At 40.3% G+C, this 144,179-nt stretch overlaps 1 pseudogene; it reads left to right on the top strand.

Moving 5' to 3' along the window:
* Positions 1-97,403: 97,403 nt before the first annotated feature.
* LOC118758158 (U2 spliceosomal RNA) lies at positions 97,404-97,554 on the top strand (annotated as a pseudogene).
* The last annotated feature ends 46,625 nt before the right edge of the window (positions 97,555-144,179 follow it).

Raw genomic sequence — 144,179 nt, 5'->3', positions numbered from 1 at the left:
CTCCATGGTAGGCGGACCCTCGACATGTTTCTGCCTCTCTGGGGTGGGTAAACCAGCCTCCTGTTTGCAGAGGCTGGGCAGCTGTATGTGCAAATTGATTGCTAAGTACTCATTTGCCCACCGCAGGCCTCTGAAATTGTAGATATGGAGGTGGGATGCAGGATGTGGGTGGCTGAGGGGTGGGTGGTGTGTGCTGCTTCTGACAAGTGCTCCCATTGTGTCTGCTTTTGAATGTGCTGTCCTGGAGCTAATGACACCTCTCAATTAAATTGCAGTTTTTCTCCCAGTAGCTTTGCCCTATTGTCCAGGCCACTTGACCTGTCAAGCAGAGAGGAGAGGGTGTGTGGGAAAAGAAAATTCGCTCCCTGTTTCCAGGGAGGGAAGCCTGTGTGCATTCCAAGGGGCCCTGAGCTTTTCAGAGCCAGCTGGGCCTATCTCTAGGAAAGAATCGGATGCAAATGAAACAAAGCTGTTCAGCTCTGGCTGTGCAGTGTTCTCTATCTGCACCGTGAGTCACGGTGCCCATGGTAATGGCCTGCCTTGTGAGCCGCGATCAAGTGGCGTGCATGTTTTTCTTTCTGAGAGATGACAGTTCCCAAGTGAAAGGACACACCAGCTCTGATAAAACTTTCCTTCTATTGTTTGAGTTTTGTGTTTGTTTTCTGGCAAAACCCACTGCTGCTTGAGCATCGTGTACAGCAGAACAGTTTCCATTTTTGTATGACGAGGCCAAGTGGGGTCTTTGGGGGGTTCTTACTAGTGTTGCCTGAAGCAAATACCACAGCTCAATAGCAATTTAATATTGTAATCAGGGAGCAAACTGTGCAGTTTTGGCACATTGTGATAATTATTAACTACATCTATTAGTGCTACGGTTCTAGTAACTAATATTTACAAAAGGTTCCCTGTGTAGGGAAGACCTTGCCCAGACACAAATGTCTGCATTATTCCTAAGTGATTGTCAGAGGCCCTTTGAGCCAACGTTCCTGTTCACTGTTTAAAGATAAAACATTAATCCTGAGAAACCAGACTTCAAAAGGCACAGCTCATGAATAACAGATTCTCAGGGTGTAAACTTATGCTGAGGTTTGGAACATTTTGTGAGTTTTGGGGAAAGTTTTACTGGGGAAAAGTATCAGAGAGTGAGAGTGAAAGTGTGCACACATGAATGAGAAAGAGGGAAAACCAAAAGATTAGAAAAGGGAAATGACTTTGAACTGATTTCATCTAGGAAAAATTTACAGCATATGGATATAGTTAGCTTCAGCATTACACGTTGGATCCCATGGTGTGGTAACTGGGGTGCGGGAAGTGTTGATGGGTGGCTTTTGAAGGCAGGAGGCTGTATGTAGCAGCTCCCATTCTTGCTCTTCAGCACGGAGCTTCAACAGAATCAGATGCCCAGAATCCATGAAGAAGCTGTCAGAGGTAGGAGCATTCTCTAAGCTTGAATTGCTCAAATGATTTTCCTATACAATCACAATACTTTTCATCTGTCAAACCACCTTTCCCCTGAATGTTTCCCCATAACTGTATTTCATGGATAGAATTTATTGCTAGATAGTAACCTGGGCTAGTAGGACAATTTGATTTTACTTTTCTAAATATTTGTAAACCTTTGCTATAAAATACTATGTAAAAATGGCCATCTCTATTTGTTATTAATAGATCTCCTCTGAAATCCTTAGAATATGGCATTGCCTCAAGTAGACTCACTGATCAATGGACCAGAATGGAGAACCTAAAAGAAAGCTTACAGGTCTGTAACCAACTTCTCTTTGAAAAGATGTTAAAGCTACAATGGAGAAAGGACAGTCTTTTCAAGAAATGGTGCTGGGAAACTTGGCTATCCATAAGAAGAATGAACTTAGTTCCATTTCTCTTTGTTATATATGATAATTAATTCAAAATATCAGCAGGGAAATACAAATGACAACCACTAGGAGATGTCACCTCACTGAGAAAGACAGAAGATAGCAAGTGCTGATGAAATTTCGGAGAAATGCACACCACTTCTAAGAATGTAAATTAGCACTACCATTAAGACAAACAGTATGGAAGTATCTCAAAAAGCTCAAAATAGAACTACCATAGAGCCAGCAGTCCCTCTGTAGAGTATCTTGCCAAGGGAAAGAAATTACGGCATTAAAGAGATATCTCACTTAAACGTTTATCGTGTACTAGTCACACCAGCCAAGAAATGGAAGCGATTTGACTATCCAGTGATGAATGGAGTAAGAACTGTTGGTACATATACACATGGAAAACTACTCAGCCATCAAAAGAATGAAGTTCTGTCATTTGCAACAACATGGATGGAAATGGAGTTCATTATGTTAAATGCAGTAAGTCAAGCACAGAAAGAAAATAGGTATGTTTTCATATATGGCACCTACAAAATTTGGTGTCAAAGAAGTTGAGTAAAATGGTGGTTATCAGAGGCTGGGATGGGAAAATGTTGATTACTGGATATTTAAGCTATAGTTAGGAAAGCAGAGTTCTGGTGTTCTACTGCACAATAGTGTAACTGTAGTTAACAATTATTTATTGTCTGTTTTTTAAAATAAAATCACCAGAAGAAAAGGTTTTGAGTGTTTTTCATAAAGATATGTGCCATGTATTTGGCACTGTTGTGTTTTGTGTGTATCAACTTTGTTTGATTATCATAGGAATATGATACACAACTTCTTGGTGTGTTAGGGGGAAGCGGGATCAGAAGCAGAGCAGCTGGCACTCTGTCATGGGTCGGCAGCACCTGAAATGGCAGCTTAACAAGCTGCACCTCAAGGCTGCCCATGCTTTATTTCTTCAAAAGGCTATTTAGGTATTTACTTATTTATTTGAGGAGGAGGATAGGAGGGGGAGGAAGATGAAGACGAAGAAGAGGAAGAAGAAGAAGAAGAAGCAGAAGATAAAGAAGAGAAGGAAGAGAAAGAGGAGGAGGAGGAAGAAGAAGAAAAAGAAAAAGAAAAAGAAGTGGGTGTAATATTAGTCTTACCTAGTGGTTGGTTCTCCAAATGCTTCCAGTAATGTTGGGGAATGACATGGAGTCAGAGACTCAACCCAGAGACTCTGCCTTTGGGTGACAAGAACTCCATTAATTGAACCATCACAATGGCTTCTCAGAATGATCTGTGTTAGTGTTAGCCAGAAGCTGAAATCAGGAGCCAGTGTCAGGGCTTGCTGTGGTATGAGACATGAGCTTTCAAATCAGTATTTTAACTGCTAGATCAAATGCTAGGTCAAAAGCTTATGTGCTTTCTTTTTTAAATTAATCATCATTAGATTATAGTGGAGCCATGAGTACAAGCATTGCCTCTCACATATGCAGCAGTTTTGTTGGGCCAAGAATCTGGTAGATGTTAAACAGTACTTGGGCTCAGAATTATGGCTGAGCAATATACAATACTCAGAATTAGGGCTGAGCAATATATTAGCAAATGAAAATACTATAAAAATACTTTGAGAATCTCAAAATTTTCTTTATTAGATGTTGCTTTCCTTAATTGTTTGATATCAACATGCTTTCTTCTGAAGTTATTAACTGCCAAAAAAATAAATGTCGTATTTGAATTTTAGTAATCAAGTAAATAACATACTAGTATTAAGTATTAATATGCATGATAGTATAACAATAAATAATTATTCTTAGCATTTCAATAAATGTAAATAATATAATTTATAAAAATCAATATAATTATATAAAATCATTATGATTATAACATGTCTAAGAATTCAAATGAAAAAGGAATACAATACCTTTTGAAAGAGTCTTACAACTGTTGAAAGACGCATAAAGACTGAACAGAATGAAATGCAAATTTAAAAAGACTTAGAAGATTGGAAAAATGAAGTATCTCAACTGTATCAAATGTAGTAAAGGAATGCTGAAATAGGAGCTTGCACACAGCTTGTGGAAACAGAGCAGTATAACCATTTTGGAGAGTAATTGGTGTTATTGTAATAGTGATGGGTTAGTAGGAACATGGGTGTTCATTATTGAAGAAGAGAATGGAAACACAACCACTGACTACATTCTTCCCATGGATTAAATCCATGTGGCAGTTAAAGATGAGTGAAAGTTAGATTATTATGAGAAGACCATGGGAAGAGAGATTTTTAGATCAAAATAAAATTCTGTAAATGCTAGTGGTTCAATAGCACTAGAATTCATCTCTTATTCATGTCGCAGTTGGGCAACTGTCCTGTGTATGCTCCTGAGTCAAGTGCTCAGTCTGCTTTCCTTCATGCACATGCCATGCCCATGGAAATCTTCAAAGGAGAATAGAACACCTGGAGGATCCAACCGAAAAGTGGTGTGTATCATGGCTTGCATCAATAGATTGGTTAGTGCCATTCACATGACCTAATATAAATGGCAAGGCAGGCTGAGAGATGCCATATTTCAGTATGGTATTTGGATGAATGGCTTTGTCATTGCCAGGGATGTAAAATTTTGTGTAAGATCAACGGCTTCTTAGGTATACCCTTTCTGGTCTGAAGACAGAAAATAGTTGGCTGTTTTGCAAGACAGTATATGTGAATCCCATGGTAGCCCCAAAGAAAATATCTATAAAATATATACAAAAGGAAGTGAGAATGAAATAAAAAATTCAACTAAGCATAAAAAAAATTTTTGTGTAAGAGAGAGTGAAAAAAACCAGAGCTTTTTATTTATTTTATTATTATTTTTTTTACTACATCCTTTTCCTTCCTTCAGGGAAAGATAATCTCACCTGTAAATTGCTTCCTGGAATAAGTCCCAGTTATAATAGGAGAGAAGACCAAAGGGGTGACATAGCTAGAAAACTCAGAAAAACCTAATACGTTCGAGTCAGCAGGACCTGATGGCTTGCCCTGTAGGATGCTGAATGAATTTTCAACTTTCATCTTAGGACTATTAGCCAATGCTTTCCCCAAATTGTAGAGGATTGGAAAAGCCCACGATGACAGCAAAAAGGTGACTGAGGTGCCCTTGTTTGACAAAAAGACAGAATGACCCTGGAAATTTCAGATCTATAGGCTTAACACTGATATCTGGTGAGATTTCGGAATAAGCCATCAGATAATCAATAGGATGGCACCTGAAAGGCTGTAGAGTACTAAGTAACAATCACTAAACTTTGTTAAGAACAATTTAATTTCTTCCCATGAACGTGAGAGGGCTACATAGACCAAGGGAGTTGACTCAAGGAATTTATCCTAATTTTAGCAAAGATTTTGATTGTTTTTAAAGCAAGTGTTGTCATTGATATGTTGGAATTAGTATGATCCTATCTATATTTTTGCTAGATGCTGGAGAGTGTTCTCCCAAGGGGAAGTATCAGTGGCCCAGCATCAATCTGGGGGGCATACTGAGTGTCATACCAGAGGTGTTAGGGTCAGGATCTGTCCTACTCAATAATTGTATTGATGACCTGGATGAAGGAATTAAGACAATGCTCATTGAATTCACAGTTGACACTGAATCAGCTGTGGCTGTTGCTGCTTGTCAAGACAGAAACAAAATCCAAAATTTGCCTTGACTTGTTGAGAAAATGGTCCCATAAAACTGGACTGAAATTTCAATGGGTATAAATATAAAATGGTACAGGTGCTCCCATGTCTTTGGAATAGTGCCAGGCACAGATGGCAAATACTTGCTGTTTCTTCCTTGGGATGTGAGGATAACAGTGTAACAATACAGTGGAAGGGCGAAGTAAGCCACAGAGTACCTGATACACATAATTACACGCCTATGATGCATCTTTCCTACCCACCTCCCCAAGATTTATTTATTCTTATTGGAAAGGCACATTTACAGAAAGAAGGAGATACAGAGAGAAAAAAAAATCTTTTGTCCACTGGCTACAATGGCCAGAGCTGAGCTGATACAAAACCAGGAGCCAGGGGCTTCTTCTGGGTCTCCTGCATGGGTGCAGGGTTCCAAGGCATTGGGTCATGCTCTACTGCTTTCCCAGGCCACAAAAAAGGAGCTGGATGGGAAATGGAACAGCTGGGACATGAACTTGTAGCCATGGGGGATCCTGGGATGTGCAAGGTATGGATTTAACTACTGAGTCGTTATGCTGAGCCCAAGATGCATCTTTTTAAAATGATGTGCTTATTTAGTTCTTAAGAAAAGCCATAAGTTTTACATGAATATTCTAGAATTATGGCCAGAAGGATCTATGCTTGGGACTGTCGACTCATGTGGATGCCTTGCAGCAGCGGTACCTGCTGACGATGACTTTGGGTGCTAAATGTGTACATACTCAATCTCAGTTTCTAGGTAGGCAAGATGAGCTATTTCTGTGTTCAGCCCTATGTATTAAACACAAGGATTTTAAACCTGGAGTGTATGCCTTGACCTTTGATGGTCAGTGAATCCTCCATGGCCAGAATACAGTATCCTGTATGTTTTCAATATTTGGATTTGAGCTTCTCCATGGTGACAGAGGTCCATTGTCTAAGAAAGAGTATCTTTTTTTTTGTTTAAGTGGGTAAATGGTACTTTGGTACAGATTGTGGTATAGGGAACAGTTTTTGAAGGCGACTATACAAACAAGGGAATCAGGGCAGGATGTCCATTGTCAGGAGGAAATCTGTCTGCTGGAATCAGAGTGCCAGGCAGCAGATGGAGGAGTGGACCATCCCATGAGGATAGGTCCTGGCAAAAGTCTCAAACCCAGCAGGCAAATTATTTTTTCTAAAAAATAACTATCATAGCCTCCATCTCACTAGGCTAGTAGGAAACTTCATCTCATTTTAGGGTTTTCTCTTCTATGGAGTGCATATCAGGCATATGTCTTAGTAAGTCATTGTTGAAATGTGCATTTTCCGGTCTGTGTCTGGGTCACAAGGCAAAGGAAAGGATTAGGGCTAGCTAGAGGTTTATGGATTGCTCCCATTGGAGATGGCGGTGGGGCTGGATGATACCACTGAATTCAGATGGAAGTTCACTAAAAAGTGTTTGGGAATTTAGGGATGAATCTGATGATTGAATAGCAAGGCAGTTTGGGAGAATGTATGAAGGCAGCAGTCATGGCTGCCCCTATTGCTCATCAAGTGATGCCGAGATGGGCTCAGGGAGGGCTGAGACAGTTGACAGATTTTGGTTCCTAGGCAGAGGTGACTCAGGAATCAACATGGGCCTGTCTGGAAATGAAGGACATCATAGACCTCCCTGTGAAGGGTTAGGGAATGCTGACATCAGAGACATATCCACATAGAGCTATTCATCAGCAGAGATGAACAGCTTTGACTATTGAATAATGGATTTACATTTACCTGGGACTGTGGTGTGTCTTTGTAGAAAAAAAATCATGTGTCAACCTTCCTTGAATTTTAGTTCAGTTCTGCCTTTCCATAAACTCTCAGATAGAAATGTGTCACTCTGAAGTCTTTTAAATAACAGCTGTAAGGTTTATGTTAAAAGAGGAACGCTCTACCAGTAGGATCAAGAATGTAAAGTGAAGAGAGAAAAACCTTGAGCGTGATGGATGCTACCTGGCATTAATCCTGATTAATGTTACCTTCTTCATTATTATATAAAGAAATGAAAATGAGAGGAATGAAATACCTTTTCTCAAAGTAGCTGCCTAATTAGGAAACTTCAGGGATCAGAAATTAGGGGAGTTACACAGTCTCCCAGGGTAAACCAAGGCATGGGAAGATGAAGTAATTTGATCCACATCCAGCTGTGACTCAGCTGTGAAGAGACTAGGGCCACCATCCTCATTTCCAGCCTCTTCCTTGTCTTCAGTGTTGAGGTACCACAATTCCTCTCTCCTTCCAATCTTATAATGTGTAAGAGTTTCTAAGCATGTGTTCTCTTTTTTTTCTTTATTTATTTCTTTTCCCTTGTTTATTTTCTTTCAAACAAGTACAATTCCTATTGGAGTAATATGTATATTTTTATCCTTTCTTTGGAGGCAGGGGAATGGTGACTGAGAGCTTTGGCAATGCCCCCGTCTCAGGAAGGGCGGGAGGCAAATGTGCCTGGGATTTATTTGCATCCTTAGATACCTAGATTATATAATATTCAAAGCCAATGTCCTTTGGAAAGTGTCTCTCTTGGAGGCTGCTGGCTCTCTGAATGCCTTTAAAGGAATGTTTCTCCACTTAAAAAATGATTTTAAAATTCCCTTTTAACCAGCAAGTATCCCAGAAGAAATTTCATTTCTATTCAAATAAATTAGGGTTAGAGATTTTAGGGTGGATGTGTTAGGAGAGCTAGACACAGGAGAGTAGCTGGGGAAATACACATTAGGGGAGCAGGGGAGATGAATGGGGGGCTTTGTATCCAAATGGTAAATGCAAAATGACTTACTGTAATATATTCCTCTGCTAATGTCTCCACTCTCATTAGAGCAGTTTCTGAAGGGATTTAGATGTTATTCCTACTGCTACAAGTCTTGATGTTTGCATAACAGCCATACACAGCACCAGCAGCACCAAAGCTAGCTGCTGTTTCTGGGTGCAAGGCATAGTTGTAGGTGCTCTACATTTTTAAAAAAAGATTTATTTATTTTATTTGAAAGAGTTACAGAGAGAAGAGTGAGATATTCCCTCCACTGGTTTACTCCTCAGGTGGCTTGCAATGATCAAAGCTGGGCCAGTCCAAAACCAGGAGGTTCTTTGGGTTCTCACATATGGGTGCAGGGGCGCAAGATCCTCCACTGCTTTCCCAGGCCATTAGTTGGGAGCTGGGTCACAGAGCAGGCGGGGTTTGAATCAGTATCCACATTGGATGCTCTGGTGCTGCAGGCAGAGGATGAGTCTGATATACTACTGAACTGGCTCTGTTTCAAATATTTTAATCCCCTTAAATTTCACAATATTATAAAATAGATATTATTATTATCTTCATGTTATAAATGATGAAATTGAGGCATAGGAAAATTAAGAATTTTCCTCACTGTCACGCAGCTATTAAGTGTGAGAGATAGACTCCAAGCCAATCATTTGGCTTCAGAATTGTTAATGTTCTCTTTAGTAGATTGCCCAACTATCTGATTGGTAACTGTATTAGTCCATTTTTCTTACTATAGCAAACACCAGAGACTGCATGACTTATACAGAAAACTTATTTAGCTCACAGGTTGTAGGGGTGCAAGTCCTAACAGCCAGCCTTGAAGAGGCCCCCCAATGGCTGCATCATAGTCTGATTGATTACATCATGGTCCTAGTGCTTGTGAGCCAGAAAGATCACGTGGTGAGACAGGGAGCCAGAGCTTCCTACTAGATCCTACTCCTCAAAGGTCCCACCATCTCTTACCACCACCACACTGGAGACCAATCTTCTAATACAAGAACCCTTTGTACCAAACTATATGCAAATCAAAGCAATTGCATTGAGAGTTACCTTATATCCTCTTTCTTACTCATACTCAATCTTCGTTTACTATTTAGATCTTTCCTGCACAACATCTCTTCCTTTCAATTCAAACTACTATTGAAGTGAATCTCTACTATATTCCCCTGGCTTCAAGGGTCTCTTCCTCTAACCCTATGACATATATCTAAACGCAGTCACAAATGGTCCACATTGCCACACTTCAAAAGTAAAGTCCCTCTTCTGGCATTGCAGGCCATCACCATATGCCATTAATCTGACTTTCTAACTACGTCTTTCATCCCCCCCACCCCATGTGTATCTTTTACTTAGAGCCCGTCCAGGAATATGTGGAATCTACAGTATTCATTTCTACCTGTGCCTTTGACCCAGCTGCCTGGAATAACTCTCCTCCCTTTCACCTTTTTAAGTATTTTTGATCTTCAAAGCTAAGCTGAGATCTCAACTTCTTTTTAAACATTCTGGTGTTTCAATTCTTTTAGCACTCACATGTCAATGTTGAAGAGTTTTTGAAAATCCTCTTTGTGACTATTGGAACTTGGGGACCAAGATAAAAAGGAATCAAATGCATTTTTTTTCTATTTGGAAGGGGCACATGTCAATGTCATAATAATATTGAAGATTCAGAATGTGATCATGAAATCTCATCAGTTAATGGTCAATCAGATGGACCCAACTGGAAAAATGTTTTGATTTATTAAGCTTTTCATATTAAGTTAGAGAAGATAATTGGGTAAAAATTAAGTGTTCTTCTTCTGGTTACATTCTTGGACAAGATTAGCCAGTTAAAGGAAATTCTGTTGTTTCCAAGGCAATAGGAAAGACCTAGAAATGTTCTTTCAGCTCTTCTTTGATTGATAGACCAAGACTGGAGGACACATGATTATTTCTGAGCTTTGGTTAGAGACAAGGACTGTTGGAATTTATGTTGATTGCACTGTGTCAAGACAAAAGCTGAAATTTAGTTATCCAGCTGATCCTGGACAAGGAGAGATAGAGATCTTTGGATTGAGCTCCAATCATATTTTTTTTAAATAGTGTCTGTCATAGTTAAATGGGATGTTGATGATCTCTTTCTTAGATTGCTCTTTTCATGGGAGAAACAACATGCGACATATTTGCACATACATAAGTTTAGCACAGTCCTTTACTTATGCACAGCAGGTGTACTCCATCAATAAATTAGTTGATAATAGTCAAACCCAACAATAATCCAAACCATGCTTCATGGTGTTCATGCTTGAAGAACCCTGGATAACCTTAGATCACTGCCCTTGTGTCCTTTGGACACCTTGAGAAAAACAACTTCTGTTATTTTTGTTAAGGTGTGTGTGTGTAAGCCACTTACATCAACATCAGAATGAGAGTGGAAATTGCTACCATTCAGAAAGATGTATGGTTGTGTGTTCACTGAAATGATCACTCTGTGAAAAAGAACACAACATTCATGAAAACACCTGGCTACATGACAGGGAACTCAAAATTCATGTGAAATTTTCTCAATATTCTGCAGAGAAGCAATTCAATTTATCTGGAGAGCTTTGATAAATGTGTTACCTAAAGGTGTAGATTTGACTGAAATAAAGGCAGCATAAATAAGAGGACTCAGTGTGTGACTCAACGTGTGGCTGTTTTAAATGAATTGGGAGAGAAACTGGGAACAGGACATTTGCCAGGGTCCTTGTGAAGCTGGATGGGTTGCGGCAAAGCTTGACTCTTGGTTGGCATGTCTACTGGCCTCAGGGAGTGTTTTTAGCATGGATATACATGTTCCTACAAAGCATTTTGACATCTTTGGAGCACAGTTTTCTACAATGAATTCACACACTGACCATTTTCCAGTAGATGCCTACTGCTATTTTTTGTTCACTACTTGTTCATTCAATAATTCTCTCATTTGTTCATCCATGCATTCCCTCAGTATGTTTGAAACAAGTACTAAATTCTGAGACTATAATGGATGATTATGATTGGACTTCCCTCAAGAATCTTGCTACCTAAAAGAGGAAGACATGGTCACTTAGATGTATTAAAATGTGGTAAATCTTCGTAGGAATTCCTGGTGTCAGTAACAGAGAAATGGGGTACGAGGAAGACGAGGCTCATCACTGGAATGTGGAGAGAATCAGGAGGACAAACTCATCCCAGGATGAAATTCTGGAACTGAGCTTTAGGAAGGTAATCACCAAATAACTGAATAGCCATGTGGCGTAGTAGAGAGGAGACTTTTTAGGGAAAAGGATAAGAGAAAACACAACGAGATGTGACTGGCTTTGCTTCTTCTGGGACCCTCACAGGGTTTGGAGTGGATGGGAGTTGTGATGGAGAGAGAGGGGCTAAGAGGCTTTGAAGTCATACTCAGAAGGGTCATGTGTGCTCTGCTTGGGAGTTTGTGCCTTATTGTTTACACATGGGAAGGATTTTTTTGTTTGTTTTTAAATAAAGATACAGACTTTATTATGTTTTCCCAGTTTCACCACTAATGTCCTTTTTCTATTCTGGGATGGAATTCAGGATTCTGCACTATATTTAATCGCCACACCTTCTTTAATCTATGACTCCTTGTCCATGTCCTTAGTCTTTTGACAAGTGTGAGTCAGATACTATTAGGAGAGTGACCCTCGATTTTGGGGCCGTATGATGTTGTCTTATGACTAGACTGGGATTGTGGAGTTTTGGGAGCAATGCTGCAGAGGTGAAGTGCCCTCTCAGGATATTGCATCAGGGAGTATGTGAAATCAATGTGACAACATTCTGGTGATATTGACCTTGACCTTGGTGAGTGTTGTGTGTAATCTCCACTTTTCCTTTTCATACTCCAATTCAGAAATGAGTCACTAAGCCTAACCTCTACTCTCGGGAGACAAGAGTACTGAAGAAATGATGGGTGTATGAAATTAATGAATTTAGGAATATTGAAGAAATGATGAGTGTATGGTAAAACCACTACAGTAATTAATAAATACTCTAGAGGCTATAATTTAAGACTATGAAAATATCTTTCTTCTCAATGTCTCACCTAATTTTAATATTCATCAACAAATCTAATTGTCAATCAAATAATGGTAGTTTTCAATTTCTCTTATTTCTTTTCTTTTATTATTTGGAATTATTTTCTAAGAAAAATTTGTTGGGGTGTTGTGATGGCCACCTGTGATGCTGGCATTCCATATGATTGCCAGTTACTGTACCACTTCAATCCAGCTCCTTGCTAATGATCTAGGAAGGCAGTGGAGGATAGCCGAAATCTTTGGGCTCCTGCACCAATGTGGGAGACCCACAAAGAGTCTCCTGGCTTCTAGCTTCTGATTGTCTCAGCTCCAGCTGTTGTGGACATTTGGAGAGTTAACCAGCAGATAGAAGACCTCTCTCTGTGTCTCTCCTTCTCCCTGTAAAGTCTGCGTTTCAAATAAAAATAAATGAATTTTGAAAAAAAAGAGAGAGAAAAAGTTTGTCCCATTTTTCCCACATCCACTTACTTACTTACTTATTTATTTATATCAGTATGTACTTGCGGATATTTATTTAACTGTTTTGCAATTCTTTGGGCTAGAACTAATACTAGTAACATTTGTTTATTTATTCGAGAGAGGGAGAGAGGTGGGGAAGGAGAGAGAAGAAGAAAGAGATAGAGCTTCATCTGCTGATTCATTCTATAAATGCCCCAAAAGGCCAGGAGTAGGCCTGGCCAAAGCTGGAAGCTTGAAACTCAGTCTTGGTCTCCTGCCTGGATAATGTGCATTCAATTACTTGATCCATCGCTGGTACTACCCAGGGTTCACATAAGCAGAGGGCTGGAATTGTGAGTGGAGCTGGATCTTGAATGTAGACATGCTGATGTGAATTGTTGGTGTCCCAACTTGTGGATTAGCTACTACACCAAATGTATATCCTGTGTTACTTATGTATTTACATATTTAATTTATTTTGAATTTTATGGTACAATTCCATAAGGTTTAGGATGCCCCTGCAAAATTCCCACCCCTGACTGATTTTCCCCATATTATTATAAAAGGTATAGCCCTTAATAAGCAGTCATAGGTCCTTCAGTCTATTATTTAAGTATGCCCCAACATTGCTGGTACAGACAATGTCAGACAGTCCAGCATCCCATTGTCTAGATATGTCCAAAAGTTTCATTGAGAGTCCATCTTTGCTTTGGAAGTAGGGGTGCATATTGCATTGTATCTTCATATCTGAATATGATACTCTTTATTACACTATCATTATATATTCCCTTAAACGAGAAGTCACGAAATGACAACAACAGGTATGAAGTTAAAATAAAACATTTAACACCATGGAATTGAAAAATGCTCTACTGAATAACCAATGCATGAGTAAAGAAAAAACGCAAAAGCCTTTTGGCCAAAATGATGAACCAGTGATGAATTCAACAAGAGAAAAAAAAAACTATTTGAAAGAAATGAAAATGAAAACAAAAATATCAAAGCACTTGGGATGTAGCAAAAACAGTATGGAACGGGTTATTTACCTTACGATTTGCATGAAGGCTGCCTTATACCAGATAGAACATACGGCATTTTTCCTTTTGGAATTGACTTATTTCACTGAGTATAATGGTCTTTAGTTGGGGCCATCTAGATGCAAATGGTATAATTTCGTTCTTTTTAATGGCTTAGTAATATTCCATGGAGTAGATGTACCACAGTTCCTTTAACCACTCCTCTTTGGTCGGCATCTGGATGGTTTCCATGTTTCTGCTATTGTAGATTGTTCTGCTGTAAATATAGGAATATAGATCCCGTTCTCATATGCAGTTTTCATTTTCTTTTGGTATATTTCTAGCAGTGGGATAGCTGGGTCATATGGCAGGTTTATTTGCATTTCTCTAAGCACTCTCCCTATTGAATCCATAGTGGTTGCACTAACCTACACTCCTACCAGCAGTGAAGGAGGGTACCTTTCTCCGCACATCCATGCCAGCAGGTGTTGTTAATTGAGTTCTGAATGTAGGCCATCCTCACTGGAGTTAGATGGAACCTCAATGTGGTTTTCATTTGCATCTCCCTGATGGCTAGGGAGCCTGAGCATCTTTACATATGTCTGTTAGCCACTTGAATCTGTTCTTGTGAAAAATGTCTGTTCATTTTCTTTCGCCATTTCTTCACATTGGCCATTTCTTTTTTCTTTTTCTTTTCTTTCTCTCTTTCTTTCTTTCTTTCTTTCTTTCTTTCTTTCTTTCTTTCTTTCTTTCTTTCTTTCTTTCTTTCTTTACTGTCCCTGGGTTTCTGAAGCTCTTTGTAGATCCTGGATATTAGTCCCCTATCAGCTATGTAGTGTGCAAAGATTTTCTACCATTCCATTGGTTACTTTTTCACTTCGCTGTACAGAAGCTTTTTTTTTTTTTTAAGATTTATTTATTTTTATTGCAAAGTCAGATATACAGAGAGGAGGAGAGACAGAGAGGAAGATCTTTCGTCCACTGATTCACTCCCCAAGTGACCGCAACGGCCGGTGCTGTGCTGATCCGAAGCCAGGAGTCAGGAACTACTTCCAGGTCTCCCACACGGGTGCAGGGTCCCAAAGCATTGGGCCATCCTCCACTGCTTTCCCAGGCCACAAGGAGGGAGCTGGATGGGAAGTGGAGCTGCCGGGATTAGAACTGGTGCCAATATAGGATCCCGGGGCGTTCAAAGTGGGAACTTTAGCTGCTAGGCCACACTGCTGGGCCCCAGAAGCTTTTTAGTTTGATATAGTCCCATTTGTTTATTTGGTCCTTTGCTGCCTGTGCTTTTGGTGTCTTCCAAAAAGTCTTAACCCATTCCTATATCTTCCTATGTTTTCATTTAATAGTTTGATGGTTTCTGGGTGTAGATTTAGGTTCTTGATCCATTTTGAGTTGATTTTTGCATAATGTGATAGGTGCGGGTCTTGCTTCTTACTTTTGCAAGCTGCTATCCTGTTGTCCCAGTTCCATTTATTGGAAAGATGAGGCTTTTTCTCTGGATTGTTTTCAGTTTTTTTTTGGTCAAAGATTAGTTGGCTCTGTTTCTGTACCAGTACCAGACTGTTTTGATGACCACTGCTCTGTAGTATGTCTTGAGGTCTGGAACTGTGATTCCTCCAGCTTGATTTTTATTCTTCAGGATAGCTTTGGTTATTTATGGTCTCTTGTGCTTCCAGACGAACTTTTGTATCTTCTTTTCTATTTCTGAGAAGAATGCTGTTGGAATTTTGATTGTGATTGCATTGAATTGTATATTACTTTAGTAATAAGGACATTTTTTTATTAATTATTTTGCATTATGTGACAGTTTCATAGGCTCTGGGAATCCCCCCACCCCTCCCCACGCCCCCTCCCCGGTGGATTCCTCCACCTTGATGCAGTATTACAGTTCAAATTCAATCAAGATTCTTTCCTTGCAAACGTATACCAAGCATAGAGTCCAGCTACTTATTGTCCAGATGGATTGAACAGTTTCTTGGGAAGACCATCTCTGGTCCGAAGTTAGAGCTGGTAGAATATCATCCCAGTCAATTAAGAGTCCCAATATAACATCAACAGCAATTTGCAACATTATGGAATTGACATGGTTTTGAGTAACCAGTATGTTAAAAAAAAAAAAAAAAGCAAGTTCTTAACCACAACCTCTGATTAGCTCACTGACATGTCAATTTTAGTTTATATACAGAACCGGCTGCTATATACCTTAAAATGGCTATAAGGTACCATTCAGCTGTCTCGTGTCTATTTCATTTTCGTATTTAGCCATTTGTTGTGTTGAAGTATAATTCTGCTGATCTTGGCAGATTTTAGGATAATCTAGACTGGCTTGTAACTCTGACAAGACATTTGTTGACAATTAAGGTGCAGAACATTTTTTTGGGGGGGGGAGGTGTGCAGGAAAATCCTCAACACCATGGTGAGGAGTGACTAATCTTTGTGCCCCACCCAGCGAGGCATGAGCCAATCCACACCAGCTCTTTAGTAATAAGGACATTTTGATGATGTTGATCCTGCCAATCTAGGAACATGGTAAGTTTCTCCATTTTTCAATGTCGTCTTCTACTTCTTTTTTTTTAAATGTTTTTTTACTTAATTTTCTTTCTTTTTCCAAAAAAACTCCACTCATTGGGACTCTTCTGCATTGGTTTGACATTCCTCTCACCATTATCAGTGTGTACGGTAAGCACTTCCTTACTTTCTGACATTATAAGATATTTTGGGCTAATATTTTATTTCCCTGTCAAAACTTCAGAATGAACCATTTCCCCAGAGAAAAGTTAATTTTGTTTATTGGAGAGTGACATTTAAGTGCTTATTATAAAATAATAAACCAATCCAAAACTTTGGATGTAAAAATAATTTAATATCATCTCCCTAAATTCTTTGGATTGTCTGGTCTTGGTTGAAGAATTCTTGCTTGAGTTTCTTAGATGGGAAAGAAGCCTAATGGCTTCTTCAGTCCCATGTGTGGGATGTTATCTGAAAGCTGTTTCAGTACTCCCCCTCCCTTTTTCCCCCCTTGGGCCTTTGCTTGCTTCACAGGGAAGTTTAGCTTGTCTCACACTGGATGGCTTCTTCAGCAAAATTTGCAAAACGTCTAAGATTGCTTCTGATGTAACTTTGGAAGTCACATTTCTGTCACATTCTGTTGGTCACATGTTTTCTGTGAAAGGGGACTATGTAAGGTCATGACTAATCACAGTTGGGATTCATTAGGGAGGCATCTTGGACAAATAGTTGCCTTGGTTTTTGTATTGTATTTCCAATAACCATGACTCCTTCTGCACAAGGAATGCCACTCACCTCTTCCCTCACAGCCTTTTCCTTCTCCCTATATTTTATCTCATTTCAGCATCAGGATCAAAGTTCTGCTTGTCCATTGCTATGTGGCTGACAAACAACTGCCATTTTATTATGACTCTGTGAGCTTCCTGGGCTCTTGTAGGAAGTGCCTCTGCTCGCTGTCACGGTGGCACTGGCTGTAGTCATCCAAGACTTGGCTGGCTAGAAGGCCAAAGGCGTAGATGCCTGGAAGTTGATATTTCCATCCAGACTTTTAATAAGGAACGGTTGCAATGGCATAAGCTGAGCTAGTCTGAAGCCAGGAGCCTAGAATTCCATCCAGATCTCCCAAGTGGGTACAAAGGGACAAAGATCTGGGACATCCGCCATTGCTTTCTCAGGGTCATTTGCAGGGAGCTGTGTCAGATATGGTGCAGCCCAGACCCAAACCGATGCCAATATGGATGCTGCCATTGCGGGTGGCATATTAATCTACTGTGCCACAATGCCAGCTCCCATGAGAAAATGTTTGAATCCATGCATGCAAATTGTCCCCCACCCTGACGAGCTTACATATGGGAAAAAAGACAAATTTACAAATAACTTGACTGTATTGTGGAAACCAATGGGGAACATTAGAAATGTGCACAGCACATATTATAGGAGGCCAGAGAACAGATAAATCCCCCCTCTGCCTTTTGTCTTTGATTTTCCTTCTAGCTTTGGACAAATGGTGACATTTGACCTTCCGATTTCCCCACACGGAGGAGGAGGCTAACATACCTTCTGTAACAAGTCTGACTGGGAGAGCAATGTGAGTGGTGACAGGGTCCTGTAAAGGCTTTGGGATTTTATCCTCTTGCAAATCTTTAACCTTAGCAGTGGTTGCGATGTGGAGGGGGGACGTGTTTTCCATCCGCGCGTGTGCATATGCTTGGTGTAGTGTGCACCTGCATGCATGTGCGTGACTGCCGTGATCCAAGTGAGGCCTCGGGGGGTAATAAACAGGAGGCCTGCTGGGACCACCAATTTCTTTTTCCCATCTGTGATGGCTGGGCCTGTGCTTCACACTTCCTCTTGTGGGGTGCCTGCCTTTAATTCATATTTGCATGTGCTGTGAGACTCGCCAGGCACCTGAACGGCTGCCCAGGAGTGAGCTTCTGATGGTGTGGAGAAATGAAATCACTGTTTAATGAGAATCGGCGAGATAAGGTCCACAGATGGACCATTCGGAGGGCTGTGTTTGAACCACAGTATTCCATTCATTTTATAATACACCTTACTGTGGGCTTAAATTGCATTCTTGGAAAATTTAGCCCAGCATGACGAGTTCTTTTCAGAATAGCATCGCGAACGTAATGTTCACTTCAATAAGCCTGTTGCATAAAAGGTTATCGTATAATTTTTATCATTATAAGTCTCCAGTGCTTTTACCTTCAAAATAGTCCAAATTGATATTTCATATATACACAATTGGGTTTCAAAGGAAGTTCATTGTTACAAAGTCATTCGATGCCTCAGTTTAGCTTTTGGAATTTGCCTTTTTTTTTCACAGAAGTTATGTTAATGAATTGTTTATCTGGAAGGATACACTGGTGGTATTTTTTTTTCTGGCTTGTAATCTTTAATGTTTTTATTACCTTCCCTCTTTTATCTATGTAGTTAAATTCAAGTAGGCAGGGCCCGGCGGCGTGGCCTAGCAGCTAAAGTCCTCGCCTTGAACGCCCCGGGATCCCATATGGGTGCCGGTTCTAATCCCGGCAGCTCCACTTCCTATCCAGCTCCCTGCTTGTGGCCTGGGAAAGCAGCCAAGGACGGCCCAATGCATTGGGACCCTGCACCCGCGTGGGAGACCCGGAGGAGGTTCCAGGTTCCCGGCTTCGGGTCGGCACAGCACTGGCCCGTTGCGGCTCACTTGGGGAGTGAATCATCAGACGGAAGATCTTCCTCTCTGTCTCTCCTCCTCTCTGTATATCTGACTTTGTAATAAAATAAATAATTCTTTAAAAAAAAAATTCAAGTAGGCATAAGGTTTAGAGTTTGAACAACTAGAATTTGATTCCAAACTCTTTGTAGTACTGGCTTTGATCATCAGTAAACTACATAGTCTTTCTAAGCAATATTTCCTTGATGAAATTGAAAGATTTGAGATAAGGTTGGTGCAAAGCTCCATTACATAGTAAATATGCAATTTTTGATTGTAATTCAATATTTTTCATTAATAGGAATGTCAAAATCTGTAGTTTAGGTCCTCTAACTCAGCTACGAATGGCTCTTTGAAAATTTCACTTAACCTTATTTCAGTTATATGAAAGATATTCAGAAAGTTCATGGAAAATGTGATTAAAAATACCATTTAAAATAAATTTTCAAGTCTTTTGCATGAGTCTCAAATTTCATCTTGTTCCCAAATAAACTTGCTTATGATTCTGTTTTTTTCCCCCAGGATCTTTCTAAAGCACCCCTGTGTCTGCAGTTACTGCTCTTAACAGAAAAACAGGATGTGCCCTGAATTGCAGGTTCACCAGTTCTTATGCACGCTGGGAAACTAGCAAAGGCATCAAACATGTGTTTCATTAGACATTGCTGTTTCTGCACGTATAAACATCAATATAGTTTTCAACAATGGAAAGTAGCTTGTCATTAATAGTTTATGAGATAAAAAGATAGAAAAAGAATCAACAGGAGCTAAAATACAATTCGGCATAACGCAGCTCCTCATACACTTACATAGCATCTCACTGCCTGTGTTACACTGATGAATAAACAAACAAACAAACAAACAAACAGTTAAGTAGCTAACCACAATGTGGAGTATACTTTTCGGAGAAAATTGCTGAGTATTTTGACCAGAAAAGAAAGACTTTCTAGGAATTTCTAATTATAGAGAATTTAGACCAAAGGAATCTACCATATCGTTTGTTCTGGAACAGGCTTACCATTTTGTATTCGATTCAACTATTAGTTTAGAGTGGGAGTGGCTCCTCAGAATGAAGCTTCTCCTGGCTCCCTCCTGCTATGTTTTTGCCTGGGGCATCGTTTTTTGTTTGCCAAGAACAGCTGCTTCCTCACTGGCCAGGTTTCTGTTTAGTGGCCCTGGGCTGTGTCTCTGAAGTCCAGGAGTTTGCCCCTCTGAGGTTGGTGGGGCAGCTGTGTATCCCCAGGCTGGGCAGGGGCTCGCTGCCTTCAGGCCACGATGGATGCCTTCCCCAGGCTGCACTTTCACTAGACTCGCTTCCGGAATCTTGAACAAACGTGACCTCTGCCGACCTTGCCTGAGCGCAACAGCTCAGCACCTGTGGGACCAAGCCTGCGAGACAAAGGGGGCTGGCGCCACATTAGATGCTGGCTGCATTTATTCCACATGGTCTCTTGGAGCAGTTACTAATCATATCAGACCCTAAAACCATGTAAGTTTTCCTATCTGCTAAGCATGAGATCCGTTGCTGGCACACAAACAAATCCCAAACTACCTCAATATGGATAACACACGCATTTTAAAATCTGAGTGTAAAATGTAGCATTAATCAACCATCAACAACTACCCAATCATTTATTCCATGCTGAGCTCAGTCATGGGGAAGGAGGCAGAATAGAAAGCTAAGCCCTGCCCTGAAGTGTTGGTCAGGTCACCATGGGTCTGCCCCAGATCACTGGATTCCTCTATTATGGAGCTGAAATGATGACTTGAACTGTGTCCCCTAAAATCCATGCACTGCCACCCTAGCCCTCAGTATCCCAACATGTGGCCATATCAGATGAGGCTATTATGGGTGTGATTAATTCACAGATGGTCACTCTGGAATAGGATGGCCCTATTCTAACCCCAGTACTATCCTTACAAAGGAGGACAGTTTAGAGACAGACACCTGCCCAGGGAGAATGCCACATGAAGCCTGGAGTTTTGCCACAAGCCGAGGAGCTGGAAAAGCTGGCAGAGAAGTGTGGGACACAGTGTTCCCTGGCACCTCGGAGGTTGTTTTCAGACTTCTTGCCTCCAAATTGGGAGATAGCACTTTACATTGTTCTCTCTCTCTCTCTCTCTCTCTCTCTCTCTCTCATTAATTATTTGAAAGGCACAACTACAGAGAGGGAAAGACAGAGTGATGTCTTCCAGTTACTGGTTCTGTCCCCAGATGCCCATAGCAACCAAGTTTTTTTTTTTTTTTTAATTTGTTTATTTTTACTGGAAAGTCAGACATACAGAAAGGAAAACAGACAGAGAGAAAGATCTTCCATTGCTGGTTCACTCCCCAAGTGGCCACAAGGGTCAGAGTGTGCCAATTCGAAGCCAGGAACTCAGAGTCCCTTCTAGGTCTCTCACATGGGTGCAGGGTCCCAAGGCCTTGGGCCGTCCTCTACTGCTTTCCCAGGCACATGCAGGGAGCTTGATGGGAAGTTGGAGCTGCCAGGACAGGAAAAGTGTCCATATGGGATCCTGGCCCATACAAAGCGAGGACTTAGCACTGAGCTATTGTGCTGGGCCTGCAGCTAAGGTTTTGGCTGGGCAGAAGCCAGGAGCCATGAATTCCATCCAGATCTCCTATGAGGGTGGCAGAATCTTAAGAACTTGGACCATCATCTGTTGCCTCCCAGGTGCACCAGCAGGAAGCTGGGTTGGAAGTGCAGTAGTTAGGACCTGAACCAATATAGAATGCAGATGTCCCAAGCAGTGAATTAACTCACTGTGCCAAATACCCATCTCAACAATAGATTTCGGTATTTTAGAACTGTCCATTTAGTGGTGCTTTATTAGGCAGCCCTGGCAAACAAATAGAAATGGAAAGAATGTGTCTACCAATTTTTAATGGGTGAAAAGAGTGAGTTTATTATGGACTCAGATATGCACTGTCAGCAGAATAACCTGTCACTGCTGAGAGGCCTGTGGGTTGCTCTCAGTTAAGGAGGTCCCTGCACTCTCCAGCGTGGTTCTCTGCTTGGTTCTCTCATCATCTTGCCCCTGCCTGACACAGTCCTACATATGTCTGCTGATCTTTTCATTGTCTATGTCCCACACTAAAACTTCCATTCCAGAAGGTTCCTGTTTGTTCCTTGCAGTGGGTACTCAAAAGCAAATCTGATGCTAGAAGGACTAAATGAGATGAAGTTTAATTTGGAAATAGAGATTTGTATATGGACATATCTGTGTTTCTAGACACTCCTCATTCCCAATCTTCTCTAATTCTCTCTTTCTCTCTGTCTCTCTCTCTCTCTCTCCCTCTCCCTGCCTCTTTCTGTTTCACTCTCCTCTCCTTTTCTCTGATATGGAAATTATCTGAACTAGGGGTGGCTATTCTATTGCAGAAGGTTAAGTCACTGCCTACAATACCAACATTCCATATGTCTGCCAGTGGAAATCGTGATGGTTCATTTCCAGTGCTGCTCTCTGCTAAATCTGCTAAGCAGCACTAGATGGCCCATGTTCTTGTGGGAGACCTGGGCTGCATTTCAGACTTACGGCTTTGACCTTGTTCAAACTGGGCACTTGCAACTATTTGGAGAATGAACCAGCTGATGGAAGATCTTTCTCTTTGCATGTGTCTCTTCATTTCTCTGTCATTCTGCTTCTCAAATGAATACTGTATATATGGGTTTCTGTGGTGTTGTGGGTTTCATTCTTAGGTTTGTGCTTGAGCTACAAAGGCTGAATGACCAGTGGCCATTCTTGCTTGGCTACTTCTTGGGCTGAAGGTGGTAGGAGGTCCAGACCTCAGGTGTGAGACTGCAGGAGCCTCACACCAGGGCTCATGGAGGAGGGAAATTGTCACAAAGCTGCACAGTAGGAAGAAGAGGCTGCTGGGCCCTGTGGCTGTGTTTGGCCAAGAGCGAAGTCCAAGGTTGATATATGGACATACTCAAGCATTGTGAGGCCTCAGGAAGACTGGGCTCTACTGACCTGCCTTTGAATCCTTAGGCAAACCGGAAAGAGACTCAGACACCTGACTGGGTCGAGGATGATAATGTGGCTGTTAGTGCTGGCCAGCCGACGTGATCCAGAGAAACTGCACTGACCTGCATCGGGAGGAGGAGGTCCCTGGGGAAGCGCTTGTGATAACCACTTCTGGGACAAACCCTCCACCCAGGGGCTGATGGTGAGAACCTGGTGGAAAGGGTGATTAAATGCTACTTTTATCTGTGGATGATTTATATTTCATCTACTCTCCCAGAGGACGCGTGAGAGGTGAGGGCTGAATGAAGAATGACCCTAAGTTCTCAGGCTTGAGTGATGAGGAAAGGGAGGGCATTCCTATCTTGGGCAGGAAGGGCTGGGAGGGGCAAGTGCTTCTGAGCAGAGCAAGATACGTTAGGGTTTGGATTTGTCACCCTTGAGCTGATGAGGAGACGTTCAAACAGAATTGTCCTACTAGACTACTGTAAACATATTACTCAGAGAATTCCTATCTTTGATAGCCAGGGTGCCTGAGAAAACAAATCTCTGTGATTAGTGCATAAATATGAGCTCTTTCATTTGTAGCTGGAATCATTATTTATTTCTCATCACTTTTCATTGTTCATATCTGTTCCAGTGGAGTTGTAATGTTGGTTATAACATGTATGACTGTGTACACATGCACACACACACACACACACACACACACACCCCATACAATCCTGCAGTTGTATTGCAGGAGTTTTGAAACTTTCCCAAATTGCTTAAAGTTGTGCTTTGCTGTGTGCTCTGAGGGTCCCTTGCTCTTCTGTCTTGGGTTTTGTTCAGTGCCCTGCAGGCACACTCAAGGACCCTCCTGTGATGTCTTCCTTGTTTGTGCCTTGAGCAGCAGAAATGCATCACAGAAAGATTGCCCTTTTTGCTGTGACAGATTGTTGCACTGGAGAGCCCGTTCAGGTAACGTCTCTTCTGTCTGCCCTCATTTGGGGAGAGGCTTTTAGTGTCTTTCATGGGAAGCCACAAAAGCTGATGTGAGCGAAGTTGAGGGCTGAGAAAACGAGCACCAAGTCAGAACTTAGATACCGTGGAAGTTACAGCCTCAAGAAGTTTCCAAGGTTGCTGATGACTTATTGGCAAGCACATTTTCCTTCAAGACTCAGAAGAGAGAGGGCATTGATTTATTACTCCCCCCCTACAATAGATGTTTCCTCAGAATCCAAGACAAAGCTTTATCTTTATTTTTTGTAGATATGTATGTCAGAATTTAGAATTAGATTCACTTTTATGACTCCCCAAGTCTTTGACTCTCTTGGTTCCCTTGGGGCCCAAAGAAAAGATATTCCCTTTTCCCGTTTCTACATATTTATAAACACTAATAATTTAAAAAGGTATATAGCCAAAACATTCAAGCAAATGGCAGGATATAGATTAACGAGTAGAGGCTGTCATTTCTCACCCTTGGGTGCCGCTCTTCTGTCTAGAGGGAGCCTGTGAGCAGTTTGATGTTAAAGGGTCATAGAAAAACTTTGCAGAAGGGCAGAAATTTGGCCAGGCAGTTAAGGTTTCTGCAACTGAATTCGTTAAGTCCTGGCTTTGGCTGCTGTTTGCAGCCTCCTGCCAATGCAGACCCCTCCAAGGCAGCAGGGTTCTTGGCTTCCAGCTTTAGCGCTGGCCCAGCCTTGATACCTGTGGGCATCTGGAAAGTGAACCAGTGGATGGGAACTCTGTTGACCCGTTTGTCTCTGCCTGTCAAATGAACACAGAAGATATCTTGCAAACAAATCAGATTAAAAGATAAGTTTATCTGTTGCAAATAATTTTAAAATCCATACTTAGTTGTTTTTGTAATATTTATTTCCTATCAACTTTTAAAATTCGTTTTAGTTTATTTTTATTTTTGATGATTTTTACATAGTTGATTAGGGTGATAAAGGTCAAGGGTAAAGGAAGGTGGGTGAGATCACTACCCAGCCTCAAAACCATCCCAGGGTCCCCGATGTGGGCATATTTTGAGGGTCCTGCTCAAGAGGTTTTGATAGTTCAGCAGTTCTGAATTACTGCCAATCTTGCCATTCCAAAAACGGTGAAATCGCCTCAGAATCCACTGGCTGACATAGTCCACCTTAGAGTCTCCATTTGCCCAGATATTCACTGCCAACACTTGGCTGGGGTTGTTAATCAATTTGTGCTGTCCTCTCTCCTCTGTTGTGGTACCAGGTGTCCTCTGCAGACTCCAATGTACTGCCATATCCTCCATGTGCATCTGGACATGCCGTCCACTGCTCTGTCTAAGCCTTCGAGGATGCTTAGCTCTGACACATGCACTCCATGGTCAGACCATGGAACCCACAATTCTTTCCATGGTTGGGGTTCTGAGCCCAGCAATTCAGCTGGAGGGATCTCCAAAGAAACTTCATCTGAGGTGATCTCAGATCTGACTCTTGTGTGTGCTTGCCAATACAGGGTGCGGCACAGACCGTTGCCCAAATCAGCCTATGCACACTCTGGTGGTTACAATTACTAGAGCCTTGTCTTCTACACAAACCAATGGTTGTTGGAGCCCAGCCTGATCCTACTCACCACACACTTGGTGTTCATGCAAACCAGTGGGAGCTGCAGCCTAGTCAGAGTGACCCACAATAAACCTAAGCTGTCTCCTCCACACCCCCTCCGCCCTGGTTGTTGTACTTGCCAGTATTCACAGCCGACTGGTCCAGTCCATGTCACATCCCATTCTGCTCTCATATGTATGAATGAGCCTTGAAGCCTAGTTCAACCCAGCCAGTCCCACTATCCAGCCCTCATACATGCCAGTGGGTGCGACTCTCTGTCTAGCCATGCCTGCCCCAATCCTGGTTTTCATGCTTGCCAGTGGGAGTGGCAACCCAAGAGGGAGGTGCCCACTGTATCCCTATGGACCCACTCCCACTCCTGGATCCTGCACTCTCCAGGTGGTTCTGCAGTTTAACTTGACAGAATTAGCTCCCCAGTACCAACTCTGTCAGTTGATGCTAAGGCAAAACTCAACCAACTCATTCCCACCCTGGCTTGTGCATACATCAGTAGGAACAGTCAACCTAGCCTGGCTTTCCCCTGATTAACTCACATGAGGCTGAATGGTGTTATAGCCTTACCTGACCTGATCTGTACCCATCCTAACTCTCATGCTCACCAGTGCGAGTGGTGGTCCAGCAGGGGAGCCCCATGCAGCCCCCCTACGGGGTTTGCTCCCTTCCCTCCCTGGGTCTCATGTATGCTGGTTGGGTACTGCAGTCCAGTCTGGTATGGCCCGCCTCACCTTGGCGTTGCCAATGGGTGCTATAGCCAGGTCAGGCCTGGCCCTCCTCCAATTCCATCTCATGCTGGAGGGGGGTTATATCCTAGCCCATCCCAGCTGGTCCCCAGTCCTGGCCTACAGGTGAACTGGCATGTGTTATGATCCAACCGGGCATGACTCACACTCCATTCTGGCACTCTGATTCACCAGTGGGTGATGTGTACTGGCCCAGTCTGGTTTGCCCCTGACCTGCACCAAATGTATGCCTGTGAGTACCATTCCCTGACCTGGACTGGGCTGCTCCCTATTGTGGTCATTGTGCTCACCTGCAGGGACTGTGTCCAGACAGAGTAGTTTCCCAAGTTTCTTCATCAGAACATCTCCCAGTGCAAGACTTTGTGCCCTTCAGTGGATCCACGGACCAGCCCTACTTAGTCCACCTCCTGTCCTAGCAGGAACAGTGGCCTTCAACCCATTCTGGTTTTTACTGTTGGGTGTTACAGCCCAGTCAAGCCTGTTCCACACAAAGACACAGCTCACACCTGGCTCATTAGGGGCAGAGACCTAGCCTAGCCTGTCCTATACGTACCCTGGTTCTCACGAGCACCAGTGGATGCTGGAGTCTAGCCCAGTCTTGCATTCTAGGCCCAGTCCACACCTTGTGCCAAGGGACACTGCAGCCATGTCATGCTAGACAGTAGCCCCCACTCTGGCCTTCACACTAGTGGGAACCACAACTCAGTCAGGGCGTTCCCTTAGCTCCCCAACCAGGCCTGTTTCTAGCCATAGATCTTGTGTGTACCAGTGGTTGCTCTGACCCAGCTTGGCATACTCCCTCACCTGTCTTGCCTTTGCCTTCGGTTGCTATAACCTGGCCTGACCTGGTCTGCCCCCAGTTCCAACTCTGGCTGGCAGGTGCTGGAACATGGCCCTGCTGTCTGTTCTCATCCCTGGCACATGTGAACTGATAGGTGTGGTATCCAAGCCTGGCATGACCTGTGCTCCAACCTGGTTTCTGCACTTGCTAGTGAGCTAAGGTTTGCTTGGCCCTGCCCGTTCCAACCCCTTCCATAACCAACCTATCCATTTTCCAATAGTTGGAGCTATCCTACCCAGCTTGCCGACCCCTATGGCTGGACCATGTGCTCACCAGCAGGAGCTATGACCCACTAGGGGAGTTTCCCATTTTGTCCCACTCGGCCCACTCCCAGACCCAGATATCAAGCATGCAAGCGGGTATAAGGCCCTTGCCCAGCACAGCCAGCCCCTCCATCTTGTTTTGTATTAGCTGATGAATGTTGCAGCCTGGCCCACCACCAGGAGCCAGGAGCCAGGAGCCAGGAATCTCCTTCAGATCTCCCATACAGCTGCGGGGTCCCAAGACTTTGGACCATCCTCGACTGCTTTCCTAGGCCACAAGCAGGGAGCTGGATGGGAAGCAGGGCCGCTGGGATTCAAACTGGTACCCATTTGGGATCCTGGCACGTTCAAGGAGATGACTTTAGCTGCTAGGCCACTGTGCCGGGTCCTATCCCTAAATTTCTGTACACACTTTTTTTCTCCTTGAATATCTTTAACCCTTTCTCTCCTAGTTGAATTTAATAACTAGTTGGTCAACTTTATTCTGATTTTTTAATATGGAGATTTGTTTGGGGGAAATTATATGTATAATATTGAATCTTTTGCACATTTATCATTTGATTTAATTTCAGCACTTTGCTATTGTGTCAAGCTCCTTTGTTCATCATGCTTTCTAATGAGATGCTGATAAATGAAGAGACTAGTGGTTTTTAATATTGATCTTGTATTCTGGCAATCTTATTTATCTCTTACATTAGTCACCACAATTTTTCAGCTGATTATCTTATATTTCTGAATAGATTATCACAACATGTGCAAATAATGACAGTTTTGTATGTTTCCATCCTCCTATCTCATTCCTGTGGATGTTTCTACTGCCTGGGAACACCAATATGATGATCATACTAGGTGGGATATTTTTGTCCTTTACTTAAATGGACAAGGTTTTATTGTCCCCTTTATTTAACTCATTTTGGTCAAGCTATAAATACAACTTTTCATTTGCTATGACTTATGAGCAAGGGAGGAGTTGTCCTCCCTTGTTAAGGGGATGTGTGCATTGAAGCAACTGATATATTGATATAAAGGGTGGAGAGCTGGTCTGCAAAGAGTATGTTCTCTTGTATAGCAATGTGGGGAGAAAAAGGGAGGAGGCATGGAGTGTAAAGAATAAATATAACAAGGTGAAAAAAGAGAGGTGATAAAGGAAATGAAGGCTATTAAAGCAAAACAGAAGAGAGTGCGTGTTCTCAGATTGTCATAGTAGAAATGGTGGCTGGAAGCCTTCCGGGTAGAAAAAGGATTTATAATTTCTTTGGCAAAGAGATGACAGGGACTTGGGAAGAAAGGCCGTGGTGGGCATCTATATGGTATCAAGACTGAGATGCAACGATGGCCGAAGCCTTAACCTGAAAGCATTTCAAAAGTAAGCGCAAGATACCCCATGCCAGGACCTAGTTTCTCCAAGGTACCACTTGGCATTGTTGATGTGGCAAAAATGCCTGACATAACAGTACACAACAGAAGTGCTTAAGACTTCCTCTTCCTCCTGTATCTGGGAGAAGGGGGAAGATTATGGGAGAAGCCACACTCAGCCTCCTTGCCTCCCCAGTGCCTGGGGATGGGGAACAGCCACCGATGCCATCTTGCAGTCCCTAATGTGTGGTCTGCTCTGAGGGTTCTGCTCCAGTGGCTTTGATAGTGCTGAAATGCTGTTGAGTTGATCTTGCTGATCCAAGGATGAAGAAATCCTTCCAAGGTCCAACTGCTGGCACATTCCACTCTAGAGTCTCCTGCTCGCTTTCCTCTGCCATGGTACCTTTGCTGACCCAAAAGTTCTGCCATATTCTCCAACTGTGTCTGGGAATGTTGTCCACTGCTTCGGCTTAGTCACTAAGAAGGTCCAGTTCTGACACATGCACTCTGTGGTCAGACCACAGATCCTGTGATTCTCCCCATGGCTGGAGTTCTGAGTCCAGCAGTTCAGTTGGGGGGATGCCCACAGAAACCTCATTTGAGGCAATTCCAGACCTGACTCTATATGTGTTTGCCAGTACTGGGTCTGGCTGAATCCATCACCCATGTCAGCCTACACACACAGGATTGGTTGCAGTTGCCCGGTCAGTTTTGTCTACAACCCTGTCTCTTATATAAACCAATAGATGCTGTGGCCCAGCCCAACCCTGCCCACCACACGCTTAGCCCTCATGTTCACCAGTGGGACCTGCAGCATAGTTGTGACCTCAAATAATTCCTTCTCAGTCCTGGTTTCTATATTTGCCAGTATGTGCAGCAAACTGGTCCAGTCTATCCTGCATTCTATTCAGCTATCATATATATCAATGGGCTTTGAAACCTAGCTCAACTCAACCAACACCACTATACAGCCCACACTCATGCTGCCTATTATGATTAGTTGTATTGCAAAATCTATTCAGAGCTTTCTAAGAAATCAGAAGATAACCCACATTTACTTTTAACATATTGGTTACTCATTACTATGTCAATTAATTCCATAATGATGTAAATTTTTGCTGATGGTATGTTGGAGCTTTCAATTGACTGGGATGATACTCTGCTGGCTCTGTCATCAGACCAGAGAGGGTATACCTAAGAAGCCGTTGAACTTGATGGGACAATAAGATGCTGGACTCTATGTTTGGTATACGCTTGCAATGGGGAAATCTCAACTGAACTTGAGCTGTGGTTATGCAGCAAGGTGGAGGAATCCACCATGGTGGGAGGGTTTGGGGAGGGGTGGGGAGAACCCAAGTATCTATGTAACTGTGTCACATAATACAATGTAATTACTGAAGTTAAATAATAGATAATTAAAAAAAAAAAGAAATCAGAAGATAGACTTATTTGTGTTTTTAAAATTATTATTATTATTATTTTAGTTTAAAAGGCAGATTTTACAGAGAAGAAAAGCTAGAGAGCGAAGGTTTTCCATCTGGAGGCATACTCCCTAGGTGTCCACAATGACCAAGATCTGAGCTGATCCAAACTGAGAGCCAGGAGCTTCTTCTAGGTCTCTGGTGTGGGCGCAGGGACCCAAGGACTTAAGCCATCCTCCACTGTTTTCCCAGGCCATAATCAGAGAGCTGGCTTGGAAGTGCAGCAGCCAAGACAGGAACCAGTACCCTGAGGAGTTCTGGTGCCACACGCCGAAGGATTAGCCTACTGATTGACCAAGTCAGCACAGGGTAGTATTCTTTCTAATCTAAGAATAAGCTCTACCTTTTCAAAAATCTGCCACATAACGTAGTTAATTATGTTGTCATACTTTTTGGAAGTTGGGACACTGGGTTATAATTTGATGAACTATTACTCATTTGACGAGGTAAGTTTGAAGAAATGTAGCGGGGGAGAGCAGAGAACAGATCAGGCTGTGTTGGGATGGATTCTAGACCAAATCTCCCCTGGCTTCCTGAAGGTAGAAGTACCCACTGTCTCCGAGCCCTGGTAGCTCACCTGAACACAGCTTCCTGGGCCTGAGGGATCATGAAGAGGCACACAAGGAAGGAGACCTCTAACGGCTTTGAAATAACCATAATGCACTTGCTTTCCTTGGTTTATGCTTGGATGCAGAGCTTAAGATGAAGACTTGATTCTGAAGACCCAAATACTGCTTTGTTGATATCATAGGCATGATAAGGCTTTCCACTGTTGCTAACTAGAGAGAGCATCAGGCAAGCAGGGGTAGTGATACTGGGTGTGGTTCCTATTCCTTGCTTGTCTCCTCATGTCACATTCCTGCCCCCTGGCTGGAGTGGACAGAGACCACAAAAGCCACTTTTTTTGACCTTTGAAACTTAAAAGTACTCAACTTCTTCACTTCAAAGCATCCACTTTGTCTAGTATAGGAAAGTTCTCCGTCTGTAAAGGTTCTTCTAAAGCTCTTGGATTATGTGTATTATGAAGAAAAAAACTACATGAATTTCAAATTATTTTGTGCTGAAGTAAAGATATCTTAAAATTCTGCTTTTTTCCCCCTACGAACTTCTTGATATATCTTCATGTAATGTCAACATTAAATTTGCTTTGAAAAATTTCAAGTACTTTGGTCTTTCTTTCCCTTTGAAATTAGTCTGAGAAGATTGGTCTATTTTCAGCATCTTAGGTAGGCAACATGTTCTTTAACTTTGGGCTAATCCCTTTGTCTGAAGCATGTTACTAAGGGTGACAGGGGTGGGTTGAATAAAAGGCCAAAGAAGAAAAGAAAATAGCTGGGAGAAAGGAAAAGCAGTGTTAGTTGAAGAATGGCAGGACAGCTGGGGAGCCGCTTCTGCCTGGTGAATGAGGCTGACGGCTCAAGTCTCGCTACTGCATCTGCAAGAGGGAAGTTTGGAGGCAACAGGTTGTCGAGCCATGCGGTACGTCTCACATTTTGTCATGATGAGCAGCGGCCTCTTTTGGCATCTTCCCTGTCAACATCCAGGCCACTGTGTTTTGTTTTGTGTTTGTGTGTGTGTGTGTGTGACATATTTCCTAACTTCTAGTCCCTGAGTCAGATGGTAGAGACAACAAGTAAATGGTCTTAGCTGCTCACATAAATTGTCTGTTTTTTTTTCTTTTCTCGTCAGAGATATTGTTATTTCTGACAGTTCAGACAGTTCTTCACATAAATCAGAAGTAAGAATCTCCTGTGTTAGCAGGCAGCAAAAGGTTTAAATCATTTTCTGGGAAGTCAGTTTGGCTGCTCCATCTCTGATTCTTCATCACTTCTTTTTAGCTCTTTCCTTGGCAAGGCAAGGATATCTATATTAGGCAAATAAAAAATGAACTGTACTCTTATCCTCTTGTTAATACTGCTGATCCTCTTCCAAAACTCACACGCTACTGCTGACAAATCACCGCAATAATCACAAGCCTAAGCTTTAATTTCTGGGACTATTTTTTACAAAGCATTCATTTTTCAGCTACGAAGATGGACAAGATTAACTTTCTTTTTAAGTGTCTAGGGCTTGTTATGCCCTCTTACGTAGGTCTGCAAGGTAGGGTGGGAGCCTTCGCTGTTTTGCCTCCATTTGTGCATGTCCTTAGAAAATTCTATTGTTTTGTGCCTCAGTTTACTAACGTTGTGTATCTCTTATCTTCCGTTTCTGGTGCTGGTAAAGTAATGGGGGGATAGTGAGTCTTAAAGGGGAGACTTCAATGCCAGGTACGACAGACATTCTGCTATTTCCTTTTAAAATGAGAACATGGACTCATTCTTCCAAGAGACATCTTTGAGAATTTAGAAATCTAAAATTGTATCTTAGAAATAAAACCCACAGAGTGAGCCCCTAAGGACTTCCCTGAGAGAACCACTTTAGCTCCAATATAAACTGCTTATTTCAGGAAGTGGGTACCTAAGAAATGGAATAGATGCCATTAGGTAGCTACACTATAAGAGGAAACAGGCCTCTGATGGCCATAGAAGCCCCCACCCCAGCCCTCGTTCTGGGCCCCAGGGAAGCTGCTTAGATATTCTCAGCAAGCCAAGTGTGTGAGGGAGGCAAACTCTGGTACTGAAGACTCACTCTGCTCCTGCTCTTCTCTGTGTAGTGTGTCATCTCTTCCTGGGGACCTCTTCATCGTCCTTCTGATGCCTTCCAGTCCCCCTGCACGCCTGTCACTGCAGGGTCCACCTTGAGTTCTGAGTTCAATCCAACCTTGTTTCCTTGTAAACTTACCCATCTTTCTCTCTTGTGTTCACAATATTGTTCATTAACAGTGGTTACTATCGTGATAGAGGGAAGTAGGGTCGGTGGTGTAATACAGTGGATTAAACTGCTGATTGGAATTCGGTTTGAGTTCAAGTTGTTCACTTCTGACCTAGGAAGGTGGCAGATGATGGCCCAAGTACCTGGGGCCCTGCTGTCCATGTGGGAGACTCTAAGCTTGGAGTTCCTGGCTTTGCCTTGGCTCAGTCCTAGCTATGTGTCTGGGGACTGAACCAGAAAATGGAAGATCCTCTCTTTTCCTTCCCCTGCCCCCGTCATTCTACCTTTCAAATAAATTAAAAAGAAATCTAAAACATACGAACTAAAAGCATATGGTTTTGAAGAGGGAATGTGCATATTTTGTTCCAGAGAAGAAAGATTGTGGGGCACACAGGACATGTGAGAGTCCTTGGCTGTCACTCGTGACCCAGCTCTGTTGCTGTCCCTGTGGAAATGAGCTCATGAAAGGCCTGTTGCCAGTCCTGGGGGAACTCTGGGCTCCCTGTACCTCATCAACGAAGTAAAAGTAACCAGAGACTTGCACAAGGAATCCCTTGGCCAAGATAAGTGCGTTCCTGCCCAGCTCCTCATGAGCTTCCACGAAATGACTGATGGATCCAACAGCCTCAAACCTGTCCAGAAGCCCTGAGATTAGAAATGGCAATGAACTCATCATAAGGTGAGGTCAAGGATTACTAAACGAGCTGCAGAGATAGAAGTCCTTCCATTTGCTTATACATGGTTTTTACAGGAAAGCTCCAAGTGTGTTAGGACACGTGTGTCTCATTAGCTGTGTTTCAGTAGGTTTCTAATGTGACTTAAACAGAACTCTCCAAGCAGCAGCTGGGGAGGCTTAACCTGAGGGTTTCACGTTGCTGGTCTTGCCTTACAAGGGACTCAGGAAATGGTGTCATGAGTGAAGTTAAGTGTCCAGAGGTCATGGATCCCCTTGAAGATGGAATCTCAGGCTTAGACCTGGTTGGATGGTTGGACCTATCTTCCTCGCCTCCCTCCTCCAGCTTCCCTGCAAGTTAGATCCCAGAGGGTCTTTATGGAGAGAATGGGCTGTACGGCCTGATGGCCATGATGACTGATTACAGCAGCTTGGGTACTGTCTCTGACTCCTGCAGCCTTCCCCACCTTCTGCTCCGCTGTGGAAGTCAGCACAATTAACACGTGTTTTCCAGGTAGAAGGAGGAAATGTAAAACATGATGGCAGTTTGGTGGACTGCAACAGGAAGCAGGAAGCAGCCACTTTGAGTGTTCCCTCCAGCAATGATTAAAGCAGAAGCAGGTAGCCAGTCATGTGACAGGGCTGAAATGTATAAACTGGGTATCACACTGCTCTGAGAATCGTTGCTATGGTAACCCAGACAGAGATGGAACAGCAGTAAAGGAGAGCTGCCCTGAAAGCAAATGTTATTGATTAAATGAGATTTTTTGGGGGGGGCGTGGGGGTGGTCATAGTGAGAATGGGAGTAGGAGGCAGGTGAACCCACTCTAATGACTGTGCTGAGAGTGTGGTTTGGTTGGATATTGACACATCTTGTCAGGAGTGTTCGCAGAGACTGGAAGTTAAATGATCATCAGCACAAGTGACTGTGGCTCAACTTTTTGATTTCAATGTTACATAGTAAATTTATTGCATCTTAAGACGAGCTGAGCTGTTGGCGCTGGGTGGTATGGTTAGCTCTGGGTGGAAAAACCGAACAGATGATTTTCTGGCAGGGTTTATGATTATGTCCACCAAGCAACCTGGTTATTTCTAATTGGGTCCCTCATTCTTCTTTCACTTATTGCCACTACCATGCCAGTGGCAGCTCTTGGGCTTAAGAGGTAGAACAACCTCCTGATGTGTTTTTACTCCCGCATGGGAATGCGTATTTCTGTAAACTACTCATATGATAACCCCTCTGCACTTCCTCTCCCATAATTGTAATGTTGAGAAAAGGATCATGCCCTACTTTTCAGAATAATTGTGAGAAATACTTATTGATGATTATAAAGCAGCTTGAAAATACAAATTCTTCACAAAAGGAAGAGGAGAAAAAAATGCTTGTGGGCAGCAATGACAATAAACGCATCAAGGCTACTGTGAAGGTAGCTGGAAGGTGCCCCTAGGTCTGGTGGGAGAAAAAGAACCTATGAATAGGTAGTAGGTAAGGCTTTGGGTCAGCCAGAAACCCTGGACGTCCAGAACTCACGTGTGTGAGTGCAACTCACTTTCCTCTGTGGGATAGTGGGGACAAGGTGCAGATTTGGCAAAAGTCCCCCCACCCCTTTTTAAAGTAATTGTTGGTCTAATATTCACTCTGTCAGCACATCCTTACCTTCACCACAAACCAGTGGGAATGATTTTCTGAAACAGCCAATAGCCTCACTCCTGTGGCCGATGACCTTCCCTTTATCCACTTACTTTGCCTTTTTTTTTTTTTTTTTTTTTTTTTCAGTAAAGCTGTACAATACAATACAGCCCTCAGCCAGCAGATCTGTTACTAAAGGAATTCATGCATCTTGCATCTTGGAGATGCATTATTAATGCCTGGACAAATCACATCAGGTGAAACCCAGCAAGTCCCTGGCACTGAAAAAAAATGAACAAAGGCTGGTTCTACAAGAGTGCAATGGATGAGACAAATTATAACAGCTGGGAGTTTCTTGTAAGTAAGGTGGCATAAAAACCAGAAATGCTAAAATTGTGTGCATAGATAGTAACTTTGTATTTCCCTGGTAAAACAGATTACACATGGTGCTGGAAGAAAGCCACTCTAATTGTGGCTTCGTTAAAGTCACGGTGCTGCAACTCTTTGAATTTCCCAACAAAGGGGGTCGGCTTGCTGGTGACCAAATCGCTTCTCAGCAAAACCCCAGGCTCCTGTACATGATTTCTGTGATGGACTAGGGAGGATGGATTTCTCTAATAGGGCCAGTAATCAACTCTGGCTGCACAGGGGAGGAAATAAAATGTGGCTAGGGAGAATGTACTAAGAAACTGGGGGTTGAGGAAACCACCAGGGACCAGAGCATCGGAGTCCCCTTTGTCATCTCACCTGGCCACAGCGGTGATGCCAGGGGAGCCTGGTATGAGGCAGAGTTTTGCCCACATGTGATTCACTCTGCTGTGTGTGAACTTACACATCCGTTCGACTCCTAAACTGGGTGATTGTAGATAGATAAATATTGGGTTTATTTCCAATGGATTGGAAAAGGCCACAAGTGCATAATCATTTAGCTGTGCAGATCCATGACTGGGCTGACTCCCAGCGGTCACTAATGATACATGAGCTGCTGGGGCAATGATGAGCTTTCCCTGTGCTTTTTCTGTTGGCGCCCTGGCAGGAAGAATCTGTTGGAAATTGCAGGCAACAGCTAAAGTTTATGATGACATTAAAGGAAGGCATTTCTCAAACCTATTTCTATATAATCAGTTGATTAGATAAGACTTCTTTTGACATTTTGAAAAAACTGATATTCTTCTTGAATATGAAAGCTGTTGATGTGTTGAAGAAGGGTCTGGTGGTTTCCGTGTGTGTGTGTGTGTGTGTGTGCGCACACTTGCACCTGATGCACACAGCTCTCTTATGGTTTCTGTGTAGTAATGCCCACATTTTTCTATTTGAAGACTCACTTTCCCTTACATATACTCAACTGCAAACATGAAACCACATAATTATATTTTCATAATCACGATTAAAAACCATGTAAATTATCTTCCTTGATGTACTCAGAGTTTGTCGATTGCCTTTTGATGTGTATTAGAGCTTTATGAAGTGCCACATCAAATGATTTTCTTTACAATGAAATAAAGGGGAAAAACTCTTTAACATGCACATACACTTCCTTAATATATACATGTATAATTCATACTTGGCCAATTAACCAGCATCAATCCAAAATCCATGACCATGAAATAATTGTGGAAAGGCAGATCACCTTCACGTATACATTAATTTCTACTTTACATATATGTTCATAATATTCAGTCTAGTTGTTTTTTTCAGAAATCATCCTGTTTTCTGAGTTGCCAATACCTCAAAATGTTTTTTCATTGTATGTGAAAGAGTTGTGAGATTTGGAATTAAATTATATGTCAGTACTCACCTATAAATGCCACCCTCTCTTGCCTCCCTAACATATGTTCCTTTGTCCAACAGAGAGATTCCAGGCCAGTTCACATGAAGGAACAAGAATGAACACCAGTCCTGTCTGATCTTCTGGTAATTCCCCACGAGGTGAACAATGTCTCTTTCTTTCTAGGGAACCACTGTTTGCAGACTCGTCGTGGCTTTCCTGTTTACATTCACTAGTTTATAACAGAGCAGGAAGAAGTGACTTATTTAGGGTTTTCTGTGAAAGAACATTTTTCTTTATTTTTGGAAGCACTGTGAGATATATCTTCAAGTTAGTAACTTCGTTTTCACATTCCGATTTCCTTCATTTTTAATTGATTAATTAATTTTTAAAGAAATTTACTAATGCATTAGAGTCTCAGGGTCACAGCAAATGCATGATAATTACTACAATAAAGCCTCATCAATTCTCATGCTAATATGTTATTAATACAAAAAGAATAGGTTCAATGTAATTCATACATACAATTCTAACAATATAATACTTTCCTCCTCTCCTTCCCCCCACCACTCAGATTTCATCAGATATGGAAAACACACAGTAGTGAATTCTGATAAAGATATTTGCAACTTTTTACTAGTTGGGTGTTTTGTAGATGGAATTGAGTGGAAAGTGGAAATATGGACAAAAGAAGAACAGAAAGTTATTGCTCCATCTTTGCAGAGAGTTAAGGTGGCCTTAAATAAAGAGCATGAAGAGAAAGGGCAGGTCCTCAACTCTGTCCTTGTCCAAGTCAAAATGGCCAGGCATGCTCTGGCTGCAAGCCACAGTCACACCAGACATTGTGCAATTTCTGCCCCCACTGTGGCATCTCTCTGGTGGAGCAGTCATCACAGTGCCTGATGCTTGGTGGTGGTCTCCTTGGTGGTAATGGCCATGAAATACGTGTCATAAAAATGACACTTTGCAATGGACGCTCTGTGAATATGCCTGGAGTGGGCACATGCTACTGCAGCAGTTTAATTACCATTTTATCAAATGATTCAACCAAAGAAAGCAAAACATTGCCGGATAAAACTTTTCTGATAACTCTGGACCAGTGCGGTAAAAATACAGGATGTAAAGTCTACTGATTATTTGGTAATTTTGTGGATATTTATGTCAATATAGATCAGCAATATAAACAAGAAAGGCTTTTAGAATTCATCTGCATCTTGGACACTGTGTGTGTGTGCGCGCGAATGCATGTGCATATGTGTGCGCATGTGCAGGTAGAAAACCAAGCCAAAGCCAAAAAAGCACTTGCTATTAGCATCTATTTTTTTTTTAATTTTTATTTCACCAAGCTATCCAAGCAATTGTGGAATTACAGATGATGAATCTTTATTGAATTGATTCAGCCCTTTCCATATAATTTGAGTTATGTTCTTGGGTTCCATGCTAGTATAGAATCTCAAAAAGATATTATTATTTTCCATTTTCTTTAGGAAATGTGTGGACTGCTGTTCCATAAATGCAGTGGAAAGTAATTTCATTTTCCTTATGTTTTTGTATCTCTTCTGGTCCTGCTGGTGTCTCTCTGGGAGTTACTAAGGTGATGATATGACTCTTCAGTTTATGACTATGGAAGATGCTTGATGCTGTTCCAAAATGGTCTGCTTGTTCAGACCCAGGGTTTCCCTGTTTCAATACTTCTCTGCCAAGAGTCCTCATGGCTATCCAGAATGGTAGAAATGGCAGAAAGCTATGTCAAGTCTTGGTTCTGTTACCAGCTAGCTGGGAAGCTTTTGAATCGTTCTCTCAATCTTTAGGACTGTTCTCTGAAACAATGTGGCTGTGAATATTGATGGTAGGAACAATCTGCATTTATTGTATTCATTTTTTTTAATTAATACTTTTTAACTACTGACCTGGGCAAAGCCTTCTCAGAGGCAATGGAGGTGATGCCACACACACGCACACACACACACACGCACACACCATAGCCTTACTGTTCAGTATTGTTTGGCCTCTGGAATTTTGAGCATGCAGATTTTGATATTTCCTGAGCAGTAGATTCATTTTATAAGTAACAGGTGATATGACTTTGATCCTAGAGTTAGCAAAGAGCTGAGAGGTCATTCAAGTACACAAATGCCATGTGGAGGATCTGGTTCCCAGACTCTTCCTGAAATACTTGCAGATGGAGGAATTTAGGATTTTGACGGGGAAAACAATGACAAAGACATCCTCTGAATCTTACATTTCCCTGGAGAGGTGGGCCATTGCAGTTCATTCCATCAGGCAGTAGGAAAACAGACATACTGGAGGAGGAGGGGCGTCAAATCTGAGCCTGGGTGGTCAGAGAGAACTTCCCGAAGAGTCAGCAAACTGACTTTTGGAGATGTAATCCCCATGATTTTAACTCTTGGTCACAGTTTTTATAACACTTGCAGACAGCATTCCCATCAAACCCTTTTGTCTAAGCTACACCAAAAATAATTCTTTTGATTTTTATTTCCAGATTTGGTATATTGCTGGGTCTTTTGCTTCATCATTGGCTTGTTTGGGAATAAATGAGGTTTGTTTGACCTAATGCCTTCTGAGTGAACCCCATTCGACTCCTCGTGACAAACATTTTTCTTTGAAAATGATTGTAAACCATTTATTTAATGATGTGTTGGAGGTTTTAGTTGGTTTCAGTATCAGGATTTATTAGGAAATGCTTACCAGATACAAATGAAATGAAAAATATTTCCCTTTAAAACTTTTTTTTTTTGACTGCTTTGGTTCTATAGGATTTTTTAAAAAAAGACTGTAGGATTTTTAAAAAAAATTACTGACTGTAGTCCTCCATTAATACTTTGGAAATTTCTCCTGGGAGTAAATATCGAATCCAAGAAACACTTTTCTTTTCATCTCCACAGACATACTCTTTGGTTATATTGAAATTATCTTTACTCTTCTTTTTTTTAAAGATTTATTTACCTTTATTGGAAAGGCAGATGTACAGAGAGGAGGAGAGAAAGAGAGGAAGATCTTCCGTCCGATGATTCACTCCCCAAGTGGCCGCAACTGCCGGTGCTGCACTGATCCGAAGCCAGGAGCCAGGAACTTCCTCCAGGTCTGACATGCGGGTGCAGAGTCCCAAAGCTTTGGGCCATCTTCGACTGCTTTCCCACGCCACAAGCAGGGAGTTAGATGGGAAGTGGGGCTGCTGGGATTAGAACTGGTGCCCGTATAGGATCCCAGTGTGTTCAAGGTGAGGACTTTAGCTGCTAGGCCACTGTACCGGACCCCGCTCTTCGTTGTTATGCTTGGTAATCACACTGCTCGGTGGAGATGATTGTGGAGAGGATGGTGGAGATGGTGCAAAGCCAAAGGCTTTTGTTTAAAGCCATCTGGAAATACTGCTCCATGTTTCTCAGACACCATGCCTTTCATGTTTTACCTCTTCGTAATTCTAGCTTCATTCATTTCTGCTCAGTGTCCTTTGTGACCTTCTCCTTAATAATCCTCATTATTTTTTTTCTGAATTATGTAATCAGAAATAATTGCTGATTATGTAATTTACTGTTTTTCCCCCACTCACATGCTTTTAAAAACTAAATGTATTGCAGAATGCTCTAGATATCTACCATGATTGCTTGGAATGTTGCTTCTTTGTTAATATTACTCTTTTCTAGTGGCCCATATTGTGGTGCAGTGGTTAAGTCACCCCTGCTAGGCCTGCATCTGATATGGGTGCTGGTTTAACACTTGACTGCTCCATTGCCAGTGCTGCTCCCTGCTAATCTACTTTGGGAAAGCAGCAGAGGATGGTCCTAGTTGCTTGGGCCCCTCCACATGGGAGGCCTAGACAGAGTTCCAGGCTCTGGTTTTGACTTGGTTTAGCACCAGCCGTGTTGTTATCTAGCGAGTGAACCAGTGAATGGAAATGTTCTTCTCCCTGTCTTCTTGTTTCTCTCTGTAACCCTGTGATCAATGAATCTTAAAAAGTACTCATGTCTGTATAATCAGACATTTTGGGGTGTTTCCAACACTTCTTGGGCCACATGCCCTTTTTGGGTTTATTTCCCTTGATTTTTAAAAAGAGGGCCACAGCATCAGCAGGCAGAAGCTGGCACTGGGGACTAATTCTGTCGAGTCAAATCACAGGACCACCTAAAGAGTGCATAAACCGGGACAGAGAGACCTGGGAGGGAAAAAGTGGGTTCCCCCTTCTTGGGTCACTATTCCCGTGGGAGGGCATGAAAACTAGGACGGGGGCTGGGGTGGCTAGATAGAGAGGTACTCAACAATATCTGTGAGGGCTGGATGGTTGAGTTGGTTAGATAAAACTAAGCTTTAATACCCATTGACAAGTACCAGAGCCAAATGGGATGGGGGACAGATTGGTCTTCTGCTACACATACTGGCAAACCAGGGTAGGGGGCGGTCTGGTGGGGGTTATTGTGGGTCGCCCCAACTAGGCTGCAGCTCCCACTGGTTGATGTAAGGCCCGAACCAGACTGGACTGCAACACCCATTGGTTCCAGTGCAACTCGGGACTGAAAACAGAACCAACACAGCAATTGCAACCACCAGCTGATCGGGGTGATGGACTGTGCCGGGCCCTGTGCTTGCTAGAACATACAAGAAACTAATCTGGGAATACCTCAAAGTATCTTTGGAGATCTCCCCACTTGAACTGCTGGACTCAGAATTCTAACTAAGAAAAGACAGAAGACAGAATAGGACAATCATTCATCTCAGCTACATGTTGGCAGCGAAATATGGGACAAATGGAGACTTCATGATGGACCATATCAATCAGTGGACCACCTCATCGAGCGAAACTGGCAGTGACTCATAACTGGAGAACTATTAACACCACTTGAACACATATCTCAGAGCATGCCCCACATCCGGGACTTGGGGTGGGCGGGAAACCAGGTGGGGCTTCTCCCTCAGTGTCCCACTCTACCTCAGATACATGATGGAAACAATATTGACATAATAGCATTGCCCACCTCCCTATCCCCCTGAACCTTTTTTTTTCTTTTTCTTGTTTTTCCTTCAACTATAGTTAACTATGTAAAGATTGTCAACAACAATACAATAAAATGGATAAAAAAAAATAAAAAATAAAAAAAATCTTCTAAAATCTAAGATGCACTAATCTTACAGCATAAGGAGAGAGGAAGAGAATCAAATCAATCACTTTCTTCTTTTTTAAAAAAATTATTATTATTTTGTTTTGATGATCTTTACATAGTGAGTTAGGGTACAAAAGGTCAAGGGCTACAGAAAAGTGGGTAAGACCATTGTTTCCACATCTTTTTTTTTTTTCCTTTTTTCCCCCGTATCTGGGAGAAGTGGAGAGTTTAAGGGAGAAGCCCCACCCAGTGGTCACTTTCTATCTTGTCAGTCAAAGTCATGTGTCTTATTAATTTCCTCAATATCATTTGGATTGTTTTGCTTGTACCAATTGTTGAGATGAATTGAGATGAATAACCATGGTCTATACATATTATCTAAGCTAATGAATAAAAAGTTGGGATTGAGCCTAATTCTGATCCAAAGTTTCTCCCAATGTATGATAGGCTAATCACTTCTATTTTCTAACACCTCTCTGTTCTCTCTCATATCTCATAGAATTGAGACTGTTACCACTTTAGAAAGCCAAAATTCATTCTTCTTGGAAAGGAAATGGAATGCTACATTCCATTTTCTATATATGACATTGTTCTGCTCAGTGATGTTTTGATGTGAAATTTTGTCTCCCACACATTCATTAAGATCTTTTTTAGGCTTTTGGAAAGCAATAAAAAAAATATATATCATTTATTGGAGAGAGAGAGCACTCTCCTGCTGTGTGTGGTTTACTCCCTAAATGTTTGCTACAGCCAGAGGGCTGGATTTTGGCAGCTGGGAACCAGCAACTCAATCCTGATCTCTCAAAGATGAATTGAAACCAACTGCTTGAGCCAGCAGCACTGGCTCCCATGATCTGCATCAGCAGAAGGCTGGAATCAGGAGCCAGAGCTGAGCATCAAACTCAGGTCGGCCGACATGGGATGCAGACATCCTAACTCTTGCCAACTATTAGGCTCAATGCCTGCACCTAGATTTTTTGATAGCATGTGTGATAGATGACCAGTCAAAGCCTTCAGCATCTATTACATTGTTTAGCACTGTGTAATAGTCAGATTGCTGTAAACTCAGTTAAAATTACACAGATTTGTTACGAAGCAGTTTCAGGAGTTTAGGACCAGCTTCCCTGAGTCCTTTGCATCAGGGTTTCTCAAGGTGGCAGAACTGTAGCCTCACTTGAGGAGGAATCCACTTCCGACATCTGGTTCATTGCAGGGCTCCTGGGCTCATGGCTGAGATTCTTGTCACCTGGCAGCTGGAGGCTGCTCTTAGCTCCTTGCTCCCTGGGCCTTCACAGCATTCTGCTCACTCTCTTGAAGCAAAGCACCTGTTGCAATCACGTGACAGTCGTGGACATCATTACCTTTGCTGCATTCTGTTGGCTAGAATCTGATTGCAGTCTGACCTACACTCCAAAGCAAGGGATGGCACAGAGCTGTGAAGTGGGTAAGGAGACTGTTCTAGAATATGTCCAGCTCAACATCAATTCCTTCAGATATCAGCATGAATTTTTTAGGTCTCAAAGCCCTTTTTTGATCAGGGCTTCTTTTGACGACTGTCAACAAATTTGGTTGCTTTGCTTATTTTTGACTTATTTTTTGTTCCTTTTCTAGTGTTAAATCAGGTATCCTACTGTGAACTTTCAGCATATATTAGGTTTCTTCCCATCACTATTTTGGTATGTGATTATACACAAATAAACACACGCATGCACACACACACACACACACACACACAATACAGCACCTATAGAATCTTCGCAATCCTTCCCAAATATTAGTTGCCTCTCTGGTCTCAGTGGTCACAGGGGACATTTTGCCTCTGACATACTGTTATTGCTCACAAGATACTTCCCAGAAATGAATTCTTTCCTTCCCATAACCATGGGGAGAAGGAAATTTGCTTCTTTTCACTATGACCGTTCCTGTCTTCAAGGCTTGCTTATGTGTTTTAAAGAATTCATGTCAACATTATGTCTCTTGCAGAAACTTTGGCCAATTTCTTCATAATAGCCTACAAGAAATAGCCTGTGGTCAAGTTAATTCAGAGGAGAATGCGTGAAGTCTGCAGTGCTGGCAGCAGGAATGACAGTATTGACTCACATCTCCGCTGCGATCAGCCAAGTAGACCACTTATGTCGTAAAGAAAATCAGCACTGCTGGAAGCTCAGCTGTTGGGGCTGGAGTGGGTATTCACTTCTTTGAGCTCCTATTTTCCACCCAATATGTTTATTTTTATTACAGGAAAAATAATTTAGGATTTTGGAAAAAAACAATAATTAAATAATACTGAGACCTTTTAAAAAATTTACAGCTGGATTAAATATTCATAAGGTGAGTCCATAGGTACGTTTTTTAGATGGAAAGTGTGTGGGGCCACCAATGGTTCATTACAGAGGTTGACAGAGTTTAAGGCCCTGGGCTTGGAATGCATGTGTGTGTGTCTGTTTTAAAGTTCTATGCACCCATGCTTTCAAATCCGTTCTCTTTTATCTAGACCCTTGGTGCTTGATGTGGAATACTGACAATGACTGGAGTTTTTCAAACATATTTTTTGTCCAGGATGGTGTTTTCATGTATCACTTTCAGTAAATTCTTAATGGCCCTTTCATTTATGAACTGAGCAACATTTGACAGAATGCACCCTTACCTAATACTAGCACTTAGACTGGATGGGGTTTTTAGATAGCAATTAGCATCCACAATGCGGCCCTGATATTTGTGGACATACTTTGGGGTGATCTTAATGATCCCATTATCATGTGCTTTACTTTTCTCGCAAATGTGATGGTCTTGCTTTTATGATGTTGTGGAGAAGCTCTGGATTTGGATTTAGGTTTGATAGGACTCAGGTTCTCCTGGCCTGGGTACTTGTGGCATCATGTCTGTTGAAGGTCTTTGGTGCTTCCCTGCCTTAGCCGGTGGGTGTTGTAGGTGAGGGTTGTGCTTGTTCTACCTGAAGTCACCAGCAGGTAGAGATGCTGAAGTGATATCCTCTGTGAAACTTTCAATGAAGTGACAGGTTTTGTGCAGGTTCCAAGAGCTACAAGGCATGACACATTGTCTCAGCCAGTGTTTTGCCTCACCTCTAGAAAGAAAATGCTCAAATTTATGCATATTCTTACTTGTGTAACTGCTGTTGGTTTTGGCTTGAGTGGCTTGAATGTATGTAAGCAAGTTGAGATTTAAGAAATTAACCAGAATACATAACCTCAAATACTGTTGGAAGTGAGGGAAAGGGAAGTGTTCACTGCTGTGACTCATGAATATTCTGGTTGGTGACGTGTAATTCTTATATTAAGGCTTGGTTTTATGGGGTTAAAGAAACTGCAGGTGATAAGCTGTGGCAGCCAGGCTTTGTTTCAAGCTAGGCATTGATAATGGTGGGAGAACCAGGAGTCTAACGGACTCAGGCCGGATGCAAAGCAGCATTCTGGCTCTGAATGGAAAACATAGATTGATCTGGGCTGTTTCTGAACTTTGAGTACTTTGAGGGCACTTTAAAATTAAATGTTTATGAAAGTAATGTATTCTGTATTATGCTTACATGCTGTCTAGCCATGACATTGAAGTCTATCTTGGAGGTTGATTTTTGCCTTTTCTGTGAGGAACATGCCTTTACAGAGCTGTATGGAGCTTCAGTGGAACTCAGTGAGGTTATTTTTGTATTTTTTTTCGGATTCTAGATTATATTTGTGGTTTCTCTGTTTGTTTGCTTCACTTCACCAACTGGGATTTGAATTCTAAATAAGGGAACTAAAATCTCAAATGATATGGATTCTATAGATCTGTACTATGACAACATTTAGTTAATATTTGCTCAAAGTTAACACCTTCAATTTCAGCTCAATATCTTGATATGTTTACACAAATTTCTGCTTGTCCTACTGGCTTGCCCTCCTGTCCTACAACAAGAATTCTGCTATCCTTTCTTCCATCAGACCCTTTGCATAGGATACTTCCTTTATCTGGAATTCAGCTTTTCTCTTTTTGCGTAATTCTCCTTTAAAACATAGCACAGGGAGCTGGTTTTGTTGCACAATGGGCTAAGTTTCTGTTTGTAGCACTGACATTACATTTAAGAACACCATTCAAGGCCTGACTGCACCACTTCTGATCCAGCTCCCTGCTAGTGTGCTGGGAAGGCATCAGAGGATGGCTGGGGTACTTGGATGATAGTCTTCCATGGAGGAGATGTGGCTGGAAGCCAGGTTCCTGGTCTTGACCTGGACCAGCTGTGGCCTTTGTGACCATTTGGGAAGTAAATTGGTGATGGAAAAATTATTCTCTCTCTCTCTCTCTCTCTCTCTCTACCTCTTTATATATCTTATGCCTTTCACATAAATGAATAAGTTTTAAGAGAGAAAAGCATGGCCCAAAGCTGTGTTTCTTGGAGACTATTAAATGAAATCTTCTAATTTGTCAATGAACCAGTTCTGATCTTTTTAAAAGTTGTAAATGTCTTCTGGATGGTGCTACTTTTAAATAGAATTGAAAAATGTTTTCTGCAACCATCTTGACCTCAGGACCTTTCAGGCAGATCATACATATCTGGGGAATGAATGTAACTGTGTTCAAAGTTCTTCTGTTTCTGAGTCCTATACTCATTTAACCACCTGCCTAATGCAAATATGAAAGCATATGTAGTTGCAGCTTTTAAAGGGAAATTGGCATTTCTAACCAACTTGTGAAATAGCCAGGGACAAGTGAGCCCTACACTTTTGGGTTCCGTATGCCAAGTTTCTGGAGTTCTAAACGATCAGTTTTAATCAATGAGCTTAACTTTGAAGATTTAAATTCATAAGTTAACAATCACTTATTTATTAAGTTGGAGGAAGGAAGGGGATATAGATGGAGGGAGAAAGATAGATAGATGCAGAGAATACTCCTGTTTTCTAATTTACTCTTCAAATAGTTGTAATAACTGGGACTGGTAGTTAAAGCCAGGAGCCAAGAGCTCAATCTGGGTCCCCCATATGAATGACTGAGATCCAACAACATGAGCCATCACCTACTGCCTCTGAGGGTGGGTATTGCCTGGAAGATAGAATGGGAGCAGAGCCAGGTCTTAAATCCAGGCACTCTAATGTAAAATCTGGGTATCTTAACTGCTAGGTCAAATGCTCATCCCTTTGGAGGCCTGAAACATAAGAAATTTTTTCTTCTACTATAAAATTAGTATACAGCTGCTATGGGATTAGGTCCTGATTCACACATTGTAAATAGAAAATATCACACACAGAATTGCTGGTAATCCATCCAACCTGCAAAACATCATAGCTTAGCAACACAAGTACACTGTAATGCCCGTTTTTGCCTACATGATGATCTGACTGACTGGGAACTGTATGGGCTAATCCTGCCCAACATTAGGAAAAGATCAAAATTTGCAATTAGAAGTGTGGTTTCTACTGAACACATATACATCTCACATCATTGTAAAGTCAAAATATTTACAAGTTGGACAATCTTAACTCAAGGACCATTTATACGGTCATGTAGAAAGTGGTAGGCTAGGGCCCGGCACGGTAGCGTAATGGTCAAGGTCCTTGCCTTGAATGCACCGGGATCCTATATGGGTGCTGGTTCTAATCCTGGCAGCTCTGCTTCCCATCCAGCTCCCTGCTTGTGGCGTGGGAAAGCAGTCAAAGATGGCCCAAAGCCTTGGGACCCTGCACCTGCGTGGCAGACCTGGAGGAAGTTCCTGGCTCCTGGCTTCGGATCAGTGCAGCACCTGCCGTTGCAGCTACTTGGGGAATGAATCATCGGACGGAAGATCTTCCTCTCTGTCTCTCCTCCTCTCTGTATATCTGCCTTTCCAATAAAAGTAAATAAATCTTTTAAAAAAAAGAGAAAGTGGTAGGACAAAATTTTGTGAATTATTGTCTAACGGTATTTATTATGCAATCACTTTTTAAAAATTTCCTCTACAGAGTTAGGTGTTTTTAAGGCAGGGGATTTATATGAACCATCTATTTTTAATTAGTTCATATCATATCCACATGTGGTTGTGAACCAAATGAGTGGCCGTCATGTCAGGTTTACAGTTACATAGGCAATAGCACACAGGAAGTTTTGGATTATTCTTTAAAAACGGTATCATTTTCTAGAACTGCTTAGAGAGAAAGCAAGATTTCTTTATATTTCCTTTAGAACCAAAGCAAATGAATATGCAGCTACAAGTTTTCTGCCTTGATTTTTCTTTTATAATTTATTTAGTAACAGGAAAAGAGTAAATTAAAACGGTGTTAAGAAACTCATACATTTGCTAAAATAGGGAAGAGGATGTGGCTCTTGTTTGACCTCATATTCTGGAGGATGCTGTTAAAAAATTGGAGACTGGAAGTTCAGAGAGAGATGTCACTGTGAGCATCTTGATTATTTTTGCCAGCATTATCTAAATGCCATAACTGATATCAGATTGCAAGATGGGAGGCCAGCCATAGAACCTTGCAACTCAGTTCTCTTATGGGGAAGACTGATGACAGCTGGTTACTGGAAAATCATTGCTTAGTAATATAAACAGCTGAGCGGCTGAGCAAGGTAATTTCTATTAATATATACAAAAGTTCTTCAAACTACACACCCCTTTTCTAGGAAGTGGTGGATAGACCAACTCTTGATCAGATTAAGAATCAACTCATGGGGAACAAAAGTTTCAAGACAGAGGGAATCGCAGAATGAGGCGCACAAGAAATGCCAGGAAGAGGGCCAACTGCCTGTAGACACAGCAAAAGAGAGATGATGGAACTTGGCCATGGCATTCATGCTACATATAAGGTCAGTCTATGAATAGCAACTCTAAATTCTCAAATGAACTCTTTTGCAAGTCTCAGTTTACAAGTGAATTGGACAGCACTAGTTCCACATCTTGACTCTCAGAGCTGTTAAGACTAGAACTTATTACATAAGTTATTCAGTCGTTGAGTGCCTCACTTTCTCAATTTGTGAAGTGGAGGACATTTTTGTATCAAAACATACTAAAAGGGCTTGTTCAGACTATTGAATGAGATGATGAAAGTAAGGGCCATAGAAGTATGCCTGGCTAATGTGAACCAGTGGACCAAGTTTGGTTCTGATTATTTTCAGAAGCTAATCAGTGAAAAGAAAACTTGTCAAGTTATAAGGACAACATGAAAAAATTAATGACATCATATTTTGAGGACTTGTTCGGATATTTCTCTCCTAGCATCAGCAAGCATGAATGCATATTTATTTATTATAAAAATTTACTTATTTATTTGAAGTTCAGAGTGATGAAGGGACAGAGAGAGAGGTTGAGAGAGAGAGAGAGGTTGAGAGAGAAAGAGAGAAAGGGAGAGAGAGAAAGAGAGAGAGAGAGAGTTCTTCTATCTGCTGCCTTACATTTACAGCACAAGTGGCTATCATAACCAAGAGCCAGGAGCTCTATCCTGGTCTCTCACATGCGTGGCAGTGGCCCAAGCAATTGGACCGTCACCCACTATCTTCCAGATTCATTGATAGGAAGCTTGAGTGGAAACACAGGCTGAGTGATAGTTGAACTGGCAGCTGAATACACAACATCATCCACTACATAATATTTCTAAAAATTCGATTTCTACACACACCAGAAGCATTTGCTGACAATTTTCAAGTGACTACTGGGTGCTAATGGCAGTGAATGGTTGAATCAGCCTCTACCAGTGAAAGGAGAATTTAGGTGATAATCTGGCTTTCCTTTACTATTTTTCTTTCACTTATCTCTGAGATACAAAATCTCATTTTCTTTCAGATGGGGTGCAGAAAAATCTCAGAATTAGTAAGTAGCATCACGCTGCCCTTCACGGCTGCTTAGTAAAGGACTGCATCTCACCCTAGCTTAGGATTGTCTGGAATCTGTTACAATACAGCTCGTACCTTGACATATTAGATATTTTTCCAGAACTTTACCACCCTTCAGTCCTGTACCACAAGTCCTTAGGCACTTTAGCAGCACGTGGCTCATGGTAGACACTCAGTAAATCTTTGTTCAATGAATAAGAAGCCTTACAAACGGTTCCCTTGTGACCACCCAGTTCTTTTTATCACCTGAACTCACAGGAAGAGATTTTCTTTCTCTTCTTTCACAGCGAAAAGGCACTCTTGATGAAAGGGAGATTCAAGATTGGCAATAATAATATTACCAAGCTGCTTTTTGAGGTGAGCACTTAAGAGAAACAAATTGTTTTCCTGCTTGAAATATAAGTTGGGCCTGATAACTAGGGCCCAAGAGACTGACATCAAATTGGCAAAAACCCAAAATGTTCAAAATATTCTCTTTTGGGGAGCCTGACGGGAAAGAGGCATTCACATGCGTTGCTGATGTGAAGCAAAAAAGCTGCAAGCCCAGTGAAGGAATTGGGCAAGGGTGTGCTCACTTACCTACATACTTTACCATTGGCTAGCAATGCTAGGAAGCGGATTGCAAATCAATGGATCTGTGTGTGTAATTATGCATTGATCAGAATATTCACCGACTAGCAAATCCCTCTCTAGAATCTATCCCAAAGATGAGCTGGCCCAAAATAGGAATACATATGTACAAAGTTATTCACTGCAGCACAACTTGAAATTTCAAAAGGCGAAAGACTCACTGCCTGTCAGTAAGGGTTTAGATGAATAAACTATTGTGCAATGACATAATGGAATACCATGTGTCTGTAAAAGGAAATGCAAAAATATTTGTGCAAGGCACTTCAAAATATTTATGGAAATGGATTTAAAAGGATAAGCTTATGTTGGTGCAAAACATTGAAATCCATGCATAGTTTTTGTTATAATGCATTTTCCATGAACTTTGTGAAATTCTTTTTTATTTACTGATCTGGAGCGATCGCCTAGATAGATAAAAATAATAAAAGTGCAGAACAACATGTATGATAAGCTATTTCAGATGTAACACAGGTTGGGATGGGAGTATATATACATACACACACATAAATATTAATTTATACTTTATTTATATTCATTTATATTTCAATAACGGAAAGACAAATTAAGAATTAGGAACAGAACAGAAAGGACCAATGCTTTCTAGGTCAACTTCTGAATGGTGTATGTGTTTTATGTAATTGCAAGGTGATAACATATAAAAATGCAATTATTAAACCCTCCAAATGGAAAAGGCAAATGAACCTAAAATTTTTCAATGCATTTCATCTGAAATCTAACACGCATGATATTACAAGTTTTATTTTGTTCAGGCATGGAAACTGAGGCCTTGGGAACTGCCCTCTGGCAGGGGAGAGAGAACTTCAGAAAATGCAGGTCTGTTTGTCCCTGTTGGCTTCCTGACCGCTGAGCTTTCCTCACACCACCTCTTCTTTAGTTGGAAGGTGAGCACCTCACAGGAATGTAGCCTAAGTGCTTAACAAAACCAATTAAAGCACACTTTTGAAAATGTATACTGTGCAGGTTTTGTCTGGTCAAATTTAATATCTAGTTGAGGAAAATAAGAAAGGGCAGCAACTTAGGATTCCTGAATGTGATCACTGTGTTCCCTGGAAGATGGATTTGGATGCCTAGTGCTGAAGTTGTGCTGATGAGGAAGCTGTTGTTGCATCTGAACTGTCATTCCTTGGACATTGTCCTCGGAGCCACATTCCCCATATGCACTTGCCGTGCAGAGCGGTGGCATCTGGCTCCTCGGTGGTGCTAGCCAGAGAAGTCAGTCCCAACTTCCAGGGCAGCTTTCCTCAAAGTCATTCTGGATGCAGATTCCAAACCAGTGCTCCTAGCACTTTTAAAAACTTTCTGCAGCCATGGGGAGAGAGTGGATGGGGCTGTACGACTGCCAAAACAGTATTCAAGTTCCCCTCTTGGAACCGTGAGAGCCGCCAGCTTCTTAGGAAGCAGCCTGCTGCTGCGGGATGACACGGGGCCCCAACAGCATTGAAAAGTCTCCCACAACCCTGAAGTTGGAGGCCGGCCCAGGGAATCTATGCAGCGTAAGCTTGGGCGGGCCAAATGGCCACTCGGAACTGCCAAAGGCTGCCTGGATCACCAGTTCACATAAGCTTGGGCTCAGCAGGCTAAGCTGCTGGCACATGTTCAGTGGAGGAAAAATAAAATCAACTTTGTGTGGCAAGTGATAACCCTGACATTTCAATATATTTACCACAATGTTGTTTCCTAGAGTGGCAGGGCAAAACAAATTAGAAATATAAATACCATCCAATTTTCCTAACAGCTCTTGTGAATTATTAGTGGAAATCAAATCACCTTAGTCTATCAAAGACCGTTGAAATGCCACAAGGCGGCTCTCCCTGAAGATGTGAAGCCGCCTATCATTTCTCCGGAGTGGTGTAACTCCCCTGGTGTGATGCAGACTTCTGCATAAACATGAAAATCAAGTCCCTGATTTGTTGTTCTTCTACTGAGGACTGTGCTTAAATTTGGCTATTTTCCTGAGCTTAGTCCTGAAGTCTGATGCCATGCTGAATTTTTCTCAGTTATTCTGGGAGTGAAGAAAAACACACAATTATGCATTGCAAAGAAGGAGTTGTTGTATTAGTGCCCAACAATCTGTGTACATAAAGAAACTTAAGATTGATGTTAAGTCACAGTAGTTTTATATGAATGTTGAATCAGGGGCATATTATGTGGAGACCCTTGGTGATGAGCAAGACATTCAAATGGCTGTTAGAAGGAGCTCTTTCATTCCAGCCAACCTTTGCTTACAAGGAAACAGAGTGGCCGATGCTGTTCTCATGGCCACAGGTTGTGGTAACTGCTGAAAAAAAAGCTGTCAACTTGATAACTGTTTGTCATGTTCTACTTAATTGGAACCCCATAGAACAATAATCAAGCATCCTCTCCATGCAGATGACTTTGTGATTGATGACCCAGCTAAGGAAATCATTTACAAATACAGCCCCCAATTCAGCCTGCTGCTGGATCTCATCTCATACTTTCATGATCCTCTGAGTGCGGCTGTTTGATTGACACCCATGGTACTGTGATAACCCAAGAGAAAAATCTTGCCTCCAGACACAGCAAAGGCCCCTACATGGTTTCACTTTTATTGAAATAGAGTGAAACTCCGTTAGCTTCTTATCAAGCTGATGGAAGGTTTAGTGCATATATATTTTTAATGCTGTGTGAGTGAAAAATATTACATTGAAGGTAATATCAGTTGATTGACACTTTAGAAAATTGAGTTCCATTTTTTGCAGGGGCATTTTCTCAGATGCACAAAGGCAAGAGGGTGCTGGAAGCCCTGTCCTAGCACATTGAAGCCTTCTTTGGGAGGAGGTGTTGTGAAGACCCAGAGGATGTGTTGATTTCATGATCAATTTCCATTCCCACACCCTCTCTCAACTCCTTTCAATAATAAATTAACTAACGGCAACACATTTTTTTCTAGTTATTCAAGATACTCAACTCATCCTTAGAAATAATTGGATTAATTTAAAAATTATAAATGAAGATATTCAAAGCAAATGTGATCTAATCACCCGTGGCAGTCATCTACACAGAAAGATGCTATTAATCATACAGAGGGCAATTGAGTGATATTTTTAAAAAATAGTCAAATGGCTAGTATTCACCAGGGTCAAGTCTCAATAGGTTGTTCTCAATAAGCAAATCAACTCAGACAAAAGTACAGAAAATAACGGAACAAACAACGAAAAGATATAGAAGAGCACCAAACTATGTGATTACTGTTGGCTGTTGAAATGTAAAATGCAATGCATTTATATACATAAATCAAGAGATAGAATCATTTGTATTTTCTTGTTTGGAGCCACATTAAATACAATTAACATTTATCTGTTGCTCTAAAAATGTGCTCTCAAGGATTTTGAGCAAAGATATTAGCAAGAACATAGGATAGTTGACAACTGATGCAATTCTATTCAATTATAAAGCAAGTATAGAAAAATCCATCTGTTAGTTTATTCAGTCATCTATGAATTCACACAATCATATATTGAAGGACTATTAGGTAATAAAAATTCAGCGTTACAATTAGAGCTATATCTTTTTATTATTAAAGTATATGTGCTTCTAATGCAGATATAAATGCACAGGTACATGCATTGACTTGAATATTGTTGAGCACCTGATATATGAACAGTAATATGCTAAGAATGACTGAAATTTACAATGGATGGGAAAATATACTCTGCCTGTTTGTAATTTATAATCTAGCAGGGTAGCAAGATGCAATGCCAGTCCTGAGACGGATACTGCTTGCTTTGTAATAGGCAACATGAGGAGACTATCTAAACTTGTCCTTGAACACTAGATTCCCTGCAGAAACAGACAGTCAATGGAACTTTCTGAACAGATAATCTTAGGTGACAATGTCAGGAGATATTTCATAATGACTATGTGTGTGTGGGAGGAGGGGAATTGTGGCACAGAGGTTTAAGCTGCTGCTTGGGATGCCTGCTTCCCATGTCATAATGCTGATTCCAGTCCTGGTTACTCTGCTTCTAATTCAGCTACCTGCTAGTGTATCTGGTAAAGTGGCAGCAGATGGTTCAAGTATTGTGTCATCCACGTGGGAGACATTATGAAATTCCTTGTTTCCAGTTTGGACCTGGCCAGGCCCTGGCTTTGGTGAGCATTCGGAGAGCCAATTCACGGATGGAAGATCTCACTCTCTTTTTATTTCTCTCCTTCTCCATTACTCTACCTTTAAAATTTAAAAAGAATGACTATTTGGTGGGTCACAGTATTTGGTGCATGAGGAATGGAACAAATGAGGGAGATAGGGCCCCAAACTATGGTGGGTTTTGTTTGACTTGGGATGGAGAGTTGGAGCTTTGGTTTTGCACACCAGGGTGCCTTTTGAGGAAAAGTGTAAGCAGATCAGAGCTGGACTAGAACTACTCTTTTCAGATGGTGTAGTGTAGATGCTGTCTTAAAAGGGCAACCTGAGGGATATATATATATATATTTGACTGTAACAACTGCCCCATGGAAGCCTTTTCTTCTTTCCTCTCAGGCAATGACAGTATCCTCTTTGGGGACTGTAGTTGACAAGTGATACTTTTAGTATAGGAACAGAATACACAGCAAAGTCTTCTGAGTAGAAGTTCCTTAACTTCCTAGAGTTAATTGGTCAACAATTTCCTCTGATTGAATTTGCTCAGAAAGGATTTACCATGGCAGAGAGAGGCAGTTTTAGGTGTGTTTAGACATCTTTCTTATCATTTAAATTCCCAGAATCATGAGCAAGACCACACCTACATTGTGACAGTGAAGTGATACCCCCTCCTTCTCACACTGCCCTCGACTCTCAGAGTCCCAGCTGTTGGAAACAAGACAAGCAGAGGTGATGTTAGTGAGATCAGTGTGAGCCAGGATTCTCCTGCCACCAGCCCTGTCTCCTGGGGAGCTGTTGAATTAGTGGAATCAGCAGTAAAGAGAGAATAGAATGGTATCCTCATGCCTTGCATCCTCAGCCGTTAGCCCGCTGCTGCCTTCTGCTCATTTCTGCCTACCTTCTTTGGATGTTTCACTCTTCTTTTTCTTTTACTTTCTCCAAGTCATTTTCCTTTTCCTAGTAACTCTTTTAAACATCATATATTTATTTTCACTTTAAAGACAAGGAGACAGACAGAAAAAGAGAGGAATCTTTCACTTGATGGTGCACTTCCAATATGATGGTACTGGCTGGGGCTGGGTAGGTGAGCTAGAAGCTGGGAGCTGCATTTGGGCCCTAACTTCTCAAGCCTTCACCACTGCCTCTTAGGGTGTGTTGTAACAGGAAGCTGGCTCAGAAGAAGCAGATACAGGACTCAAGCCAGATACTCTGGCCTGGGCTGTGGTGTCTCAAGAGAGGTTTTAGCTGCTGTGCCAATGCCCATCCTGCTTACTTAATAATTCCAGCCTAGCTGACTTCTCCTTCTTCTTTTAATTTCTTTGTCTTGCAATTTCTTGACTGATTCCAATTTTAGTTTTTATTATGAAGTATTCCAAACATGCAGAAAAAATACCAAGAATAAGTAGCAAAACAAATATTTCATAACAAAACACATGACCTTCAGCAAATGTTAGCATCTTTTCTTACTTGCTTTTGCTCTTTAGAAAATAAAACCTCTCTCTCCTCTCTCTCTTTCTCTCATCTTTCTCATCTGTTTGTCTACATTGTTAACACCTGCTATGTATAATTCTTCAATACCATAACACTCTTTCCTTCCTTAGAAGGAAAGCACTATGATGACTTTATTCTTCTCATTCCTATACACATTTTATGTTACTAGGAGAATCACTACATATATTTATATCACATATAAATACTAAAGTTCAAGCAGGGAACTTAGTTCTAGGTATCTGTCAGAAACAGAACACATTGAGTCCCCATTATCTTGTAGGAACAAGCTTTCTCACCACCCCCAGAGCGGCTATGGTGCTAGCACTGCATGTCCTCGTGATTACTATAGGGTGTGTTTATTGATTGATCCATAGACATTCAACTTGCTTTTTGGACATTGATTCATCTTTCTGATTGGTTCTTTTCTTTTCCCTTTTAGTTATTTTTTCTTTCTCATCTATGTTTTCTAAGTATTTGAAGCAGAAGGAATAGTCCAACTTTGGATTTTGAGCTTACTAAGCCATTCTGGTAGGAAATGCCTGCCTTGATCTTCTCCCCTTGGTTATACATGCTCGCAAAAAGAAGACACATCTAGAATGTTGCTTTATTTCCCATTAGATTCTAAGAATAAAAGGTGTATTGGCATCACTGCTGTGTAACATGGTGGTTATGAACAAAGAATATGCCCTAGTCAGGTGAACCAAAGAACAATTTATTTATTGAAGTGTGGGGTTAAAAAGTCATGTTTTCTGTCTGGTTACATAGAGAAGATAGCTTGATGTAGGTGAATAGCCTTGCACAGTATCTGTACTTGGTAAACAATTACAAGTATCTTTTGTTCAAATTGTAGCTCTGTGTAAGAATTTGTACGTTGAAGTGCTTGGTTTTTTTTTTTTTTTTTTGGTTTTGGTTTTGCTTTTCTCTTTCTGTGACTGAAAAAAAAATTGGTGAAGTACATGAAGTGATGTTAGAGATACTGGGATGTCCTTTCTGTTACTCAAACAACTTCTGAATTTCTATGAGAGTCTTTTGTTTGTATTAATACAGCTCTTTTCAAATCAGGCAACGTTCTGTAGCAACTTGGGAAGCTGAGTTTCTGCATAACTCTAATATGTTGATTTGTTCAAGTTGTTTTCCTTGATTGCTGATTGAGGAGACAAAGGAATTAGGGTTTTATTTGGATAAGGAGAGCTTATGATACTGTCAGAGGTGGGCAGGTGGATCTCTATGGGACATACTAGTGGGACAATACACAAGAATAGAAGTGGACAATGGATTCCAGACAGAGGTAAGGTTGCAGGGTGTGTCATCCAGCTGCAGCTAAACCATGCTATGGTAACTCTGAGCAATATATGATTTAGGTCATGTTATGCACTATGAGAAAATTTAGGGCTCAAGGTCAACGGAAAGAGCATAATGGAATCATGCACTATTAGTGCTTCTACTTGAGAATGGGAAACTTCATTTTGATTTGCTGTATATTTGCCAGAGCCAGTCACATGGCCATGCTTAAACCATAGCATAACCTTCTATGGCTTGTAATATTGTGTGACTAATAACTGTGGATGTGAAACTGCCCGGCCCATTTTAGGACCCAGAAGTGTGAGATCCTTTCCTGGCTGTCATCCCAATACATTTTATCCTATCAAAAATGATGTATCCAGTGTGCTGAGATTCCTTGGACTAAAGCAAATTGGAAACTCAGTAGAGACAAATTATAATTAATATCAATATTGAGGTTTGTTATAAGCTCAATATGTCCTCCTTCAGATTCGTATATTGAAATCATAACCCCAGTGCATTAAGTGGACTATCTTTGGAAATGGGGCCTTTAAGCAGAGATTTAGGGTATATGATGAGGTCTTTGGGATGAACTCTAATCCAACCTGACCAGTGTTCCCATAAGAGAGGGAATTATGGTACAATTACATAGGGAGAGAAACAAGACTGTCTACAAGCCAAGAAAAATCAGCATTGCCAACACCTTGGTCCTGGACGTTCACTTTCCAAACTTGTGAGAGGTAATCTCTCATTGTTGGGACTAGTTGGTCTTCAGAAACTTGTCATGGCACTCCCAGAAAACCAATGCATATCTGTAAGAAAGGTCTAATTATTCCTACTCCCTACAACCAACATGACAAAGAAGAGCAAATCACCCTGTTCTGGATTATCCCTGGCCTTGCTATCAGATTGAGGAATTCTCCCAGATCTTTTCATTGGCAAGAATCATGTTCCTTGCAACAACACTCTGCCTCCTTTGGCTGTCTTGTTCAAACAGCAATGATCAGAGCAAGCCCATCACAAATATTTCTTATCATGGCTGGTTACACTGTACTGATAAATCTAACTAGCTGTGCCCATCTGCTTTCCTTCCCTCAAGTTAGATATAGGTACTTGCATTTGAGATTTGTTTATGATGTATTTATTCTTAAATTTCAAGTAAGTAATGTATGATGGCTCATTTGGACTCTAAACAGGTTATAGAAATATATCATATCTGTTGATTTAGTTGCTGGAACTCTTTAGGATATTGTAGAAACAGCTGCTAATGGATTTACTTTTGTGTGCTCGTTACTACACACTAGGTGTCCTTGTTCAATGAAGATGTTGTGAAAGGGAGTGATGAGACAGGCACTATTCTCTCTTTGCAGGAAAATGGCAAGCATGCACAAACCATTTAAAGTTGTGTTCTCAGACGCTTTTACCAGGAATGGAATTTTTCTCAGAGCCACCCTATCTGCAGAAGCTGGCAGGGTCTTGGTGCTTAAAGCAAAGATGGCTCTATTTTGAACACTTGAGGTTTAAAAAACCTAATTTACCCTGAAATCCCTACTGCATTTTAAAAATTGTGTCTGAATTCTCAGTGCAGACAGAGTGACTGTTTGGTAGACAAAATGTATCCTCAAACCATCAGGGGATTTTCCTAAGCGATTGGGATTACTCCAAAATACATTGCAGATTGGTATCAACTATCATATTTGAATTTGCATTCCAGTGCTGAGAGCAATTTGTAGCACATTACAAATCATAGCTCCTCCCTCACAATTTCAGAATGCTCCTGTCTGTGACAAGCACTAAATATGCTGCTGCTGAAGTAGCAGCATCTGAAATTGCCCAGAGATATCACACAAAAGTGAGTGACAGGAGAAAATTTCATAATCACTCTCTAAGTACAACCCTTCAGTATGGCCCAATCTCCTTCAGCCTGAGAAAAATTGCCATGAGTTTGGGTTGAGAATGTTAATTGGAACCTGATACGCTAGCCTTTCTGGCACAATATTTAAATGTTGTCAAGGCTCTCTTTCTATCCAAGAGAGCTACAAAAAGTTAACTGCACCTTTTCTTTCTCTCCAAAATGGAAGCTTAGATTCCAGAGAGTCCAAGCCAAATCCACAGAGAAAACCCTAAAATTGCAAATGCTATATCTAGGAAATGATCCTAATAGTGACTTTCATTATTTAAGTGCCATAAGTATCCTAATGAGTTTCAGAACAGTAAAATCTGTAGTTTATCAGGAGATTGAAATGTTGTTTTTGGACTGTGTTATGTGTAAACCATCACAGACAATAGAGTCTTGATAGATCCCCAATCTAATGTTTGCAGAAAGCATTAACAATATATAACACTTCACTGCCAGTTACAAACCCATAATATTATTCACAAATTATATATTTAAGATCGGGGAGCTGGGGACATTTTTGTAATGCTAATATTAAGATATCCCCTCTAGAGAGAGTCTATAGAACCTCTGCCTGCATTTTTCATGTTCACCTTCCTGCTTGACCATGGGATAATTCTGACATTGTTGCCTGGCTACCCACATTCCTGTCTCCTTGGATGTTATCTGCTGGTGTTCAGCAGGTTATGTTCAGAAGTGTAGTCTTTCCAAACTGGACTGTGGTTCACAGAATTTATCTACGGAAATATCTAAAGCCATTAAAACTATTTCTCACTGTAAGTCAAGTCATTCTGAGGGAAGAGAAGAGTTACTTTGAATAATTCAATGAAAGCAAGACCAGAAATATTAAAATTGAATATCATGCAAATAACATGGGCACAGGAAATATTACTTAAGACAGACCTTTATTATTATTGTTTTGATTAAAAGTATATAAAACTGCAAAATAGAACAATGGTAAATTTAGCGCAGATGCTTTTCCAGAGAGCCAAAACTTTTGCCTATCCCAGAGAAAGTAATTTTTTTTATGATAAGATTAGAGCTTTTGACATCTCTATGAAGATTAACAAGAAAGAGGCATATGGTGGGAAATATCACTACGGTAGATGTGCCTGGCTGAATAGTGCAAAATGAAAACATTAATTAAGACACGTGGACAATAAACAAGACACGTGGACAATAAACAAGAAAGGAATGTAATAAACAAGAAAGGAATGTTTACCAAATTGAAAATCAATATATCAGCTTTCGTTTACCCTCAGAGATGATATGCTGCTGTGGCAGAGGGACGCTGGACTCAGACAGACATGGGTATGAACCTACGCTTAGTCTCCTCATCTGTGAAATTAGTTCAGGACTATTTTCCTGCACAGCTGATGTGATGACTCAATGATATGGGACATAAAGTAGAAAACCTGCATCTAACACAGCAGGTGGTAAATCATTTAACAATGTTTAGACATTAATCTATTGATATTATTAATACTTTATTGGTGGCAAATAAAAATAAAATAGAGTGCAGGATTTATTGTGTTCACTTGAAAAATTGACATTATTCTAAAATTCACTGCAGATCTTTAAATGTGGATTACTCTTCTATTAAAAATGTGATAAATAATAATTTCAAAATAGCATCCTCAGAGAGAGATATATATTCATATGAAGAAGTATTTTACTCTATGTAATTTTCATATCCTAATGAAATTCAGATCAGAATTAATATATAATGAAAAAGTAGATTTTATGAATAACTTACTCTTGTAAGAAAAGTTGGCACTTGATGCTAGCAGTCTATTTAAAATCTCACAGCGTTCACAGTGATTCCATATGACATTTAGTTAGTGAGACTGGGGGCTTCTCCTTGACAATGAGAAGACAACATTACAGTCATCACATCCTATGGACTTCTTGCCAGTCAGCTTGCTTTATATTCATTTAACCATTTGCTTTGTATAATCACCCTATCAGCCTAGCTTTCAAACTTACAAAAGTGCCGTTCCACTTTGTTATTCCATGTTGCCATTGGCCTGTAAACAAACAGGATTTTCCCAAAGAATGTAGACCAATAATGGAATTCTTCCTCCGTGAATTAAACAAAAACGAAAAAGAAAAGCTCTTTAGGTGGATGTTAAGATTCAAAAGCTTCTTCACATAGAAATTAAATCAGGCTGCAATTTTCTTTACTTCCCAGAGAGTGAGGACAGCTATGAGAGAGTCAAAGGAATATTTTGTGCCAAACTTACATTTTTGCCAAAAAAAAAAAAACCCGGCAAAGATGAAACACACACTTTTTAAAAACTTTATTTTGAGTTTTATGGTACAATTCCATTGGGTGTGGGATTTCCCCCGCTTCAAGTTCCCACCCCTGACTGATTTTCTCCATGTTATTACTATAGCATAATCCTTCATAAGGAGTTATAATTCCATCAGTCTGTTATTTAAGTGTGCCCCAACATTGCCAGTACAGACGATGTCAGACAGTCCGGCATCCGATTCGCTAGATATGTCCAACAGTTCCATTGACAGTCCATCTTTGATTTGGAAGTAGGGACACATACTGCATTGTGTCTTCACATCTGGATATGGTAGTCTCTACTATGCTATCACTAAACATTCCCTTAGATGAGAAGCCACAAACAAAAGCCAACAACAGGTATCAAGTTAAAACAACAACAACAATAACAAAATTACAACACCAAAAAGGTGCACCACTAAAAACCAACAGCAGCAGGTGCTGTTAGTAGAGTTCTGAGTGTAGGCCATCCTTACTGCAGTTAGGTGGTACCTCAGTGTGGTTTTCATTTGCATCTCCCTGATGGCTAGGGAGCCTAAACATCTTTTCATATATCTGTTAGCCATTTGAATCTGTTCTTTTGAAAAATATCTCTTCATGTCCTTCTCCCATTTCTTCACTTTTTTTTTTTTTTTACTGTCCCTGGGTTTCTGAAGCTTTTTATAGATCTAGGATAGTAGTCTCCTACCAGTTGTGTAATGTGCAGATTTTCTCCCATTCCATCGGTTGCGTCTTCACTTCTTTCCCTTTTCTGCACAGAAGCTTCTTAGTTTGATGTAGTCCCATTCGTTTATTTTGTCTTTGACTGCCTGTACTTTTAGCATCTTTACTAAGCCTTTTTCTATTCCTACATCTTGGAGAGTGCTTTCTATGTTTTTCTTTAATAGTTTGATATTTTCTGGGTGTAAATTTAGGTTCTTCAACCATTTAGAGCTGATTTTTGTATAATGTGACAGGTGTTAGTCTTGCTTCTTAATTCTGCAAGTTGCTGTCCCGTTGTCCCAGTGGCATTTGTTGAATAGACCAGACTTTTACCCTGGATTGTTTTTAGTTTTCTTGTCAAAGATTAGTTGGCTATACATGTGTGAGCTCCCTTCCAGGAAGTGCACACTTTTGTATTTCAAAATGAGAGGGACAATTTAGCAGAGGGGGAGAATCTTTGACACATGGGTCCGTCTTCCTCATTCTGGCCTTTTTAATTATTATTATCATTTAGTAGTTTAGTCAGTTTTAGCGTACACTGAGAAGTTCCGTTGAACTCAGCAGAGAATTCCTGCTGGAAGAGAAAGAAGTCAGGAAGATTTTTGCAGCTGTACTGGCTGGAATGACAAAAATTAAATACTTCCGGAGTCTGAAACGATTTCTTTTTTTGTTCGTAAAGATACTTCCCAAATTTGTAAGATACTGTGAGGTTAATAAATGTAAACATAAACTCTGGAGGGATTTCCCACAGTCATTTGGCTTCTCAAATTCTTGGTTAAATCACTAGATTGCCGGTGAATTTGAGCTTGTCTTAGCAAAAACAGTACAACATTGACTAGGTTATGGGCCAAAGGATCAAGAGAATTGCTGCCTCTCTAAAGACATGCTACATAGCAGAGGAAATGATGAGCTCTCGTTGGTTAACATCATGCGGGGTCATCACACCTGTCTTTAAACAAAATGATTAAGTTTGTCAATCATACAAGATGACCCTGGGTTTTGATCTCTTCTCCTTTGCTAGGATATGAATGTGAAAGTATAGAACCCCAGGATCACACACAGGCCTTCTGCAGCACTGGAAGCTGCCCTCTGAGTACTTGATTTTAAGCAAATCCCTTGGCTGCACTTATACGTTTTTTATATGTGTATAGCTACTACCTTAAAAGTAAAAATTACTAACAGCATACTTGAAGAATCTAATACTCAAACTCTCATTGCTTCCCTATGCTTTCTAATAGGATTTAAAAATTATTGTTATTACTATTGGGTTTTTATGGAGAGGTTTGGGAGGGTCTATTTAAATGAAAAAAAAGAAGCATAATCATATAGCTAAACTATTGAAAAAAAATCAAACAGAAATAGACTTGCAAAGGATCTAGTATTATATAGTCTACAGATACTGACTTGATACTGACTTTCAAATAACTCTGATGACTATGCTCAGAAAATGGAAAGAAATATAGATTATTAGAAAATTTTGCAATAGAATGGGAATCTAGGAAGAAAGCAAATGAAAATTTTGGAAATAAAAATTATGATATGACAAATTAAATAGCTAATGGATGGATTTAACATAGCTTTGACACATTAGAAGAAAGAATCTAAGAACTGGAAGACAGATTAGTAGAAAATTCCTAAGATAAAACATAAGTAGGAAAAGAATATAAATAGGGTGAGGCAAGACAGAATGGGAATACTTACTACACATATAATTAGATTCCAAATGAAGGAAAGGAGAAGATAAATACAAATTGTTAGATAGCATATATAAACTGAATAATAGCATTAATTAAGTTAAATGAACTACATGCTATCAGTAGAAAACAAAGATGGTAAAAATTAAGAGAAAGAACTTAAAAAGATAAAACATATGCTGATTATAAAAGGGTATACTCTAAATATAAAATAAGAAATTGGCTTAAAGGAAAAAATGAGAGAACAGTAAAGAATATACTTTTTAAAAAGATGATTTATCCATATCAAAATACTATTTAAGACAAGCATCATCATCATCATAACACTAAGAAATTAATCTTGTAAATTAAATGGGATACTTAAAATGATTATCATAAAATAAAAGGATCATCTAACAGAAAAACATTGCAATCATAAATCTACAAGTGTCTTACAATACAGTTTAAATAAAGTAAATGTAATAGAAATAAGGGAAGAAATACAAAGCTGTTATTTTAAGAATTCAGAATTTCTTTGCAACTTCACCTTCTTGTTACCTGTAGAACATTGCACCAAACATTATCCAAATTTATATTGCTTTCAAGTCTGTAGTAAACCTTGCCATAAATAATGATGTGTTTGTCATAAGACAAGCTGCAATGAACATGAAAAGGACAAATTATGCACAGCCACAGCATATTTTCTGCCCATGGAAGAAATGAGATATATATGCATTTCAAGCAAATGATTAGAAAATGTTCAATTGCTTTGAAGTCAAACTATGCTGTCCTAAGCAAACAATGGGTGAAGAAATTATAGCAGAAATTAGAAAATTTGAACTGGATGATAATGGCAAGATAACATCAAAATCTGTGACAGACAGCTATGGCTGTGCTCAGAAGGAAACTCAAGGACTCTATTTTTTATACATGAATAACTCAGCATGCTTGTAATTTATTTATAAATTTTCTAGAAGATGAGAACTTCCCTCGTTGCAGCAACTGCAATGTAACAGTTGTGACTAAATTAAAAAAAAATTCAATGCTTCAAATATCTAGTCAGTGCCCAAATTCTCAATTGTCTCACACTGTATTTTTCCAGGTTCTGTTTGAGTTATGATCCAAATAAGATCCACACATTGTGACTGATAATATATTTTGTAAGATTGTTTTAGTAGTTTGTTTGATGGCCCATTTCTTTCGCTGTGGCTCACATATTAAACAATTAATCTATTTTTTCCTGGTAGAATTCCCCATGGTCTTGGATTTGTTGGTTGTATCTGCATGGCATGATGTAACATGTTACTTTTTCTTCTGATTTTTTTAAAATTTATTTTGTAAATTGGGTGTTTGCATCTAGAAGTATGGTTTCTCTGAGGTTCAGCCCTTTTGGCAAGAGAATTTCACAGGTGATAGTGTTTTCTTCCATGAGGACGTGACCAAGTGTCTGGATTTTTTTTTTCTTGATCTTGATCTTTGATGCTCAATCCTTCGATTGGTTAGTTCAGTAGGGTTGGAAATGGCTCATCTCTTGCGTCAGCCTGGATTCGGTTTTGGAGGTTCACAGTCTGAGATGGAGTGGCCCACTGGCTTTGTGCCTAAGGAGAGGAGGAAGGCAAACTCTATAGAGAGAAAGGATCATGTGGTGGAAGGCAGCCGAGCTGGTAGGTCCAGTGCATACACACAATCTCTCTCTCAAAAAGAGAGAAAATAGGAACTACAAGTCATGCTTCAAAGGAGCAGGATCAGGGACACGATAAAGCTGAGAACAGAATTCGATGAAACAGGTAACAAATGTGTAATAGAGCAAATAAGCAAGACCCAAGTCAGTTCCTTGAAAACATAAGTAAGATGTACACAGCTTTAGATGAACTCAGGGAACACACAAATCCCGAGTGTCAGGAGTGAAATGAGACATTACCACAGAACCAAGTGACATTTAGAAGACAATAATGTATTATGACCAGCTTCATGTGATATATCAAAAAATGTAGAAGAAAGGACCAAAATTAGAAATATTTGAGTATCTACATTTTGGTTAAGGAAACTGATCTTACTAAAATCATTAGTACCAAAACCCCAGATGTGTTCATGAGTAGATTTTTAACAAATAAAAATGAAATATCATGAATTTTACACAAGTACTTTTAGAGAATATAAAAAGAACAAATTCTTAAATTTTTTATGAAGCAGTATAATCATGATTCTAATTGGCAACATCATTAAATAAAAAGGAAATCATAAGCCTAGGTTGTTTATCAACTTGAAATAGAAATCCTGAAGAAAATGTTAGCTAATTGAATCCAATAACATAACACTACATTGCATAACATATTAACAATTAATTTATTAATGCCAAATCAATGCATACTATTTGTCATTTCAACAGATACAAGGAAAGTATATGATAAACTCTAATTTATAATAAATTGAGATAGAAGAGAATTTCATTAAGCTGATATTTATATAAAAAAATAAAAGCCACTATAGTGAAGACCATATTTCTGGTGATTTAGTGTGATTTAATAATTGGCTTATTAAGTTATATTCCACTGGCAAAACAGTGGAAGAGTTCTTCCACATCTGAGAATGAGATATGAAAACCTGCTATAACTATTTGTATTCAACATTGAACTGAAAAGATTTTGCTACATAAGTGCCAAAAATCTTAGCACAAAGCATGTGTGTAGGAAAGGCAGAAATAAAATATCTACAATTTAATGTGCATGAGTGTAAAAAAAAAAATCAATGAATACAGGGACAAACTACTATATTTACTTAAAGTTTTAGTATGAATGCAGGATTCCAAAAGTGATTAGATTAATAAGTGAATATCACATGATATCTAGATAAACAGCCATTTGATAAGATAGTTTCCTTTTTAATAATACAGCAAAAATAATTAGAAATTGCCACTGAAAGATAATACTATTTATAATAGCATTCAAATAACTATAGTTTATAGCTTATACATGACATAGTTTGTTTATATTATTATATAAATAATGCATATTTGTATTTTAGACGAATTGTAAATGCTAAAATATAGTGAGTGAAATGTGTTAAATATGATAATTAGTTCCATATTGAATAATGTGATTTAAAATTGGTTTATTAAGTTAAATGCATTCTATGTTTATTATATAGGTTTTCCTTCAGTCTAAACACTGCTATTCACTAAACTATACTTTTCAAGTTAGCCTTTATTTTATTTTTAGGAAAAGTATTAGTACATCAGATTTCCATGGATCCAGCCAATGAATGACAATTAATATCACACAACTGTCATGTTAATATTGATATTAATGCAGAGAACAGATTTAATGCAGTTAACATAATTATAAGGATACAGTGTTACTTAGTATTTGTTTATATTTTATGTATACATTTTGCATTTGTATGAAACTAGACTGTATCTTCCTTCCTCTTTTCTTCTCTTGATCTTCCTTCTTTCATTCCTTTGTTCTTTTTCCTTTTTTGATTTTTGAGAGAACATATTCTTAATTTACTTTATAGTCAAAGACTTAATACTTCACTAAATACAGAGTCTAACATGTAAGATGTTAAAAGACAGGAATATAGGTAAAGGTTATACAATTAAAATATACTATATACTATATATACTGTACGTTTTAAAATAATTACACATCATGAAATCATAGTAGTATGTCATTCTTCACCATTGGGTTAGCTTAATTCCTAGGTTTTTAAGATTCCTCTCCTTTGTTTTGAAGGAGACTGTACTTACAATTTCTTTCTCATCCATGGAATTATTTGCGTGCGCTAGTGCCATCGATTTGTGTTCATTAATTTTGTATCCTGCTACTCTGCCAAAGTCTCTTATGAGTTCCAATAGTCTCTTGACTGAGTCTTTTGGTTTTCCTATGTAGAGAATCGTGTCATCTGCAAATAGCGATAATTTCAATTCCTCGTTTCCAATTTGTATTCCTTTAACTGCTTTTTCTTGTCTAATAGCTCTGGCAAGGATTTCCAAAACTATATGTGGGTACAAAATTGTTTTTGATGCAAAGGAATTGCTTCCAGAAGGTGTAAGGAGCTTATACAAAGCCAGACAGCTTGAAACCATTTATATAAATTTCCATTATGAGGCCAACTAAGCTGCGATGTAATAAACAGGATAGTTACTGGCTTTGGAGAGACTAGGGATGAAAAGGGGCCAGGAAGGCACTCCTAATACTTTGAAATTGTTTTATTTCATTATCTGGGTGTTGGATGAATACTTACAAGTATTTATTTTGAGGAGAGCCGTTATGATTTGTGCAACTTCTGTCTGTACGCTAAATTTCATAAAAGTTGAAGAGAAGATAAGATACAATGCCACTGGACATAGATATGTTACTATGGACGGGAAAGGCAGGTGTTCGTAGAAAGACACCTCTGTCCTTTCACTGCTCCAAATGCTGTGGCCTGTGGCCATTGGGCTTTTCAGTGCGTATATTCACAAAGAATATTTTGAGCAAGAACTTACAACATGTGTATATTTACTTCCACATGTACTCACAAACACTGCAAAACATGCCAAGCACACGATAACTTCCTATGTACACGTTCATACACAATGAACACATGTTGACAATGTGAATGTAAGAAAAATGAGATTAAGATAAAGTAAGCCATATTTAAAAATGAGTTTATGTTTATCAATAATAAAAATTCCTGTGTTTTTCCTATTGTTTAAAAAGGAAAATGCATAAGTGCATGAGGTGAATATAATTCCATACATTGGATGTAATTAGATCATCATTGCTTTTACCTCATATTGAGTCACATGATGAGATTACACTAGGAATGGAAATATTCAGTTCAGCTGTTTTCTTACTTGTGCTTGTATTATTTATGCCACCATCATCCTGTACTTTCTCTGAAAGAATCTTTTAAAGCCTTTGTCCATTTTGTGAGGGATAATTTAGTTCAAACGAGGTAGTATAAGCCATAAATTCATTTAGCCAACATAGGCTGCAAACTGTAATTCATGGCAGCACTTCCAAATGCCTTTCAAGGAACAGCCATTCTTCCCTCAGTGCCACATGACACCTGACCAGTGTCAACCCATACATTTAGTGCATCTAAAGCAATTTGCTTCTTACTTCACGATCAAAAATGCAATATAAAAATTCTAGTTCTTTTTTCCTGTGCCTAGCAGATTGTCTTGAGGGTCCCTGCAAAACATGTTTCTTAATAGGTGAGTGAAATTATACAGTTTTGCTCAAATCTAAAGCCAGGAGTGGATGCAATTATATCTAAGACTGAGAGGAAGTGGGCAGTCTCCATGTGAATCTCACTGTGCCCCATCCATAGATCAGCAGTGATCCAGGACCTCCTAGAATGCTTTGGATGCTGCACCTCCTCTGGACATAAGTCACGGTTTTCATGGAACCATGCTACACCCACCCCTTGCAACTTCTAGAGAAAGAGTGGTGGGCTGAAAGTCTTAGAGACTTTCGCACTGATCTCAATTCTCTCCCTACTCCTTCTGTCACTATCTTAAATCTTTTGAGCATGATACGTCATCTCTCTGGTTCAATTTCTTTAGCTGTAAAATGAGGAGCATATGAAGTCCACCTATTATTAAACATTTGTTCTCCCCCAATTCATATACTGAAGCCCGAACACCAGTCCCTCAGAATGGGACTGTCTGTGCAGATAGGCTTATCTGGAGATATTAAGGAAAAAAGAAAGAGCATGAGAATGGGTTCTTTCCTTACAGGATGGGTGTCCCGTAACCAAGGAGATACCCATGCATACAGATAAGAGAATGTGTGAAGGCAGGGAAAAGAAGATTAACATGTCAAAATTAAGAGAGGGTTTAGAAGAAATCAATCTTGCTGATGTTTGGATCTCAGACTTCCAATTGTGAGAAACTTAATTTCTGCTGTTTAAGTCATCCATTCTGGTGCTTGATGACACAGGCCCTAAAACACTGGTGTAACAAGTGGACTTGAAGCACCCAGAACATGTGCTTGTAGTTGAACTCCACTTTAAAATCCAAAACCTACATGATCCTCAAAAAAATTACTGAGCATAGGGGAAGTGACTCAATTTATTATCAGCATCTGGAAATAAGTACTTGAGCTTTGAAGTTTGCTTGATGTTTCTCTCCTGTTAAATAGAGTTAGGGACAGAACTAGTACCAGAACAGATTTCCCAATCACAAACATTATCCCATGAGATAGGTCGGACATTTAGTGTTCATGAGAAGCCAAGAGAATTCAGGAGTGCTGCAGGTCATGACCATGGTGGTTTCATTGTTATTATTTAATATTTATAGAGTGGCCAAAACTACATGGGGAGTTTACACAGTGCCTTCTTGTGTGATGCCTGACTTTTCATTTAATGAAAACACTTCTTTGCCTGTTCAGCCACCAAAGGTTTTCTCAAAGAAACACTACCTTATTTGAATTTATAACTACCTGATTAGTTTTCATTCCATTTATATTCTAGTAACTATTTTCAAATAAAACATCTGGTGTCCAGATAGGATGGCTCTACATCTGAGAAATTGAAAGGATATGAAATACCGAAAAGGTAGTTTGATCAAGGAGAATGGACTAAGGTTACTAATTGGACCCTTGTCTTTCCAATGGTCAAAGGCAGTTTTGGGAAGTGAACAAAAGGCATATAGGAGGAAAGGTGTTAGTAATGCTAAAGCTTTTTGCATAATCCATTTAACAAATTGCTTCTTTTAAACTAAGGCAAGCGGTCAAATGCAGTCAGGCAAAAGTTAAAAGAACAATTTAATCTCTTCATTTGATGGAACAGCAGGCAGGTGGATAGCAAAGACAGGAGAAGCATTTGGATTTCAGGCTTTGACTTTTTGGCTTATTCTTTAGTACAACTCTGCTTTTCCTGCTCCTGGGAAAGGAATCGAGGAAAGACTGTTAACTTACTGTCCATGAAGGGCAACGTGGGGAAAAGGGTGCATGGACAAGGACAGATAGTCACTGTGTCCCTCACTTACATCTTCAACCTTGGACATTGCACTTTAGTGGTTTTGCATATGAATTTGAGATTTTTTTGGGTGCCATGTTTCAAAACTGAAACTAGAGTCTGATGTTGGGGGTGCAGTTAGGTGTAAGCTAGCTACTCTGGCATCCATATCAGAACAACAATTTGGGTCCTGGTTGCTCTGTTCTTGATCCAGCTTCCTTCTAATGTATCTGAAAAGGCAGCAGAAGATGGTCCAAAAGTTTGGACTCCTACCATTCATGTGAGAGGCGAAGATGGAATTCCTGGTTCTGGGCTTCAGCCTGGCCCAGACCTGGCTGTTGTAATCATTAGGAATAATTTTTGCTAATTTGTGTGGAACTTTGTATTGGACACTTACGTGGCGGGAAGATAATTTTCTTTCTTTCTTTCTTTCTTTCTTTCTTTCTTTCTTTCTTTCTTTCTTTCTTTCTTTCTTCTCTCTTTCTCTCTTTCTCTCTTTCTCTCTTTCTTTCTTTTTATTTTGTTTTTATTGGAAAGGCAGAATTACAGAGAGAGAAGGAGAGACAGAAAGAAAGATCTTCCGCCTGCTGATTCATTACCCAAGTATCTGACATGGCTGGAGCTGAGCCGATCGGAAGCCAGGAGTTTTTTCTAGTTCTCCAATGTGGGTTCAGTGTCCCAAGACTTTGGACCATCCTCTACTATTTTCCCAAGCCACAAGCAGGGAGCTGGAAAGGAAGTGGAGCCCTTATGGGATCCTGGTGGATGTGAGGCAAGAACTTTAGCCACTAGGCTATTGCGCCTGGCCTGAAAGATAACATTTCTAACCAAAGTAGTAAAGAATCCCCCAATACTCCGTGTTTTATTATGCTATCTGGTTTCCCTTTCTTTGTGACCACCAGATTTCAATACATGTGGTATTCAACATTTCATTACAAATTAAATTTTGTAAGATAAGTCTCCCCAATATTAGGCTAGTTAAAGTATTCTGAACATGTTCAAGGTAGACTAGGCTAAGCTGTGATGCATGGTAGGTCAGGAGTATGAAAAAAGATTTGATGTAAAATATTTTCAGGTTGTGATGGGTTTATCAGAATGCAATGCCAGTGGCAGTTGAAGAGCAATGTTTTTAAAATAAATTTTTATATGTCATGATATAGTTCCATAAGCTCAGGGAGTTCCTCTTCCAACTTCCATATTACCCCCCCCCAACAAGTTTCCCCCTGTATTATCCCAATAGTGTAGTCTTTCAACAATAACCATAAGTCCAGCATTCTGTTATTTAAGTGTATCATGACATTGTAGATATAGACAAGGGTAGAAAGTCCATCATTCTATTGTCAAGATATATTTAACAGTTTCTTTGAGAGTCCATCTTTTATTTGAAAGTAGAGATGTGCACTGCAATATATTTTCACTTCTTGATATGCTTGTCTGCATTATCATTATACAGTTCCTCTAGATGAACACATGTATATATATATGTTTACACACACACACACACACACACACACACACACACATATATCTTGTATTTTGTATGAAGATTGTCTTATATCAGAGAGAATATATGATTTTTTTAAAAAGATTTTATTATTATTGGAAAGCTGGACATACAGAGAGGAGAGGAGGAGAGACAGAGAGGAAGATCCTCCATCCGATGCCTCACTCCCCAAGTGAGCCGCAACAGGCCGGCACTGCGCCGATCCGAAGCCAGGATCCAGGAACTTCTTCCGGGTCTCCAACGCGGATGCAGGGTCCCAAAGCTTTGGGCCGTCCTCGACTGCTTTCCCAGGCCACAAGCAGGGAGCTGGATGGGAAGTGGAGCTGCCGGGATTAGAACCGGCACCCACATGGGACACAGGGGCTTTCAAGGCGAGGACTTTAGCCGCTAGGCCACGCAGCCGGGCCCTGTGATGTTTGTTCTTTTGGGATTGGCTTATTTCACTGAGCAATAAGGACTCTAGTTGGAATCATTTTGTTGCTTCGTTCTTTTGGATGGGCTGAATAATATTCCATAAACTAGATGTGCCACAGTTTCTTTATCCATGCTGCTTTTGTCAGGCATCTAGGTTGTTTCCATGTCTTTGCTAGTGTAGATTCTGCTGCTATAAGTATAGGATTACACATCACTTTTTCATATGCAGATTTCATTTCCTTTGAGTATATTCCTAGGTGTGGGATAGTTGGATTATACAGTAGATAGATTTTCAGTTGGAGTAGTATTTAGGAAAGAAGAGAAGAATGGATATTGAGTGGGTTATATTTAGTTGTGGCTACAGATATCTTAACTGTTTTATAGTGTCTGTTTCCCTTCAGTTTTCCTTTCTTTGCCCAAAATATAGAAACTGGGATATGCTAGTGAGGAGTTCTTTAGTTACTAGAAATGAAGGAGGCAAGTAATTCCACTTTCAGATCAAGTCAGACTTTTCTTATCATTAAAATAGCCATTCAACGAATTTATTATTATGGTTCAACATGGATGTTTCCCCCTCAAGTATTAGCAAATTCAATAATACCCACATTTTGTCTTTAGTCCTTAATTTGGTGCAAGTAGCTAGAAGAAACAATTTTATGGACTCTTATTTTTTCAGTATTAAGAAATTCTTTTATACCGGTAAGAAGTGAAGCATACTCGTCATGACCTTTCAATAAGCTTCCAAGGTTCATCTGTGATTAGGAATTAAAAGTAACTATGCAGCATTGAAAATATAGGTTTTATATGGACAGTGTTAGTTAATAATAGTGTGAAAACACTTAACAAAAAATCGAATACTTTGGTTTTATAGGTGTAGAACTGAGGTTATGTGATTTTTTTTCAAAGGAAATGCTGTGTCAGTGGTAGAGTCAAAAGCAAAACTCAGGATTCCTGACTCTTGGTCCCTTAGAGTAATAACTGAAGAGCAAAGTAAATTAATACATCACCTTTAGAGCCAAGATTATAAATTAATAAAGTCAATATAAATTAAAATTCAATTGAGATACAAGATTGTTTTCTCAGGCATTAGAGCGCTTAGATCCTGTCAACAAAAATGACTAAGGTCTTAAAAAATGAACTACGGAATTAATAACTACACGTTCAAAAGATGAACTACATTCATTCATTCATTTTGTTATAGAACATGTGGAGCTCTCCTGAAGACCAAACACTATACAGTGTAGATTCATGTAGAGAAATCTGTTTTCTCCCCCTCCTCTCTTTTCTCCCCTCCTCTTTTTTCTCCCCCTCGTCTCTTTTCTTCTCTCCTCCCTACCTCTCCCATTCTCTCTTCTCCTTTCCATTCTTCATTTTGTTTCTTTTTCTTCTCTGTTTTTTTCTTTAGTAGAGACTATCTAATTGGCAGATGTGTAAACAAATAATGACCATATGAGTCTATAAATGGTATAATGTATGTGTCAACAGGGTTGAGAAAGAGAATATAGGGGAGGAAGTAGCAAATTAACTAAGACCGTTAAGAAAAAAGCACTGAAGAAGTTTGGGCCACAGAGATGAGCTCTGGAGCAGAAGTGGAAAGGCTGTCCAGGCACGAGCAAGACTTTCTATGGCTTTAGGCACAAATGCATGCCATCTTTCTTGTAGAATTCTAAATCTTTTGAAGAAAAATAATTGACTAGATGGTTAAAAAGGTATCAGGTTTTTAAAACATGGACTCATTGAGAAGGGTTGGGCTGTAGCAACAACACTAATCTTTTTTTTTTTGTAAAGATTTATTCATTTCACTACAGTCAGATATATGCAGAGGAGGAGAGACAGAGAGGAAGATCCTCCGTCCAATGATTCATTCCCCAAGTGAGCCGGGAACCAGGAACCTCCTCCCGGGTCTCCCACGCGGGTGCAGGGTCCCAACGCATCGGGCTGTCCCCAACTGCCTTCCCAGGCCACAAGCAGGGAGCTGGACGGGAAGTGGAGCTGCCGGGACCAGAACCAGCGCCCATATGGGATCCCGGGGCCTTCAAGGCGAGGACCCTAGCCGCTAGGCCACGCCGCCGGGCCCCCAACACTAATCTTTTATCATAAAATTGGACTTACCTTCTTAGACTGAGGTAACATTGAATCAACCTCCTCTTATGGGAGTTGCTCCTAGGTGACTTGCAGTATAGAGGATAAACTAAGTTTGTGCTTTCTGTGGACAGGTGGCTCTCAAGAGGAAAGAGAAAAGGGATGAGATATGCATTTCCATTTCCCTATGTCAGACCCATTGACATACATTCCTCTGCTTCCCCATGGGCAGGTGGAGGGGTCAGAGAGACAAGGGATGTTATTCTAGTATAACTCCTTCCCCCTGCATAGCACTTTTAGGTCAAGTGATAGGACATTCCTCCTGAGCATGAATGAAACTGGATAGACAAAAAAGAAGAACATTTTTGCATGGAAAATGTCAAATGTACATGAAAATAGAATGATACAAATCAATTCCAATGCATCCATTATTTAGTTTGAACAACTATTATTTCATTTTGCTTCAAATACACATTTTTATGTCTTAGTTTTCAGTAAAGTGAGAAAGTGGCATCAGAACAAGCATTGTCCTGCCTTTTAACGTCTTCTTGAGCACGCAGATCTCACTTACAGTGACTCCTGGGACTGAAAGAAATTCATCACATTAAAGTATGTTCTTTTAGAATGGGAGAGAGAGAGGCCAAAAACTGCTGTCTACTGGTTCACTTCTCAAGTACTGATACAGTCAGGGCCCGGGCAGGCTCATGCTAAGAGCCCAGGAACTCAATCCAATTGCCCTTTTGAGTGGCAGGGATACAACTACTTGAGCCATCAACACTGTCAGCCAGGGTCTGATTAGCAGGAAACTAGAATTGGGAGTAAAATTAGAACTCAAAGTGATGCCCTCTGAGATAGGATGCAAGTCTCCAAACCAGAGTTTGAGCTTACAAGCCAAATGCCCAAACCAATACTGAGATTTTTAAAGCCCTGTAGAAAGTATATGTCAGTGAATAAAACAAATTATGTGCCCTCAGAGATGTAAAATCAGGATTATCATCTTTGGTCCAAATAATTCTGTTTTATCCTTTTTATTCTTACTTATTTTCTTTAAAAGAATCTGTTCAGCACTGTTCATATTCAGATTGTTAGCCAAATAAAATTATAGGCATTTATCATGTAAGGCTTTAGCTTTATGCTTTTCTATATTGGATAGACTTCTTCAATTTAGGTCACCGATAAAAATGTGATTAGGAGTGGGACCTGAACATTCATCAGAAATATTCATCCAACTAGACATACTATGATTAGTTAATGCTTTCTGGCCTTATTTGATTAAACAAGAAACCCTGAATAGAATGTGATCTTGCCTGGGTCACCAATGTGTCTTCAGGTTCTTGTAATTGGGGTTACTACAAAGGATCAGGAGTTGTTTCTTCAGCGTAGCCAACTTAGGCTTGTTCTTCTGATTATGCGTGAGTAATTAAGACTGGGTTTATCTTTCCATTGTAAATTAGCAAATTGTAAATACATATTTGCTATAATATATGTAACTGCAGACTTATAACACCTATTGATTGTTTATTGACATTAGAGAACAGACAGAATAGGGTGGTGGTCTTTCAGAGAAACAAGCAATTAAAGGCAATTTAAAAATTTCCCACTCACTGATAAGAGGTACAGGAGGAGAAGAGCCCAAACCTGTGTTGGTAATCTTCATAAGATGAAGAGATGGTTGGAATTGGTAAGACAACATGATAGAAAGGAGTTGGGAAGAAAAAGAGCCCCAGGAACCTCTTGGGCCTTTGCTGATACCAAGTTCCGTGTGAGTAGAGTACATCATTGCATGGTTGAGCAAAGGGAATCCATGAATTGTCACTATCCAGTCACACAGGAGAAGTGACATTGCTTAAGTGGAATAAAGACTATTCAGGACTGTTTTTATAGGAAGTTGAAATCAGGTCTTCAGTGTCCCAAATGATTCGCCATAATTTAACCTTTGTGATAATGTCCTTTATTTACGCATATTTAAAAATTCCAAGAAGCAAAATATGTAGTTTAAAATCATAAGGAAAAAAATAAAAATCCTTAGAGAAATAATTGAGAGGATCGACCCAGCAGGTAAGAATGTGAAAATAGCTATTAGGACATTCTGTTAAGCTATGTAATGGAAAACATACAAACCATCAGAAAAGTAGATGATACAGTAAGGACCAGATGAAACGTGTAGAGACAAAAATTATACCAGAAAGGAAAAATTATCTGAGTAGAATTACCTGCAGGATAGACAGCATGAACACCACAGAAGCTAGTGAGTCTGAGAACATAGCAGTGGTATTTATCAAGAAGGAAATTGAAAAGCTTTAAAAATGTGGGACAAAGATGTTCCAAGTGACATGGAGGTATTTATTATGTCCATGATCTCAGTTCTACATCCCACAATGCATTCACATTTAAAAACATTGTATAGTATATGGTAAATATATAAAGAAGAAAAAATAGTAAAAGGAACTTATTTATTTTTTTCTTTCTTGATGAAATAGTCATACTTAATTTAAAATAATATATAAAAATACAGAGAAATTTATAATTGCAGGAATTTTCTAACATCTCCAGGAATTCCAGTTTTTAAACATTTATAATAAGAATTATTATTATTATTATTATTATTATCATTTTATGATATAATTGCATAGGCTCCTGGTATTTCCCTTATCCCAGGGCCAATTCCGCCCCCCCCAGTTCTTCTATATCATTACTGAAGTATAGTTCTTCATACACAGTCATATGTCCATCATTGCAGGCAAGGACAATGGCAGAGAGTTTAGCATCCTATTGTCAAGATCTAGTAAACAGTTTCATTGTAAGTCCATCTTTGTCTGGAAGTAGAAATGCATACTACATTGTATCCTCACATCTGGATATGTTAATATCCATTTCACAGCTACTGTACATCCCCTCAAATGAAAAGTCATATTGCAAAATCAATAATAGAAAGAAAAATAGAAATTTACAATGCCGTGAAGTTGAATAACATGTTGCTAGATATGACAGTCCCCATTACACAGCTACTATACATCCTTGAAATGAAAAGCCACAAAGCAAAATCAACATCAGGGAGAAAAAAGAAATTAACAATACCATGAAGTTAAATAACATGCTACTGAATGACTAATGTGTCACTGAAGAAATGGAAATCAAGAACCTTCTTGCAGAAAATGATGCTACCGTATGATCTATGAGTCACTGAAGAATTTAATCAGAAGAAAGTGTTTTGAAGAGGTGAAACTAACAGGAAACATCAAAACCCATGCGATACAGTTTCCTCTGATTTTTGTTGGTGAAATGTGTCTCCTCTAGACAATAAATAGATGGATTTTGTTTTTTAATCCAGTCTACTAATCTATGCTGTTTGAGCTTAAGCCATTTACATTCAGGGGTCATATGTATGGGTGGTAATTTGGTCCTGTCATTTTAGGAATGGGTTGTTCATTGGTTTAGTCTTCTGTTGTCATTTTGTTGGGATGTTCTTCCCATTTGCCTTTGGTTTTATTTGGTGCTATTCCTCTTCTCTGTCAGGAGAACATCTTTAAGTATTGTTGGTAAGGCAGGTTTGGAAAAGGCAAATTCTTCTAACTTTTCTTTACTGTGGAAGAATTTTATTTCATTTTCAAAGACAAAAGAAAGTTTTGCTGGATATGTCATCCAGGACGACAATTTTTTTTTTAGAATGTGGAATATGTCACTCCATTCTGTTCTTGCCTGTAGAGTTTCCTGTGAGAGATCTCCTGAGAGTTTAATTGGCATTCCTTTATATGTCAATTGATCTTTTTCATGTGCACATTTAAGGATCTTTTGCTTATGTTCAATTGAAGAGAGCTAGATGATCATGTGTCTTGGTGAAGATCGCTTTTGATCAAGTCTTTTGGGCGTTCTGTGCCCCTCCTGGATGTTATTTCCCAATTCTTTCATAGATTAAGAAAATTTTCCTTTATTATTTCATTAAATACATTTGTAAAACCAGTTTCTCTTTCTGCACCTTCTGGGACTCCTATAACTCTTATATTTGGCCTCTTAATTGTGTCTTTCAATTCTTGAGTACTTTTTTTTGGCCTGATCCAGCTCTGCTTACAGCTTTTTGTTTGCTTCCAATTCTGAGATTCTTTCTTCTGCTTGCTTCGTTCTGTTTTGGAGACTCTCCACTATACTTTTAATTTGCTCTACTGTGTTAATTTCTTATATATCAGCCTTGATTTGCTTTATTGCTGCTTTTTCTTGTGAAACATGTTCCTTAAATTCTTTGAACTTTTGTATGTGCTGCTCATTTTTTATCAGAAGCTTTAAAGTGAGTTTTCTGAATTCTGTGTCCCCCATTTTCTCGATGTCTTCCTCAGTGAACTCTGAGGTTGGCATAGGGTTTGGCTCCTTTGCAGGGGAGTCTTCAGTAATATTCATTGTGCCTTTGTCTCTTCTTTTGCTCTTGGTCATTGTACTTCTGGTTAGCAGAGTCTTCTCCTTGGGGCAGGTTTCTAAACTGTGTCACCCATAGGTCCACTGTTTGATTTTACTTATTGCCGTTGGTACACAACTCTTTGCTTGCAGCCACTTGTGCCACTCCAAAAAGTTCCAGGTCTGGGTTCTTATGTTATATTTCCACAAAGAACTCCATAACCCCAGCTCCTGGCTCACCAATCTCTACCTCCTGTGATACCGTGCTGAGGCTGCACTGTTGTCTCTGCAACCTTTCTCCCACTTCCGGATTAGGGAGACACCAGGTGTCCTATATAACTAGGTTGTTGGTGGTGCTGATCTTGCTGGACCTATTGATGTTAGGTCTGGGTGCCACACGGACCTATTTTGACCCGTATGATGCCACAGTCGGTATTATTTTCCTGTGAGACCAGTGCATTCCACGGAACTCAGTGAGTTCTCACGAGATCAGCACATGCGCAGTTCACTGTTGTCCCTGCAGTCTTAAAGCTTTTGCCACATTGTACAAAATGGAGCCTGATGTACCACTACTAGAGTTCTTGATCTGCTGGCCATCAGGTTTGAGGGCTACCCAGACCTGCCTTGGGTGGAACCTGTAGAATGCCACATTGATGCAGTTCACTGAGTCAGAAATGAGTTCACTCCCAGCTCAGCGTATGCTCAGTCTTTTCCCTTGCCTTTGCCTCCTTATGCAAAATAGCACTCAATTCAGCTACAGGGGGCTGACTGGGCTGTGAAATCCACCCTGTTCTTGCACTGCCTGTCTGGGGTCTGCTGCTCTGTCTCTGCTTCTGGTCAAATCAAGGAACCAGAAGGACAAACAGTTCTTTGTCTGGGTTCACTTCCCAATCTCCTGGTGAAAGTCCCGTCCCACCTTGTTGCTGATGGAGTTCTGGCTGCTGGTGGAGTTCAAATGGCTGTTAGGTGAATGCTGCTGGAGTATCAGTCACTGCAACACCCCACCGTTTTTTTTTTTTTCGCTGCTTTCCCATGTCTTTCAGTCTCCAGGTACCCCTCTGCTATTGTTCTATCCTCTCCTATTTCCTGGAATGTGTCCTCTCTGCTTCATCCTGATTAAATGTTCCTCCGTCCATTTAAAAGTGTCTTTACAAGGATTAGTTACTCCTCACTAGGGCATTGAGGATTTCTCTGTACACCCTTCCATAAAACTGTTCTGCACCTAAACTGTTGACATATGTCTTGTTAGAGTCATAAGCCAGTCTAGTCATCCCGAAAAAAAAAAAAGCCAGGTTCACCAAAATCATGCTTCAACGCTATAAAAAGCTAAATACTGCACTGAAAATAGACACGAGACAACTGAATAGTAATCTATAGACATTCTAAGGTGTATAGAACCCAGTTGTATATAAACTAAAATCGAAATGTCAATGAAGAAGTCACAGGATGTGGTTGAGAACTTGCGTTTTTTTAACATATTAGTTACTCAATACTACGTCAATTAATTCCATAACGTTATAAATTGTTGCTGATGTTATGTTGGGGCTTTTAATTGATCAGGTTGATACTCTGCCGGCTCTACCCTCAGACCAGAGATGGTCTCCCCAAGAAGCCACTGAACTTATCTGGACAATAAGATGCTGGACTTTGTGCTTGGTATATGCTTGCAATGAAAGAATCTCAACTGAACTTGAACTGTGGCAGTGCAGCAAGGTGGAGGAATCCACCATTGGGGGAAGGTTGGGGAGGTTGGGGGAATCCCAGTACCTATAAAACTGTGTCACATAATACAATGTAATAAAAAAAAGAATTAAAAAAAAGTGTCCTTACCCTATTCTGCCATCTTGATTTCTAAAAGGAACTTCTTTAAAACACACACACACACACACACACACACGTGGCCTCTGGGACAACATCAAGCAGTGCAGTATTTGTGCAATTGGGGTCTCAGGAGAATGTGGGGAGGCTGTTTAAGGAAATCCTGGATGATTTTCCACCTACATTTGACAAAATCTCTAAATTTATACATCAAGTAATGCAATATACACAAGTAGGATAAACACCCACATGCATAAATTATACAGAGGCACATTGAAATCAAATGTTAAAAAATGAAAAAAATGCCTAAGCAAAGGAATCCCCCCAAACATCATACATTTTCCTCAAAAGTATCCCAGCACAAAGCAATGCCTTTAAAGTGCAAAAGTAAAAAAAAAAAAGCAAATTACAGATTCCTAAACCTGTCGTCTTTGAATTCTATAGTCAAAAAACTTTCCTTTAAAATGAAAGTAAAACAAAAACCTCTTTCAGGTCAACACTGAGACAGTTTCTTACTAGCAGAGCAGCATTTTAAATGATGCTAAAATTCTTTAGGCAGAAGGAAGATGATGCCAGATGGAAATTAAAAATGGAGAGCCCAGCGATAGTAAATATGTTGGTAAGTATTAAGGAGCGTTTTCTTCTCGTTTGTATATCCCTTTAAAAGATAATAGGTTGTTTAAAGCAAGGTGATAATATTCATATATTGTGAGGTTAACCAAATGTGTATAAGTAAAATTTATGACAACAATAACATGAAGAACAGGAGGAGAGGAATGGAAGTATTATCAGGTCCTTATAGGTGAAGGAGTATAGTAATTATTTGAAAGCAGATGGTGATATATTAAAGTTGTGATCTGCAAACCCTAGAGCAACCACTGAAAAATTGATTTTCAAAGAGATGTAGCTAATAAGGTGATACTGGAAATAAAATGGAATATTAAAATCTGCTCAATGTAAAATTTTCTATCCTTTGGAACCTGATTTACCCACTTCAGCCAGGATATGTTGATTCATTTTGTTCCTATTGCAACTGAATCATCTCTCTTGAAATTACCCACTGAAGAAAAGGGGCCCATTTCCTGTTTTTCTCCTGCCTTTCCAGGGGTTTCACCTTGGAGTTGATACCCAAAACGCACAGCTGCCTCTATGTCAGCAAGACATTCAGATCTCTCTTTCCCAGAAACACAATCATAGATCTCACAACCCACATTTAACACAACTCTCCTGCTTGTAAGTGGATAATGATACAGTAGTTGAGGCCCCTTGGGCTGCCTGTTTCCCATATCAGAACATCTAGGTTTGAGTCACAGGCTGTACTTTTGATTTCTACTGATTGCTAATGTACACCCTGGGAGACAGCAGGTAATGGCTAAGGTTCTGGTTCCCTGCCGCGCACACAACAGACCTGGACACAGTTCTAGGCTACTGGGTTTGATTTAGCCGAGTCTCAGCTGTTGTTACTCGGGGAGTGAATCAGCAAATGGAAGATCTCTTTCTCCTTTTCAGACAAGCAAACAAACATTAAAAACTCATTATTTTTCTTTTGAATGCTCTCTCTCTCTCTCTCTCTCTCTCTCTCTCTCTCTCTCAGATCTCTTTGTTTACTTAGTTTGAAAATCAGAGTAGTAATTCAGAGACAGAAGTCCTGTATCTGTTGCTTTACTCCTTAATGACAGCAATAGCCAGAGCTGGGACAGCCCAAACGCCAAAGCCAAGAATTTAATCCTGATCTCCCACACAGGTGGCAGTTAGTTGCCCCAGTCATCCTTTGGTCATCCTCTGCTTCTTTTCTAGGTGTATTAGCAGGAAGTTGGATTGGAAGCAGAGCAGCCAGCTCACAAACAGGGACTCTGCTAATGGATGCCAGCATAACAGGCAGGATGCTGGTCCCTCGTAGTGTTCTGTTAAACTCCAAGGATGTTTATTATGAATAAACGAATGAGAGATCAAATCTTGATTTAGGATTCTTATCACTTTTCTAGAAATATCTGCTTAGCAACCAAGATCCAGCTCAAATGTCCCCTCTTCTCAAACTTCCGCTGGCCCCTATGTCTGGAGGCTCTTTCTGTTTTCTGAACTACATTTTCTACTCTGCATCAGCTCTGTATGCAGATACATCATCTCTCTTCTCTTCTCTTCTCTTCTCTTCTCTTCTCTTCTCTTCTCTTCTCTTCTCTTCTCTTCTCTCTCTCTCTCTCTCTCTCTTCTCTCTCTCTCTCTCTCTCTCTCTCTCTCTCTCTCTCTCTCTCTCTCTCTCTCTCATTTCCCTGAGGGTGATATGTGTGGCTATGGTTATCGATCATCTAGTATGTTTCAGTTGCTCTCCTAAGAACCTTCAACAGATCTCCATATGTGTGGGAATTACCATTCCCAATTCACAGAATAGGAAGCTAAGACTCAATTACTTATCCCTTATTCTACAGAAAATAAGATAGAGTGATAATGTTGAATTCAGATTTCTCTTCTGAATTTTATTCACTCCCTAGTATTTCTAGTGGTAGTTCTTAAAGCATAATAGGTTCTTAGGTAATATCTGTTGAATAGTTGTATTCAGTCAACAGGAAACGCTGGCAGATACAGCCCAGCCCCATCTACATTGATAGAAATTTTTGTTAACAGAATAACAAATGGTATCCAGACCATGAGTGACTGAGAAGACATTTTCTAATCTCTCCAGTCACACATCTGGAGCCACCATCTCTTCTGCCCACACCTAATTCAGAGCCTGCTGATGAATGGCCATAGACCATCTGTCTTGTGAAGTGCCATCTCTTCAGGAATCCTGGAAACTTTTGCTTCTGAAATCTTGTAAACTTCAGGCAGCATGTTAATTATGGTGCACAGATTTTTTATTTTTTAATTCAACGTATACATTTGGAAGAAATTTTAAAAATAGCATTCCTGAACATCAGATTATAAAAGTTGTTCTTAATATAATACAAATGTGATGTAAAACAAATGCAATGCATTATCCTTAGTTGAATGTCAGGGTTGCAGATAATATGTCATTCTAAAAAAAGCTTTATTTCCATGGAAGACATTCAGTAACTGTGTTTAAGAACTCAACTTCGGTATTTAAATGAACACACTTTACAAATCTGTTATCAATGATACCATCAAACTCTTCAAGCTGATTCAGCTTGCTGTTTTGACTTGTTTTTTTAATTTATACTGCATAGATATAATAACTGTAAATTTTAAAAAGTTATCATGGATAAAATTTCAGACAATTACCCCCAAAAAGTCAAGATTGTGTTTGTTAGGAAGAGCAGAATTTCAACTCTTTGTTCCTAAGATGATGATGCTGTTTGGCACTAAATTTATTCAATTTCACATCATTTTCAATATCCAAACTTTGACTCCTAAGACAACTATAGTTTGAAAAGGTTTAAACTATGGATCATTTACACATTATCATGAAAAGTGTTTTGATGTTTAAAAAGTCACCAGTCACACATTTAGATAAGCACATCCTTGCAAAATCCAAATTTCTTGCTCTAAGCAGTGTTTAGGAGCTCCATAACCTGAGTGGAAGTCGTCAATGAATGTGAATTACGGGTTATTGTAATAGGACTTTTTTCTCTAATTGGAAAATTTAGCTTGATTAAAATGACAATTCTACACATATACTTATATTTATTTCCGTTTGAACCTATAAATGGTCTAAAAATGTTTTCTGAATGTTAAATGAGGCCATAATGAGTTTCCTATGGTTGAGTAAGGATGCACAAATTAGTATTATAACATTGCAATTAACATCCATCTTGACTCAGTTAAACTTTGCCAAATCTTTCCTTTTTGCTTATGAACAATGCAAAAGTAATTCTGAAATAGTAAAATAGTATTAGGAAGAGAAAGCCCCACTGGCAACTAAAGATTGCATTGTATAGGATTCTTTTTTATTAATTAAGTAACTTGCTGCCCCCCAGGGAAATAAAATACAGGAGATAATCTCTTTGCATTATTTTGAGCCTGAGTGGAAACAAGGTCAATATTTGCTGCTCATCATCTATTTCTTATGAGCCCTTCCCATCTTCCTCTGCTGTACATGGATTCAACATTTCTTTGCAGATCTTTTACATGTTAAATAGAGCAGTACTTCTTCCCTGTGTATTTGTGCATCTACAAGGGATACACAATACTTTATTATTACTGGAGATGAATCATAGCCTTTCAATTACAACATCCAGCTTAAGTCAAGCCTCCTCACACATGTCTAATAATATTTATTTGGTGAGAATAATGACCATGAAGGAAAAGGATGATAGATATATTGGGTAGTTGTATTATATATAGGATGAGATTTCACCATACTAATGAGTAAAGTTTTCTTGAGAAGAATTCGTGATTCCAGGTTCTTGTTTAAATCTCATCATCCTGCCAGCTTGTCCTCGATAAAGCTCTTACTTGCTATGATGCTATGATTTACTCATTTGTCAAATGAAAACTTTAACTTCATGGTTTCTTAATTCCTTCCCAGATGATGAAATCCATTTCATTAGAAGACAACTAATGTCTGTTGTTTGAACAATCAGGTAATATAGATCCTGCATTTGTTTTTGAATTATGGAATAAACGCTCTAAAGGATTTCCATGATTCCCATTAGTGATGTAGTCTTGGAGCCAGTGCAGTTGCACAGCAGATTGTCACAATCCATACTGGAAGGCCAATTTGAGTCCTGGCTGCTCTACTTCTAACCCAAGTCCCTGCTAACACACATAGGAAAGTAATGAATAATGGCCCAAATCCCTGGGTCCCTGCCACCCGTGTGAAAGACCTAGAGGGAGCTCCAGGTTTCTGGATTCATCCTGCTCCAGCCTGTCCATTGTGTGCATTTGGGGAGGTAACCTGTGACTAGAAGATTCTCTCTCTCTCTCTCTCTCTCTCTCTCTCTCTCTCTCTCTCTCTCTCTCCCTCTCTCCTTCCTTTTCCCTTCCCTCTCTCTTTGTCTTTAACGTCATTTTTTCAAGTAAATCAAATTTTATAGATAAACTAGATACAGTCTTGATATAGGTCTTTAATCTGTCCTTTCATTATTGGTCTAGTGTTTATACCACTAAATTGTGCTAGCATAAAACTCATAAGAGTAGCTTGTGGCACATAGAGTTGCAATGAGATTCCTATGTTTGAGATTGTGTCCTTTGATAATAATGAATAATTAAAGTTTTCAGAGGCTCATGTAATGCATTTAAACTACCCACATGTAAGGAAACTGTTTCCTGATTTCTCCCACTCTTGAGTGCTAGAATATCAATATTGATTTGCAGGTATGGCTGTCCTATCTGGATGTGTATGCTTTGAAGTCACTTCATTATTGGATGAGACATTGTTTACTAAGGAGAACAAAAACAATGAGACAGTTTGATTTTGGAAGCAAAGTCATTATATGCATATAAAGCACTTTGCATGGACAAAATTTCATTGAAGTCTCACAGCTATTTGGTGAAGTTTAAATACACAGTATTTTTACAGCATCTCCTTATAGTAGAATCATTTCTTAATCCAGAAGAATATGTTGTTCTTCACTTGTTTATTTTGTGTCTTGCAAGGATATAAGGAATGCTTATAATTTCATAAAAATGTTTTAGCATATTTATTGATGATATGGTGAAATTGATAATAATCATGCTAAGTCTATATATTATGTAATTTATCTACTTTCAGATTCTTATTAAAATTTTTGTAATATGTTTTTTACCCTTTTTCCCATCATATCGGTGTAATAAAATCTCATTGATAAGGAAATCCATGGATAATCACAATAATTTTAATAGAAGCTTGAATTTGCTCCCTCAAGTGGATTCAATAATAATTTTTAGATTTTAATTAACTTATATACATTGAGTTCTGACTAATGCATGAGGATGTCAAGGTGAGTGAGTTATTTGCTCAGATCTGCAACATTTCTGGTTTCTTTTATTATAAAAGTTTTCCGCAAAGTTTGTTTCTATACAATGCCAACGCCCTTCCAATCAAGCAGAGTGGTGAGTTTCTTAGTTACATTTATTCCTGTAGCAGATCCAGAATGCATGAATCTTTCATTGTTACTAAAAATATAAAGAGAACACATTTCCTGCTAGCTTGCACATAGTGGAGAAGTTAACAGATATTCAAGGAACCTTTTCCTGGATTACAGCTTTAGTTGTTGGGAGAGGCATCTTAGGAGCTGACTAGTGACAAGCCACAAACCTGCAAAACTCCGGATAAGAATGTTTGAGAACTCAGTTTATTTTAAGGAAATTATTTTGCTGGATGGTACTATTTGTTAAAACAACCCAAATCTATTTCTCTTTGATTTCATTGCAATTATCAGCTCTTCCCACTGAGGTGGCAGAGATGCAGTTGTATGTCCATGTTACAGCTTTTCGAATACTTGATGCTATTTGGTGATATTTTTTTCCAGGATGGACATCTCTATCTTCTCAAAGTCTTTCCCTAAGTTGATTTTCAGCTCATTAATCTAGTAGCCTGTTTTGGATGCATCATATGAGGAGAATGTCCTTGCAGAATGTTACGTACAGCTGTGGTCTAAATGATGAAGAAAACAGTGAGACCAAAACATGCCATAATTGAGTTACAACTTTTTCTATTAAAGAAACCTAAAATTGAATTAGTTCTTCCAGTTTTTGTAACACATTGTTGATTCACAATAGGCTTATTGTGTGACACAACCTTTAAATCTTCTCAAATGAACTAGTTGTTGACAAATGTGGTCTATCCTCATCTTTATGAAATTGATTGTCTTAAATCAAATTCATCATTTATGTTATTTAACCTTGTTTGTTTAAATTGTTATTTCAGACTGTTGTTTTTGGTGTAATTGCTGTATTTTGCCTGTACAGGATCCCTTTGGGTAGCACTCTCCTCCCTACATTTAGTCCTTGGGTTTTATGAGAATAGAAACCCCCAAGCTTGGAAAATTGAAGTATTACGTCTCTGTGATTCCCATTTTTGGTCCATGTTCTAAGTCGGGCATGGAGCCTCAAATCTAAGACTTTTCTGAGAATTCTTGAGACAAAAGGCCATCCTTTACATTACATCCGTACGTCTGGTGCAACGCAAGCATGGAGATACTAAAGGCATATTTGACTTCACCTAGAAGTTGTCTGAAAATGAAGCAAGCACAGAGGAAAGCAGAGCAATAGTACAAAGTCTCACGCTTGATTGCATTATTTGAGCAACTGGATCCAACTATGCCTGAAGGGATTTACTCACTGCACAATTTGTTTTCTGAGGTTAATTTGAACTGGGTTTCTGTCACTTGTAATCAAGAGTCCTGACAGCTATGAGGGTTGTAGTTAACCTTCCCGATTCTTCCCAGCTTCGTGTCTTCCTTAAATTGAATAAGTGTACTTTCCATGTGCTAACCCTGGTTACTAGAAACAGTGTTGAGCAGGACATGATTCATTTTCATCCTACCAATGAATATTTTTTGATGTTACAATTATTAAAATAACATTTAAATTGACCTACATTCTGTCTTTTTTCCACCCACATTCATCCTTTTGTTTATAAGAAAAGATTGAACATTTTTCTTCTTCTTTAAAAAATTATTTTTCATTATACAGGGATTCCATTCCCTTACTCACCCCCAGTAACTCCCACTGTTTCCCCTCATATCACTACAATAATATTTTCCTTCAGCAACAGTCACAAGTCCAGCATCCTGCTATTTAACTGCATCATGGCATTGTAGATAGTTTAGTATCTTATTGTAAAGGTGCATGTAACACTTTAATTAGGATTCCTTCTTTTATTTAGGAGTGGAGATGCATACTGCAATGTGTCTTCATTTCCCACCGTGCTAGTCTCCATTATATAGTTCATCTATGAGAATATGTGTATGGATATGTTTACCTATATAACTATTTGTCTTGTATTTTTCAAGTACTTTGCAAAAATCCAGAAACTTTATGACTTTTGCAAACTCATGAACTATGGACACTCTGTTAAAAACATAAAACCACCATGCTTTTCCCTCAAATTTTCTAAAACATTGGTTTATATTTCAGAATATATTTTCTTACATTTCACTTAGCATCTAGTGAGTGTACTTTGTAAGAAAAGTTTTATTATTATTCATGATAATGGTTTTGTAGCTATAGGGATTCCTATCTTTCCGTTTTCCCCTCCCATCATTCCCCGTCCCCACACTATCATAGTAATACAGTCATTTAGCAACAATTACAAGCTTAACTTCTGCTATTTGAGCGTTTTTATGGCATTGTATGCATAGGCAAAGGTAGAACATCTAGTATCATACTGCCAAGATATATTTTATCATTCTTTCGGAAAGAAGCAGTACAATGTGTTCCCATCCTCAACCTCTTAGCTTTTCTCTTATTTTTCATTTTTTCTTATTTTCCAAAGATAGCTGAGTGGCAACAGCTAACTATTTTTAAGCCCACTAGAACCAGCTGATGGAAGACCTCTCATTCTGTCTTTCCATTTTTCTCTGTATGTCTGCCTTTCAAGTTAATGAATATTTTTCTTAAAAGAGTCAAGCTGAATTTGGCAGGAAACATGTTTCATTCACTCTCTCAGCTGACATTTATTAAGCTCCTACTCTGTGTTTACTCATACCAATATAGATTTGAGTTAATCACAATAAAAGTTGAGATCTTAATGCTCTAAGAAGGTAAAAGATTATGTTCTTTTGATTATTTTTTTAGCAGTTTTCAGTTGCAATATAAGTCTTCACTGGTTCAATAGATTTGCTCATGTTTGTTCAAGTGTACAAATTGGAGATGTCTGTTACTTGTATAGAGTCAGGTTATTGAAAGACTGTAAATTTGAGTGATTAGACTGTGTCCAAATCTAGTACATACCAACCAAATTCCTCCAATCATGACATAAAAGATGTTTTCTCCAGAAGAAACTTTGAAACCATCTGTTCAATTCCTACATTTTCATGATGAGAAAGCTGAGGATGTGAGGGGCTGCATAATTTATTCAACATGCAGCTGTGAGCAAATGGCTACAGGAGTGGGTATACATTTTTTCACGGTGTCTCAGGGATGTGTAGTCCTCTCACATACTGACCTACAAAGTGAAGTGCAGTTCTCTTTCAATGCCTACGTTACAATAATTGAGCACCCATCCTTTTGAAATTCAGATTCTTTAATGGGCAAATATTCTCTTAATACTTAAAAAAAAGAGTCATTTATTTATTGGTAATCAAGGGTGGGCCAGGCCCAAGCAAGCAGACAAGAAGTTTGGATGGGTACTTGGGCTGTTTTCTACTGCCTTTCCAGTTGGATTAACAGGGTGCTGGATTGGAAGCAGAGCAGCTAGGACTCACAAAGTGGTGCTCCAACATATGATGCCTCTGTCATGATCCAATGTCCTCCTCCACTGTACCACAAAGCCTGCTTCTTCTCTCCTAACATTTTTGACACTTCTTAGGGATGCTAATCTTCCTCCTGGCCTATTAGCGCTATTGTGCACTCTTCATCCAGCTCACACACCACAGCCTAGACTCCTAGCTTTAACCTAGGCATTGCCCGCACAGGCAGGTTTCTGCCTGTCATGTCAGGCTGATTATCTGAGACTGCTTCTTATAGTCTCATATTGACAGCCCTGTATTGCGAATGGTTCCAGTCCTCCCCTTTAGGTTCCTATTATGACTACTGAGACTATAGTGCAATATTTAATGCGATGCTACTGAACATATGAAGATATTAGATGGAAATTATAACACAAAGAAATTTAGAAGCAGTGCTAAGTAAGATTACTTCCAGGAGTCACCTCTGTATCCATTATTGAAAAAGCCCATGTCCCAGCCTTTTGCCATGTTGCAGCAGAAATGATTTTTCTCATACCATTTCCAACTTCCCAAAGTCCTGACAAAAGAAAGGGATGTTCCTGTTTGCCAGGGCAAACCCCCAATGTGCCACCAATGCAACTTTCATGGTCTATGTCACGGTCATGACCTTTCTTTGTGTGCAAAACCATGTGTTGGTGATGTCTGTCCCCTTAGGGGAAGCCCACCACTAACCCCAGGTGTGATGTCTCCCCTCTGGTTCTACAGCATAACTGTGGACTGAGCAGTACAAAATCCAGACATTTTTAGTTGTGGCTGTGTATATTCCTTAAGGGTTTAAAAATCAGAATGCTACACCTCCCACTGGTTTAGGTGAGGGATGAGAGTGTGATGGGCAGAGCCGGGGAGAACTGCGATACTCATTGGTTCCAATGGAGGTCGGGGCTCAGAATAGAACCAACCCAGGGGATAAAACCACCAGCTGATCGGAGTGATGGACTGTGGCGGGCACTGTGCTTACTAGTAGTGCATGTAGGAGCCTGGACTGGGAATGCCTCAAAGTTTTTTTTAGGGGATTCCCCCGAACAAAATGGAGGAATCAAAGCATTAACCAAGAAAAGATGGAAAATGGAGTGGATCAATCAACCACCTCAGCTATATGCTTCCAGCAGAAAACTGGACAAGGGGAAACTCTAAGATGGACTATGTCAATCAGTGGACTCTGCACCAGCCTCATCATACCTGGACTGTTGCTGATGGTATGTTGGAGCTTCTAATTGATCGAGGTGACGTTCTGCTGGCTCTGCCTTCAAACCTGAGAGGGCCTCCCTACGAGGCCGTTGAACTGGACAAGTGGGATGCTGGACTCTGTATGGTGTGAACTTTTAATTAGGGAATCTCAATGGAACTTGAGCTGTGGTTATGCATCAAGGTGAAGGAATTCACCATGGGGGAAGGGTTTGGGGTGATGGGGGTGGGGGGAATCCCAGTACCTATGAAATTGTGTCATATAATACAATGTAATTAATGAATAAATGAATATATATAAAAAAATCAGAGTGCTAGCCTTATTAATAAGTGTTAATCTTATTAGATTAAATATTTTGCAATAAAAGCATATGTAATCAGTAATATCCAGAAATGTTGATTTTGGGCTGGAGTTGTGGTCAAGGAGATTAACTTGTTTCCTGTGAAGTTAGCATTCCAAACTGGTGCAAGTTTGAATTCTGGCTGCTGCACTTCTGACCCAGTTCCCTGGTAATGGACATGGGAGAGCAGCAGAAGATGGCACCAGTGCTTGGACCCCCCACCACCCATGTGGAAAACTGGTGTGGTATTCCTGGTGCCTGGCTTTGGTTAGGCCCAGCCCTGGCTGCTGTCGCAATTTGGGGAATGAGCTAGCGGATGAAAGACCACTCTCCCCAGCTTCACTGAAATGTATTTGTTGTAACTAATCTTCCTTAAGAACTGTATTGAGGGTATCAAATCGAGCTTGTGATTTAAAACCTACACCAACAAAATGTGTCGAAGAGTTTATTTGAAACCCCACAGATGCTGAGAAAAACAACTTTAAAATGAAAAATTTCTCAGTAGTTCTGCCTTTCAAGTAAGCAAAAAAAAAAAAAAAAAAAAAAAACCTTAAAAGCTAAGATAAAATTTTTGCTGGATTGATAAGAATATTCCTTGGTTAAAATTATAAAGGATGTTTCCCTAGAATTTTAAAAACAGACACATCTTGTAAAGTTACGCACATATAATGCATGATCAACATTAATGCCAAATGTACTATTGAGTTCTTACTGTGTGCTAGCACATTACTCATATATGCATACATTTTAAACAGCACAATAATCCTATAACATGTAGGAATTGACATCCATGCTTCAAAAGGGGGTGGGGTTTGAAGTTTAGAGGTGCTAAGTAATTTGTGCAAGAAAGCAGCCAGGAAGTAGTGGGAGCAGGGTTTGAAAATAGCTCTGCATGGATCAAAGTTCAGGCAATTCCTACACCATCACCATCATTACCAACACAACTAATAACCAAAGCATCAAGAAAATGGTGCTAATAGCATGAATTTTAGAATGTTTTTTTTCCAGTGTATTTTGAACAACTGAAGTGTGGCATGTTCAAATTGTATACAGCAGATTTTTATGCAGAATACAAAACAGAGACTGTTGAATACAGAAAACCCTCATCAATACATTTTAGTATTGGATTGCATGGTAAAATGATAGTGTTTGAACATATTGGATTAAAGAACATGTATTATTAAAATCAATTTCAGTTGGTTTTTGAAATCTTTTTGGGGGGTGTGCTATTAGACAATATAAACTTTCCTAATTGGTTCACATCATATTTTCTATTACCCTGATTCAGAAGGTTCAGATGGATGAAGGTAATTGATAAAGATGACTCAAATGTAATTTAGAGTGGTTTTTCCAAAAAGATTTTTAAAAATTTATTTTACTTGAAAGTCAGAGTTACAGAGTAAGAGAGGGCAAAACAGAGAGGAACATCTTCCATCCACTGGCTCATTCTCCAAATGGCTGAAACATGTGGGGCTGGCCCGGGCTGAAACAAGGAGCCAGGAGCTTCAGACTGGCTCCCTACATGTGTGGCAGGGGTCCAACACTGCCTATCTTCTGCTGCTTTCTCTCCAGGCCACCAGCAGCAGCTAATCAGAAGTGTAACAGCCAGGACATGAATCAGCACCAAAGCTGGCATGGCAGCAGTGGCTGTCTGGGTTAGGCCACAGTGCTGGCCCCCATATAAAGTTGCCTTTAAAGTTAGAGATAATTCTGGATGAGACTAGCAATTTACCTAAAGTTTTTTGGCTCTAATTCTAATGAAAACTTTCCGCTTTAGAGTTTATGTTTTTGTATTTCCAAGTATATGCTCATATTGTCCTGTGCAAATAGATATTTTCCTGTAAGTGTAAAGCTAAGACACACATAGTCAAGGACAGTAATCACTGTTTTAGAGTGAATGTGGAACTTTGGCAAACACATGACTGGAATGACCAATTACTGAAGTCTGGATGATGATGGAAGTGGATTTACCCATTTAATTTCATTGTCAGTAACTTGAGAAAAATTTGGGTCCTCCATGAAGGAGACCAGGATAAGGAGTTTCCTTCACGTCCAGGAGGATGGAAGCTGTTGGCCTTTGAATGAGCCTTTTGGGGTGGGTGTTTAACCTAGCAGTTAAAACACAGTTCAAGTCATGGCTTTCCTTCCAATTGCGGTGTCCTGCCAGTGCCAACTCCTGGAGACAGAAGATGATTGCTTGAATACTTGGGTTCCTGCCATCTCCATGGGAGACTTACTGGGATCCCAAATCTTGGGTCCAGCCTGGCCCAATGCTGGTGGTTGCAGGCATTTCGCGAATGAACCAGTGGAAGGGAGCTTTCTTTCTGTCAGCTGATTACATTTTTTAAAAATATGAATGGCACTTTAAAACAGGGCGCTTCCTCCATCATTAGTCAATCCACAATCCCAGCCACTGTGCTTTCAGAGCCTGATGAGAAATAGGCTTTTTTTTTTCACATTTCAAGATATATTGAGGAAATTTTATTTTCCTGAGATGCTCTTGATTCTGAAAGAATTGAAACTCCATGACAATTTATTTACATCAACCCTGCTTAAGTGTTGGATTCATCTAGAAGGTAGGATTAGACTATTATTTAAGAGCTGCAGTCAGAGAAGATGACACTGCACCCAAGCTCCTCTCTTCCATGGTCTATGGTAGGCATACACAGGTCCGAATGTAAGGAGCATTTTATTGACTTCAGAATACGTTGGCATTTACTTAGCCAAGATATTCAGATGCCTGATAAGAAACAAAATGCTTGGGAGGCTTGCCGTGACTTCCTATGGAGGAGGAGAGGAGGGAGTGGAGGCAGTGGGGAGGAAGAAAAGGAGGGAGAAAAAGAAAAGGAGAAAGAGGGAGAGGAAGAGGAGGAGGAGGACAGCTGACACAGCTTGTCAGACTCCACTGAGTAAACCTTAAAAAAATACCTCTTTTTGTTTTTTATTGTCCTCACACCCTGGCCTGCAAAATCTTGCAGTTTTTTCGTGTTCCAGTAGCTGCTCAAGCGTGTAATAAGTTGAGTTCCAATGAATTGGAACCTCCTGTTTTAGGTGATGTCTCAGCAAGTTGCTTTTCAGCTGGAGCTAGGTCAGGATTTTTTTTTCCCTCAAACATTGACAGAATGGCTGAAGTTTTCAGATTTTCTGTGCCATCACTAAGATATTTGTAAGTGTTCCTGTTATGATTCAAAAAATCATTTTTGAGGATGTTTAAAGAATAAATGCAGTGCAGCATAAAACCGCAATCTTCCACAGTGCAAGCTACCGTCTATGAGGACGCGGAGGGTGGCACACAGGAGAGCAGAGCTGAAGGTATATGAGGGGAGCCTATTGGGTTCCTATTTTCCCAATACACTGAGGGGTGCCTGTATGTATTAATGAAGTCATAAAATGCAGGTAAAAGTGCCTACAGTATTATCAGCGGTTACTGGGGGGAAAGGGCTGTTTCCCTCATCTACAGGAGTTATCTTTTTCCACATACATGTTTTCACACTGACTCTTCTATTATGCGGATCTATTGATATAATTTATCCAATATACTCCCTATTCAATAAGAATTCATCAGACTCCAAGGGAGTTATCACCTTCACAAGGACAGAATATTATCTCTGATCTGTTCATTGACTTGAAAAAAAGGTTCCAGTGAAGGCACTCAAAGGGCCTTCCCCTTGATGAATAGATGATCCATCTAGCAGAGCTTCGCAGACAGTCCCAGCAGGGCATCCTGGCCTCAGCAGGTTTGTGTAGAGAGTGCAAGCCAGAGAGAAATGGAGAGAAATAAAATAGCAGTAGGGCAAGAGAAAAATGTTTAAAAAGAGAGACGTATTACCTGGAAACAATGCAAGGAAAAATAAAGCAATCATGTGATTTTGAAGTGATCAAACTCCAGGACTGTCAGCATTGACAGGTTTTCTACCCAGTGGAGAGGGTTTTACTCCACTTGGCTGCCAGGGTGTAACCTTGGGGGGCACTCCCCTTCCCAAGGTGAGCTGCCTTATGGCTACATGGCATGTTTCTCAAGATTTTGAGGTGCATTCTCCTCTTTTGAAGTGTTAGACAAACCTGCTTTCAGACACATCCTTACACCCACTGCCCTGGCTAGTTGAACAAGCAGTCCCTAAGGCAAGGACCAGCCCAGCTGGTGCCCTAGAATCTTGGTCACAGTGGTTGGCACAGTGCATTGTAAGCTACCAAGAGGCCTTCCACTCTGCCTCCTAAGTAGGTGAGGAGTAGCCTCTTCTGGAGCCACATGTGAAGGAGGGTACTTCTTAGAGATAGAGAAGGGCAGTTTTCTGTGCCTCTTGATTCCTACCATGTAAGAACACCCTTCTTCCTCACTCCTCACTCACACCTAAAAAGTTACATTGCAGAAGCTGACACAGATATCCTTGAATGCCAGCAGAACACAATCTGTTTGGCAGTGTGTGTGTGTGTGTGTGCAGATGCATGTTTTTTCTATAGTAAGCTCTTCCATCAGGGTTTTCACTGGGTCATCTCTGAGGCCCATGGCTGTCGGTCAGTTCATTTTGTCAACCTGAAGCAGGTGGCAGTCATCGCCACACTGCCCATTATTACTCTCTCTTGAGTAGGTGCAGGAAAGGCTGAATTCCAAACAGTCCTTGACATCAGGGTTTGATTTCTCTTTGATACTATTTCGGAGAGCAGTAGCCACAGCCATGTCCCTTATGTCTCTCTGTGTTGGGTTCACAGCAGGGGAGAACACACACTAATGGAGAGCTTTACCAACATCAAGCTATTACCACTACATGCCAATCAGCAACATGAGGCCCCGTGAGTACGATGATCTTGCTGGGAGGCAGAATTTAAACCTGAGCCTCACTTCTGAGTGTGAATGGGACTGGTAACTTGCCTGCAAGAAGAATGGGAAAGTACTGCCTGACAGGTTTCCTCCTGTTCCAAAGGCAGCAACATTCTGTACATGTCTTTAGGCTCACAATCCATTCAACTTCACACTCACAAAGCAGTTATTCTTGGCGGGCTTGACCTCATCAAGCAAGTCCTCTAAAGGCTCTGGAGGTTAGTGATACAAGAGGTCAGAGTCTCTCTCCTCCTGGCCTTGCAGATATAAGCCACCAGGAGTTTTCCACTTGTGAGACAGTGAATTGTTAAGAACCACATGAGCTGGGAAAGGAACCCTGACCCTGAAAGGGGACATCGGCCTTTTCCAAAACCTTAATTGTAGCCTTGAGCAATGGACCAACACCTCAGAAGTGCTCACTCCTGACTCATAGAATCCACAGGAGAATAAAGATATCGCTTCTCGGCCTTTTGGCTAAGATCAAGTGTAGGATAATAAAGGCAAGGGGTTATCTCAAAAGTGTATGGAGAAATGGAATAAAAGATACATTTTATCTTGATTCAAAATTAGAAAGCACATACATCCTTTTTTTCATAATACGTATTTTATAATATTTGAAAGATTTGTTCGTTTTTATTTTAAGGCCAGATTTGTATACAAAGAGCAGGAGGAACAGAGGGAAAGTTCTTTTATTTGCTGGTTCACTCTCCAAATGGCTGTAAGAACTGGAGTTGGAGCCAGGAATTTGTTCCAGGTTTCCCATTTAGGGTCTCAAGGACTTGGACCATTCTTTTCTGCTTTCCCAGGCCTTAAGCAGGGAGTTGGAGCACAAGTGGAACAGTCGGATGGAATACCAGTGCTTACAGGTAGAGGATTGGCCAGCTGTTCCATCACACAAGTCCTTTATTCAATAAGTAAATATATATACACGTATGTATTTGTTTAATATGAAAGGCAGAGTTAGAAGAAGGGGAGAGAGAGAGAGACAGAACACTAACATTTGCTCAGTCACTCCCCAAATTGCCACAACAGACAGGGCTTGACCAGGCTAAAGGCAGGAGGCAAAAGCTTTGTGCTCCGACATAGGTATCAGGGCCCCAAAACTTGGGTCGTCTTGTCATACTTTTCCAGGAGCGTCAGCAGGGAGAGGAATCAGAAGCAGAGCATTCAGAACTGCCTGGATGCTCACAGTCTGCATCATGCTGGCCCATCCTGGAAAATTTTGAAGACCCCTGTATACATAAATTTAAAAATATTTTGTATCAAGATAAATATCTTTTAATATAATTTTGTCATACTTTTTGAAGTGTTTGGCAAAAGACAAAGCCTGAAGAGCCGCACAGTTACAGGATAGGCACATGTTTCAGCTAAGGAAGATGGGACACTCTCATTGTGCTGCACATTTGCCCTATGGCACGTGTGTTCCATGAACATTATCTAATTGTCACACAGTTCTCCAAAGCAAGTTGAATTTTACTGGAGAAGGAAGAAAGACTTAGCAATGCTCAGTAATTTTCTCAGAAAAAGCAAACCGTGACTCTTAGTCTTAGCTTTTCCTATCAAAGAAGAACTGGACATCACCCCAGACCAGGCAGTTTTATAGTGCACAGCTGATGATTTTTTTTCTTTTAATTTGTGGATTCTGCCAACCATCACCATTGAGACACACAGATTCTTCCAATATAAATGCTTTCCTGAGAATTCTCCATCAGGAGGATCCCCTGATTAGTGATCACTAGAAAGATTGAGCTAGGCCCCATAAGCAGATGATATCAAAGTCCCATAAAATTTGCCCTCTTGATAGGAAGTCATGAGACATATGATCCAAATTTTACACTTCCGTGGAAAACGCAGGTGCCAATAGACTATTTCCTTGAGCACCTCATTCTTACTGAGCGTTAAGGCACTATTCCTAGTGCTGAAGATGCAATGTGAAACAAAGACGCAGGAACTTCTGGTCCATTTGGAGCTACTGATAACAAATGGAAATGCAGGAGGCACCATGAGGATTACTCTGAATTCCTCATCCAGACTCTGCTGGCATGGGGATGAGGAAAGCATGTAGCAATGCTACCAGGGCAGTAAGGGTGGCATCTTGGGTGAGGTGTAGGACAGTGTGTGGAGACAGAAATTTGGGGGAATGGCTCCTGTGGAATAACTGAGCCATAGCAGCTAACGTGGCTGTCCTGCAGACCAGTGCTTTGTGGCTGAGAGGACACAGACAAGGGATGGTCAGAAAAGGTGTGGTTTCCACCGTTGATTCACATGTCCAGAGGCCCTATTTTCTTGAGGGTAATGTCCATGGGAAGGGCTCTGCAGGTACTGGCCTTCAGGTGTTTACTTGATTAAAAAAAAAATACCATTCAAAATTCACTTTGAATTGAAGCAGTTTCCCCAGCAGCAGAAACCACAGTGCAGGTTTCTTTTCTGACCATGCAACAACAAATGTTATACCCTGTTATCTTCAGTAGAGGAATATTTCATAATGAATATTTTATAAAAATATGAAATCACAATCATTGTACTCCAGACCAGCATTACCAGGTTTATGGAGGATTTCATATCTTCAGTGAGAAGAAAGAGAAGGGGAAGAAGGACCTGAGGCCATGCTTTCAACATCTGGATGGTTTTTCCCCTTTGATGCATTCGTTCACAGTCGAGTTGTCCTTCTGTTGTAGATCTTGCATCCCCTAACACATCTTTGAACTCTAGATATTCTGTTCCTGAAGTCCTTTGTTGTAACCAGAAGGCGTAGTCCTTCCTAATTTGGGGACCATGAAACATCCAGTCAAGGACTCTAGGGTCTGACTGTTGCACCTTCATGCATGCTCTGGGAGCATTTTGAACTTTTTTTCTGTCAAGAGAGTTTCCAGCCACTGCCCTGATGGACCATTGAAGTTGCCTCCTTGTGTTGAGTCTAGATGGACTTGCTGTGGTTGCCACTTGGTGCTCCTGGTTCTTTCTTTGGAAGATCACTTTTACTTACAGGTTAAAAATAAGAAAACTGAATGCCATGGTACCCTTTACCTCTGATTCTACCTGGAGACCTTTGAAGATGTGTGGAAGAGGAATGATCAGGCGTGGTATGAGATGCTTAAGTTTCTAGATTGTCTTAGAAGTCTCATCAAATTCAATCCAATCTGTGGCGTTAAATGACAGCACAGGGATCTTAGATCTGTCCAAGTGGCTGCTGTGGGACTTTGCTCTTCATTCCCAAAGTAGCTTTCAGCTAACAGTGTCCTAGGGTGAGCTCAGGTCACTGCCGCATGTTGTCAGTCAGGACTCTTGAGCCAAACAGTGTTGTTGCAAGGAGACCTTTTCCTTTTGTTACATACAAAATAAATAGGGGTCCTCCTGAGAGGGGCCTCCTCCTTCCCCAGCCTTGCTGCTGGGCCAAAATTTACTCCAGTGGCTCGTAGAGATATTGCTGGGGAAAGTGTAGATTTCTCAAAATGGCAGTTGATGAAAAGAAAACTTTATTGTGGAGAAGTGCAGAAAAATAACCAGTTCAGGGAGTGGCCGATAGCTTGAGAAGGAGAAAAAGAAGGAGAAGAAGGAGAGAATAACATGGAGCTGGCAAATAATATTTTTATGATTTTCCTCCCCTGCTAATCCATGATAATTTCCAAGAAATAAAATGTATTATAATAGAAAGCAAGACAAAGGTAAACTATGGTATTTTGGATAGTTCCTTAGTAATTAAGATGCCCGCATCCCATTTCAGTGTGCCCGGGTTCAATTTCCTAGTGAGGCTCCTGATACAGCTTCCTGATAAAGCACATCCTGGGAGGTAGCAGGTGACAGCTCCAGGAGCCACTCACATAAGACACCTGGATTAAATTCCCTTTTCCCAGCTTGGTCCTCAACCCAGCCCTCATTGTGTGGGTATTTAGAGAATTACAGTACTGGGGAGATCTCTGTGCCTTTCTAGTTCTCAAACATGTAAGTTTTTAAGAGATCTATTTATTTTAATTGCAAAATCAGATTTACAGAGAGAAAAATTTTCCATCTGCTCGTTCACTCCCCAAGCAGATGCAGTGGCTGGAGGTGAGCCAATCTGAGGCCAGGAGCCAGGAGCTTCTTTCTTGTCTCCCATGTTGGTGTAGGGTCGAAAGGCTTTGGGGCATCCTCTATTGCTTTCTTAGGCCTTAAGCAGGGAGCTGGATGGGAAGTGGAGCAGCTAGAATATGAACCGGCGCCAACAGGGGATCCCAGTACATGCAAGGTGAAGACTTAGCCATTAGGCTACTGTGCTGGGTCTTAAAGTTTATTAAAGATAAAAATAAAACTAAAACACATTTCATTTTGGTGAAAATTTTTGAAGTCCTTGTATAGTCCTTGCATACACATTCTCCATGAAATTACTGATGAGTCATGTTGTGTATGCTAATATGTGAATGACTGGATTGATTCTAATAGTGTGTATGTGTGGGTAGGATTGTGGTGCTGTATCTAGGGCCAGGATGGTTCTGATTATCCGCATGGCAACATTACTATAATAGACTCAACAGTGCTTGCTCACATATTTAGTCCCTTAAGAAAACGTTAGGTATGAAAATCACCAGGAATGGTTACACATTTCAAATCTCGTGTTTGATATCTTATGATGACCAGTGGGAATGTGACAAGGAGATGTCAGTTCCTTTGACTCTTGCTAGGTGGAAAATACAAGTTTTCTCCCTGTGTGAGAAATTGTTGTCTATGTCAATTGTCCTGCTACCTTGACTTTTATGTTAGGGAAGCTTTTATTGCCATTTAAATAAAGATGCTTAGGATAAACCATTTTATCTTCAAGGACCTTGGGAGGAACCATACGGCAAACTAGTTTGCCCTCAATATAAATGCACCTCTCTGACGATTTATTGGCAGATGTAGCTAGGTGACAATAGATTTCTAAATTGACTATTCTGCCAACAAATGGCCTCTGATGTGCATTAAGACTTGCATTGTAATAACCACACCTCTCAATTTGTGCAGGTAGACTCTTCTGATTATGTTATGCATTAATCTTGAGGACGACTGTCAGACAGCAGCTTGCTAGCTGAGCAGTCAGGGTAAATGGATGCTTCTTGGCCACAAACCTGACTAGTTAGCCAAGGAAAATCTTTTAAGGCAATCTTTTCAGAGAACAATGCACTTGGCTGATTTTACAATTAATACTTCGGTCTTTTTCTCTAAGTGATGCATTCACTTAAGAAGATATTTATTTCTGGATTTTATTACTATTATTTCCTAATTAGACGTATCAGAAACTCATAGATCTCTGCTAGATGCTGATTTCTACTAGGCTGTGGGACAACTCTACCTCTCCTCCATGCTTGATCTCTCCCTTCCCACCTTCCTGCTCTTCTTCCTCCTTTTTACTAATATTTATTGAGTGACTAGAAAGTCACTTTTTGTGCTAGAACATAATATCCAGTGTCAAAAAGCTAATATAGACCCTACTTTCTTTGGACTTTGAAAGTGTGACACCTGTTGGAATTGCCAGGCAGCCAGGGCTCTAGACTTATGCTTAAGAATTGGACCTCTAAGCCCGATTTTTCACTGGACTCAGGTGGATTATCTTGCACATTTGTGTGCTAATGGGTTGATTGGTTATTCTTTCTGGAGTCACATGGACATTTTTATCCTGCTTTAAAAGTATGGTTAGACTGACTACGGTTTATTCATAGATGAGCTTGGAAAGCCTAGTCTTTGAGCAGAGTCTACTATGACTTACTCTAGTCATCTGTCAGTATTCCAGTACTCCATCCCCAGCCATTTCCTGTCATACAAGAACCTGAATGAAAGGGCCAAGTATGTGGAACCTGCATAAGTTCTCTATATGTTTTGACATCTCTAGATGACTTAGAGTACTTAATGCAGCATTCATGCTAGATGTCACACTGTTTTGTTGAAGGAATAATGATTAGAAGAATCTTGGGTTGTTTATAAAGAGTGGCCAGATTTGCTGATTCATGTGTATTTGGGTGTAGTGAGTTGGTGTTGCCAAGATTTTTATAAAGACTTGATTAAGACTAGTCCACAATAGTCGCTAATGTTGTCTTGATTCAGTTTACTATTTAAGGCACAGGCTTTTAGAGAAGTCGGTGTGAACTTTTAGATCTGCTCATCCTGTAATTCCCCAATATTTATGGATTTCTTCAAAGCTGTTCTTTGCTGGCCTTATATTGTTCCCTAAATGAGAAGATCACCTCAGGAGACCTCCTATGAGGACTTATGGAACTTTCTCCACATATATGTCTTCTTTCTCAGTGTTGGCTTCTTGAACTCTGGTCAGTATTTCTTCAATTCACTTACAACTTCAGGCTTTGTTTGAGCTCTTATTCCTTATCTGTGGCCTGGAAACTGCCTCTTCATTGCAAGCTCACAAACTTCAACTTGCTTGCATCTTTTTTCAAGGATCACAGTTTTTCATTGTTTTTACTTAATGTCTGAAAGCAGTTATTTCATATATTTTGTTTGAATGTGGTAAGAGGACAATTCCTGTGGAAATTAGTATTTCAGGGAAGAGTGAGGGGAGTGCAATAATATGCCATATCATAAAAACTTGTGACTGATGCAGTTGTGAGGAAAAATAACCATTTCATTTTCCTCCATGTATGTCAGAGAATGATAATACAAGTTTAGCAGGCCCCAAGAAAACAAATTTCAAATGTTAATATGATCAGAAAAAGACCTGTCTATGTAATATGAAAATGAGGTAATATCACATTTTAAAAAGATTTATTTATTTTATTGGAAAGGCAGTATATAGAGAAAAGGAGATACAGAGAGAAAGATCTTCCATCTGCTGGTTCGGTTCCCAAGTGGCTACAGTGGCCAGAGCTGAGCTGATCTGAAACCAGGAGCCAGGAGTTTATTCCATGTCTCCCATGTGGTTGCAGGGTCCTAAGACTTTGGGCCATCCTCTACTCTTTTCCTAGGCACAGGCAGGGAGCTGGATGGGAAGTTGAGCAGTTGGGATATGAACTTGTGCCCTTGTGGGCATTCAAGGCAAAGACTTTAGTCACTAGACTACTATACCAGGCCTAGGTTGTATAACTCTTAAAATTTTCATACATGCAATTGGTAAGTTGTATTATATGGTAGAGAATGGCTAAGGCTCCTAGGGACCTTTCTGTAAAGAGCTAATGCTATGCTGTAATTCTTGCTCAACCAGGCTGGACCATAGATGGCATTCCTCCTCCATTTGGTCTTCTGAGAGGGGCATTCATATGACTTGTTTTAGAGCTTCATGTACATTTCCTAAACCTATTGGAACTCTTGAGTTCTCTTAGAAATCTAAAGAATGAGGGAAGGGCTTTGTAGCTGCTATGAACAAGCCCCAGAAGAGGTGGCTGTGTACAGGGTAAATAAACAGTGCATCCCATGGGCGATACAGGAGGACACGTAATAGAAAATGAGAATGAAGAAGAATGTAGCACAAGTCAGCATGCCTGACTTGTGCAAGGACTGTGTTTTCAAATTAAACTTTGGTAGAGATGACCTGAGTGACGAGAAAAGCCAACCTGCTTAAATTTCTGCTATGATGGAGGGAGAACTAGCACTGGGAACAAGCATAAGAGATCAATAGGTAGAAACCAAAGTTTACTTGTAAACATTTGTAAAAATTCCCTGATGGTGCTGATGAACTTTGGTTGTTAAGATAACAGCTTAGATCCAGTGGTCCTCAGAGATATCACAAAGTCCTTTGGGGATGTATCTCATCTTGGTTCTTCCAAAATGCACTTATCCCACTGACTGACCCTGCCCCAAGTCCAGCAAGCTCTTCCTCTTCCCAGGGAATCTCCAGCTCATACCCATAAGCTCTATTTTCCAAATTACATTTTACTTCCAATCCCGGTTTGCTTAACAGTTTAAAGGAGGACCATTTAGCTTACATCCATGAAGTTTTGAGGTTGCCTTGAATTGTTCTCTGTATTTGCTGCTTTTAAAAAATATTCTCTTCTTATATGCAGATTTCTCTTAAAGCAATGTGTGTAATGCTTACACTCTACAATGCATGTACATTACATCTGTGTTGGTTTATTCTCTGCCATGTTTTTGGGATAGTCAGGCCCCAAGTAAGGAAAACTGGACGTTCTCTTCCCAGCAGGAGCTACTGTTGGATATCAGTGCCCAGAAAGTGACATTGAGATCATCTACAAGGAAGGAAGGCAAACGCCTCCTTTGTTCCCTCACAGGATGGTCTTTGGACCCATCCACTACATGGAGATCCCTGCTATTCAAGCAGCATAAAATAATGACAGTGTGTATTGGAAAACCACACTCATCGTGGTGCTGGTCAGTTGTTGGTTATTTGGATTGCTCAGTTTGTGGAACTCTGTCAAGTTCTATACTTAACAGTTTGTGCAATTTTCTGTAAATATGTTTTATTCAACAAAACGTTTAAAAAAAAGAGAAGTGAAAGAGTTCATCATGAATCTTTGTTCAGTGTTTCCTGCATTGAAACACATCTGTCTCACACTAGACCTTGTTCGGGACAGGCACTGGATTCATTCCCCTGTATACCACCATTGTCTCACTCAGGGTCAAGCATGCACTAGGAAGGTAGTAATTTGTTGTTGACTAAATAAAGATGGCCTTGGTACAGCTCAGTATAGCAAGAATTAAAATGCAGCCTCCCCCACTTATCACCTCAGAGTCTAACGATTCATGCAACTAGCTGCCAGTATCTGGTCCCCTTCTGAGGAAAAGGTAGGTACAACAGAGCTCTAGTCTAAGCTGACTCTTCTACAGTATATTGTCTTGGGCTTTGACAAGCCAGTGGCAGACACTGCACCAGATGTCAGGAAGACAACTGAAAGAAGCAGCCAGAAGCGGGTGATCTTAGAGCAATGGGATACCTGTAGCTGTCACAGAGTCTGTGAACAAAGCACCACAGGGGCAGCTTTTACATCTCTTTACATGGGCCCAGAAGCTTGTCCCAAAAGGAAATGACATGTGACAGGGTAGGGGCTCACGATGACATGATTTAACAGCTTCTCTTAGCCATTGTTTATCTGGCGAATGATTCCCCTTCTCAAAAATGGGTGTGGCAGTCCAGCATGACCAAGCAGATGGTGAATTTACCTGATTCTTCCAGGTAAAAGGGAAACTCAACGGTCTCTTCCCTGAAGCTTGCTCAGAACTGTCATGATCACTTGTAAACATTTCAGCTTTTTTAACCTCCAAATTCTAATTGTCAAGATGACTAGCCTATCATTATTATCGAGGACAAACTGACTTTTTGAGCTCTATGTCTAAGTCTGTTCTTTGTCCCGTATCGCGTATCTTGGTAGAACTCACCCTCACTCAGTTGCTCAAGTCCGAAGTCCAGGCAGTCACAAGAATTTTATTTTATTCTTTTTATGTTTTCTCCCACTTAGCCATCAGTAATTTTGCCTGATTCCAAATTGTCTCCCACTTCTGTCCATTTCTGTGAATTTCTACTGTATCTGCCCAGCCAGGCCTCTGTTCTCCCTTATACGTGTACCACCACAACAGCCTCCAGATTGGTCACCCTGATCCCATCTCACTCTAGCTGAATCCCATTTCTTTTTCTTTCCTTTTAAAATATTTATTATTTGCTTGAAAAGCAGACTTACAGGAAGAATAAGAGAGAGACAGAGAGAAAGAGAGAGAGAGAGAGATCCTCCTTCCACTTGTTCACCCCCCAAACGATTGCAACAGCCAGAGCCAGTACTTTGTACTGGCCAGTATGAAGCCAGTAGCCAGAAAATTCTGGGTCTCCTATGAGGATGGTAGGGGCCCAAGCACTTGGGCCATCTTCTGCTGCCTTCCCAGGCAAATTAACAGGTTAGCTGGACTGGAACTGGAACAGCTGGGGCTTGAACTGGCATCCATATGTCAGCATCACAATTCACTACACCACAATGCTGACCCCTCAAATTTTGTTTTTAGTTTGATATTTAACTTATTTTATTTAGAAGACAGAGACAAAGAGAGTTCTTTCTCATTTTTGTTTACTCTTCAAATGTTCACAAAAAGCCATGGCTAGGCCAAGTCAAAGCCAACAGCCTGGAACTCTATCTCGGTCTCCCATTGTAGTGGCAGGGATCCAAGTACCTGGGTCATTTTCCGGTGTTATCCTCAGAAGCCTAGGGATGGGCCTCATGGGAGAACCTTGTTTCTAGCTGTGAGAATCTCCAAGGTATCTCGCTTCTCCGGCTCTCTGGCTCCAAGTCTGGAGGCACACTCCCCGGCCCTGTTTTTGGCATGGGTTATTTTGAGAGCTAAATAAGATGTTGTCTGGGAAAGCCATCTAAAAAATGCAACACTCTGAAAATGGGGGTGGGAGCCCAGAGTGACCAAGCAGATGGTGAATTTAAACCTGGGAATCCCAACTCCGCATTAACCCTTCCTTTCTTCTCCCGGGACAGCCAGCAAGCACCTTCATTTGTGTGCTCCTGTCGTGTTTACTTCTCTTCTCCATGTCACCTTTCCCTCCTTCACTCTCATCTTCCACTACAAAATATTGTAAGATGCTCAGATGTGGCAAGGCCCCTGCCGAGCACATGCATATGCATGAGATGGAGCTCTTGCCCCTCGGAGACACTGATGTCACAACTCTGGGGAAATGGCTAAGTAACCATGACAACATGGCTCTGGGTTGCATCTTGCTTCTGAGGTCTCTGGGATGGCCAGCCTGTTACACATGCAGGATGGTGACATTCCCTCGGCAAGGAGTACAGAATGTCCAGGTGGTGGCAGCCGGCCAGTAGTGACAGAGGGCCATCCATGCGTCCTTCCATCTGGCCTCCCCTTGCCCATTCTGGTGACTGCAGGAGCAGCCTGTGATTTATCAGGCTGAGGCTCCCACTCGGGAGTCATGGACGAATTGAGGACAGCCAGGGAGGCTGGGAGAGGCAGCCGGCAGTCTTGAGACTTGGGTCAGGCATGTGATCTGTGTCAATTCCCTTCCCATCCTAACCAGGTGCCACAGACCCTGGGGTACCGACTCGGGAAGATTTTAATATTTTAAAGTCATTAGCTAGCAAGAGCTGACTCTGAAATGCAGGCGGAGGTGGAAAGAGGAGCCATCCTGAATAAAAACGTTTCACATATCGTAGGCTCTGAGGATGGGAGCTTTTCTTTGAAATCACCGTTGTGTCAATAACAATAATTTAGTCACCATGCCAGTTCCAAAGTGAACTTTCTCAGACCAGCCTCCCTCACTACCATATTTTCTGGATCTCTTTTTAAAAAGTGCTATAAGTATGTGTTTAGAGCGTCCATCATGTACTGCTGGGAATTTGGAACCATTTTATTCCGTTTTTTAGCCCCTCCCGCTGCCAAAAAGAGTAATAATACACAGACTACTCAGCAGGTATATATTGTACCAGTCAATTTCAGAAACATTTCCACTATTAAAAAATAATAATTTAATGGGGCCTCAGTGTATGAGTGTTACCCTATTGTTCAGGGCTGTAATTTCATTGGTATTTAAAAAAAAAAAAAAGCTCCTAACAGGGTGTAGATAGAGGGCTTGCTTCCAAATGCTGTGCTTACACAGTTCAGAAATGCGTGAAGGCAAAGAAAGCAAACCACTTCAGTAACCACAGTCAAGAGCACAGTGAATGGGCCGGCCATCAGTGTTGAGGCTCAGGCAGTGGCACTGCTATCACTCTGCTTTGAGGACCTATCTCCATCGTATCGCACTCTATTTTCAAACCTGCCTCCTAGGAGCCAAATGCAGGAGCCAACAGGCTTGAAGTTATTGAATGCATCAAGTATAGGTGGCCCCTGAAGGCTCTGATCATCAAAGCACCTGCAATAAGGAGGCCTTGTTATCCTCTAAATGTCCCTCTTACCTCCATCCATGCTGCCCTTCCTGTCCCCATCACCTGCCGCATGGCCATCTGATCCTGGCCACTAATCAACCATCCAGGACAGTGATGATCTGACTCCTGGCCAAGTGCCAAGGGAGAGTTTCTGGGCTGTGCACTCCACAAATGTCAGGACAGCTAAGCTCGTTCTACTACCTTGTAAGAAGAAGGATTTACACACAGACTCGTAAGTAAAAGCTCAATCTATAAGTATGACAATGTCACTCTTGCTACATGGGCAAATACCACAAAGGCCGTGGTAATCCCATTACCAAACAAATGTTCAAGATTATGTTGCACAGGGCAACTTTATCGTCCTGGGAGAGAGGAAGTGGCCTTGGCCATTCTGGATCCTTTGCTTAGAACCTAAGGCCACTGCAACAGCTGCCTGGAAGTGGTGTAAATTCACAGTTAAGAGAAAGGAAAACAGAAGGGTCACTGATGCCTTCTTGTTTCCTGACGTGCCTCAAAAATTGTTTCCTTGATGCGACTGCTGCCATGATTTCAGTGTGCCCCCTGGCCAGAACTGGCTTGAGCCATGGGACTCTAAAACCCAGGGGCAGCACTTGGATTCTGACCCAAATCACCAAATTATGAGAAATTCTACATGCCATATGTGACTCAGGATTCTTAAGTACAAGTGAGAAAATCTGGTTCTCACTGATCCAATAGAAAATGAAATTATTGTAAGGATAAGGGATAGCTTGCACAATGGTAGAAGGATTCAAAATTGAGATTTGAGGCTAATTTCTAGCAAACACACCTCAAACAAAAAGCCTTAACCTAACAGGGAAGTAACCTCTATGACTGCTCTCCCTGGGCTCTCTTCTGTAAAAGAAGGCCTGTCTGAACTGCTCCATTCCTATGGCAAGACTTTAACTCTGGAAACCCTGATAGCATGTATTCTTCATGGTCACAAAATTCTTCATTTTTTCCAAACACAATCCAATTCAATCAGAAAAAAAATAGATGAAGTGTTGCTGGTAAGTTTTCCATATTCATCTTCCTGTTTTATCAAGAAGTGATCACTTTCTAGAAAAGTCCAAGCACAACTTCCTTTGCTTCTCACTGTCCAGACCAGAGCTTTTTATCCTAAACTCTCAAATTTCAAGGAAGTCTAGAAAAGAAAACGTCCAGGAAATGCAGTTGAGTGAATCCTTATAGTTGAGCACATTGAATACTTATAGTTGAACACATTGATAGTTTTCTAAAACTCGGAGTCTTACCAGCAAGAATATAGACTAAATATGACTTATCTATTAGAGAAAACTTAGTTTATCACCTATTGATCTCTTTAAAAAGATTTATTTATTTTTATTGGAAAGGCAGACATACTAAGAGGAGGAGAGACAGAGAAGATCTTCCATCTGTTGATTCACTCCCCAAGTGACTACAATGGCCAGAACTGATCCTATTTGAAGCCAGGAGCCAGGAGTCTCCTCTGATTCTCCCATGCTGCTGTAGGGTCCCAAGGCTTTGGGCTGTCCTTGACTGCTTTCCCAGGCCACAAGCAGAGAGCTGGAGGGGAAGCGGGGCTGCGGGGATTAGAACCGGCATCCATATGGAATCCTGATGCGTGCAAGGCGAGGACTTTAGCTCCTAGGCTACCACACTGGGCCCGGGTGCTGGATGTCTTTATGTTCAAGATTGTTAGATTAAGTTTGGGGAACTTCCTCTAATTACAATAGTGGTGAGGTGGGGTTGGGAAGAAGTCTTTGGCTCACTGGGAGTATGCCCTGGGAGGTTGGTTCTTCTGAAAGGCTTGATTATTTCAGTTAAAATTTGGCCTCTGTTCTCTCTCGTTTCCTGGCTTACCATGTGATCATTGTACCTCTATACCTACTGTTCCCAGCCCGCAGGAACATTGACCATGGGCCCACTTGGTCCATGTAGCCTCCACTGTGAGCTGAAATAAATGGTTTCTTTGCCAAAGAGAAGCTCCTCTCAGAAGTTTTAAAGAAAAGCAGACTCGTGGAGTGTGACTCTGTCTTCAGAATGTTGAAAAGATTTTGAAAACCTGGATTGTCGTAGGCAAATACCTTGATTTTAACTCACTGGCTTGTTTTGCTAAAAACACGGTACCCCAGATGAGTAGAACCTGGGGTAGTACTAAGACAAGCTGTAACTGTTAGGATGCTCTTAAGAAGACCTTAAATTGGGAGAAAATCCTGCAGAACTTCAAAACTGAACAGGGGATGGGATAGAACCCTGGGCTTGGTGAACATTTTCCCTGAAACTGTGAAATACAGACTCATTCTGAGTGGTCTATGATTGCATGATTAACCTCGAAAAAGCATACAATACTTACCTTTCTAGACAAACGGTCAGACCCTATTAGGGAAAAAACAAGCCTCCTTCGCTTTCCTGAGTCTCGTATTCTCGTGTTTGTAAGCACAGCTGAGGGTAAAGTGGCATTTTCCTCTGAGACCGGGCCTTTTGTTTCTTGTCAGCTCTCCACATCTACCTAAGTTCCTAAGATATTGTTTTCTTGCTTGTTTCTTCCCCCCCCCCCACACAAATATTAATTACCACAGGCAATTTATGAATATGTTCCTGATAATTTCTGATCACTCACCTATCACAGCCCCTGTCTGGCTAAGAAATGACTACGAGTTTGTCAGGAGGGCTGCAGTTTAAAAATCTAGACATTGTCTTTGTGAAATGGTTGGTGGCTACCCCCTGTTCCAGGCATGGTGCTTGGTACAGTCTGCATGGAATTCCCACAGCTGCTGAAATTACGTTAGAGATCAAAGTGCTAATGACTGGTTTCCAGAATCTACTTTTCTGATGATGCCTCTTTAAAACCTGTAATCACATGGAGACAGCTATAGAGTGACGGCGGTTGCTTTTTCGTATGAGCAACTGAGATGTCACCTACCACAATCTCTATCCATCACACCTACAAGCACACTCCATAGGGCTCCAGGTTAAAACCAAAACAACGGCGATCCCCCCAAAATCACAGGATGTAGCATGCACCATCAAGAATCATCCCCCACCTCATCAAGACCCAGCACACTTTCAAAATGTAAGTGTGGCCCTTTCCTTTGATTACCTTTGGTCATGACCTCCAGTCAGAAAGCAGATCTCCATTAGAAGCGTGATCTCTTTGGTGCCCATCCAATCCATCTTCCCACCTCTTCCTGCTGGAAGTGGTGTCTAGATCCTCACTGACAGCTGCAGGCCTTGGCTTAACTCAGCTCTGACTGGCATGGGTGGTCACCCGTGATGACCAATGGACAAATACTTCAACTCTGCTTAGCTGGTTTCTCCTGATGACTGTGTGGGTTGGCCCAGCCCCTTGCTCACCTGAGTTCAGAACTGTAGGACAGAACATATGTAATAGCTATTGATATCAGGAACCCTTGAAGGCTGGAAAAATGAGATGTGTGAACTCATATTCAGTTTTAATAAACTGAGGTAATTAGTCAGTTGAAACTCAATGGAAAATGACAGCCTGTGACATACAAAAGACGGCTGGCTGACGAAGACAGAGTTGTTCTTTATAGCACTAATATCCGTTTCTTCATCAACATTGAATTCTTCAGTCTTTTGGCGTTTCAATTAAGATGATTTTATGAAATTTGAACATCTATGTTTTTCTCTCTCATTCTGAAAACTTGAAAAGAAACTTCTCATGCATGTCGCTTGTATCTTCAACCTGAACCCTTGATATGATTTAACTAGATTTATTCTAAGAGTTATGTGTGTTTGGAGTGTAGATTCTAAGGAAATATGCATATATGAAATGAATGCACAAAATAAATGGGGGAGGGAGATTATAATACATAATCTCTGTGAGGGCATAGACCTAGACCCTTGTATTTATGGGTTCATTCCCACCAAAAACAATGCCTAGAATATTGTGGGACTTGATAAAATGTGTTGAATAAATTAATTACTAGAAGGACAATCCTTGAGAAGAGTGTGGTGGGTTTAATGATGGCACCCCAAATGACATGCCTATCTCCTCTAAGTCTCTAGAACCTGGAAATAGGGACAGATTTGGGAAAGTGCCTTTGTAAATATAATCGAGAATCTTGAGATGATATCATACTGGATTATCTTGGTGAACTCTAATCAAATGGTCCTTTAAGAGACATTCAGGGACTAGTGCCATGCCATAGTAGGTAAAACCCCTGCTTGCTGTGTCAGCATTCCCTTCTCCTAATGGCTTTGGAAATCAACAGAGGAAGGCCGAAGTATTAGGTTACATGTCACCCACATGAGAGACCCAAATGAAGCTTCTGGATCCTGACTTCAGCAAGGCATAGCCCAGGCTGTTGCAGCCATCTGCGGGTAGAACAGCAGAGCAAAAATATCTTTCCCTCTCTATTTTTCTCTCTGTGTTAACTCTGCCTTTCAATTCTCTCTCTCTCTCTCTCTCTCTCTCCCCCGCCCCTCTCTCAAGAACAGGCCAAGGGGTACCTTCAGTCAAGTGAGGCTGCAAGAGGCAAGGAGCAGGACCTTTGCTGTGGCCAAAGGAAGCAGCTGCTCCTGCCAGTTGTCTCAGGTTTATGGTGTTGGCCTCCACAGCTGTGCGAGAAGTTTTAGTTGTTTCAGGCTACTAGGTTTGCAGTCATTTGCCATGGCAGCAACAGTGAATGAAGCAAGAGATGGAAGTGAATGTGGTCCTGGGCAGAGCTGAACATCTTACAGTAGAGTTTAGGTGAGGTTGGGCTGCCACACATTGTCTTTCAGCCTCTGTATCCCATCGCTTCTCATAAGCATCATGCAGCCATGAAAGGATGACTATGGTGTCTTAAAGAAATAGCTGTCAGCTCTTGGAAGGCACATAGGGACCCTGCCTGTGACTGCGAGAAGCGCCTTTCTCCAGGTGGAGACCCACTCAGTATAGAACAAAGCGGAGACTTCAGTAAGTGCCCCTGCTGCTGTTGGGACTTTGAGAAGGAGAGAATCAGCCCACACCTTGCCAGCTGGAAGGGATCTCAGAGATTCTTTTTGTTACAGACAGATAAGGAGTATGGGAAGCAGAGAAATCAGCATATGCTCCCTGTACTCTGCAGGAGAGGGAGGAAGGGAGGTGGGGAGATGCTGGCCAGCCTGGCAGACACAGAATGGCTTCAGCTGGTGCAAGCTAGATGGCTGCCTTTCCGGTGTAGGCCTTTGATCATGCTTTAACTATAACCCCTTATACTAGGAATCTGCTGCTCCAGCCAGATCTTATCTTTTCATAATGACTGCATTTGGGAAAAAGAGAAAGGGAAATGGAAAGCTTGGATTTTCTTTTTCACCCTACACAGCCAAGTGGTGAAGGCGCTGGCTTGTCACCAGTTTTGCTGCACCTATGGCGTGCTTAAAGGTCCAGTGGGATTCAGTTTTGAACTTGAGAGAGGCTGTGAGGGGTTTGTTTTTCACAGGGGCTTTAGCCTACAGTTAAGTGCAAACACCTGCTGAAGTACTGGTAATTAGTAGATAATTAGTAGTTAATGTTCTTAGAATTTAAAAAGAAAGCTTACATAAGTAATTACTTACTATTTCTTATAATGTGCTGTTTTTCTGGAGATTTCATATCCCCAGAACATTTGCCAAGTTCCTAGGTTTCTCCACATACTAAATTGTTTATTAATTACACACGTATATTGCTTTCAGGAAAAAAATACATTAAATGTTGGAAATAGAAACGAGTTATCTTTTAAATTACAGCAGAGAACTCATTTAAGATTATAAAATTTGGGACTGTTAGCAGCTCTGGAAGGTGGCCTTGGTGTTTAAAAAAGTTGGATGTGACTGAGAAGGAATAGATGGATAGAGAAGAAATGTTCAAGACCATTTAGAGTGTTCAACACATGTCACAGAAGGGTCCTTTTCATGTCCGCAGACACATCCATGCCTTGGCTTGTCACAAAGACCACCAGGACTTCCATTCTTAGGGGCAAGCCCTGCCAAACAAAAGCTAAGTGCCACTAACAATCTCTAGCTCTCGAGGTGACCGAGACACAGGGATGCAGGAACACGTTAATTAGTGTGCTGTAACCATATTTTCAAAGGATTTTTTACTTTAGAAATTTAAAAAAATATCTCCAGCTCCTAAACTCCAGAGACTCCCCTTCCTAACTGGAAATGGGCATTCATTCATTTGCTCTGTTTAACAGTAGAGCGTTGAGAATTACATCTGAATTCTGTTCCTCACTTTGGGTGGCCTTGGGTTATTCAGTGAAGTAATCATGTAACTTCAATTTTCTCATCTTCAAAATGGGAAGATTGTAGAATTTGTTTTTGTCTTTCTATGTTCCTGCTAGCAGACAAACATGCACTGTGAAGGTACATCAAAGGGACTGTTTTTGGTTCACTCCCCAGGGCAGGGCCAGGCCGTAGCTACACTTGTTGATGGGTAGTAGGAGCCAGACACCTGAGCCATCTGCTGGTGCTTTTCACAGGCCATTAGCAGGGAGCTGAATCAGAAGTGGGACAACCAGGGCACATGGTTTACCTACTATGCCATAATACTGACCCCTTGTTCTTAGATTTCAGAAACTGATCTGAAATAAAAGAGGATGTTTCCCCAATTAAACAAAGACTATCGGAGGAGAAATACATACATCTCCCTCTGGCTTGGAAGATACTTTTCTTTTTTAAACAAGTCATTGATAACTGTAATGTACTATTGTATATGTGCCATTTTCTCTTGATTGTGTTCATGGGGAAAGGACAATGGCCTGGATTGCTTGGAACCACTCTTAGTTCTTCAAAACTTCACCTACATAAGAATATTCCTTCATTATTGTTTCTCTACACACCTTATTTTTCCAACTTCTTTGTTGTTCCTGTGTGTGTGTGTGTACATATATGAGTGTGTTTTTTCAGACTGAATATCCCTACCCAAAAGGCTGGGGACCCCAAGTATTTCAGGATTTGGAATATTTGCATAAACCTTATCAGCTAAGCATCTCTAGTTGGAAAATCTGAAATAAAAAATGCTCCAAAATCCAAAAGACATCATGATGCTCAGAAAAGCTTCAGGTTTTGGATTTCAATCTGTATATATGTATGTCTGGTTGTGTGTCTCACTGTACTGTGTCCTATCACTTATTATCATTTGGTTATTCATTATTTGATTATCGCTCTGTCATTCACACTGGATTGTATGCTCTACTGGGACCAAGACTGTCTGTCGCATCATTGGACATCCAATGCCAAGGCCAGCATCTTGATCACAGTAGGACTCAGGAAGCAGCAGAACACATGATGCAAAAACTAGAACTGTGGCTAGTTTTAACTATAACAAGGATTTTCCAAGGTTTGCTTTTAAACCAACAGTGAAAATTCCACTTCACACTTGCAGTTGCTTTGGCTCTCAAACTCCTACATATTACTGATGATGCATTTGCCTTAAACAGCTGCATTTTGTTGTGTCCCACATTTCAGAGTACCAAAGGACTTCAGTTATCTCCATGTGCTGATCATTGGTCTAACTGAGCACTGTATGCTCATCTAGTGTGTGTTTCCTAAAACCTTAAATGATTGACTTTTCTGAAACTGAGGTTCCCAGAGAATCCATGCTTCATTAACAATGAACATGAAAAAAATGAATCAGAACCAAGTCATTATACATACATTTATACATAAGCAAATAAAAATGTTCATATGTATATATAGTTTATAATTCTGCCATTAAGTAAAAATCTCCCAGGCACAGCAAGCACAACAATATTCACTATATTGAGAGCTCAGACAAAATTTATAAGAAAATAAATGGGTAAGTGAGCATTAGCTATTATCTATAGAAGGAAAAAATAGACTGATTGGGAAAGAACTTGTGGAAAAAAGGTTTCTTTCACTGATGATAAATGCATAATGAGAGGATGCCAGATAATTTCTGCATATCAAGTTAAGAAAGATGTGAAAATTTGCTGAATTTTTAGCCTTGGACGTTTTCCTAGTTTCTCTGTGCTCTTCCTTGACTTCCATTCTGGCTTTCCATTTGTTTCTCTTTTTATTTCCTTTAGAACTGGTTTTGGGGACGTTTATAAATCTTGTGTTTGGAATTTACTTCTCCTGAATACATCTGACCTTAACATGTTTTCCTCCTTGAAAAGTTTTTGCTGTCATTGATGCTGCTTCTTTGAACATACTAGCATTTGATTTTTAAAATAATGACTTTCAGTTTTCTTGGAACTGGTAGGGATGCGCCTGGATGAAGAAGAACATTCATGAGGAAAAGGAGGGTAAATGATGAGGGAACATGCTGAAGGTTCTTTTCAGCTGTCATTCATTGCATTTTTCTTTTCAGTAAGGCATGCATTTTTCCCTTGACCAGAGCTTGTTTTTAGAATGGACTATTCTGTAATTGTATATTAGACCTATACTTGTTGTAGCAATGGAGACGGGCAGCTGACTTCCTGTTTCTAGTGTGTTGTGTAAGGAAGGATTTGGCACACTCAGTTAAGTCAGAAGATTGAATGTTGCCCAGGTGGCAAATGCCTGATGCTCCATCCCTTGGTGGGTAAAACAGAGCCATGAACATGCTCTGAGGAGCCTTACCTCACAGGCAGGAGGGGCACAAATGTGCACTCTCAGTCTCTAACTTCTGCTAAACTGCAGTGGCACAAATCCAAGTTTCAAAGAAGTATCCTAAGCTTCTGGTTCTTTTGCCTTGTAGCTGTCTGTGTTTTTTACAGGCCTGAGATTACCTGAGCTTACGATGCTCGGGAGGGTAACAAGGACCCGAGGAGCTTCATACTGCGGTTGGTGCTATGTCCTCAAAGCCATCTTGGAAGTTCATTGAAGCAGGGGCCAGATCTCTTCAATACTGGGTGCCTTGGGGGGGTGATCACAAACACTGACAAGGATCAGAATTGTACTGAAGTGGACAGCAAAGATACAATTGCATCCAGATGGAGGGAAAAATGCTGCATCATGCTCAGAATCAAATTAATACACTGGGCTTCGTTGATTTCACGGAGAATAATAGTGGCTCTTTTGGCTGCCTTGTTCCCAGTGAAATAGTCATGTATAGAGTTTCCGTTTTTCAGCAGCAGTTGTGCCTACAAATGCTGTTCTCAAAATGACAGCTATTCTCCAAGCCACCAGGCGTGCTATTGCTGGAACAATGAGGTGCATTAAAAGAGTCTTGACAATTTCAGCTCCTGGAAACCTAGGGGTCACAAATCTGCCAAGTTGAAAGAAAACAAATCACTAGGGCAAGACATTTTATTTAGTTCTAAACAACACCTAGCACATGGATAGCATTCAAAAGCATTAATATAGTCATAATGCAAATCAACATGGGCCTGCAGACTGGAAAAGCTGAAGGAAATTAGGCTAAACTCTAAAGAAATCAGACTACAGGGGAAAAGAAATTTCAATAAAATTATCAAACATTATTCAGTAAGATGGCAGTTGGTCAACAATGTATGTCTTATACACTGGAGTGAGTTACAAAAGAAGCCCATGCTTATAAGTAGAGACAAAGTGTAATGAAGGAGAGAGGAAAAACATAAATAAAAATAAACAAAAGGGGGCAGACAGCATTACACCACAGGCAAAAGCAATGTTGGCCCTACACAGCTTGGGGAAAGAATTCTGGCTATTGACAGTCTGGGAATATTGCTGTAAGGGTGAAGACTCCTGCATTAGAGGGAGTGAGTCATGCTGCTTTCATTAGAGTCCTGAGAAACACATGTGCGGGTGCCAGAACCAACCTAGCTTGATGTCAACAAAAAAGAAACTATGGGTTCTGAACTTGATCCAGGGGGTTGGTTAGGACTCTAGGATTTCAGATCTGGCTAGATTCCTTCCTTCTCTTCTTCCTTCTTTTCTTAATGGATTCAATCAAAATACTCGTTGTCTTCTCTCTATCAGAAATGACAACAGGTGCTGAGGACTTACAGGAAAAGAAGTCTCAGTTGTATTGTTCAGAAGCTTACAATCTAGATGTTGAAAGTGATGTGCGTCCCAGTCACAGTGAGACACATCAGCACCATGAAGGCTGACAGAGAATCCCAGAAGATAATGTTGCCAGGCTTATTCATTTAATCCCTCACTGTAACTCCACGAGGTTGGAACAATATTGTGTAGGAATTGAGGCACAAAGTTTTAGCTACATTGTATATAAGGTAGAATTTGATCCCTGATCATGCAGATCAACAAACTGTACTATAACCACTCAATCATAGTCTAACATTACCTAGTTCCATTGCATGTCAGGGACACACCATTAACACTACAATTTCGTTTATAAACTTGATCCCATCCACATTTTGCATCTTTCAAATGGTATGTTCCAGTTTGGGGTGACTCAACTAATGGTGAGTTTTCTCCTGAATGAAGTTATTATGTGTGTTATTTTTAGGTTTTCAGCCTTTCAGAGTTAAACCTTTCTCATTACAACAGTCCATCCCATGTATTAAAGATTCTATCGTGTTGTAAACTTGTAGAACTACTTATCCATTTCCTGAACTGGGATTTGTCTGAATGGCCATCTGTTTTCCCTCTAATAGCATCCTTTCTGGAATGGAACCTAGTTTCCTAAGTGTTGCGTGACCAGAAGAGAGTGTGGCTCAGACCATCATCCCTCTGTCAAGGGCGTTTTTCTTTTTTTAATGGTCCTTTGGATCCAATAGTAATGTCTGGGTTTGCTCAGATGGTTCATGGTAGGTTTTCTTGGATAGAGAGAATACCGCAAAGTTAGATATAAATGAATGGAATGAGGAATGGGGGCAGTTAGACATAGGAAAATGATTGACTTTGAAGCTCATGAAGATGAGTTTAAAATCTGATTGAGAAGCAACTGGAACCACTGAAGTGTTTTGAGAAAGGGAGTGACACAATCAAGGTAATGCTGGGGTGAGCAGCGTTCATTTTCTTCTCATCAGTAGTCCCACATTGTGAAAGGTGGAGGAGGCTCACGAGCATTTTGTGGGCGTGTAAAAGGTTTTTTGGTTGATAGATTTGTTGTATCCTCATCTGCAAGTGGGTAATAAATAAGTGATAATGCGACTGATCTGAAAAGTTGTGTTGGTGTTTGAGTTCAAATATTGGGCTGGGGATTAGGCATTGCACGTTCTGCACCTGGATTTTCTGTGTGGTTTGGGGTAGGTCAATTTACCCTCTTCATCTCCTCCCTCACACTCATTTGCTTGCATAGTACTTTGTGATCCTTTAATAAAAGATGCTGTAAATCATTTAAAGATTTATTTGCCATATATTTTTAAATTAAAAAAGGAGAAGGTAGAACTCAAGGTAGGTAACTGTATGATGCTGCCGAAGCTATCCAAGCAGATGAATCATGTGGGTAATTGTACTGAATGAAGAAGAGAATAATGATGATGATGATGATAAAAACACGTATTGAATCCGATGGTGTGCAATTTGAATCTGATGGTGTGCAATACACTCTGGGATAAGCATTTGTCATTTAGTCCTTTCAAGAACCCTATGAGATAGGGTCTCATCTGGTGTGGCCTTCTTGCTGGCAGAGTCCTGAACCACTGCAGAGCATCACATGAAAAAAGACAAGATGCATCTCCCTGTCTTTCTTTGCTTGTAAGACCATCAGGTTCCAACTACACTTTATCTTATCCTGATAGCTTCCTCAAAGCTTCACCTTGAGCCGGGTTCTATCCTCAGAACCTGAACTCAGGTTCTCTCCTCTTAATGCTTCATTCCAGGATTTAAATATCAACACGCAGTGAGGGTCACTCAAATCTTATTCCCTTATCCAAACTCTAATAACATTTGAGTGTATTTCAGGATCTTATCCACAGATATACACAGATAATACAAAATTAGCCATTTCCCAACAGTCAAACTTATGGACTCTGATGATAAACTCTGACCTATGGGACTTTATTCTCTGCCTAGCCGAGATCACACACAATCCTTACCTAGGAGCTCATTTTCATCTTTGTACCTAGTATCATGCTTACTACATTATCATTGCTTACTGAGTGTTAACTAAACCAAGTTGAATGTAGTGAATACTAAGCACTAATTAGGCAGCAGGCATCTCAGTAGATTGGATTTCCACATAGAGATAGTAATAAAAAAAAACTTAGACATGCACATATGACCTTGAGTAGGAAACTGATATGCGTGGATTTGAAATCATTCCATAGCACAGGAGCCTGTGAGAAAAGATGGCAGTGGAGGGATTTACAGAAGAGGCAAGTCAAGAGCAATCAGAGCAAAGACCTAATATGAAGATGCTAGAAAGTAGTAATGGTTGCCCCACTATGTCTACAATAAAGACGTCTGGTAGGATGAGCAATACCCATGATGAAAAAAGTGTACTCAGCTTTGAGAAGTTTCTTAAGGGAAGTAAAGGCAGAACAAAGATGCTATGGAAAGAATCATTGCCAGAGGAAAGGAGGGGAACAGGCCAGAATTTGGTGATGGAATTCCTGCTCATGATGAAGTTCGATGTGCTACAGTATGTATGGTCAATAATGGAGAGGAGATAATTTTGGTTAGAATTAGAGAGGACGACCAAAGGAAGTAGTGGAGAGAAAAGCTTTTTTAGAAGGTAGAAAATAATCTTGAAGGTCAGAAGGAGAATAGGGAAAGATAATAGAATAAGATATTCTAAACTTCAAAAGAGGACCTGATAAAGACAATGTCAGTCAGGGATTGGAAATGATAAACATGTGTGCAATTTTACTGCTTGGATCTGTGTTCTCTGAAAGCTTCTGGACCTGGAAAACTTATAAGAGGTTTCTTTATTTGCCTCATTTTCTACTTCTTGAATATCCAGATAACCTGGTCCCTCAGGATCTTTCTTTAGAAGTCCAGAATTAAATAACAAAAACAACCACAAGGTCAGCAACAAAACAACTTTCACTTTTGGAAATCTGCCATTACTTAATGAGGAAGTTGTTTTCATCAATTGCCTACTTTTTGGGGGGAATTTATCATTTGCTCTTTTAGTAAGAAACTTGGAGGGCAAGTCAAGAAATTGGAAATATGGTAACATTATCAACATTATCAACATTACCTGGCTTGGCATCAGGTCATGTGCCTTGTTCAGCAAGGCCAAGTTAGGGAATTATTTGTGTGAGGTTAAAAACACCTTGTAAGAATTGGAGGTGGAGGGGTCAGGGAAATCCTAGTACCTATAAAACTGGGTGATTAATAATAATAATAAAAAAAAAGAATGAAGCTGACTCAAACAAGAAAGGACAGATTGGGTAAAACAATAGAGTTATTTCCAAATAAATATTCTGCAAACAAACAAAAAAAAAGAATTGGAAGGAACTACTGGTATGCAAAATCATAGCAAATGTTGGGGACAGATTTTTGAAGAAATTTTATACTGATGAGGAACTGAACGATATGAATTATATTCATTTTCTTTATCATATTTCTCTATCATTTATTTAACCCACTACTTATGTATAGGGCGAATTCTGTCTAGCAGGTTGCCCATGAAGACAGCCAGCAACATAGGTAAAGATGGATGGGCCAAGCAGTAATGGGAGATCTAGAAGAGATATTGAGATTCAAAGAGGAGGACTCCAAGGGTTGGTGGTGGCACCTAAACTGGCTGGCAGGTGCACGTATCAGTGCTTTATGTATTAATTTCTTGCCAAAGTTCTGGACACATTGCTCTAGTGCCGTCATCATGGGGAGCTGAGGTGGTTTGACCTGTAGGATCACCTTCCTAGGAGCTGCTGAGGCTTTTTAGGGACTAGAAACCAGAAACCACAGCTTAGTAAAAGGTACTTTCACAGCTCGTCCCTTAGCCTCTGCGTATCTTCACTGACAATTTTTGTTGTGCCAGCAAAAAATATAGAATCCTGTTACATTTGCTAAACGCCAAGCAGTAGGAACTCCATTCTAACATTTCTGTTTTGCTTCTGGCCTGAGACCCTCATTTCCCTCTCTTCATTCCTTGTACAAGTTCATACAAAAGGTGTTGACACTGTTTGCACATGATCAGGTGCCATATGCGTAACTACAGTCACTGAATCACCCATCCTTCCCACCTCTATAATTAATCTTCTTAGGAGGCTTATTTTGTAACCTTAAATTAATCTCTCTTTTAGCCAACTAACAATCTTTTGTTCTGTGGGAGACGTATAAATCCTGAAGAACACATTGTTGCTACTCTTGAAGATCTAACAACCCGATGCTTGATGTGTAGATCCTGGAAGCATATAAAAAAGACACAAACATACAAAATGAAAATTAAACCAGAGAAAAAAATCAATGTGGCTACATGGAAGTAAGTAACTCAATCAATATGTGTTTGTTTGCTTGTATTCAGAGCAATTGAAAGAATACAAAATGTTGGACCTATGTAAGTCTATGGGTAGGAGCTTCTATCAAACACTTTGCACAGCATTCAGAGTTAGACATGGACATGATTCCTAAGATCAGGTGATCAGGCTTTTAGGATCAGTGGTGGCTTGCCAGGGTGGGCTTTCAGTTAAATTCATGATGTTTTTTTCTTTGGTAGAGGTTTGTGTGTATAAGCTTTTTAAAATTTTTTTTTATTAACATAAGGATAGCAGATTTCAGGTATTCTACAGGTACCATTGCATTGGTGGTATTTTACATCTACTAAGTATTACACATTTTTATTAAGGGGCTCATAATTTATGGGAGCGTATTTGACATAGACAGCTATGTTCAGATGTAACACATCCAGTGTATTCTCTGATCTTTAAAACTACTGGTCGTTTTAGTCCTTAAAATTACAGTTGTTAGGGGCAGGCTTGTGGTGCAGCTGTTCCAGCTGATGCCTGCCTCCCCAGCATTCCATATGGGAACCCTGCTTGAAGCCATCGTGCTTCCTGTATGGCTCCCTGCTAACCCCCTGAGAAGCCGCAGAGGATTGCCCAAGTACTACCATTCCTTTGGGAGACCCAGATGGAAATCCAGGCTCCTGGTTTTAGCTTGTCAGAGTGAAAGCTATTGCAGGAGTTTGAGGGATACGCTTGTGAATGGAAGATTCTCTTCCTCTTCTCTCTGTCACTCTGCTTTATAATACATAAGTGAATCATTTTAAAACTTGCAATTTTTTTTTTATCACTATGTGTCCTTGCTTTACATCTGTAAAGTAATATTCCATGCTTCTCCTTCCTAAATGGCCAAGGAGAACTTGTATTGCAGCCATGGATTTTCCACCTTTAATCTGTCTTTTCTCTTGAGATTTCACAAAGTATATCAGTCCTTCTTCCTTACGGAGTGCTTTCAGAGTGCCAGCCTTGTCTTACCAGCTTCATGCCAGGCACAGTAGGTACTTTTGGTGCACAAACGGTCATCTATTCTCCCTCTTTTATGATGTCGCAGGTCAGGGAGAATGAAAACTCTATGCACTTGGAGCAAGTCATAGGTTCATCCTATTTGCAGAAACAAGAGAAGTTGAGTCTTCTTTGAGAGTCTGAAGATGAATATGTACATTATACATTGTGGTCTAAAGTTCGACCAATTCTGTCTCAACTCTGGCAACCTCACAAAGTTATTATTATCAGTCCTGCAATTTTTAAAGCATTACACTGAGCTTTAGCTGTTTGATTCCCATTGATTCCAGCTATTGTATGTTCATATAATGGAAGCAGTTTGTCCACATGAATAAAACATCAATAAGGTGTATGCATAAGTACCATTTAAGAAAAAATAGAGAAAGTAAAGCATACTTAGATATAAAAAACAGGGTGGCAAAGAGGCCGATTTTCTGGTTAACAAAAGGCTTGCACCTAGGTGAAGGTCTACAATCACTCCCCTATATCAGGGTGAGGTGGGACATTGTCTCCCACACACCTGGGGAAAAGCAAAGCCACCCATGCAAAAAAGTGAGATCTCCTAAACGGCATTTTTCCTTCAATGGAGTTTTCACATTTTTGCTGTTTTTAATTGATTTTAAAGAAAGACGTAGTTACCGAAGCCTCGGGACTACCTCTTTAAGCCGCTTGAGCAGGAGTTAAAAGCTGGCAGCCCCAGCTGGCTTTGCTCCGTTCCTAACAACTCTTGCTGAAATTAATGTGGCTCAAGCAGGGGCCAGGGCTGCCATTTGCCCAAAGACAAATCATTGGTTTTAAGAAAAATCCACCTTTTAATGATTCACAGTTGAATTTGGATTTAAACTCAGCTCAACAAACAAGCAAAACAAAGAGCTGTTGGAGAGGTTGGACTTTGAGCTGCCAGTGGTAGGGTTCCAGTGTCCACATGGTTTGAAGGTTTTCAGCCCCAGAGCATCAAATACTGATCAGGGAATAATGGCAATTCCACACTGTGATTGGCGTGTGGCTGAGGTAGTACTCATTTCCTCTGGTCTTATGTTAGAAGATCCAGGTTTCATTTAATGTACTTTTGCGCAGCGTGCCACAGTGTATGCTGAGCACTGCTGAATGGATCATACACCTTTGAAACACAACTTCTTTCCCAGGAGTTAAACATCCACCTAGAAAACCCAGGAATATATGTGTAGAAAGAAATAAAAAATTGGAATTCAAGATTCTTGTCTTGGTTGTTTCCGATCACCCTGTAAGTTTAATCACACACAGGTACACTCACACACACACACACACACACATACGTAAACTAGCCACAGGAAATATAATAACCACAAAGCAATTTTCTGGCTCCTCCTCAGATCCTCTACTGAATCAAAACCTCTAGAGATAGGATTTTTAGTTTTGTAGATTTTTTAAAAAAGGTATACTTGAGCCTACCTGGATATATTAGACTCAAGCAAAAGATGGAACAGGATGCCATGTAGATAAGCCTGTATGAAAATCAGAGTTCTAAACCTACAGAGAATTGTGTATTTTGAATGCCTGAGTTTTACCAAGAGAGAAATGTGGTGGGTGGGTGCAAGCTGCTATCCTCTCATTATCCCTGTCCTCCAACCACTCTGTCTGTCCTGATGGCTTTTTCTTTGCATAGGAAAGCCCAGCAGCTTTTCCTAAAGAGAGGATTGCCCTAATATTTGTGGAGACTGGACAAGAGGACAAATAGAAGCTCAGGCCCATCAATGTGTATACTGCACACATTATTAAAAGTATTTTTCCTAATGACGTTATAAGCCAGGTTCAAGTTTAGCACATTTAGACTTCAGGACGCTCTGTGCTGGAACAAGATAAAGCAATATCCACTTTTTTCATTTCTTCCAGCTTTGCCCACACATGTGGAACTGATGCTTGGATTCATCAGCACACATACCCACATTCCATTCACAATTCCTATATCCTCTCTGAGCCTAGTGGTGTCTCTACTAACAGACCACCATTCAGAACATTGAAAACACAAAACTTCAAAGGAATTCATTGCATCATTATAATTCAAATCCATTTCTAAAAGCATGTCTTTTCCCCCTTATCTATTAGATATAAAGAAATACTCTGTGTCTTCATCTTCACCAATAGCCATCAACTTTTATTTAATTCTATATACTAGGTTTATTAATTCTCACAGCTGTGATAGGCATATCATATTTTCCTTTACACAAATAAGAAAACTGAGACCTGAATTAAGATATTCAGATAAAGTTTACCTTCACTGAGTGGTGGTATTGAAATGGGGATTCAAGACCATATGGCTTCAAAGCCCATATCATGATGCTCCCTTTTGTGTTTGAAGATGCCCCTATATAGTTTAGATATGGTATGAAATGTTTTCCCTCGTGAAAGAGATGGCTAATTTTTGTTCAAAACTTTACGAAGTCTTTTGTGATTTCTCCACTCAATAATTATGTTTTGAAAAGCAGCAGCATTGAAAAGTTACTTCAATCTAAAATAAATACAACCAATGCTTAATGTGAGCTAGTTAGAGAGGTTTTCTAATCAAATTTGGTAGTTCGGTCAAATTACAACTTGAAGGTCCTCTATAGAACAATTCAAAGCAATAGGACGCAATTGTTGAAAAACAGATAGATGATGGATTACAGAGATACCTAAAAAAATCATGGTCTTCAAAAAGTTTAGCATGAACTGGATAGAGGCCTGATATAAAATCTAGTTAGGGGCTTGTTCTGGACCCATATCCAGAACTGAGCCTGGAAATTTGAATGGATAATCACAGTGAGGGTATACTTCGTGACTACTGTCATTTAAATGACAGAAAAGTTAAGTTATGTTCAGGTTGATACCATCTCCAATTCAAGCTCATAAGCCTCCTCACATTAAAATCAATGATTGGGTTAATATGAAAAAGTTTACAAAACAGATCTATGTCGTGAGAGTCACTAAGCACACAAATAGAAGATTCAGTGATTATTTAAAATTGTTGAAAGCCAGGAAAGAGCTATGTATGGACTGTTCAAGGAAGCAAAATACTGAATAGATAAAGGACAGAGTAAACCATCTGAAGAGACAACTCAGGGTGAACATCAAGAGCCTAGCAACTAAGACAATGGTTAAGACCCCTGTCCTGTATCTGAGTGTCTAGGTTTGAAACCTTGTCCCAGATCTTGATTCCAGCTGCCTGCTGATGTCAAGCTTAGGGGCAGAAGTTATGGCTCAACTCTCTGGACTGCTGCCACTCACGTGGAGGACTTGGATTGAGTTCTCAGTTTCCAAATGCATCTGTTGTACATATTCAGAATCAGTGGATAGGAACATCCTCTGTCTCTCTCTCTCTCTCCCTCCCCTCTCAAACAAAATAAAAGAAAAATTTAGAAGACAACTGAAAGATGTACACAGGCCAGTGCTTTCCAATACAACTTCCTAAATGATGAAAAAGACACCTGCTAGACCTGCAGTACAAATGGCTGCTGAACGCATCAAATGAGTCCTGTGAACTTGCAGAACTTAGTTTTCAGTTTTATTTAACTTATTTAAATAATGACCTATATAGTGATTATACTGTTAATGCGGATCTAGGTCATGAAGCAATCATCGATAAGTTGCAAATCTTAAGGTTCAAAAAGATCATATTCTTTGCAAAATGCCATACTAGCTTGATTTTGAATGGGTTTGAGAGATATTTTCTGAGGAATGGAAAAATCTAAAATTGGAACATATTGCTGATAGTTCTATATATTTACTAAAAATCATTAAATTATTATCCTGGATGATACTAGGTAAGTTATATCCAAATAAAGTTGTTAAGATGTAATTATATTAAAAGTAAACACTCATTGGTTCCAATAGAGGTCGGGGCTCAGAAGAGAACCAACCCAGGGGTTAAAACCATCAGCTGATCGGAGTGATGGACGGTGGCGGGCACTGTGCTTACTAGTAGTACATGTAGGAGCCTGGACTGGGAATGCCTCAAAGTTTTTTTTAGGGGGATTCCCCTGAACAAAATGGAGGAATCAAAGCATTAATCAAAAAAAGATGGAAAATGGAGTAGATGAATCAACCACCTCAGCTTTATGCTTGCAGCGGAAAACTGGACAAGGGGAAACCCTAAGATGGACTATGTCAATCAGTGGGCTCTGCACCAGCCTCATCATACCTGGACTGTTGCTGATGATATGTTGGAGCTTCTAATTGATCGAGGTGACGCTCTGCTGGCTCTGCCTACAAACCTGAGAGGGCCTCCCTAAGAGGCGGTTGAACTTGAACTGGACAAGTGGGATGCTGGACTCTGTATGGTGTAAACTTTTAATTAGGGAATCTCAACGGAACTTGAGCTGTGGTTATGCATCAAGGTGAAGGAATTCATGATGGGGGAAGGGTTTGGGGTGAAGGGGGGGGAATCCCAGTACCTATGAAATTGTGTCATGTAATGCAATGTAATTAATGAATAAATGAATATTTAAAAAAAAAAAAAGTAAACATCAGTAGTAAAAATCTTCATAGCTTAGATATTAAAGGACATTCTATTAAATAGTTCACGAGCTCTGAAATAAATTACCACAGAAAATAAAAGAAATACTTAGAAGTGAATAATGATGGAAATACAGTGTTATTTGTAGAATATATTGAAAGTGGTACTTTTAGAAAATTTTACAATTTTTTCTTTTTCAAAAGAGTTACTTATTTTTATTGGAAAGTCAGATATACAGAGAGGAAGATCTTCTGTCAGAAGATTCACTCCCCAAGTGGCCACAACAGCTGGAGCTGAGCCAAACCGAAGCCAGGATCCAGGAGCTTCTTCTGGGTCTCCCACGCGGGTGCAGGGTCCCAAAGCTTTGGGCCATCCTCGACTGCTTTCCCAGGCCACAAGGAGGGAGCTGGATGGGAAGCAGAGCTGCCAGGATTAGAACTGGCACCCATATGGGATCCCGGTGCATGCAAGGCGAGCACTTTAACCACTACGCTATCACGCCAGGCCCAAATTTTACAATCTTAAAAACTAATATTGGGCTAAGCACAATGGCTCAGTGGTTAAATCCTTGCTTTTGCAAGTGCTAGGATCCCAAATGGGTCCCAGTTTGTGTCCCAGCTACTCCACTCCCCATGTAACTCCCTGCTTGTGGCCTAGGAGAACAGTAGAGGATGGCTGAAAGGCTTGGGACCCATCATCTAAGTGGGAAATCCAGAAGAAGCTCCTGGCTCCTGGTTTTGGATAGGCTCAGGTTCAGCTGTTGCGGTCACTTGGGGAGTGAACCAGCAGATGGAGGATCTTTCTTTCTGTCTCTCCTTCTCTCTATAAATCTGATATGCCTTTCCAGTAAAAAAAGACTTACATTAGGCTGGGAGTTGACTACCTGTGTCATAACTTCAGGAAATAAATATCCTTGACTTTATTAACCCTCACCAAAATAAAATGCAGAAATACTGATGAGCTACTTTCTACCTAAGAAATTAAAGACATAAGGTTCGAAAATATAATGAAGGTTGAGGTAAGACAAAGGCAAGATCAAAAATCAATACATAAAACACAAACATAAAATGCTATATACTAATCAGCATGACAATTCCTGAGCAAGGAAAACCAAAAAAGTTTGGGCAAGGCTAATGAAATAAAATGGTGCTCTAAGACTTTGGATAAAGCACAGACTACAAAGAATTCAAGGGGCGATTATTGTCCCCCCTCCCCCCAAAAGAAAGAAGATGTAAACAAAATGGGAAAACTACTGGAAAATAATAATTAAGAGAAATAGAAAGCAAGAATACTTCTCTAACTATTAAATAAATGGACCATTGTTTTAAAGTTTGACTGAGGCGCTAGTTCCAGACTGTTTCATAGGTAAAGTTCTACTATATAGTCAATAAACAAGATTATTCCAGCTTACATTATTTGTCCTTTCGGGATTGACTTATTTCACTGAGCATAATGCTCTCTGGTTGGGATCATTTTGTTGCAAACGGTAGAATTTCATTCTTTTTAATGGTTAAGTAATATTCTGCAGAGTAGATGTGCCATGGTTTCTTTATCCATCCTTCTGTTCACGGGCATCCGAGTAGTTTCCATGTCTTTGCTATTGTAGATTGTGCTGCTATAAATATAGGATAGAGCCAAGAAAACAGTGAATAGCATCCAACCTAGCCTAGAATGTGAGTTAAATTAAAAAAAAATGGTCCTAGAAAGGAAAGTATAGGTCTTTCTTGCTCATGAATTTGGATGTAGAATCTAATAGAAAATTTAATGTGGGAACAAACTATAACAAATTAAGGGTAGAAAAATAATACAGCATGACTGAATTAGATTTTTGTCTTGGAATGACAGATGAGTTTATCATGATGGGATCTATCCACTGATAATTTATTGATGGAATCATCATTTTCATGGGATTAATAACTGGCTGTGAAGAAAAAAAATCACATAGTAATCTCAAAAATTACAAATGTTAACTACTACTTGGAATTAAAACAAAGTAAAAAAGACACTTCAGAAATTTAGGACACTAAGATAACTTCTCAACCTGAGAAAGGATGCACAATAAAATATTTTTAACAGGAGGTATGTCGGAGATATTTCCTTAAAATTGAGGCTAATCTAACTATAATATTTAATTTTGGAGGTGTTAGCCAGCATAATAAAATAAGTAAAGACATTAGCGTTTGATCAACCAATATTACAGTAAAAGGAGCACAAACGTATTAGGAGTAATACTATCAAATGAAATTCATCAAGATGGCAGCAATACTACTGTTTTTTTTTTTTCCGCTACTGGTATAACAAACTTACAAAAATTTAGTGGCCTTAGATGAAAAAACCTCAGTAGTTTTATGTTTTTGGAGGTTGGAGTTTAGCATAAGTCTTGCTGGGCTAAAATCAAACTGTTGGCAGAACTTCATTCCTTTTTGGAAACTCCAGGGAGGGACAGTTTTCCAGCTTCTGGAGGCCAACTACATTACTTGTCTAGTAACCTTCCTTCTCTGTTTTTCAAAGTCATCTCCCATCTTAATTTACATCTCTATTTTCAGAAACATCTCCCTCAGACAGCAGTTGGAAAGGCTCTTTGCCTTTTAACGAATAAGATGGTTGTATCAGGGTTATGCATTTAAGTCAGAATGAAGTCCTTATTTCGAAGTCTTTAACCTTAGTCACATCTTCAAGGGCCTTTTTGCAATGTAAGATAGTGGGTTTTAGTTTGAAATTTTCCTGATTTTCTATGGGCCAGCTAGTTTTCTACCTATCACAGCATAAAAAAAAATTAAACCAGATCATCTCTTGAAACCATAAATTGCATTTCTAAATATAATGTTCAAATATATGCCAGAAAACTTTTACTTTTTTGGCAGAATAAATTTATCAAAAGGTGTTTAAGACTTGTGTAGAGAAAACTCACAGTCTTGGCTATGTCATGTCAGTTTTTGCAAAACCAAGAATGCTAACAAGGCGTTTCAAACTTATATGGAAACATGAATGAACAAGACATTTTGAAAGAATAATTTAGATGGATTTATCCTACTAGATACTAGTTGAATCTTTTTACATAGTTAGTTTAACATAGTATGGAAACAAGTGAAGAGTTAGATAAGTTAGCTAATGGAACACATTAAACATCCCAGAAACAATTTTGTCTAATATAGAACAAAATAGATTGCAGAAACAGACTCACAAAAAAATTGATGTAGGATAGAAAAGGTATTGTCAAAAACTGGTGCTTCAGGCTTGTGATAATTTAAACAGTATCGTATTACCCAACCTACATGTGAAGCCAAAGTTAGAAGGTGGGTAGTGCTGAGTGTACGGGGAGATACAATCCCCTCGGCACTGCGGGTGAGTGTGTGAAGTAGTGCAGCCATGTGGAAGGTAAACTCAGCTTCCCAAGAAGCATCTGCACTGACATGCACAACGACACTGTTTACTAAAGTGTGGGGAGAGAAGTAGCCTGTGTTTCCATCACTAGAAGAATGGATAAACAAGATGGGCTGAGGACAAGAACGGAAGACACCAGCAGCAGACACAGGTGAATTTCAATTTTACATAGTTGGTAATTTTTTAAGTACACATGTGTCCCAAATATTTCATAGCTTAAATTATTACTAAAAATTCACTTGTTGTTCATCTGAAGTTCATATTCAATTAGGCATCCTGTATACTATCTAGCAATCTAGCTTGTTGGTATTTTAAGGAATACGAGAAAATTGGGAACAACCACTACATGTTCTACAGCAATCTAATCACACCTGCTAACTGCATATCAAGTGCCAGAAATTTAGAGAAACTTGTAGCTTAATACCTTCTGTATGAATTGAAAAATATACCTACAGCAATACTATTTCTTTTCCAAAGATGAACAAATATTTAAAGTCACACATCAAATACACTTGTGTGAGTGTCAGTGGGAAGACTGTGAGTAGGGATTTAATCAATAAAGTTGAGTAAACGACATACCGTATGACCCAGCTATAGCACTCCTAGGAATATATCCAGAACACTTGTTTTATGAGAAACCAACATGCACTCCTATGTTCATAGCAGCACAATCAGTAATTGCGAAAACATGGAAACAGCCAAAATGCCCATCAACAGAGGATTGGATAAGAAAGCTATGGTTCACCTACTCCATGGAATACTACTCAGCTATTAAAAAAAACAAAATGCAGTTCTTTGTGGCCAAATGGGCCAAACTGGAAACCATAATGCTAAGGGAAATGAACCAATCCCAAAAGGTTAGGTACCACATGTTTGCCTTAATTTAATATGATATGATGTTAAGCATATCATGTTATGTTATGGATATTATGTCATTTGTAGCATATAAACTAAAATTGAACTGTGAATGGGGGGTCACAGAAAGTGGTTAAGAAATCGCATTTATTTTTAGCATGTTGACTGCTCAATATCATGTCAATTCAATCCGTAATGATGTTAATTGTTGCAGATGGTATATTAGTGCTTTTATTTGACCGGGAAGATGCTCTGCTGACTCTGCCCTCAGACCAGAGAGGGTCTTCCCAATAAGTAGATGGACTTGTCTGGACTATGGGATGTTGGACTCTATGCTTGGCAAATTCTTGCAGGGAGGGAACTTCAACTAAACTTGAACTATGGTTATGCAGCGGGGTGGAGGAACCCACCATGGGGGGAGTGTGGGGGGGAGAATCCCAGATTCTATGTAATTACAACACAATGTAATTAATGAATAAATTTAATAAAAAAAATAAAGTTGAGTAAAGGGCTTTGTATTGACTGATAATAACAATGTGGTAAGAAATAAGGACCATAATTAATTCTTCACTTGACATCAGGGAAAATAAATTTAGGTGGCAAGTTGAAAATGTCAAGTCACAGAGAAAGTTATGAAAATGATGTGCCCTAGAAACTTTTAGGAGCCTCAAAAAAATGTCTAATTATGTTGATGGTGCCAACAGTAAACTTCTCATGAAGCGCTTGAACACAGACATTTTGTAGTCTGTCAATGTGGGAAAAAATCAGCATAGCTAAATTAACCACTTTATGTTATATTGCAGACAATTATAAATACAGAGGGGGTAAATTCATAAGTGAAGTATTATATGTAGATACTTGACTATTTTAATTATACAGTATATTGAAATGGACTCAGTCTTGATTTAAGGGAAAATCATCATTGGGGCAATGGAGACTGTTCTTACTTATCTGGTGTCATCAATGTTTGCACATAGAATATTTGTGAGACACAAGACAGGCACACAATCAACTACTATCTATATGTTTGTTCAGGTTACATTCATAGTTAATGGCTACATCAGTCATTTATCTGATGTGGATGCAACATTAACTGGAATGGTAAATTCTGAATGTTCAATTCACAGCTATTTAAAGAAGATCATATTCTTTCTCATAGAATAATGATATAAATACTCATTTTAAAAAACAGATTCAATGTAAATTATTCCAAATACATTTGATGTGGTTTTCAAAAGATGCTTGGGATGATAAGGGATATTGTTGAAGAATGGGAGGTTGATGGTTAAGAATGTTTTTCTTTAGGATAAAGAGCACGTGTTTCCTGTCTGTTGTGCATGAAAGTCTGATGAATTATTTTGCAGGTGAAAGAAAAGAATAAGTGAAGAAAACGCAGACTTTGTGGCACTGGAATTGGAAGGCACACATCAAATGGCTGGAGCTGCCGTCATCCTGATGTCATCAAAGGAAAGCCCTGAGTGCTCCACTGGCAATGGCAGTGGAGTCCAGGAATCCGTCCAAGCTGGACCACCTGGACAGCTCATGAACATGTCTGTAGCTACATAGTGTGATTGAAGGCACATCACCTTACAGAATAACTCTGCATGCTTTATGATTTGTCAACCTCAACAGCATACACAGTCAGGAAGCCCTCTTTCTTCATGTAAATCAATGTGTTTGTGAGTCCCCTTATTCAGCTAAATAGGGAACATGACCTTTCTTTTGTCAAAAGAAATTAGAAAAGCAGAAATACAAGACAAAACAAAACGAAACCTGACCATTGCAACATTATCTAACCTCTATTATGGCCTCATTTGAGATTTTGTAAAGTCATCTCTTGCATGTTATTTATTCTTCTTTTTAATTTTCAAAAGCAGGATAGCTTGTCACTTGTTTTATTTAATATCAGAATCAAAATTAATCAACACAGTATTTTTTATTACTATACTATATCTTCACTTTGTTACTCTAGATATTAATCTCAAGTATTTTTCCAGTAGTCTTTCATTGATATCATGAAATTCTTGCAATCAGGTGCTTACAAACAGCTTTTGTAGCTTACAGTTTCAGAAGCTAAAAGCCCCCATATGGTACCAACGGTGGCGAGACACCTCTTGGCTCATCACATCATAGTGGTTGGCATCACAGTGACAGGTACATGTACAGGAGGCAGAGGTCAGACCTGGCACAGGAAGTCAGAGAGAAGCTTGCTACTGCATAACCACCTCCTTGTGACAACTCAAGTTCTACAAGAACTATTTTATTCTTTCTGAGGGTGATGCCAGAGTAACCATCACTGGGCTAGGCCTCATTGAGGTCCAATCACCTCCCAAAGCACTACATGGTGGGAATAACTTCCAACACTTGAATTCTTACAGAATGCACTGAAACCATATCCAAACCATCACAGTGTAGTTTGCAGCATTATTACAACAGCAAAACTAAAAGCAACCTAACATCCCAACCATAAGTGGCATAACATCTAGCCGATTAATACTGTGAAATGTCCCATCTAGAAAAAAAGCTGTGCCTTAAATACAATTTTCAGTGGCATGAGATATATCTAACCCTATGTGGAAAAAGCAGAAAAAAAGCCACTTGTACATAAAATATCTCGAATAGCAGGTATCTCTGGATAGTAGAATACTTCTTACTCTACCTGTGCTTTTGTAGGTTTTCTAAACTTTCTATAATGAATTTGCACTGATAACATTATCAGAAAATATTTTTTAAAATCTCCACCCAAACCCAGGATAATTAAGGAATATTGACAGATAATCTTTACTTTTCCACCTCTGTGTTCCTTCAAACTTGTTCCAATGCGTTGGCGTATTGAAAGTGATTAAAGTTGTATCTGACCACAGCAATGGCAATGCAGCAGTCAAATCTACTATTTAGGTGTAGATAAGTGACTTATTGGCCCAAGAATAATTTAAGAAAGATAGAAAAATTTGACTGTATTTTAAAATGGAACATATATGGAAATCCATGTGAAAAAGTGAAAATAATTAAACTTCATGAAATGTCCTTAAAATTAGCAAATGTTCCCATAGTTCAGTCTCTCAATCTTCACCTGAAAGTATGTCCTTCCTTTGTGCTTAGTTATTAGTGATTTTAGTTTTGTGAATTCTAATATACATCATTGACTTTTGAGAAACCTTTATGGTTTAGTAAATGAAGGAGACCTGATTGAAAAAACTGAATTCAAACAATCAGAAATGAACTAGAATATTTACTTAGATGGCCTATATTGAAATAAAGTCTGTTAGAGGAAGAGGGAACAATGCTATTTCCTCCCATGGGATTGGGCACTATACAAGCATGTGTCAGTTGGAGTCCAGGTAAGTTTGAGCACTGGCACGGGTGTCTGGGTCCCCCAACCACATGGCTGTGGCTCAGGGTACCTGTGCTGGCCCAGACTTTCTGCTGGGGATCCTAGCTTTCCATCCACTGCTGCTAGGTAATGGGAAACTTCTTGGCTTGTGGGCAGCCAGAGCTCCAACTGGCACCGAGCTCTGCACTCTGGCTGCTGGCAGCAAGCTCTGGGGTCTTGGGGATATGGAATTACTGCCTAGGGACATCCATGGATAAGGCCACTGTATGTGTAGGTGAGGAATGAATCTTGAGGGACCCCCAATGACAGGGCCACTGTACTTGCAGGTAAGTGAGGGGACTGAGACTTGGTGGTTTGGAGGGGAGAGACTTGAAGATCTTTATGGGTCAGACTGATGCACCAGCCCACATGGAAGTCCTGGGTTGGGCTTGTTAGCATGGAACATGGCTGGCCTCCACACGCTAGTACACCCACAAGCTATGGCTGGGGGCCTGTCTGACAGGGCTAGATCCCAGTACCTGACAGTATGTGTTGGATCAGGGGATGGGTCACATTAGACAGGGCCATGACACCAACCAGCATACAAGAGAATCAGGTTCAGGTGTAGATTCATACAGTCTCCCTAAGCACAGCTGTGGATGGGGTCTGGGATGTGCAAGACTGGGCTAGATTCCAGCACCCATTGGAGCTTGTGAGAACCAGGATGGGTGTAGGATGGGCTTGGATAGGTCTCTGTCTTTGCTGAGCCATGTGTGAGCTGTATCTTGGTATAGACCAGGCTTGGCTGGGCTGTAGCACCCAACAATAAGAACTGAAATGGATGAGGACCAGTCAGGAAAGGCCACTTGGCAACTCCTCTGTTGGGACACAGTCCCTGCAGGTGAGTGCAAGAAGCAAGAAAGGGAGCAGCTCAGACCAGGCCAGGTTATGGTATCCATGGGCATATCTTTGGCTCAGGTTTGTGGCAAGCCAGGCTGGTCCAGTTTATATCATCGGCTCGCAAATCTAAGAGCCAGAATGGTATGTCGGTCATGCCAGATTAGGCTGCAATACCAGCCAGTTCACACTAGGGCTGGGACTGGGGGCTAGCTGGGCTGGCTAGGCTGTAGCCCACACCAGCATGAGCTGGAACTGGGGGCTGACTGGGCTGTGCCAGGCTACAGCACCTACTGGCAAATACCAAGGTGAGGTGGACCATACCAGACTGGACCTCAGTACCCAACCAGCACACGTGAAATCCGAAGGAGAGTGGGCAACATGGTAGGGGGCTGCAGGGAGCTCCCCTGCTGGGCCATTATTCCCACTGGTGAGCATGAGGGCTGGGATTGGGGGCAGATCAGGTCAGGCAGGGCTACAATACCTTTTGGCCTTGAATATAAGCTGAACAGGGACAAGCAGGGTTGGGTGGACTGTACCTACTGGTACACTCATAAGCCAGAGGGGTGAGGGTTGGTTGGGCTTTGCCACAGAATCAGCTGGTAGATGCTGGCATGGGGAGAAGACTCTGTCAAATTAAACTGCAGTATCACCTGGAGAGTGTAAGATCCTGGAGTGGGAGTGGGCCCAGTAAGGAAACAGTGGGCACCTCCCTCTTGGGTTGCCACTCCTACTGGTGAGAATGATAATCAGGACAGAGACAGGTATGGATAAACAGAGAGTGGCACCCGCCAGCATATGTGTGGGCTGGATAGTGGGGCTGGTTGGGTTCAATTAGACTTCAATGCCCATTGATAAGTATGAGAGCTGAATGGAAAAACGGGACAGACAGGACCAGTCTGTTGTACATACTGGCAAGCATGGGAACCAGGGCAGGGGACAGGCCTGGTGGGGGTTATTGTGGGTTGCTTAGACTAGGCTACAACTCCCACTGGTTTGTGTGGGTGCTGAGTGTGCGGTGGGCAGGATCGGGTTGGGCTGCAACACCCATTGGTTTGTGTAGAAGGCAGGGTTGGAGACAACTGACTCAGCAACTGCAACTAACAGTGTGCATATAGGCTGATTTGGGTGATGGTGTGTGCTGGACCCTGTATTGGCATGCACACACAATAATCAGTTCTGGGATCATCTCAGGTGAAATCTCTTTGGGAATCCCCCCAACTGAACTGCTAGACTCAGAACTCCAACCATGTAGGAGATTGCAGGTTCCATGGTCTGACCATGGAATGCATGTGGCAGATTGGACCTCTCTGGCTTAGAAGGAGCAGTGGACAGCATATCCAGATGCACATGGAGAATATGGCAGCACACTGAAGCCTGCAGAGGCCACCTGGTACCATAACAGAGGATGGAAAACAGAACAAAGTCATCAACTACCCCAGCTAAGCATTAGCAATGAATACCTGGGTAAATGGAGTCCCTAAGGTAGATTATGTCAGCCAGTGGATTCTGGAAAGATTTCATCAGGATTGGAGTGGAGAGATCAGCAGCAATATAGAACTGTTGAACTATCAAAATCACTTGAGCAGTGCCATCGGAGCATGCCCCACATTGGGGACCCTGGGATGGTTGGGAAGCTGGATGTGGCTTCTCACGTTATCTCTCCTCTCCACCCAGATAACAGAAAAGTAAAAAGAGAATGTCAGAGCAATGGTCTCACCCACTTTCCTCTAGCCCTTGACCCTTCACACCCTAATCAAATATGTCAAAAGTATCAAAAATAACATATATACAATTAAACAAAAACAAAAACAATCATGTGTCAGTTAACAGGGACATGGTCTAAGAAATGTGTTATAGGTGATACAGTTATGTGACCATCAGAAGGACTGTAATATCAATAGATGATAATGGATTTTGATACAATCTTTCTTGCAATCCATTGTCTACTAAAACGTTGTTATATGGTTCATAACAGTATATTGCTAACCCATAGGTCATAACATTTAAGAGCTAGAAAGTACCTCATGGCTCCTCTAGTCCTGTGGTTGCCAGCCACATCCCTACAGACTGTGGCTGCTTTGCTATTCAGTTTGCCTTAGTTTTTAATTCCAGCAACATTAAAGAATCCCAAGAAAACAAATGCAGACCTGATTTCCCTGAAGCTGAATGGGAAACCCTATATTTTGCTATAACTCTTGGAAGAAGCTAAGCTTACAAAACCCCCCAGCTCTCCTTATCCCGGGTAAGACTTTTATCATTATAAAAAAAGAGTTCAATCTTTATATAATGTTTTATAAAGAAAATCCACCTCTACATATTTCCTTTACAATATACTTAATATAAGGCATAATCATGCATACAAAAACATTTACTGTAGAATAATTCATAATAGCAAGAAATTGGGGGAAAGCCAAATGTTCATCTTTTGAGGATTAGTTATATAAATTATGCAGCCTATAACCTTAAGCTAGTAAACAAAATACCAAGTAGCCATTAAAAGTAATGAGATCTGTATTGACTTGAAAAGATATCCACAATACGAAGTTAAATGGAAAAAATAGATTAGTAAATTCATCTTATAACTTAATGTATATAAAAGAAAAGAGTAGACATGGGTGTTTGACCATGCACAGACAGTATCTGGAAAGGCATAAGTCAAATCAGTAGTTACCTGTAATACTGATGGAAGGAGCAGACACTTTCATTTAAATTCTTACACTGTAGTTTTATATTTAAAAGATCACAATTTATTCTCCCTCCCCCAAATGTACCACTTGTAAACAAATAAAAGTCAACAAAACAATTTCAGATTAAAAGCTACTAAAGAACAGGAATATTGAACTATTCATTCAGCAATTTAATTCAACAGTTTTGAGTGATCACTAATTCTCAGGAACCATGCTGGGAATTTTGCATAACAAAAAATGTACTGTGGTGCCCACTGTCACGAAGCTCACTGCTTTGTATGCACGTTCCTCTAATCAATATGAATATTATTAAGTGCAATAATAAGGGAGCCTACCAAGCACTGTGGTGACACAAAGAAGTGATGAACTCCACTTGAGAAAATCATGCTTTCACATGGAAAATCTGCTAAATTCTGAAAGATGAGTATCTGTTCTAAATTTTTAAACTACTTATCTTTTAATAATTTGGCTTAATGCAACTTCCTGTGTGCTAGCAGAAGAAATGAGAATCTTGGATCAGAAACAAAGGACTTCATGACTACTGCAGAATAAACAAGTGAGTATTTGCATGTGTACAAGTTTCCCTTGTCTTTCAAGTTCATTGGGGGCACGGTCATGGACCCAGATGGGTTTTCGCTGCAACTGAAGAATGCTGAACTTGGGGAAACCTGCTATTTTATAACAAGCAATAAGCAAGCCAGCATATGGACACAGAGGGAAGCATCATCTTATCTCTGAGGGTTACTCACTGCAGACACAGTCATGTAGAAATGGCTCAGGCAAAGTGTGATAAGAACTTTGCCTTTTGAACATGCCCAGAAAGCTATGGAGGAGCACAAGAAGCTGATGGATGGGTACACCTCACAGCAAAGAACTGGCAGGGGAAAGCCTTTTCAAAAGCATGGACCTTGTGAGTGGGCTCTGTGGGAGGAACAGCGAAAGGGGTAAGGGGTGCAGCACAGCTAGAGGTGAATATGAGCAGGTAGGCAAGGAACAACCTCCGATATCCTCAAGAAGACTCAATTTTGCCCTAAAATGATAGAGAATGCATCAGAGGTTTTTTTAGTTTTATCTGGTTGAACAATATGAGATCACTGTATTTGTACGTCACAAACAGTTGAATAATGGCAATTTCATATTTCTCAACCTAATAGATTTCTGTAATGCGGTGTGGAAGATGAATGAAGTGGAGAAAGGGCAAGACTATCCATCTCTTTATCTCATGTTTAACAGTGATGCCTGATACCTATTTCAGTGGCCCAGTTATGTTTACTGAATGAATGAAATACAATGAAAATAAAAATCATTTTCTAAAAATGGAGGGCTGTTTAATTAAAAAACAGAGATATTGTGGTAAGGTTTCAATTCTCTTAAGAGTCATTAAAGCCATGAAGATGAAACCTGGAAGTGCAGAATTAATAGCATTTCAAATTCATTGAATCATTCCATGAATATATGCCACTACTGTTGAAAACTGATATTTAGAGTTCATTTGCTGTAGTGGCTAAGCCTGTGAATCTGGAACAAAAATGTCTTAAATTGTAGTTACCTCTACTAGCAATATACTATTTCAGTGTCACAATTTCTTCATTTGCAAATGACATTGAAAATTTACTGTCCTTTTTGGATGCTACAGATTACAAGAAGTGGACTTTGTAGCGCAGTTAGAACAGTGTCTGGTTTTATTACCTGCTTTCATTACCAGTGGAGATTGTTTGAGACTGGCCAGAAAGAAACGTTGTCCTAAAGGACTCATGGAGGATTGTGGAAATGAGGTCCCAAATTTGAATATCTCAGAGTGAGAGGAGAACAGAGAATCAGGACTTAGATATTGCATGCCTGCATGCAGGTATGTGCAGCTTCGTTCTCTGAGAAAATCAAGATGTGTCTCAGCAAGGCAAAAGTGAAAGCAAGGCATTCTGTAACCAGGGAGGAAAGGAGAAGTGGAAGCTTCAGCAGTTTGCCAAGGTCTGTGTACACAGATGTCGCCTGTTCCTGAGATGCGCAGTAGCTCTTCACATCTTACAGGAATCAGCTCGGGAGATCAGTAAGTATAGTTTGATGGGATTTGCTTTGACTCCTAAGGGTGTATATAATGGTCCCTTAGCATTCAAGGGGAAACGGTTTAAGAATTCTCAAGTCCCTCATATGAAGTGGTATAGTGTTTGCACATAACCTACATACACTTGTCTGTGTACTTTAAATGGTCTACTGATTACTCACATACCTACTACAATGCCACACATCACTTCACTCAAGTGGATCCCACAATGTAGCTCAATCCATGATTGACTGAGTCAAAGGAGATGGAGCCTACATATAGAGAAGGTTGATTTTACTCCAAATAGATAGCATGCATTTTTTTACCTTTCAGATGATATTGGACACATTCAGGGTAGAACGCCTACAGACCATTTTTCATACTCCAGAGTCATAATATGATGATGTCATTTTTCATGCTCAAAGAAAAATGACATTGATCTTTTAAGATCAGACCTACTCAATCAAAGGGAGGCAGAGTTTAGGCATATGTTGGGACACCAATTCAGACGAATTATGTACAAAGGTGGCTTATGTTGTTGAACAACATGTCAAACTAGTTGGAGATGCCTCTATAAACTTCCAAACTTGGGTCCACTCACTTAATGTGCATAAATTCAATCTCTGATATCAGGATGGTGGGCGGAAGTACATATCTATTGCAAAACAGAGCCAAAAGCTGGCAGACATTGTTTAATTCTCAGGCTTCCAAGGAGTTAGGAATGAAAATCCTTATTGATTGAAATTGGAATTAAGAGATGTATGGTCACCATCCTGTCCAAGTTTCTGATTTGTAAACGGTGCCCATAAACTTTCTTTGATTGGGTGGTGATGCAAGGCTCCTTGGGGAAAATATGATGGCAAGGTGGGTTCCAGTTTGTATGGGAGGGAGTTACATGCAAATCACATTTACACTCTGCTCCTGACCTAGAATTTCCTTCTCTGCACATGGAATTGGCCTAAATCACTTCCTGTGGACAATACTGGCCAAAATGGTCTTATCTGTTAGAAGAAACGGCTAGCTTCTTCAGTTCAATGCTTAGAATCTTGTAAGGTCAGCTGTCCAACTCCTGCAATTCAGTGAATTCCTTTTGTTAAAGGACAGGAAGTGTATCTTGGGCTAAGGGAAACAGAGCAGAGACTGAGTTCTCTCTTTAAAAGGGTTAGGTCTTATCTAGATAACCCCAGATTCACTAGATGTCCTCAAATCTTTCAGTTGGCTGTATGAGCTATTTGTTCCTTGCTGATGGACTATACTCTCTCATTCTATCATTTATTTTATAAATGATTGCTCAATATTTGTACTTGCTAGTCGACTGACTTTAACACTTTGGATCAACCCTGTCAACTCAGCAATTTATTTTGCCCCTTTCCAGGTCATATATTTGGTTCTAGCCACTGCCCCACACCTAAGCCATTGTGTTATTCCTGGTCTTGCCTGTGGTGGTTACCATGCCTCCCCATTCACTTCGCGCCTTCCCAGTGTTTATCTGATGCTTTGATCTGAAAATAAATAAATCTTTGTTTATAACATCTTGCAACACTTACATTCTTATTGTGTTCTTGCAGAGGGAGGCTCAGAGGTAAAACCCACCCCACCAAAGCTGTGATGGTCCTGGTCTGCTTTTCCCACATACTATCTTGTGTTTTCTGGGAGGGGCAGCCACATGTCACTCCTTTCCTGTGGATTCCTTTGCAACCAGATGAAAAGAGAGGTTTCAGGGCTTACTCCAGACAAAGAAAGAAACCTGGGGTAGGTCATGAAGCAAACATTTCAGAGCCATAGAGATTCTAGTGTAGGCCAAAAGAGATGATTTCTGAGGCTTAGCATTTTTTATTGGTTTCTTTCAACGTTAATAGCATGCTTAAAAGCCAGTGTCACTTTAACCAAAGGAGCAAGGCTGACAGGCTTAGTGCTGGCCAAGTGCGAAGTAGAAAGCTTAGCAAAAATAATTGAAGCCCCTGCGAAATATTTCAATTTTTTTTATTGATTGAAGGCAATTATCCCTTAATTGCATATTTAAATGAGGTATTAGGAGGTTTAACTAAGCAATGCCTCTTAATTGCTGCTGCACACTAGGTGTCACAGATTGTGTTTATTTCATATGTTAATTAAAGAGAAAGGGGTATTTTATTTTATTGACTACAAGGTTCTCTAAGGCTGTGTTGTTTAGGACAAAGTACGTCTCAGGTGTTTATTGCACGCTGGGTATTAATATCATCATTAGCGTGAGGTTAAAGTTTTTTAATGAAGAGGTGCGTCTCTACTGTACGTGTTTTCAGTCACACAGGCATCTTTTAAATGGGGGGCGGGGAAAAGCCCCAAATCCCATGGAAACAATTATCTTTATGAAAGAGATTGAGGCCCTTCTTCAACAATAATAAAGCAAAGTGGAAGTTCTGATATAAACAGGAAAAACAACACCAAATCACTAAAGAATTGGGGCTGTTACATGAAGGCCTCACCGCCCAGGGGTGCTATGCTTGTACCAGGAGCAGCAGTGGTCCACGTATTAATTCGCAAGTTACTGCATGATTGTGTG

Source organism: Ochotona princeps, chromosome 18 (genome assembly GCF_030435755.1).
Source record: "Ochotona princeps isolate mOchPri1 chromosome 18, mOchPri1.hap1, whole genome shotgun sequence".
Lineage (NCBI taxonomy): Eukaryota > Metazoa > Chordata > Mammalia > Lagomorpha > Ochotonidae > Ochotona > Ochotona princeps.
The sequence above is the reverse complement of the archived record's forward strand: the minus strand, read 5'-3'. Positions and strand labels throughout refer to the sequence as shown.